The sequence below is a fragment of the Colias eurytheme genome, chromosome 9 (genome assembly GCF_061535395.1).
Source record: "Colias eurytheme isolate Ceu_HAF_F1 chromosome 9, ilColEury1 Martin Lab GWU primary, whole genome shotgun sequence".
NCBI classification, from domain to species: domain Eukaryota; kingdom Metazoa; phylum Arthropoda; class Insecta; order Lepidoptera; family Pieridae; genus Colias; species Colias eurytheme.
The window spans coordinates 9192406-9328815 of NC_142988.1; the positions used below are offsets into that span (position 1 = coordinate 9192406).

The 136410-nt window shown below is 33.2% G+C and overlaps 12 protein-coding genes and 1 non-coding gene across 18 annotated transcripts; 9 read left to right on the forward strand and 4 right to left on the reverse strand.

Annotated features, from left to right (window-relative positions):
- Positions 1-229: 229 nt before the first annotated feature.
- Syx1A (Syntaxin 1A) lies at positions 230-50967 on the reverse strand. 6 transcript variants are annotated; one of them, XM_090105065.1, is made up of 9 exons: positions 50756-50967; positions 26175-26258; positions 14612-14711; positions 10887-10961; positions 10109-10365; positions 7822-7959; positions 7031-7141; positions 3093-3193; positions 230-1287 (listed from the first exon to the last, which is right to left on the reverse strand). In XM_090105065.1, exons 1-8 carry the CDS (start codon positions 50786-50788, stop codon positions 3116-3118), a joined length of 876 nt encoding a protein of 291 aa, XP_089961191.1. In that variant the 5' UTR covers positions 50789-50967; the 3' UTR covers positions 230-1287; positions 3093-3115. The 6 variants fall into 6 exon arrangements, with proteins under 6 accessions (XP_089961191.1, XP_089961193.1, XP_089961189.1 ...); XM_090105067.1 differs by lacking the exons at positions 230-1287; positions 3093-3193 and adding an exon at positions 2879-2971; XM_090105063.1 differs by lacking the exons at positions 230-1287; positions 3093-3193; positions 7031-7141 and adding exons at positions 3405-5203; positions 6148-6258.
- A 256-nt stretch (positions 50968-51223) lies between these two features.
- Positions 51224-53019, forward strand: Ran (RAN, member RAS oncogene family). Its single transcript, XM_090105738.1, has 3 exons — positions 51224-51331; positions 51696-52149; positions 52292-53019. Exons 2-3 carry the CDS (start codon positions 51724-51726, stop codon positions 52505-52507), a joined length of 642 nt encoding a protein of 213 aa, XP_089961864.1. The 5' UTR covers positions 51224-51331; positions 51696-51723; the 3' UTR covers positions 52508-53019.
- A 349-nt stretch (positions 53020-53368) lies between these two features.
- mEFTu1 (mitochondrial translation elongation factor Tu 1) lies at positions 53369-56448 on the reverse strand. Its single transcript, XM_090105759.1, has 7 exons — positions 56235-56448; positions 55731-55934; positions 55381-55547; positions 54883-55126; positions 54546-54737; positions 53861-54227; positions 53369-53630 (listed from the first exon to the last, which is right to left on the reverse strand). Exons 1-7 carry the CDS (start codon positions 56272-56274, stop codon positions 53447-53449), a joined length of 1398 nt encoding a protein of 465 aa, XP_089961885.1. The 5' UTR covers positions 56275-56448; the 3' UTR covers positions 53369-53446.
- Positions 56449-59510: 3062 nt separating this feature from the next.
- Positions 59511-62913, reverse strand: LOC149906021 (zinc finger CW-type PWWP domain protein 2 homolog). Its single transcript, XM_090105152.1, has 6 exons — positions 62816-62913; positions 62539-62627; positions 61933-62120; positions 60577-60773; positions 59692-60244; positions 59511-59614 (listed from the first exon to the last, which is right to left on the reverse strand). Exons 1-6 carry the CDS (start codon positions 62882-62884, stop codon positions 59511-59513), a joined length of 1200 nt encoding a protein of 399 aa, XP_089961278.1. The 5' UTR covers positions 62885-62913.
- A 6679-nt stretch (positions 62914-69592) lies between these two features.
- LOC149906022 (E3 ubiquitin-protein ligase RNF10) lies at positions 69593-76333 on the forward strand. Its single transcript, XM_090105253.1, has 11 exons — positions 69593-69976; positions 70386-70563; positions 70794-70985; positions 71393-71483; positions 71737-71955; positions 72391-72549; positions 72822-73305; positions 73622-73758; positions 74457-74571; positions 74936-75198; positions 75496-76333. The coding sequence occupies exons 1-11, from the start codon at positions 69883-69885 to the stop codon at positions 75709-75711; spliced, it is 2148 nt and encodes a 715-aa protein (XP_089961379.1). The 5' UTR covers positions 69593-69882; the 3' UTR covers positions 75712-76333.
- Positions 76334-77331: 998 nt separating this feature from the next.
- Positions 77332-79127, forward strand: slim (scruin like at the midline). Its single transcript, XM_090105444.1, has 3 exons — positions 77332-77811; positions 77900-78111; positions 78272-79127. The coding sequence occupies exons 1-3, from the start codon at positions 77485-77487 to the stop codon at positions 78978-78980; spliced, it is 1248 nt and encodes a 415-aa protein (XP_089961570.1). The 5' UTR covers positions 77332-77484; the 3' UTR covers positions 78981-79127.
- Positions 79128-84335: 5208 nt separating this feature from the next.
- LOC149906024 (adenosine receptor A2b-like) lies at positions 84336-84767 on the forward strand. Its single transcript, XM_090105367.1, has one exon. It carries the CDS (start codon positions 84336-84338, stop codon positions 84765-84767), a length of 432 nt encoding a protein of 143 aa, XP_089961493.1.
- Positions 84768-93455: 8688 nt separating this feature from the next.
- On the forward strand, positions 93456-94569 carry LOC149906025 (uncharacterized). The gene has a single exon (XM_090105948.1). The coding sequence runs from the start codon at positions 93470-93472 to the stop codon at positions 94286-94288; it is 819 nt and encodes a 272-aa protein (XP_089962074.1). The 5' UTR covers positions 93456-93469; the 3' UTR covers positions 94289-94569.
- A 10415-nt stretch (positions 94570-104984) lies between these two features.
- On the forward strand, positions 104985-105058 carry TRNAI-AAU (transfer RNA isoleucine (anticodon AAU)). The gene has a single exon. It is a non-coding gene; the product is annotated as a tRNA-Ile (tRNA).
- Positions 105059-109722: 4664 nt separating this feature from the next.
- Positions 109723-110472, reverse strand: LOC149906027 (uncharacterized). The gene has a single exon (XM_090105907.1). The coding sequence runs from the start codon at positions 110385-110387 to the stop codon at positions 109824-109826; it is 564 nt and encodes a 187-aa protein (XP_089962033.1). The 5' UTR covers positions 110388-110472; the 3' UTR covers positions 109723-109823.
- Positions 110473-111388: 916 nt separating this feature from the next.
- Positions 111389-111936, forward strand: LOC149906028 (uncharacterized). The gene is made up of 2 exons (XM_090105371.1): positions 111389-111484; positions 111586-111936. The coding sequence occupies exons 1-2, from the start codon at positions 111389-111391 to the stop codon at positions 111934-111936; spliced, it is 447 nt and encodes a 148-aa protein (XP_089961497.1).
- Positions 111937-113169: 1233 nt separating this feature from the next.
- Positions 113170-114907, forward strand: LOC149906029 (uncharacterized). The gene has a single exon (XM_090105546.1). It carries the CDS (start codon positions 113268-113270, stop codon positions 114474-114476), a length of 1209 nt encoding a protein of 402 aa, XP_089961672.1. The 5' UTR covers positions 113170-113267; the 3' UTR covers positions 114477-114907.
- Positions 114908-123198: 8291 nt separating this feature from the next.
- On the forward strand, positions 123199-133122 carry LOC149906030 (adenosine receptor A2a-like). The gene is made up of 2 exons (XM_090105451.1): positions 123199-123591; positions 132230-133122. Exons 1-2 carry the CDS (start codon positions 123487-123489, stop codon positions 132908-132910), a joined length of 786 nt encoding a protein of 261 aa, XP_089961577.1. The 5' UTR covers positions 123199-123486; the 3' UTR covers positions 132911-133122.
- Positions 133123-136410: the final 3288 nt, after the last annotated feature.

Below are 136410 nucleotides of genomic sequence, written 5' to 3' on the forward strand. Positions count from 1 at the left end.
CGCTCACCGCCCGGGTTGGGCACGGCTCGGGCCGCTCACCGCCCGGGTTGGGCACGGCTCGGGCCGCTCACCGCCCGGGTTGGGCACGGCCCCGGCCGCTCACCGCCCGGGTTGGGCACGGCCCGGGCCGCTCACCGCCCGGGTTGGGCACGGCCCGGGCCGCTCACCGCCCGGGTTGGGCACGGCCCGGGCCGCGCACCGCCCGGGCCCCTCACCGCCCTCACCGCGCTCCCGGAGCGGGAGCACCGAACGATTGTGCACGCAGCCGGACTCGGGCTAATGCAATCATGATTACGCTGCGGGAACTGATCGACATGTCGAACGGGAACAGGACTAATTCAGCGAACTATCTACCTAGTGGATTAGTATTTAGAATACGACTGCAATACTGTGGATACAGACGATTCGATGAACAAGCGTGTGGTACGGTGGTGCAGCGTCGATAATCATCATTGCAGAACCCTTTAACCACATACACGGGCCACTAACTCCGCATATCCTATTTCACTACTATATTTTCAAAAACAGACCTATTAATAACTTTTAGAAATCGATTGAAGTTTTTAAATGTATGTATCACATGTATGATATTTTATGTCGATATCACACCGATCATATGTGGTGTTGAAGCGTTACATATAGACATAGATTAGCTAAGGTATCACATGATATAAAATACAGAACACATTTTTAAGACTGTTATATATTGCTATTCTTTCGGTACCGTGATTATTACATGAGGATTTAGCATTATTAATTTTATATAATAAGTAATCTTTATGCAGGAACTACGTAGTAATAAGTTATGACGAACTACATAATAATCGAAATGTCATTAAACAATTTTAATTAAATATCGCAACAAATCTATTGTAACCCTTTTTAATTCTATAAATTAACATATTCTTTGATTATTTTTGTGTATTTCATAAATTGATGGTATATTTAAAACATCATAACAATAAATATGAAAAATATAAATTGATTAGTGACTAGAAAAAATAAAATAAAAAGGTTACAATATGCTTGCATGTGCGTATATTCAGCTTACTTCGATTGAACGTTAAGGGCCGATATATAATAATACAGATCATTTAGTTATTAAATTCATAACGACTAATGTCCCCATGGGGTTATAAGAATATTCCAATGAATAATGGAATGTAATTGAAATCTTATATATAACATATAACACGAGATAAATAACGTTAGATAATGGGGAGCTCTGACAGATGTATGGCGGGTGATTCGCAGGCACCAAACACGTAGCGTCTCGATCTGACGGTCCTATAAAATATACATAATATGTTATTATTTTTTCTGGAATATTCTATTCGAAGGACCCATGCTCAGACTGGACCATTTATAAAATTTAATTAAGTATTCATTTTTATTTGTTATATTTTAAAGATTTTTTAAACACATACGTATATCGTATATGTATACTTAACCGACATTTAATTGTTTATTTTAAAAGCAGGTTTAAATTACCACTAATAAGTTTTAAGACTCTACAATAAGCTTTACTCCTTTCAATCCATCTTTGCCAATATATAGATAAGTTTATGTAGATTCAAATAACTTATTAAATGGTACAATATTTAGAAAAGTAATTATCAATATGGACTAATGACTATATGTTAAATCTTTTATTCTAAACCAAGTCTTACTTCTATTCTTCGAGATTACTATAGCTATAATAAATGTATCTGGCTTTATCACACTTTGTAAATGTTAACTATATGTACCTCAATATAAATGTATGTAATTATTTGACTTACATTAATTCTTAAAAACTAATAGTAACATGCAGTGTGGAAAGTAGAATAAAGTGAAGGTGTGAGAACCAAAACTCTATTTCAGAGTTCAGTTCTAAAAGACAAATAACCTAGCATGCACATTGCGAAATAGAATTAAACTAAAGGTTCAGACAGCAAAAACTATTTGACTGTCCCCCAAATATTAGAAATACTAGTTCAATATAGTTTTTTGTTTTTATCCAAGGATTTTTTCACATACAGACACTTTTGTATGTTTAGTGTCGAATTGTTGTTGTTTGTTTATTGAAAAAATCTGGTTCTATCGTTTTCTCACTTTGCCTTTTAGGTGAGTAGATATTTTAGTCAAGAATATAACAGAGTGCTGTAACGTGAAAGAAGAAAAACATAGGTGTCAGGGTGCAGATAGAGTTACTAATAGATTGAAATATACCATTCCACAGAAAATTCAAAATAAAAGAAGCAAAACCAATTGTATGGGTTTGTTTAACGTTAAAATTATAGAAAGAAATAGAACTCTATTGGAGTTTTATAAAGAATAGGGGATATTACTATTATACAAGTTTGTATAAATATCCACATTGAAAGAATGCTAATTATATTTACAAGCAGACAAATTTGCACAACAGGGGAATTCACAACGCAAGAATGATTAGGCTGGGCCTTTTTCGTTCTTATAAAAAAAAAAATACCTTTTCCCGTACTTTTACCACCAAATTTTTCTTACTCGTGAGTCGATATCCTTGTAATCATTCAAATTATTATTTATCTATATCAAAATTTGAATCGATGTGTTCATAATGATAAATCGTGTTATGTACATTGTATCTTTCGGCAACATATTTATTAAACTCTAAATACTGCTACTTTACTCAATGGAGCAAATATGATTGCGGCATGCAAATTTATTACCCCAATACATTTTACATCGGTACCTCCACACAAACGGAGGCACACTGAATTCGGTTCACCGATTTCAACAAGCATAATGGCTCATCTCATTAAACAATCGAATGATACATCTACGCGATGGTTCGATATAAAAATCTAACTATATACGCTGTCTAGTCAGCCGAGAGAGTTAGTTACTCGTCAAACCTGCCCCCAGCACGCGTTTAGAAGAACGTGTTATACACGTAGCCGGTCGCAATGAGGCCGAGCACGAGCAGGCACAGCATAATCATAATCTTCTTCTGCACAATGACAAATACAACACACATTAGTACGCTAGGGTAGATGGCGAGCGGGTCGGCAGCGGCGGTCAGTCGGCGCCCGACCGTCGCCGCGGCCGCACCGCTCGCCGCGCGCGGTTACCTGCAGCGGGCGGCGCGTGCCTCTCACATGAAGGTGCTCGACACGTAGCCGACGACGACGAAACCCAGAATTAGCAGGCACACTAGGATCATGATCTTCTTCTGTCGTGCCGAGTGGCGACCATGCAACAGTACGCTTTAATCCTGTCCGCGGGCTTTACCGCACAGGACAGTATCGCTTCACACACATCGATTTCATTACGGATAAATTTAATTTGTTATGAACTAGTGGACTACTCGTGTGGGTGCGTCATTTGCCTCGACTTACGGTTATGGTAGAAAAGGAAAAAAATAAAAAAAAAATCATAAAAAATAAAATAAATAAATGTAATTCTCAAATTATGAACATATTTACATTCTTCAGTAAATTAATAGTCGAATACATTTAAAGAACGCTCGTATGTATCCACGAGTTAAACATTGTTCGTTAATTAGAAAACAGATTTAAAATTCAAACGTAATAATATGTTAAATAACATGTGGTATAACAATATAATGAAGCACATTAAGTAATAATAATAAAGAATGGCAAATAATTATGTCTCGCAGTCTTTCCATTATACAAATAAATGATTGCAAGATAATAAACATTCAATGCTTATAACAAAGACACAATTACCATCGCACAATAACGACATAAAATCACAGTAACTTGCTAATAACATAGCAATATGATATAAAACATGTGCGTTTCGTAACTAGAAATACTTTATAGAGGAATACGAATTCAAAGAAAAATCCTATTAAATGCAAAGATAACATTAAAAAAACATTTATCTTAGTTGTAACATGACATTATGTAACAAATTAGAAATAAAAGAACAATCAAACACTGCATTCTTAAAGAACATTCCGATCTTATTGCGAATAATAAATAAATAGGAAGTGACTAACGCGATACAATAAGTACTGTTTCACACTATAAAACTGAGAGCAAATAAATTTTTTTGAACTATAATAACAATGGAAATAATAGTACATACTTCGGGAATCTATATTTATTTGTACGATAAGAAATAAAATATGTTTAATATTATATTTTATTACAGTTTTGTGCAATTTCTTTGCCAGATTTCATTCACTAAGACATTATGTAATTTATGTGATGTCCTCTTGGCAGTGATGAAGGCAGTTTAAAAATACATACATCTTTTTATTTAAACTTATTTGCTCCCCACGAGATACTTTAAACGTTTATATAATCGTGTTGTGTACTTAAGTATAAAGAAACATTGCTTAACTAATAAAATACTGCTTGTGATCTCAAAATATAATTTATTCTTAAAGACTATTTGTAATTTGAAGTACGAAATATATTCTCTGGTAATATCGTAGAATAGGAATTTAGAGAAAATAAAGACAACGTTTTATTAAATGCACAGTTGTCTCATTAGTAAAAGCTAGTACTGTTAATATATACAATAGTTAAGTATACTTTTGAATCCTTAATAAATTATTATTATCTTATATCTATATTGGAATATAATATAATGAGAAGAAATGACTAACGTTGAGTGTAATATAAAGATTTTAAAGTGTGTATTGTGATATTAGAAGTAGCTTGAAACTCCTCATTACATTATATCCTTTAAATCAGACAATATTTACATAAATGACTTTCCGAACAGTTACTTTATTCGACTGCACTATATACATTCAGGTCTTTTATCTATACTAGAGCACAATCTATTTATTGCACTGTACACATAATATTGTCTTCCATCTACTCGACGACAGTAGAGCTAAATACATTTAATATAATCGTTGGTTACAAAAATATGTTTTGAATCAAAATTCAATCAAAAACATCACTGGTGCTTCGGTATAATTTAATGAAAATTTTACTAAACATCTCTTGTGTTTTGTGACAACACTGCCGCATATGTATCGCTCAAGCACCAAAACATGTCATAGCTATACCAGCGTTCCTACAATACGGACGTATATAAATGCTAGCTAAGACGAATATCATAGTTCCTCGCACTGTTCGTGGGTAGACCGTGTGACGTCACAGGCCCGGCGTGATGACAATCCTTAGGACAGGACGATCGCGAGCACTATTATTAATATAACCAGCGTAACTGACAGGCATATTATGAGGAAGATTTTTTTCTGCAATGACAAAGGAGAAACAAAAACAAAATAAATAAAATGATAAAATACTAATGGCTATGAATACTTCTATTGTAACGTGCGTGGGTATGTGACCGGTTTGGTTTTGTGTTACTGGATGTTTTCAAATTGTAAGTGGGTGTTAAAAATGTATGATATTTTTGTACTAGCATGTCGATAATATGAAAATTAAAAATTAATTATTAATTTTTTTAATGGATTATGTGACTTAATTATGTATTTTCCTAGATTTAATACGATAGATTGAAATATGTACATGTATATGAATTTCATTTATTGATTAACTTATAGATATAAGTCTTCTCTTTTTACATGTTGAAGAATCTCAGAAACTAAGTGATAGTTCGGATATGTAATTAAAATATACACGAAAACTATTTATCATATTAATGTTTATATTGAAAAGTAAAAAAAACTAGTATTTCTATGCTTAAACACCGCTTCATGACATGCACAACAAATTACATACAAAGCTCAGCACATATAAAAGCTGCATGTGATATTTTGCCCTACAATATACTATCATTGAATTTTAATACTGTAAAAATACAATTATATTGTTATATTTTTTTGTGTTTAAGCCATGCAGTGAATCATTTGTAAGGCATTTAATTTGAATCGGGTAATTATTATAGATCTCACTTTATTTTGTCTGATCTAAATTTAGAATATCTGCGGTCATGCAGGAAAAAAAAGAACAAAAACCAGTTAAAGAAAAAAAAAAACAAATTAATGACAGACTAAATAACCAAGAGGAAAAAACTTAAAAACCGAACAGATTACAGAGAAAAAAAAATGCTCATCAAGATAGTATAGTTCCATGATCACGACTTTCCATCCCCGGCGGTTGCATAGAACTGTGGCGGAAGACTCGCGTATGCTCCACATTAGTTGGTCGTCAGTTAGAGAGCGAGTCTAGTTACCTTCCGCGCCTTGGTGGCCCACTTGTACGCTTGCACGAGCTCGCCGCCGCCCGTCTCCACGTAGTTGGTCGCCTCGCCCACGTGGTGCTCGATGCGATCTATCAGTTCGCCCTGCTCGCGCTAAGGGCGGGGGCGCTGGGAGGAAACGGGACGCAACCGACGCGCGAACGGCCGATTGGTTCATACGATTCGCATTACACCCCACGGTAAGTGTGTTACGGGAACCGACCGATTAATATCATACGCTGAACGGGAATTGTTAAGAGTTAGGACAGAGTATCAGAGCGGAAAAACAAAATAAATGCAAGTAGTAGTAGTAGTTTGACACAGAAGAACACGTGAGTTACGGTACATTCAGTGATCCCTTAATTAATACAGACATTGTTAGTTCACAGGTTACTTGCTATATAATAACGTGGTTAGTGTATATTATAGTTGTAATAATAGATTTATAGTATTTAATTAATTAATAGGTTACGATAATCAGTTTCGGTTAAATAACGTGTTATTATATAACAAATATTGTTATACAGAAGGCAAATTACGCACACACCAAAATGAAATACACATTAGTGACACACAAGTCAAATAATTAGATTAAGTTAAGAAGCCCACTTCCATCGAGTTAGTCCGTGTTAAAAACATATATAATCACAACAATGAAAGCCAATTTGTGAATGCACATAATATAGGTAAAACAGAACATGGTGTGAACCAATCACCGAATTGTCGACGTAATTAAAGCGGGGTTGTAAATTGAGCCGTTCACGAAACAAAAAGGGCGGGAAACGGGAAGAGGTCGGGCGGAGGGACGGGAGGGGGACAAACAAAACAAAAACGCATTAGCAACGAATGTAACGACATTGGTATTAGGCGGACTCACCCGTCGAGCTTTGCTCTGATATTTAAGGGCCTTCTTTGTATCCTGTGTGGCAGTTTGGACATAGTCCACAGCGTGCTCTACATGATACTCAATGCGGTCGATCATCTCACCCTGTATCCATAGGATTGTGTTAGCATTAACTACACGTATTCGTACTACTTTTTGCTACCATTACATATACATCTCATAAGAACAGGGGATTCATTAAAAGTTATGATGTCATGAATGAGTCATAACATTATGAGTAGGATGTGATGATCAGTATAATCTTAATAAGAATTTCTGCAATATCAGAGTAACTGGCAATATAAAATTCATAACATGTCTATATTCATAAAGAAGTTGCGCTTATATGCGAATAAAGTCTATTGATGATATAAATTACTTAGAAAGGCGCATTCTAAGACTGCGGTTTCCTTATTTGTTAATAAGACGGTATTTATATTCATAGCGTGAACATGAATAATAAAAAACATATTATTAAATTTCTGCAAAAAATGAGCTTACTATCTAAATATAGCAGATATTTTCAGATACATGAAATTACTTAACCATTAAATTGTTGGAAAATTTAACGAAGAAAAAAGTCCGAATGGTGGCCTATTTGGCCGATTCCTTCCTCCTATAAATTACACTGCTTCACAATCATACCCTACCAGTTAAAAATTAACAACCGCTTTCGGCCACTCTATTAAAGACATACATAGCGTAAAAACCCCCCATCACGCGATTCCAGTGTTCTAGAAACATCTAGAAGCACGTGACCCAGCAAATAGTAATAGATGTATGACCTGACTCTCGACGAGCATGGCCATGTCCATGAACATGTCGTGCAGCTCCCGGATCGACGTCTCCAGTTTGATGATGTCCGCGTGCCTCGCCTCTATGTCCGCTAGCGTTTGCTTCGCTTGCTGCGTCTCCATTATAATCTGGAATTGTTTTTGGTGAACCGTTAGATTTGAATTTTATAAGAATTAAAGAAATTTTAATAATTTATGAATTCAACCCATTGTAATTAAATAGCCAAAAAGTTATGATTACAATTTCGAGGTATCCTCAAATATGTAAAAGAAATCATGGGCTGACCCTATTATAGATCAATTTAGGTGGTTTCAACAAAATAATGATACTGCCGCGTATATTCATGATTTTTAGATGCACGTAATCTATGCTTTTAGATAGCCTTTGAGAGTAGGAAAATTTTTAATGTCGGCATCCTCACATGGAGAAATTCTTATTTATAAAATTGGTTAATCTTATCGTCATTATCGACCTATTACTGTGAAAGTGTTACAATAGTGGTGGATTAGATTTGTATTATAACTGTTGTGCTTAATAACAATTGATGATGAATATGAACCAATTTAAATGAACAAGATCCGTTTCACTCGTTCGTGCAATTAATGCAAATTACTTTAATTTTGATTCACAGACAATATCAATGCAAATGAGATTAATTTTGATTAAACCGTTTCAATTGCTTTATGTTTAATGTGATTGCATCTTATCGTGCACAATCAGATTTGTTTTTGTTTTTCCGTTTTATGTTGGTTAAAACAACAATAACTTTCAAGAAGCAGCCTGAGATAGCTTATCGTGACATGATATTTCAATCAAGCGCTGACTGCAATCAATCAGCGCGTTGGATGAATAGATACATGTATATTTATTAAATTAATCTGACCACGTCGTCGCTCGTTTAAAAATTCGATTTTCCCTTCCCACGTCGGTACAGCGGGCCAGTAATTACTGTCACAAGTTGTTCCAGTGCGGTCTGTTAACCGTATTTGCGTTAATGTGATTGCAAGTGCTGAAAATCGCGTAATTATGCGCAATTCCGACCGTTTGTGACGTTATGTGATTACGGTTCGTACATTTACGATAATTGACATTGTTATGGAATTGTTTTATAACGAGAGTGTGAAATATTTAGGATGTATATTTATTATTTTATTGTTAAAGAGATTAAATACACAGCGTCGGTTCAAACTACAATTAAATTATCTTTAACTACGTACCGCTATTGAGATCCAAAAACAGCAATTAACCAAGGACAATTAATGTATATTGTTTTCTATAATTAAGATAAAAAGGTCAATAATATTTCTCCCAGACAAAAACTCAACATATTTTTCTACAAGACCCGGCATAATCAAGAGCCAACAAAACGAGTGAGAGAATTCAAAATTAAATTTTCCTATTATCTATTGCTGTCGCGCTATGCCTCAAGCCTCCCCCCTAGAGCGCGACAAGGACAACTGCAGCTCGGGCCGAAAATACCTAGGAAAATTACGCAAATTCGACGTTCAACACATAAAAACATAGGACCACGTATGTTTTCTCCTCCAATACTGGACCGATTTAATAACTTTCTTCATAAGTAGTAGTTAGTAGAGAAAAGTATAGGCTATGTTCCTACGTTTTGCTTTTTTTTATATAATGTTAAAAAATTAGTTTTATGGAAGAAACGGAAAATCTGTCCTATTTCTTACGTTTTGAAAGATTCATGTCTTTTTTAATAATTAAGATATGACAAAAAGGAAAACGTAGGAACATGGCTAAAATTACCATAGATTAATAATAAAAAATATATTGCTCTAGTGGCACAATCCAGGGAGGAAACAAGGGACTACGTTTGTATGGAATAACGGCTCTTTTATTTGCTCTTAATACTGTTCAGGAAAATGCGGGTCATAATAACAACCAGCAATTAGTTTGTATGAAGTTACAAGTAAAGCAAATGATTTGGAAATAAATTGTAAGAAAATAACTGCCCGAATGAATCGATATGCTAATTTAAAAAAAAGGGTCAAGAGATAAGCTGAAAATAACACGGGCAACTATAATAACCTACAATGTATGGCCACATGTTTATTGCGGGTAACTATAAGGGGACTGTTTATTACAATTTTGTAGTTACTGCTACTGCATCCAACTACAGAGCTGTATACCTACTTTACCTATATGTACGTAGTAACAGATTATTATTTAAAAGGATGGCCTTGTAATTGTTCAAACATTCCCACATGTTACGACGACCCTGTAGGCTATATTGAATAGAAAGTCAGAAGAACGCACCCCTTGAGTGAACACGGCCGGGTTGTCCTGTTCGAGCATGGCCTCGAGCTCGTCGTCGGTGGTCGCGCGGCCGGTGATCTCCAGCTGTCGGAGTATCCTGTTTTTGCACCGATCCCGGTAGTCCGTCTGCGTGCGGTTGTACTCCGTCATCACCTCGACGAACTTGCGCGACAGCGTCGAGTGCTGTGTCTTTCTTATCCTCAGGTCCGCTGACGATTTGTTCGAGTGCTCCTCCTGTTCGATGTTCTGCTCTATGTCTGCGGGTTTTTGGTATGACCGTGATAGTTGGTTGGTATTTTATTGGACGTTACGGAGAATTGAAGATTTAATTTAGAATTCAAATGATTAGACTTTATAAAAAAGTCGAATTACATACAGGTGTTATAAAAACGCGAATAGAAAACATTCAAGCTTCCATATTTCAAATGAAAATACAAATTTAAAAGTAAAAATTGAAGTGGCATCGAGAAAAAATTGTTACCTATTTTCGAAAACAAAATTGGTGATAAAATTATAATGAGACGCCTATTTTATCATCTCTGAATAAAAGTAAAAAAGATTTTTCGCGTAAATGGGAACTTGTCCCGGCAATATTATAAAACGCTCCCTCGAGAGTCTTTTCAAAGACACAGAAAATTTTATGTTTTATAAATTTTATAGTCTCGTCTGTCTCATAATATCAAATGAAACGATGGAGCAACGCTCACAAGCTGCTATTCTAGTTTTACAATAGCACAATGAGATACACAATTAACTGTAGGTGAAAAAAATTACTTACGTTTTAATTTTCCTCTAACTTTGTTGGCAGTTTTCTTGATATCAGCCATGAGATCTTCTAACTCATGCTTTGTTTCTGTAATAACATGTTTTTAAGTTTTAATATCTGTGTTGTATAAAAATTTCAGTCAAAACATGCATGCATCTATAAATCATTAACATTTATGAAAACATATTAACCTAGCCTAGCAATTTCTCGATAATATCTTAACAATAAAATCCCTCGAGTAACTTATGTAAGTTCTAATGGTTTCATAAAACAATAACTCATGGATTCGAAAGAAACGAACAAAAACATTTATTTCTCACTTTTGCCATTAAAATTACGCTTGAAAAACTAAGGGCAGTAAAATTATCAACGTTTCAGACTAAAACTTTGATCCCAACATAAGAATGCCTATTTATCAGACCGTGAAAATCTTAAGTGGGTGACATTAAGAAGATTAAATGATACTTGAAATATTATAATGCTATCGTCAACAACTTTCCTTGAAATTTAATTTGCTGCTCCAAACTAATCGTTTTATGAAAATGCATGTAAATGCTAAATTATATATTGATGATATTGCTTCTTTTGCATATTGAATTAGGTATTCTCGAACTGATATTCATAGCAAAATAGCTCGTTGCTGGTAGGTATTCTTACGTTGCTTAATTATGAGAAGCTATCTTGGGCTTTAATTATACTGCCCCGTATTTTCTTTCATTAAATTCTTAACACGGAACATTCATAACCAAAGCTAATGCCTTTTGTCGTCGTAAAGAAAATTCAAATATGCTGAAGGCTGAAGCACACCCTCCACTTCAATAAATCATAGCCACGGCGAAGTTATGAATAAAAACGTTCCACAATAAACTTCCCACGCTCCGAGATCGTATGTAGTAGATCTAATTGCTTGTCTGGCACAGCGATGTGCAATCGACGCAAATATCGCATTTTGATAAACGATTTCGTCGAACGAAATCAAAGCAAATAAATAGCTCGTCATTGATCCATTTCGTGTTGGGTGCTTTAAAGCTAAAACTGTCATATGTTGAGAGGATTACCAAGATTTGAAAGATTACAGTGGCAAAACACCCAGTCAAAACATTTTTCATGCTTCGCCGTTGTGAGCAGAATTTCTTTATCTTCTTCAGACAACAAAATTATCAAATGCCATTTGGCATCAATGTTTGTTTTCGCTTTCGACCAGCTGATATCATCTAACACATTTCATTATCATCCAGAAATAGAAGACAGACTATTCTTGCTATATTGCGAGCTTGAGTAAACGACGTTACGGAGAAAGTTTTCAAGTAAACAATTACTGCAGATTGCAGGCCACGGTTAGTCCAGCGCAAAGTTAGTCAATTAACTGGAGGCCACAGCCTGATTCGCACTCGGTCGAAGTTGTCTGAGAAATAATCGCCACGATAACAAGTGCCATTTCAGTTCCGCAGGGCGCTCAACAAAGTGATACAATTAGCAGTAAAGTACACTTCGCTCGTATAACTTACGAGGCGACCGCAAGCGTTAGTATATTGGTCACCAATGAAACCGATTCTCACCAAGTTATATGGGTGTTCCGTTGTAATCAACTTCTTCGACGATAGTTAATAAATATCTCTGAACTAAGCGACAACGTCTTATTGGTGGCAGTGGTGTGTTAGTAGAATTATTGTATCCATATAAGTTATCCTTTCCCTGAATCCCTGGTAACATTAATTTAATAAGTTAAAAGCTCTTTTTCTTTTTAAAAAGGATTTAAGGCTTAATTCATCCATAGTTCGGTACAGACCTCCCTATGCCTTTCTTATCTTTGACAAGCCACCCTGATGGTGACAGGCGACAGCGTGTTTCGCAAGAACCCATTATGGTCCAGATGATTTTGTCGAGGATGCTGTTTTAGAATTACACAATATTTTCATTTGTAAGCAGAGTAATTATATTGAAGATTTATCCTCAAGATTTATTTATCATACAAATATAGATTTCATCGCTTTCGCCATGTTCTATTGTGATTCAAAATAAAATCCTATAAATAACTATTCCTTTTTTCACAGCTTTTATCCGATTATTGTCATCAGAAAAAATGAGAGAACATCTCCATCATTATTACTTTTGTAGTAACAAAATTGATAAATCTTTCATATTGTCCAAAAAAATTAGCTCGTTAATAAAATAAAGGAATGGCTTAAAGTTTTATTAATAAAATTTCCAACCCACAACAAACTCTTTTAAGCTTGCTTGTACATGTCCAATATACGGGGTTCATTAATTTCATTTACTTTTACTGCAGTGTTACATTTTTAATGTGACACGCAACATTTCATCTATTTTTAGGTTACCCTAAATTGGTGTGTGATTTTAATCTACCCGCAGGTAACTTGGTTTGAAATTAAATAGTTAAACAGGTTGAAAAATTAACCAATTAAATATTAAATTTATTCATTGAGCAAACATTTTCAGAACGAAAACACCGTGTAATGTAATACAAATCATAAATAGCTTCTTAAATTCATATCACGTGAAAATTGTTAAAAGAAAGAGAACTTCAGCAATATCAAGTCTAAATCCGTTTGCCAGTGTTTTATTCCAGTTTATCCTACTTTTTACACTCGCAAGACGAAAGTTAAAATAAGCTCAACATATAAAACGTGAAAATTCCATTTGGCTTGTACATTGTTGCCGTGCGGCGGTCTTTTCACATGTTCCCTGCTGCGTCCCTCGAGAAATGTAATCGTTGACATAATTTCACTGTATGTTTTGTTATGTTGGCGTTTATAACGCTCCAGTTAATAGAAACTAAATCCATATTTCTTTTAATTTGCAGGGTCATGTTTGTTGCTGTGTTGTATATCGATGTCTTCGTATTCGACATTCGTATAGTTTATATATATATAAAGGTTGGTGTTTTTATTGCAATACGATTGCACGATTGCAAATACCTAATAATAAATAATTAATGGAAAATTAAACGAAATCATTATTTTAATATAACAAGCGTTACATAGGTTTCATAATATCGTTTCTGCATCACAAAGAAATTCTAATTAATGTTAACAATTCTCCTCAGAGAAGCGTTAAAATTCGTTGCAAAGAGGTCGAGACTGTACATTATATTAACAAACTTTTCTTGAACTACAAGGTCGGTATCCAATAACAGTAAAAAGAAACAATGGTAAACAGTAAGAAATTGCGAAAAGCCCTTGCCGCACCATTGAGTTTTCATTAGTTCCGACTTCCGTCTGATCCGATGTCGATTTTTGGCCAGTTACTTCGGGTTAAATTACAACTGTACTTGTTTTTATTTTATCCATATGAAATCCGCACAATTAGATTTTCTACAAACGATTGTATAGAGTATAGACCGTATTCCTTAAATTAATTTTGTAAAACAAAATTACAGTTCTCAGAAAAGTCTTAACAACTAACAAGCGATAAGTAAGCGAACCGCGATAAAGGATCTTTTTGATAATTCCAGGACTTGTATTTATAATCGCCTACACAAGAACTCTGCCTACAATCCGCCCACAGCAGCAACCGAACCCTCGTTTTTAGATACAGAGTATTAGACACGCCTACAAATTGCCAACTCGTGGGTATAAAGGGCATTATATTAATAGATCGTTGTCAATAGCTGTTTATTTTTGCACGTTGACTTTTAAAGCTTTAACATTTCCAGTTGCTTTATTATATGAGATGCCTTTATTATATTAGCTGGGGATAATATTCGCTACACTTACTTTCATCTGATTGGGGCGCCGATAAAATGGCACTGTGCTTTTTCTTTACCTCTTCGACATTGGCCTGAATCTTATCTATCATCTCCCGTATCTCTTCAACCTGTAAAGAAATCAACATTAAATTAAACATTTACCTGAGAAAAATAAATGGAAACTACATTTACCCTAATATTGTCTTACTTCATGTAATTTTCTTCTTTCTACACATTATAAAACTGAGACAGATTTAAATAATATTAAATGTGTATGCTCTTGAAGAAAGGGGTTCAACGTTTTTAAAACTGAGCACAGCAAAAAGAACCGGGACAGTAATTATCTGAAGAGCATGAAAGCGTCACTAAAGAACCCTCAAGATTTCTTACAATGACATAACATAAGAAGAGATAGTTTTAAATGTTTACAAGTATGTACCTACGAGTAGTTTACTTTATTTATGATTAAACGTTTAACAATTTTCCAGGTAACGAAAGTTTTCAACAGAACGCAACATTATAAAATTAAGTTCTTATTTATTGACATTTGAAACAAATAAGTTCAAGATTTGGTCACGTACTGCTTTTAGAAAGCAAGCTTTATGTGTCTAAAACAACTTGTAGCATTATTTGGACATACAATAATTCGCCATTACCCAAATATAATTACACGAAAGCTGAAAAGCCTTGTCTCTGGCAACAATCCAACCACAAAGCAAATGTCCACTTGGTTGTGATTTTGCACTGATTGGTTCAAGAATGCCTTCATCATTTTTGTCTCGTCCAATATCTCATAGCTAATTGCTTGTTTCGTTATATTTAATAATAACTGACAAAGAAAAAGTACTTCATTCTTTATGATATAGGTATATTATACTCTACATTAATAATATTATAAGTACGTAGGTGTAGGTTGCATACAAAATTAAATTGAAATAAAATTACCGAGCGAAAATATCGATCTATTGTAATTAAGTAGATACCTATTCGCTGCTGTATAATACGCTTATATGTTCTTCAAGTGCTGATCGTCTAATTGAATTACGACCATGATGTCATTGGTCGTGACACATACAATACAATATACATAATATATTAAAGTACAGTATAGAATAAATAATAAGCATTCAATTATTTATTAAATATAAATAAGAGCAAGGTCAATGAACAGACTGGTTGAACTGGATTATAAGTGATTAGTAACCTAATAAACATAGAGGTACAAGTATGGTCCGTGATGGAGAATGGATGTGAGCTAAGGCGCGGGACATATACAAGCGGCGCGGCGCGCATCGGGCGCACCGCGGGCGCACTGCCGGCGCGCCGCGGGCGCGCTGTTGGCGTCCGAAAATGATATTTATATAGAGTGGTTAAATGCATTTTCTTCATGCATAATTTAGTAAAATTATGTTTTTTGTGCTAAAAGAGATCATTAATTTGAAAGTAACGATTTTGTTTTGATAATTCCTTGTAAGTAAATAGCGAGGATAACCCCACGATTGCAAATATATCTTTGTTGAAAATGTTGGAATTTACTTGGAAAATTTTATAGTACTTTTAAAGTAATTTTAAAGTAGTACTGGTGTAATGATGGAAGAAAAGAAGGTTAAAATAACACAAAATTTATATTGTACTAGCGGTCCGCCATAAAAGGTAGCCTATATTCTTTCTCAGGGTCTAAAGATTATCTGTGCCAAATTTCATCAAAATCGGTCCAGTACCTAGTTTATGCGTGAAAACCATACATACATACATACATACATACATACATACATACAAACCTTTCCTCTTTATAATATTAGTATAGATAAAATATGGTTTTCAAACACAGGTTTACATTTAAACCATATAAATCTTATCATTAAAATCTCAGTTCAAAAGTATTTACAGTACTGATCATTCCACAATATTATTACAATTACAAATAAATAAAAAACACAATCAAAATCAGGATTATCTTTATTTCTGACATTGTAAATACATGGGAACTTTCATTATGCTCTTCTTCATTTTCACTTTCCCTACTGCCATCACCTGTGTAAATCATTTCATCGATTAATTCAATTCACCTTTAAAAACAAAACGAAGAAGGGTATGTAATAGCAGCTCTATATAATTCCACACAGAGAGAACACATTTTTGACTGACAGGCTACCGTCTCCTACCACCCGATTTGTTTTTGATTGTGTATGACCGTGAATTGACCTCTATTTGGATGCAATGGGGGAAGCGCGCCTGCGGTACGCCCGCGGCGCAACCGTGGCGTGCCGCCTCGTCGCCTTTCCAAAATTCTTTCATACAAAATGTATAAGAAGGACGTAGTGCAAAACAGATTCAAGAGGTGCGCTTATGGCACGCCCGCGCCCGATCCGCTTGTGTTTGACCCGCGCCTAAGGCTTTTGACACACCCCCTCATTCATGACAGAGATATTGCATTAGCAAACTTGCTGTGTAACGACTAACGACGTACGTACCTCTGTTCGTGAACGGTACTTTGCAATAATTATAAGCTGGCTGAGAGAGCCAGACAAATAGACTAGACAAGAAAATGATGTTTTCAGATTGTTCCTAAAGAAAATAATAATGATATTTAAATCATACAGCCGCTTTATTGTTTCACTGAACACAGGTATGAAAATAATAAATATTATCTTTTATGAATACTGAATTTTCCAAATGATATGAACAGTAAAGCTTTCCCTCAGACCAGTGAGCTTGAAAGATAACTTGAACTAACAGTAAAATAGGGCTATCGCCTGTGAAATGTAGCCGCTCCATGTATATGTAATTTGTATTTCGTAATCGGTCATTCCTCAAGTTCAGGGTCGTGTCGGTTTCGGTTAATCTTTTATTCATCAATATCGGTAGGAAACTTATTTCTGTTGGTTGGCGATTAAGCTGTGCCATATAAAACATAGGTATAACATTTTGTATTTGTTGTGATTTTACGAGAGGTCAATGGTAAGATTTTCTAATGATGTCAGAGAATAAGACCAAGTTTCCGAGTATCGCCTACAGCTAGCTAGCCAGTTACAGTTTGTTTTCTCTCTTTGTATTTTCCTTATAAATAATTAATTCATTATATTGTACTACTCGTATGTTTCTGACCTAGCATTTAAACTCCATTACTCCATTGTTACAAACTATGTAAAGTTTCTTGAATTATTCAGTAGTAACGCCACAAAGCAACGAGTGATATAACAGTTAAGAATAAGTTTAACATTTAACAAAAATTCGATTTCGAAGAGATTCAACAAATCGAAAACTCGTGTCAAAAGTTCTTGAAAGTTGCCAAGATGAAATAAAATACATTTCGCTAAGTAAGATTGCACTGAAAACTTTATTATTTTATTCTATCAGTCACGAGTCACGACCACAACATAACAATGTAAACCCGTAAAATCTCATCAGCTGAGATATGAAAAAAGCATCTCTCGACATTTAAATATAACCTACTATTCCAGTAGCACTATTTGTACCGTTAGTCATCCTAAACGAGTGACATTTAATATCTGGATCGGATGAAATAGCTAACATAGTCAAGGGTCAATAATGCGATGACGTCACAGCTCTTACGTCTCGACGGGCGTCTCGTCGCCGCCCTGTCGCCATGCTATAGCATAGGTTGAGTCCTTCATAGATTCGCCTTGCCAACTATTATTTGGGGTTAATGGCAGTTCTTGCTATAATCCTGGATATTTTAAAATAAAATCTTAGGGAGACGAATAGCAATACGAACTAGCTGGCAACGCTTATGATTCAGATGTTGTTTGTACTCATATAAATGGTAATAATATACGTAGTCATAAAGAAGTAGGTAACGCAAAAGATGATGTTTCATGATTGTTTAAAAAAAAAGGAAATACTTCAGAATTGAAGCAAATGAAGACTCAAAATCTCGCCCTAATAATTCCTACAACAATTGGTGTTTAAATATAGGTTAAATAAATTTGCTTCAGTAAATGAAATGCTAAATTCCCGCAAACCGAAATGTTTGGCCAGTGGCCACACATACATAGTACCTACATTGTGCGGCGTTTGTCGCTGTAATATTCTAGCACACAGCATGCAAATGAATTGCGGGACCGTGATGAATAGCAAACAAACTGAATGCACAAGTCAAACGCTGTCACGTCATGTATTAAATTAAATGAAGCGTTAAATCAAATATCATAACGTGTTAACGATGTGTCAAGAATCGAAAAGCACTTAGAAATAGAAATAGAAATAGAAATAGAAAGTGTTTTATTTGCCACCAATTACAAAAATATAAATCTTAATAATCTAACACAAAACAGGAAAAAAAAAATATACATATATAGCAATGGTGGCAAAAAGGATACAGAAATAGTTCAAATAAAGTGGGTAACGTTTAGTGATTTAGCGTAGAGAATATTGAAAAGATAATCTAACGAATTGTAATATCATAGGCCGACTGAAAAGGGTTTGGCAATGAAATTCTTAGATTAAGGGTACTGATTATTAAGTTATTGCTTGTTGGTAAATTCAATTTCCTTCCGACATTACCCCGACCCACCCCTTCACCCAATTATGGTTCGGAAACGCAGCGCGTGTTCGTGACGCGCGAACTGTAGTCTCAATGATGCCTACGCCGCGCCGAAGAGTTCAAGATTTTCTTAACAATGGAAAGAAAAAATATTTTATTCATCTTGCTACGGTATATTGTACCTACAACGATTGATAAAAATTAAAAATATATTTCTACAGGTATGAAAAATCAAATCAAAAGGAAAGAATGACGTAACATAAAGAATTGTAGGCCGCAGATTTTGTCGACTAAAGAAAAGTAGGACCCTCGATTCACAGCATTAGAAATTCAACCTAAAAAATGTCTAGATAAAATTTGTCAGGTTTTGATGGTCTCAGCACTCTCAACATCGACCATGTTAAATATGCGAAGTCTCTTTTCATTATTTAATCGATATTGTTGAAATTTTGTATTTTTTATGTTAGAGCGGGCAACTAAGCCGAGTAATAGTTCACATATTATAAAATGTGTCGATTCAGGTTAAGGGCTTGGTCTAGTAGTGCAAACAAATGCATCCTGTCATCCTATATGTAAATAATACAAATGTACTAAGGGAAAGTTGCTCCACTTAATTTTTAAAAATTAAATCATTCGTATGCATAATTATTTTAATATTCGTAATAAGTACCAAAAATGACAATTTGAAACAATTTTCGTGAAAATTACACCGGGTGATTTTTTTTTATCAGTACACAAAATTTGCGAATACTTTCTATTGATATCTTCAACTTCATGTTTATATAACTGATCAACTTTTACAAAGAAATTTGGACGAAATATAAAAAAAAAAAAGCTTTCCATACAAAATATATACGCTGGGGTATGGACAACAGGATGCTCACAGTCCTTATACTTTTAGATTTTAGTAATGCCTTCAATACAGTGGATTTTGATTTATTGTTAGGCATGCTTCGTTCCATAAACCTATCTCCCAATGTTCTTGGATAGTTTCAGAGTTACTTGGCTGGCCGCCAGCAACGTATTCTTGTTGATAATTCTTTTTCAACCTGGCGCAATATATCTGCTGGCGTGCCACAAGGTGGTGTGCTCTCTCCAATTCTGTTTGCTGTATTTATTAATTTTTTAACTCCTCACCTAACTTCCCTTTATCATCTTTATGCAGACGACCTTCAAATATATACACAGTCGCCTTTAGCTGATATTAACACTGCCATTAATGATACAAACAACAATCTAAATAAGGTGTATGATTGGAGTGTATCCCATGGTCTCAAATTAAACCCATTAAAATCACAAGCCATCATTATTGGTAGTCAGAGTCTGGTGGCTAGAATCAACTGGACTACCTTACCACCTATCTATATTGATGGCGTCGTCGTGCCTTACCGAAAATCGGTTAAAAACTTGGGCTTATATATGGACGAAACTCTGTCATGGTCAGTGCAGTTAAAAAACATCAGTAAAAAAATATTTTGGACAGCATCTAGTTTAAGAAGGCTGCGCAATTTTTGCCTATTCCCACCAAAGTTATGCTTGCTCAGACCTTAATGCTGCCCATTCTGGACTATGCTGATGTGTGTTTTTCCAACCTAACCCAGGAGCAACTCGATAAAATCGAACGTTTGCAGAACCTTGCCCTGCGTTTCGTTTTTGGGTTGAGAAAATTTGACCATGTCTCAGCATTTCGGAAGCAGCTTAAGTGGCTACCCATCCGCCACCGCCGCAATGCTCATGTCCTCTCGCTCCTATACTGCATACTATTTGATCCTCGTATTCCTTGCTATTTAAAAGATAACTTTGAATTTTTATCTGCCAGGAGTTTGAACCTACGTTCTAATGATAACCTAATGCTAAGTGTTCCTGTTCACTCAACTAAATTTTATAACGCTTCTTTTACTGTTAAAGCTGTGCAACTTTGGAATGATCTACCCACCAGCATTAGGAAAGCTCAATCGCTTGAGTCTTTTAAAAATATGGTAAAGAATCATTATTTGCAAACCTGCTAATTTTCTGTGCTGTTTTTCTTTTTGTGTTTTATTTTTAGTGTTTTTGATATTGTTTGTTTTTTTTTTGTTTATTTTGATTTGAATGTTTTTGTATTAATTTATTTGCTTTATGTGTACACTATCTTCCCATTTTTGCAACTGTATATTTCATGCTTGGTACTGGTTGCTTGGAAGAAATTGCTGTTTAGCAATAAAGCCGCCAATTGCTTCTGATATCCTTGTATTGTAAAATTAAAAATTTGTGTGCAATAAAGAATATATAACTATAACTATAACTAAAATGCAGAACTCTATACATTTTTTTCGACCTAAGTTTCTTAGTGAAAGTTGTTCAGTTTAACTAATAAAACGGATAAACAAATTTTGTACCTATATAATAAAAAAAATGTAATGTTTGTGTTAAAAAATTATTAAATAGAAAAATACGCAAATGAAAACAAAATATATTTATTTCTGACTAGCTTCCGCCCGCGACTCCGTCCGCGCGGATGTCAGTCTTCGCGTCTTCTACAGATTTATTATATTATGTATAATATATAGATTTATATTGATAAACCTAATAAATCTTTTGCTAGCATTCTGATGCTTTATCGGTTGCACTGGATTTATCTCTTTTTTTAAATCGCTTGAATGATATAGGATGGGTCCTTGATGGACATCGAATGCTGAAGTCTCGAATCAATCAATTCTGACAGTAGGCAATTTATGTAAAATCTTGATAATGGTCCATCATTTTATTTTGCCTAAACGTTACATACTTTTTTATATATTATATTTTTAACGAATGATTCACTCCAGTCCAAACAGCAAATAAGCAGACTTCTGCTTCTGCAACGTTTAGTTGTCCCTGAATTTGGAAAAAATAGTCATGATTCTTATCTATGACAAAAGTGTTATTTTTTGCATTGTATTTCAAATATTATTTTTTTTAACCGCATCTTCCGCATTCATGTCTTTTGCCGGAATTAGACATTTAACTTCTAGGTACTAGTAATACTACTAAAGTAAATTTTTTAGATATTTCTCGTTATACTTTTAAAAAGTTATTATTGTCATTTTGCTCATTAGGTAAATTAATTTCGATATCAGTTTTAAGTTTTTTGATACCTGTAATAATAACGTTATAATCGCCTGCACATACTTATCGATTACACCCTGTATACAATCCACCATCCACATTCATAATGTTTTCCTGTCCTCCTCTCCTTTACGCTGTTCACCGATACATTTTAAATGAGTAAATCTGCTACCACTGAAGGATGTTTCATTGTGATCAGCAAATTTTCACCACTGTTGTCGATTATTTGTTTTTCATTTTTAATCAGCAATTGGGAATCATCAGTTTTGTTTTATGCAGATTGGTGATGTACCCTAACAATACGTCGAAAAGGGAGAGCATCAACGAATTATCGTTTCGTCCTCTTTTTTTATTCTTCGCGTCTCTGTTACTTCTGTTTGTTTAGTTCTCAACACCCACTGAATTTTCTATGTTATTGTGATCTTCCATTACATCTGAGTTTTGATGATGTGATGATAATCCATTCGTTTTAATATTGGTACTTAGAGTTGGTAGACTAAACTAGAAATGGCGGACTAAATTTGTCAGCGCGTCTGTAAGATCAGAATATAAAACCAACATCCTGTATTTAAGTTACAAAATTAATAATCAAACAAAATGCCGCTACGTTGAAAATGACTAGAAGAAAAAATTAAAACACCTCGGATCAATTTTGGAGTAAACAAATCATTTTCCCCGTATGGGGATTTCCCCGGATGAACTTAGGAAGTTCAAGTTCTCAATACAATTTTATATTATATTTCGTATTTCTCAAACGAAAAATAAACATTTTTGGAACTTCAAAAAAATTATATTATAAGAAAATTTATGAGCTTACTTCAGTTTTAAAGAAATATACATCCCTTTACTGACACCCCGTAAAATAAAGAAATTGTTGCCAATCACCTTTGCAATCTATTTGGTTTCATTAACTTTATGTTCGAAGATAATTTTTTTTCTAGTAGTTACACGCGTATTTTTTTCGTTTATTTTCCATATCGAAATCAAATGTTTCAAAAAAAAAAGAATATTTGCACAAAACTAAGATAAAAATAATCAATTAACAAAAATATTAAATTTAATGGAGTAGAGCAACTTTCACTTCGGTATGAAGGAAAATCGAGTGTAGAGCACACGTCAGAACGCTCCGGCCCAAGGGGCGCGACTAAAGAAATTCGCTAGGATTTTTCCTAATTATTTTAAATATTTTTTTAATATTTAAAGAATTATCAAAATTCAAAAAAAAATTTTTTAAAGGATTAATACTCATTGGTCTTCAACCAACTCGAATAAATTAATGGAAAAAATAACTTTTAGCAGTATTTATCAATAGATTTTGTAAGGCAAAAAATGGGAAATTTAATGAATTTATAACGTTCTAATTAAGAAAATCATAAGTTTTTCGGCAATTGTATTCAGCAGTTTTTAATAACGACTATATAAGGATAATAATGCGCTGATCAGATTGTGTAAATTGTAATCGGTTGCAACGTAGTGAGTGCACAAACTTAGCTCGAAATGAATTTGGGGGAAAGAGACTTATCTTGAAGGCCTGATTAAGGTAACATAAAGTAACTTTATAAATGTGAAAAAATTCACGCGCATTGCGTATATAACACTAATTGATAAACAAGAAAAAAAAATTCAGTTTATCATTTCATTAGCCGGGAAAAAATTGTCAAATAACTTGTTGAAAACGCAATTTTGCTAGACTGCAGCCTTAAGTCGACAATACAACTGGGAAAACAATAGGGCGCAACAAGCTGAAACATTCACAACTAGGTGTAATGGAACTAAAATAAACTCAACTGTACATGGGAAATAGAACTTACAAATCGTGTTCAATAGTTCGCCGTTGTGTTTATCATGACGTCATCTCACACCTGTATCATTTGTGATAATATATTATGTTGCCGTAGGTTACAACCGTTTGAATCAATCCTTCCAACAAGGAGAAGATACGCTGAGTGATTTATTGATGTCACAGTATTAAAAATGTACAATTCAATAGAATGGCTTGATAAACTGTTAATCTATTTTCTGCAACTGTAGATAAGTAAAAAACAGCCGACGGCACTGCAGCGACTCCTCCTTATAATTTTATAAAGATGGAAGATTTTAAGACGTAGCAGCTACTGGACCAATTTTAAAAATTCTTTCATCAACAGAAAGCTTTAGATCAACAAAAGGTTATATTTTTATAGAGCCGAGGCGACTTGATTCACATAACCATTAAGTCTTTTCAAATACGGACTTAATATTGTCTGAAGCGTTGGAACTTGGAATACGGCAGGTCATTAATAAAATATTTACTCCAACATTTACTCGAAAGTCAGGTAACATTTTATGAATAAGATCACGATACCAAGTCGTCTCTTAGGAAAAACATATTAGTTATCAGATTTGAGTCATTATAATTCGTATCGTACACGTGTTGCTTACATTTTTACGATAGTGGGTGACCGTTCCACAATATTATTGATAAAGCTGCCAGCGATTGTGACGAGGAAATGTGTTATCAGTCAACTCGAATACCATATAGGTACAATGGTGAGTACAATTTGAACACACTTTTTCTGTTTTCAAACGTTACTATCCGATGGCACTTGATATATATTTGAGGAGCAAAATGGAATTGCAATGCAAAGTCTGTTAAATATCATTGTTCTGTTTTATTAAAAGCATTTAAAGATATTTATATTACACGACCATCACTACTGGTACTTACTTGTCGGTATGTTTGTCTACCTCATCTAATCATATTTTGTTTTACTACAAAACGTAATAAAGTCTCTCTAAAATTCCGAAATAATTTTATGAAACGCGCTCTAATCTCGAGGCCAGAAATGCAGCGCTTATTCAATTTCACAAAACGGCTCAGCGATAATGATCACTTTTAGATAACTTTGAACCGTGATCATAACCTTTTTCACTGCCTGAAGTCACTTGAAAATACCTCTAATCTTTAATCATAAAGTACCAACTTTTAATATGTCATTAATATAGTATCTAATTCATTTTTAATCTACGCAGTAATACAGTTTTTTAAATGTCTATTTTATAATAGTTTACATAATTATTATCATGATTAAAATAGAGGATTATGCGTAGCGTTAGTACGCTAAGCTTTTAATCTCATATTCTGAATTAGTTCGTCGCCAAGTTTACGTAAGGCGATACCAACACAAAATCGTTACTCTGCGCCTAAAAGCTTTTGTACAATTCTCTGTGAAACTGTTGGATTACCGTTTCAAATAAAATAATCATGTCAGAGAAAAGGCGTTGAGTTTTATCAAGCGAAACGCTTAACCTACCTGACTGAAAGAGCACAATTAAAAAAATAGGAAACCGCATTTTTTCAAAGCTCGATCCTACGTTGAATTTAATAACAGCGGAAATTATTGCCCCTCATCTCCGTGGTGAAATGCAAAATAAAGTACGATCGACCTAGAAGAGACAATCCATGATTAGCCTAGGGTGGTATATAGTATGTACTTTGATGTTATCAAAATATTTTAAATACTGAATTATTAAACAATATTTCCCGTGATGTGTACTGAGCATGGCTCTGGGCAAAACGTGAGATAAGTCCCCACAGGCAGGAAGGTAATCGCTATTACGTCGCGGTACGTCGATAATCCGCAGTCAAACACCAATGGCACATCCTATGTAGGTACTTCAAACACAGAGGAATGAACCCTTCTGTCGAGATTTGCAGTTCATATCGGCATAAACGCATGTATAACACACGATATTAACTGTCAGATTACTAAGCGAAAAAAAAGTTTTATTTATTCATTTGTTTCATAAGAAAGCTACTATTATATTACCGATGATCAATCAAAACCAGCTATTATAGCATATTTATAGATAAAGGATGGAAATATCCGACTTGTGCCGGAACTTGCTTCACGCTGAACGCTAATATATTGTTGTTTTGTTATTGCTTACAAGGTACAATAGTACATATATCGAAGAAAGCAGGTGTGGAGAAGTAGTTGTTAAATTTAGTACCCACCTCACTGAAGAATTCATCCATGTAGCCACCTTCAACGGGGACGTTAACATCGTCTGGCCCGACATCGTCGTCATCACTTTGCGCCTACATGAAACAACAGAAAATTTATTATTAGCGATATAATATTTTGTAATTGTAATAAATTCAACAGAAACACTCACAAGTCACTATAAACGAAATTATTATTAAGGGCTTAGTCTAGTAGTGCAAACAAATGCATCCTGTCATCCTATATGTAAATAATACAAATGTACTAAGGGAAAGTTGCTCCACTTAATTTTTAAAAATTAAATCATTCGTATAATTTAATATTCGTAATAAGTACCAAAAATGACAATTTGAAACAATTTTCGTGAAAATTACACCGGGTGATTTTTTTTTATCAGTACACAAAATTTGCGAATACTTTCTATTGATATCTTCAACTTCATGTTTATATAACTGATAACTTTTACAAAGAAATTTGGACGAAATATAAAAAAAATAAGCTTTCCATACAAAATGCATAACTCTATACATTTTTTTCGACCTAAGTTTCTTAGTGAAAGTTGTTCAGTTTAACTAATAAAACGGATAAACAAATTTTGTAAGTATTTAATAAAAAAAATGTAATGTTTGTGTTAAAAAATTATAAAATAGAAAAATACGCAAATGAAAACAAAAGATATTTATTTCTGACTAGCTTCCGCCCGCGACTCCGTCCGCGCGGATGTCAGTCTTCGCGTCTTCTACAGATTTATTATATTATGTATAGTATATAGATTTATATTGATAAACCTAATAAATCTTTTGCTAGCATTCTGATGCTTTATCGGTTGCACTGGATTTATCTCTTTTTTTTCAATCGCTTGAATGATATAGGATGGGTCCTTGATGGGCATCGAATGCTGAAGTCTCGAATCAATCAATTCTGACAGTAGGCAATTTATGTAAAATCCAATAATGGTCCATCATTTTATTTTGCCTAAACGTTACATACTTTTTTATATATTCTATTTTATATATTCTATTTTTAACGAATGATTCACTCCAGTCCAAACAGCAAATAAGCAGACTTCTGCTTCTGCAACGTTTAGTTGTCCCTGAATTTGGAAAAAATAGTCATGATTCTTATCTATGACAAAAGTGTTATTTTTTGCATTGTATTTCAAATATTAAATTTTTTTTAACCGCATCTTCCGCATTCATGTCTTTTGCCGGAATTAGACATTTAACTTCTACTAGTCCCATTTTCCCTTTTTGATATGGGAGTGTATAAAGTAATTTTTTTAGATATTTCTCGTTATACTTTTAAAAAGTTATTATTGTCATTTTGCTCATTAGGTAAAGTAATTTCGATATCAGTTTTAAGTTTTTTGATACCTGCAATAATAACGTCATAATCGCCTGCACATACTTAACGATTACACCCTGTATACAATCCACCATCCACATTCATAATGTTTTCCTGTCCTCCTCTCCTTTACGCTGTTCACCGATACATTTTAAATGAGTAAATCTGCTACCACTGAAGGATGTTTCATTGTGATCAGCAAATTTTCACCACTGTTGTCGATTATTTGTTTTTCATTTTTAATCAGCAATTGGGAATCATCAGTTTTGTTTTTTGCAGATTGGTGATGTACCCTAACAATACGTCGAAAAGGGAAAGCATCAACGAATTATCGTTTTCGTCCTCTTTTTTTATTCTTCGCGTCTCTGTTACTTCTGTTTGTTTAGTTCTCAACCCCACTGAATTTTGATGATGTGATGATAATCCATTCGTTTTAATATTGGTACTTAGAGTTTTTTGGTAGTTTTGTAGTTAGACTAAACTAGAAATGGTGGACTAAATTTGTCAGCGCGTCTTTAAGATCAGAATATAAAACCAACAACCTGTATTTAAGTTACAAAATTAATAATCAAACAACATGCCGCTACGTTGAAAATGACTAGAAGAAAAAATTAAAACACCTCGGATCAATTTTGGAGTAAACATTTTCCCCGTATGGGGATTTCCCCGGATGAACTTGGGAAGTTCAAGTTCTCAATACAAGTTTATATTATATTTCGTATTTCTCAAACGAAAAATAAACATTTTTGGAACTTCAAAAAAATTATATTATAAGAAAATTTATGAGCTTACTTTAGTTTTAAAGAAATATACATCCCTTTACTGACACCCCGTAGAATAAAGAAATTGTTGCCAATCACCTTTGCAATCTATTTGGTTTCATTAACTTTATGTTCGAAGATAATTTTTTTTCTAGTAGTTACACGCGTATTTTTTTCGTTTATTTTCCATATCGAAATCAAATGTTTAAAAATACGAATATTTGCACAAAACTAAGATAAAAATAATCAATTAACAAAAATATTAAATTTAATGAAGTAGAGCAACTTTCACTTCGGTATGAAGGAAAATCGAGCGTAGAGCACACGTCAGAACGCTCCGGCCCAAGGAGCGCGACTAAAGAAATTCGCTAGGATTTTTCCTTATTATTTTAAATATTTTTTTAATATTTAAAGAATTATCAAAATTAAAAAAAAAATTTTTTTAAAGGATTAATACTCATTGGTCTTCAACCAACTCGAATAAATTAATGGAAAAAATAACTTTTAGCAGTATTTATCAATCGATTTTGTAAGGCAAAAAATGGGAAATTTAATGAATTTATAACGCTCTAATTAAGAAAATCATAAGTTTTTCGGCAATTGTATTCAGCAGTTTTTAATAACGACTATATAAGGATAATAATGCGCTGATCAGATTATGTAAATTGTAATCGGTTGCAACGTAGTGAGTGCACAAACTTAGCTCGAAATGATTTTGGGGGAAAGAGACTTATCTTGAAGGCCTGATTAAGGTAACATAAAGTAACTTTATAAATGTGAAAAAATTCACGCGCATTGCGTATATAACACTAATTGATAAACAAGAAAAAAAAATTCAGTTTATCATTTCATTAGCCGGGAAAAAATTGTCAAATAACTTGTTGAAAACGCAATTTTGCTAGACTGCAGCCTTAAAACTAAAAGCAAAACAATGGTACGCTTAGGAAACAGATATCGATTTCCTGGTGATTATGTCAACCAATCGATTTAAGCCTTTTTCTAAAGTACACCATATCTTGTTGTAAGGTTAGTTTATTTTAAGCGGTCTTTAAATTTTGTTTTAACTTTTATACCATAAAAATAATATATTAATGAATTAAAAGTATAAGAATACTCAAAATCTAACACGATAAAAAGCTTTTCAGGGAATCTTCAATCTAAAGGTTCCGCAAAGACTGATCATTGAATTACAGGCAAATTTCAAGACGAAAGAAAGCTAAGCAAGAAGGTTTTCAATCATTATAAAAAATCCCATAGACTAAAATCCTAAATATACTATAGACCGTGGATATGTAGCATACATATATGGAAGGCCATTCTGGTGGTGGACTATAGAACAATTTCACACGCAAAACTTGACATCGGATGGCTCACGTAAAGCAAAATTGAATCCACTTAGATGAGGCGAGCTAGCCATTATTCAATTTATGCGGGCAGTTCCCGTCCCCACAAAGACCCTACGATCCGGATATTGCGGGATAGGCGCTCACGTAAAGGGAAAACTTCAATGCGTGACGTAGAACGTGCAAGAGTATCAAGACTGCTCATTGAAAGGAGATATTGTGTACGTAATCTAACTTAGGTCCTTATCCTTATTTTTTCAAGTACGTCTGTCTCTGCGGTCACCTTTCTGTAAGTTTGTTTGCGCTTTCTATGTTCGTTGGTTTAGTCTATTTGGACATCCTGTGTTTATAAACAATTTATACTACAAAAAAAAAAAAGAAAAGTCTACAAAGTCATAATTTCCTAAGTCTTGTGTTTCAGTCAATGTTTACTATCAAAAATGGCTACTAAATCCTTTATCATAACCCATATAAATTTGACAAAGTAAGCTTAATTTTTATTATATTTCTTTAAATAAAAATAGCAAACTTTTTTACCAAATTTATATGAAACAACAATTAAGTAATTTATCACAATCGCTCTCCGTCACGGCGTACTATTTCGTCCCTTGGCGTGCGTAAAAAGCGAATGCAGTGCGGGCAGTCTTTGTTACAGCGAACGTTTGTATGTGGGTCACGGCAATGCCTCTCGTACCGCCATTATAGTACAACCATTTCATCTCCGGGGAATGCTCAGACACATATTCATTTACTTAATGTATTTATTTTTAGTCTAGTGATTTAAACAGATGGCGTGTAAGCGGAATATATTGTCGTCGAATTTAATATTTGCAATTTTATTTTATTTGATGGAAGAGTCGGTAACTTAATTATATTGAATTCATTTGTTTTTATGAAATTTATGCAACTCCGTTATTTTAACTTTAGAACAAAGAGAATACGGAAAGTTTTAATTAATGACTAAAGAATTTGCATTTAAGATTACCACGAAGTTTTACCTGAATATAAATCATCGATCGACTATACAATTGTAACATCTGGTTCGATTTGAGCAAGTTGTCAGTATCAATACATAATTCACGGGAAAACAAGAAAGGTTTAGCCCAAAATAATGGAGGATATAACACGCCTCAGGACAATGTCATATCAGCACATTCACTAACGGAATCAGTAAACAGGCTGCGAGCTGAATATGGAATGACATTCATAAAAATGTGACCCTATCGCTACGGAGATTGCTATCGCCTATCTACTACATGCGATGTATTGTGTATGGTGACTGATAGCTTATCGTTTTAAAGTATTCTAAATAATCCCAACGCTTCATTTGTTTTCTCTTTTTATTCTTATCTTAAGTTATGGAAAGATTTGCTTTGCAGGAAATGTCAATACAGATAGAGATAGATTCACATTTGTCTAAATTAAAAACTAATTTAAATCAAGTAAAATAACTTTAAATTTTAGGGTTACCAATTACCATGTATTATTGGTGGTAAATGTTAAAAATATGTAATAATATGACGTTTCAAAAGTGCTTCTCGAAGAAGTCTAATTCAATAAATAAATGTTTGAGTTTATTTTTGAATATCCTTATACAGTCTACCTACCTAAAAATTCAAAACGGAACGCTGGAACTTGGAGCAGTTATGTGGTTCGAATTTTATGATAAAATAGATGACGCAACCTCTTCAATTTGCCCAATAGATGACGTAAACGTTCCACCCAAATGAAATTGATAAAATATTTCAATCCCATGAGTATCATCGGAATAGTCGTTTGAATAGACGTCAGACAGATTTTATTCCCTAGGCGTTTAAAAATCAAGATGCAATCAAGAAATGCAGCAAAATGTAATTAAAATTTTAAATTTAAAATATTGATTATGAATAATTTTCCCGACGACCCTTCCTAGAATTTCATTGCATGTTCAAATTCTTTTTATAACGGCATTAGTTACTGTAAATAATTTATAATTAGGTTCATCAGGTGATCTACCATTGCGGAAAGTCAGGGCCATTAGCTACCGGTGAGTATAGCCCAAGGTAAAGAGCAATTATTGCGCAATTAGATATCATTTGACTTCATTAACAGCTTCGCAGCAAACATCCATTCATCGTTTGTCAATAACTAGCTCATCTCCTTCAATTAGTTACAATCCATCCTCTTAGTACTCGATTATTTAGTCATTAATAACGTCTTGTCCGTTACATTTTTGTTTGTTTTTAACCAAACTATATCCAACATACTACAACAGTACCTATACGATCAGGACAATACCTAATACTGATAACCGAACAAAATTTGAGTAAACTATATAGCATCATGAGTTCATTCATCTGTTCTTCTCATTAAATACCACTTACAGTAAACACTATGCACAAGACAGTTCAATATCTTATTCCAGACACGTATTTCAATCGAACAAGTTTCGCCAATCGTATTGGCTGTCGACAGGGGCGAAAACTTTAGCCCAACTAAAATATCGAGCATTGAATGACTTCCCAATTTCCCGACACTTCAAACACTCAGAACCAATTCTGGACATTAACAATTACTTGCCGACTAGGAAGCTGACGTTCTATATCTCGAGGTCAATCTATTTTGTTGAAATGTTACGATAGTATTGGCATTTGTCGTTGAACCAAGTTTCAAGTTTAATCACTCTTTTCCCGTGAAGGTGAAGTATTAAGAGGAATTACATGAGGGTATAATTTACTTTATAGTTCAATTACATGAGGTCGTAGAACAGCAACAATCGTGTGCGTGATGTGTCGCACACGAAACGGGATTGAGCATTTAAACCCGAATGTATGTTTCAATTAAACGAGGAGATTTCACGGATGTCGAATACGAAATCACAAATTGAGTGTTCCCATTTGTGTTGACATGATTAAAGCGAGCTTTATGTACATTGAACAATACGATTCGACTCCTTTACATTTGCTAATTAAATAATGTGAACAACAAGGGGTTATAAAAATACGTATTGCGTACGTAATAATTATGTACCTTAAAGTTAAAACCTACATTGATTCTATAGTGCATAAACATAAAGCAACTTCGTTCCGTGATGAAAAATCCAGAGGCTATTTTCTATGACTAGGTGCACTCATAATGAAACAACCACTTCAAAAAGAATATTTTTATACAGAATTACACAATTTACAAATAGCGATCGGGGAGCATTCGTAGTTTCCATTGTTAGAGGCACAAACGGCGGCGTTGTTACACATTTAGTTCTTCACAAATAGAGAATACGAGAGCAAAAGAAACAATACTCGATAGCGGTTCAGACAATAATGGTATTAAACGGATGTAGGTCAGTTTAAGCGCGATTTTAAAATCTTAACATAATTACATAGTCGCGACGCGTGGGAAAATATAAAAGCACCCTCAGCAAATTTAACTCGGTCAATTTATTCTTTAAAAATTTTGAAATTTCCCCGTTAATTTTAAGAAATAGGTCAGATGAGAAACAAAACAGAGGAGTCCAAGCCTTAAGTCTCGGCGAAGACAATGAATACTCCATAATACAGATTAGCTCCTTGAATGCTAAGAAAAATGCAGTATTTCAGATCACCTTTTGAGTTTTATGAAAATTGAAGGTTCGATATATTATGTAGATTGTAGGTACCTTAACAGTTATAAAAATTAGCAATTATTGATATGAACATATTTATAAATTAATTGGAAGTTGCAGAATATAACCGAACGACCCTGGGTGCAATATAAAATTCGGAGTAATGATAGACCTCGTTAGCTTAAGTAAGTACAGGTTGAGATGGCTGTTCATTAAAACATTACGCTCGTTTGCAACACTACCTACGTATTCGTATATTCGCATCTGTAGAAACAGCCAATTATATATATACTAGCGACCCGCCCCGGCTTCGCACGGGTGCAATGCTGATACTAAATACACTACAGAAAAACTGTGAACGTTGTATATAAAAACATAGCGGCCCGGCCGGCCGGTACCGCCGCAAACGCTACGTCCCGCAATTTTTAAATCTGTAATATCTTCGAAAATATTCACTTAAATCATACCGTGTAAAGGGCCATATAGATCTATATTAAATGAACAATGTATTCAAGGTATTTAATTGGTTAAGGATTAATGCTGTATTGGTTAAAATCGCTTCGAAAATTAGACATTATTTGTCGTAAAAAGTAAATGACAAAAAAAAGTTATTGTGGGTTATCCATAAGAGAATAGACATATACCATCGCGGACTTTTCTGTAGACCAATTTCAAAAAAAATTTCAATGTGTATAATACTTAGTACATTATTTTGATAAAACTCGTAGGGTTCAGCCTGCGTTTGCAATGTAAGCGGAAAAAATGTAATTTTTTACGACATCACATTAGAAAACTCAAAAATAACAGTACTTCTCCACTATTTAATGGATGTTATTATATATATATATATACTAGCGACCCGCCCCGGCTTCGCACGGGTGCAATGCTGATACTAAATACACTACAGAAAAATTGTGAACGTTGTACATAGGTATAAAAATATAGCGGCCCGCTCCGGCATCGCACGGGTATAAAATACCTACATAGCCGGGCGGCCGCAAACGCTACGTCCCGCAATTTTTAAATCTGTAATATCTTCGAAAATATTCACTTAAATCATACGGTGTAAAGGGCCATATGGATCTATATTAAATGAACAATGTATCCATGGTATTTAATTGGTTAAGGATTAATGCTGTATTGGTTAAAATCGCTTCGAAAATTAGCCATTATTTGTCGTAAAAAGTAAACGACAAAAAAAAGTTATTGTGGGTTATCCATAAGAGATAGACATATACCATCGCGGACTTTTCTGTAGACCTTTTCTATGTGTATAATACTTATTACATTATTTTGATAAAACTCGTAGGGTTCAGCCTGCGTTTGCAATGTAAGCGGAATAAATGTAATTTTTTACGACATCACATTAGAAACCTCAAAAATAACAGTACTTCTCCACTACTTAATGGATCTTATTATACATATAAACCTTCCTCTTGAATCACTCTATCTATTAAAAAAAACCGCATCAAAATCCATTGCGTAGTTTCAAAGATTTAAGCGTACAAAGGGACATAGGGACATAGGGACAGGGAAAGCGACTTTGTTTTATACTATGTAGTGATATATATATATACTAGCGGTCCGCCCCGGCTTCGCCCGTGGTACATGTTTACGTTTTCTCTACATAAGAACCATCCTCGTACTTCAAGGAATATAATAAAAAAGAATTATCGAAATCGGTTCAGCCGTTCTCGAGTTATGCGCTTACCAACACATTTTGCGATTCATTTTTATATATAAGAAGATATATATATATATATATATATATAAACCTTCCTTTTGAATCACTCTATCTATTAAAAAAAACCGCATCAAAATCCGTTGCGTAGTTTCAAAGATTTAAGCGTACAAAGGGACATAGGGACATAGGGATATAGGGACATAGGGACAGTGAAAGCGACTTTGTTTTATACTATGTAGTGATATAAATGTAGTTATGTAGGTCTATATCTGTTTGCAGTCCCATGGGTAACATTTTCAGCTTGGGATGTACCCTAAAGTCGTAACATAATAATGGTAAAATCCAAGTACAAAGCTTGCTTCTGTTGAAATAATTATGTCGCTTGTGTATTATTTATATCTACATATAACCTTGACCTTAAAAATTTGCGGGCTAAAAAAAATATTAAATAGGTAAATAATATTATAATATATTTATTTTCATTAGCAAAATATGTTGTTTATGAAAATAACCTTATTAGTAAACTGAAATATGGCAATTTCAGACATTGTGACATTTTCAAAGCCATTCATGGATTTTAATTAATGATGTTGGGTTTAGTCACATACCTATTCTATATATCACAAATTTATAATACAGTGAAAATGAATGCGACCTAGATAGGTTGGATGGTGGCGAATTTACATACATAAATAAAAAGCACTTAACCATACCAAAGTACTATAACACAAGGACAAATGTTTGGACAGTTTTATAATTTTCGAACATATTTAATTACGAAGCTTTAAAAGTGATAAATATTAAATATAAAACATTTCATGATAGCTTTATTCATTAATACCTAATACCTTTAGCTTTGTAAGCAATGGCTTGTTACACTGATTAGAGGCAAATAAATTGTTCGACGGGGTTAAGGCGCCTTGGTCCGACATTCATGTTTCTAAATCATGTTTTTTTCAGAGAAATCATCATATTTAAAATCCTCGTAAGCTCGGAACGTGGTCCGCCTCCCAAAGGATCATTATTTATGAGCCGACACAAGAACGCTCTGAATCAATATTTGGGAGCTCTAATGTTCAATAAATTATTACGATGTTTGAGATTTTGCTGAATAAGAAAAATTCCGCCATTATTTTCTTTCACTTTTTCTTGTTTTCTTCGGCTCTATTATTTACTCAGATAATTTTATATTTTCGAATACTGACAATGTGATTTCACATTGTTATAAGTCTTTCGAGATATCTCATAATTCAAGTTTATCCAGATTCTTAATACTTATACATGTATATTTTTTGCAACAGAACGCAATGAAAACATAAATGTCTTCCTACGCATTTTATATACAAATGATATTTATGTCTTTAAAATTCAAAATTAAAAACAAAAAAGAATAAAGATATTTAGTAAATTATATAGGTATTATAATTTTTTATTCTATTAATTAATTATAACCACAAAAATATGGCTTTTACAGTTCTGCCCAAAGCTTAAGTGGATGTTATTAACATCACAAACCCACATTGTCAAATGAAGGTCGATGGCCTCGTTCGACATCATAATTTAATTGACGGTCTAATCGAAGTTCAATTAAAACAAATTATCATCGAACTTTTAAAGAAGAACACAAGTATATGTACGTAATAGGATATGGACAATTATTTATTACATTACCGCTTTGTTATAGAATTCGTTGATTTAATTCATTAATTGAGTTACATTTTCTGAGGCCAGCTCGACGCCGCCGACGCGGCCGGCGATGTTTATCTCTCACGTAGGTATATGAGGTTAGTTAATTACAGGATTATTCACATGATTATATACAATTTGCTTCACGCAAGTTCAAATTATATTATCTTGAGTTCAATTACTTCTAGTGTTAAGGACAACTCGAGTCCAATAATTGTTAATACTCTACAAAAAGTATCCGAACAAAGCTGTAGTTTCGACGGTTTCATAAGTATCGTACATTCTAAGCTTTTTTGAAATTTTTACTGTTAAAGCTTCCTTTCATATATTTTCAATAGATTTTTCTCATAAAATGTTTAAAGTCAAGTTTAAACAGAAACTTTTCTATGTCCACGTATGATATTTATAGCTATTGGGAAAACATCGCAACCTATCTTGTAGGGAAGCTCAAAATTGAGCGAGATTGGGACTAAACCGTAACACAAACAGCTTATGGCAAGAAACGCGCAGTAACAAATAGGTATTGAGGACGAAACAGGTGGAACGCTGCGGCAAGAATTACATAACAACCGCTCCGTGGTTTGATATTAATTCGCAAACTGTTTGGTCTATACTCTATAGAAGCTGAAGGTTGGTACAGATTTTTATCTTGGATACAATGTTATAGCCTTTCAAGTTTATATTTGTACGTGTGTAACTACAAGACGAGTTATTAGATTTCTGATTTTCCATTTTATTAGGATTATCTCACTAAGATAACAATATTATTGTACTAATGCTATGCGATAAATCCCAGTTGCGAGCAATATTCAAATCAACTCAGATATTGCACGCCTCATAAGCGAAGCGTTGAGGTGGGTACTACTGTCACTTCGCGCAAAACATCTGATTTTTCAAACTTAAAATGTCTTTATGTATCATACATTGCACTTGTAAGATAATACATACACACACATATTAAGAAAAAACACTATTTTTAACATTCATGATATTTTTGATGTCATTTTTGTTATTTAAACTAGTTAAAAAACAGTTTAAAAAAGTTCTGTCTTGGACGTCCGTGTGTCTGTATGTGCGGAGGATTTTCTTGTTAACACGATAGCGACCGAAATACTTTACTAATCGAGTCTTTTTTTTTCTCTTACGCTTGAGTATGCTCAGGAATAGAACCCTTTCATTTTTCAGGGTCTGATTCGATGTGGTTTAATTGTTATTAAATAAACAAAAATAATAATAAATAAATAATTATTAAAAAAAATTATGAGGCGTGCACTTTTGGATTTTCCAAATTATTTCAGTTTTCTCCTTCTGTGAAATTTTAAACAAACAGGAGGTACCTATACTCTACAGTCTACAATAATGCCAAACGTTTATTCCCAGAAAAGAAGAGCAAATATAAATATATTTTATTTCGTATTCTTGGCCGATATATGAATAGAGCGAGTCGTCTGTTTGTGCGCTTATTGTTTACTAATTGATGCTAGGGTGAAAATGTACGGGCCCTTAACCTTTTGTTCTTTTAAACGTTCGCTTAATAAGAATTGTTAAAAGCACAGCCAGCGTTTAAACGCCTTTTGGCTATTTATACACTTCCGACAAGAGCCCTAATATCGTAAATTCGTAACCTCATGTTTTACTATTAATAATTGCACGCCTCTTATGCGAAGCGTTGAGGTGGGTACTACTGTCACTTCGCGCAAAACATCTGATTTTTCAAACTTAAAATGTCTTTATGTATCATACATTGCACTTGTAAGATAATACATACACACACATATTAAGAAAAAACACTATTTTTAACATTCATGATATTTTTGATGTCATTTTTGTTATTTAAACTAGTTAAAAAACAGTTTAAAAAAGTTCTGTCTTGGACGTCCGTGTGTCTGTATGTGCGGAGGATTTTCTTGTTAACACGATAGCGACCGAAATACTTTACTAATCGAGTCTTTTTTTTTCTCTTACGCTTGAGTATGCTCAGGAATAGAACCCTTTCATTTTTCAGGGTCTGATTCGATGTGGTTTAATTGTTATTAAATAAACAAAAATAATAATTAATAAATAATTATTAAAAAAAAATTATGAGGCGTGCACTTTTGGATTTTCCAAACTATTTTACTATAGCCTGTAATAACTAAACCAGTTTCATGATCGACATTACGACCGAATTTTCGCAATCAGTTGAAAAATATGTTATGTATGCGTCCGTGACCATGACTCATTCTGATTATTTATTTAAGCACATAAACAAAATAATAGATTATAATATTATGTGTAATGTGTATGACGTAGCCATTGAGCATATCAGAATGGAAAATATAATTTGCATTTTAATATTATTCAACTTAAATTTTGCATAGATGAGGAATACCAGGAACACTACTCTACATCTCTCTATTCATTAAACACCATGATTGGTATCGTTTAACGCGTCTTTTCATTTCTGCTCAACAAAGTGAAACGATCATATTATGGAGATTCGTGGGCCCGTCGCAAAGTTCCAAACAGAGGATTAAATCAATCTGAGCATTGCATAACTCGCGACAGTTTGATTTATACTGAGTCAGCATGCAACTCATTCCAAAATTGGAACTCGCAGGAAATACAAACAACGTGGCGCTTGACGCGTTTTACGTCTGACTATACATAGATTGTAGCTACAGCTAACTAAGTTGATTGGGAACCGAGCGTATTTCCGATGCGACTAACACCACATGCCACTAGTTAATATAAAATATTAATGTTAGTCCTAGAGTGAAGAATGTGAATAAATGTCTTTGTTCGCGATCGATTCTTAAATCTAGGCCTAGTAGGTATTTGTATTTGTCAGTCATAGACCGTAAAACATTATGGTAGGTCTACGTTTTAAACGCATAACCCGATACCTAATACAATTAACACAATATTAAAAATAAACTTTTATTTGTGATTTGTTATTTAAACAATACATAAATAGTCATGGTCGTTTCATAAAATAAATTTATTCAAGTGTTGCTAAAACTGGTTATCAAGTCTTAAAATTATTTAGTCCGCTATAACTTCGTCAACTTACTACGAGTAGTAGTCGATTAATACGAATAATACCAGTTTTATTTATTCATTTATTTATTCAAATGATACAAAAGCAACGATTATTTTGATAACATCGTGAATCAACGGACTCCATAATCGAATAACCTTGGCTGAAGTAGCTGAATGAGAGCTTAATTTTGGAATGCTGCCAATGTGCAATAACAATAAAAGTAACATACTAATTAATATGAAAGATTGAACATTATGATAATACTAGATTTCCGCCCGCGGCTTCGCCCGCGTTTTCAAAGGAAAACCCGCATAGTTCCCGTTCCCGTGGGATTTCCGGGATAAAACCTACCCTATGTGTTAATTCAAGTTACCCTCTATATGTGTGCTAAATTTCATTGTAATCGGTTCAGTAGTTTTTACGTGATAGAGTAATAAACATCCATACATCCTCACAAACTTTCGCCTTTATAATATAATATATTAGATATTAGAATATTAGAATATTAGAAATAGAAATATTAGAATACAATATAGTCCATTGAATGAGTCCCTCCAAGGGGGGTCTAGAGTGCATGAGTTAGTAACGTAAGATGTTTCTTCGGAAACATGTCAAGAGTCCCTAGGTAATAAACATACTAAGACCCCGGGCCACTAGGAGGAGCCCCGGAGTGGGGGGAGGGGGAAAATGGGTCCATTTTTTCATTTTTCGCTTAAATCTCAAAAACGGTACATGTTAGAGAAAAACTTTCAAGGAAAAATTGAAAGGCCATAAAATTATCTACAAGTTGTACCTGAATCATTTTTTCCTATATCCTACCGTTTCTGAGTTATACGCAGTAAAACATGATTTTGGCTCAAACAATTTCAACATCAATCGATCAAAAAATATTTCTTTCTTCCAAAAAACTCAAATGTGCAACTTGTGACCAGTACTGATAGATTGCTCTTAATTAGGTCTATAATTGGTAAAATAAACACATTCCTCCATGGAAGCCTTTAGGAGGAATCGATTGTCAAAATATTATATTAGGGCAGTTTGAGTTACTGAACTTGATCTTTTTATTTTTTTCTTCCAAAAAACTCAAAAGTGCAACTTGTGACCGGTACAGATAGATTGCTCATAATTAGGTCTATCATTGCTAAAAATACCAGATTCCACCACGGAGGCGTTTACGGGGAATTGAATTTTATCAGGGTAGTTACGATACATGAACTTTTTATTTTTTTTCTTCCAAAAAGCTCAAAAGTGCAACTTGTGACCGGTACAGATAGATTGCTCATAATTAGGTCTATCATTGATAAAAATACCAGATTCCACCATGGAGGCGTTTACGGGGAATTGAATTTTATTAGGGTAGTTAGTTAAAAAGTTCATGTATCGTAACTACCCTAATAAAATTCAATACCTCCTAAAGGCCTCCATGGTGGAATCTGGTTTTTTTATCAATGATAGACCTAATTATGAGCAATCTATCGGTACCGGTCACAAGTTGCACTTTTGAGTTTTTGTGGAAGAAAAAAAATAAAAAGTTCAAGTATCGTATCTACCCTAATAAAATTCAATTCCCCGTAAACGCCTCCATGGTGGAATCTAGTATTTTGATCAATGATAGACCTAATTATGAGCAATCTATCTGTACCGGTCACAAGTTGCACTTTTGAGTTTTTTGGAAGAAAAAAATAAAAAGATCAAGTTCAGTAACTCAAACTACCCTCATATAGTATTTTGACAATAGATTCCTCCTAAAGGCTTCCATGGAGGAATGTGTTTATTTTACCAATTATAGACCTAATTAAGAGCAATCTAACAGTATCAGTCACAAGTTGCACTTTTGAGTTTTTTGGAAGAAAAAAATAAAAAGATCAAGTTCAGTAACTCAAACTACCCTAATATAGTATTTTGAAAATCGATTCCTCCTAAAGGCTTCCATGGAGGAATGTTGTTATTTTATTAATTATAGACCTAATTAAGAGCAATCTATCAGTATCGGTCACAAGTTGCACTTTTGAGTTTTTTTGGAGAAAAAAAATAAAAAGTTCAAGTATCGTAACTACCCTAATAAAATTCAATTCCCCGTAAACGCCTCCGTGTTGGAATCTGGTATTTTTATCAATGATAGACCCAATTATGAGCAATCTATCTGTACCGGTCACAAGTTGCACTTATGAGTTTTTTGGAAGAAAAAAATAAAAAGATCAAGTTCAGTAACTCAAACTACCATAATATAATATTTTGACAATCGATTCCTCCTAAAGGCTTCCATGGAGGAATGTGTTTATTTTACCAATTATAGACCTAATTAAGAGCAATCTATCAGTACCGGTCACAAGTTGCACTTTTGAGTTTTTTGGAAGAAAGAAATATTTTTTGATCGATTGATGTGGAAATTGTTTGAGCCAAAATCATGTTTTACTGCGTATAACTCAGAAACGGTAGGATATAGGAAAAAATGATTCAGGTACAACTTGTAGATAATTTTATGGCCTTTCAACTTTTCCTTGAAAGTTTTTCTCTAACATGTACCGTTTTTGAGATTTAAGCGAAAAATGAAAAAATGGACCCATTTTCCCCCTCCCCCCACTCCGGGGCTCCTCCTAGTGGCCCGGGGTTTTAGTATGTTTATTACCTAGGGACTCTTGACATGTTTCCGAAGAAACATCTTACGTTACTAACTCACGCACTCTAGAACTTTTTATTCAATGGACTAATATTAGAATATTAGATGTAACGAAATCATTATCCCAAATCCAGAACGCAGACTTTGTACATTGATTATAGCCACTACGAAGGCTTCAAGGAACACACCACGTAAATTCCTTGAATTCTCATAATTCGAACTAATATTTCATCGGAGTCAATTAATCATCACATCAATACAAATAAGGCCAAACGTCTGTTTATACTATTTGATTTGAATTAGATTAAACCAATAATAACAATAGATAGCAACCTCTAAAACATGCAAACTTTAATCTAATTAACCCTAGACCTGCAGTAAAAAAGGAATCGATAGCCCTCTATTACACAATATAAGTAGATATAACTAACTACTAGTTACATACTTACATATTAAATTGATTTCTTCGCATGTGCATAGTCGCGTGCATTACTCTACTAACATAATCACTGATAGTACAATCAGATAAAACAAATATGGAAACAATATAAATTCAAAAACCTACGTACCTACTGTAACCGATGCCATACTTTAACACATTCGGTTAACGCTATCTAGAAGTTATACACGATATCATTTGACATATTTTGTAATAATAATATTATAAAATTATATTACGAACGTGATAAATTTTATTATTGTATTTTTATATGTATAATAATTTATACTAACACCGAAGTTTATGTTTCTGGTTATGCTCTGTTGCGAATCGTCTCTCTTGGGCCCTGCGCAGACGGCACACTTTTTGTGCGATCGAGTCTGCGGCGCACAAAAAGTCTGCATGGCGCGCAAAAAGTCGGTCGCGGATTTTTCACAGACTCAACGCACACAACGCACATCTTCGATCATTTTGTCGGCAGAGCTGTAGGGACGTAGACGCTATGGAAATCGTGTAAAGTGTGCGCCGTCTGCGTTAGCGCGCGTTGAAGCAAACGTTCAATTCTTTTCACACACTTTTGTGCGGAGCGGCGCGGTGCGGTCTGCCCGAATTACACGGATTTTTTGTGCGCCGGACTTTTTGCGCGTCGTGTGCGTTACTGCATATAATTTCATAGGTTCTATTTTCACAGACTAAAAAGTGCGTCACGGATAGTCTGTCGTCTGCGCAGGGCCTTGGGAATCGCGAATCGTTCGAATTTTATTTTACTAGCTTTCCGCCCGCGGCTTCGCCCGCTTGGTATATAATAAATTACCTTCCTCTTGAATCACTCTATCAATAAAAAAAACCGCATCAAAATCCGTTGCGTAGTTTTAAAGATTTAAGCATACATAGGGACATAGGGACAGAGAAAGCAACTTTGTTTTATACTATGTAGTGATTACTTTAGTTTGCCACTTCTTTACTCGAGTCTTATTCTCAGTAAGAATATAAAATATCTAATACAATCTAATCTAAGTAATATTTTAGAATAATCAGAATAAAAATCACTGTGATGTTATGATACATCATTGTTTACCCAGAACTTTTCCTTATCACGAGCACAGTATTACCATCCTACAGTAGTGCGACGAATGTACTTGTGCAGAGAAACGGAGGGGAACTGGCGGGGGTCGGGCGACGCAGGCCGCGTAAAGCAATCACGCTGAGATTGCTTTACCTATCGCGAAAGGACGACGCAGTCGTATTTTTTGTGTAATAATTTTATTATACATAGGTACTTACATATTCTATTATGGCGCGCACAAACTGTTCCGTTTACGGATGTAAATCTACATTGAAATCCCAGAAGGAAACAATATTTCAGAAAGATTGTATTAATTGTATCTGTTGAATTAAAATCAAAGCTATGTATATGTTGTCCTCATTATTTCCTAATCAGATTGTACATCCCAATGCGAATGCATTACTTAGTTAAATGTTATAATATACAATTAAGAACATCCAAAAATAAAGTGTCCACGTAAATAATATTTAGCAGTGCAATATCTGTAATTATATATTTATGAACAAATAATTACATCAGATTTAATAATCGCAATTATTTTGAATGTACATATGAAATATGAATAAATGATTTCATCATAATATTAATAATCACAATTGTTTTATTTCCCATTTGTTGCAACCCTAGCGTATTTTCGTGTGGCAGCGTAAGTACCTACGCTGGCGGCGGCATCGCGCGACATCAAAGGCGATTCCTTACTGTAGGAAATAATATTGTAATACTGTGTCACGAGCGTTTAGTCTGGCATAAAACTTAACGCTATTTAATATTCATAGCATATCAAGATTCGAGTGATAAAACGAACTAAACATAAATTAATACATCCATATACTTTACGAACTTTTTTCACTAAAATCAAATATTACATCAAATAGACGATACACGAGACGTGTTCTATAAATAAAGGCAGCGTAAGACGTGAATCAGCTGATGTAAATGCATATATAGAGGGGCGCATTGACAATAGCCTTTATTCAAAACGCTTCCCTAACACTTTTCAATCTTCATAATAGACTACTTGATAATAAAGGAAGATTCAATTTATAGTCTCCCCAACGCCTAGTTGCATCGACTAGGGAGTCGTTAGGGCCGGCGCCCACCGCCGGCACGGCACGGCATGGCACGGCAGAGCATCCCGCGGCGTGCAATGGCATCCCGCGGCATGCCGTGGCATCCTGCTAAAAGCCCCACTAATGCTGCATAAGTTTCAACCTTATTTCAACTAGCTAGCAATCATAATTCCTCGACCCCAAAGCAAGACACGTCATGCCGCCGCATCCCGCGGCGTGCCGCGTCATGCTGCAGCATCCTGCGATACGTCGCGGCAACGTGGCATCGAAATAAAGTAACTTGAATTCTAAACTGATTGAAATAAGATTCAAAATAACTTCATTAGTAATAAAATCCTCTGCCCTGCCATGCCACGCCGCGCCGGCAGTGGGCGCCGGCCCTTATAGGGATATCTAAAGCAGCTTTACACTGCCCCCCTAGTCAAGTGGCTTTCTGTTAGCGTAGCGTTCAATAGAATAGACTACGAATGATTTCTGATGAAATTTATCTACAGTCTACGTCAATCTCATACATTCGTAGTCTATTCTATTGAACGCTACGCTAACAGAAAGCCACTTGACTAGGGGGGCAGATGTGTACAAAAATTTTACACAACGAAAAATATACTAAGGTAATTTATTTTTCGGTGAAGTATTTCTTATTATTTACTCTGGTGATAATTTCATTTCATGATATATGCGTATGTTATGGACAATCAAATTGGAATACTCGAATTAACCATCATAATAGATTTGTAGGTAATTCCAGGTTTGCTTATAAAGTGTTTTAACTTAATTATAAAATTATTTTTATAGAGTTACAGAATTTGTTTTTCGGCATTTCAAGCATTTCACAACAGTATAGAAAATTGTGAAAAACAACGTATTAATGTAAATGAAAACACTTGAAAGAATTTAGATGCAATCAGATAAATTTGAGGGGAAAAGAAAGTTGTTTCTTAGATAACAAAATTGCGCAGGAAAAATTTCAAAAGAAAACTTTATATAACTTTATTTTGAACGCAAATCTCAAGGAAAGTGGGAATATTTTTCAAGCAAACTTTTACAACCATCAATGTGATTCTTTTGTTTTAATATTGTTACGCTTTGCGGGTTTCAATTTGCAAAACATTTTAATTATATTGAAGCAAAAACTTACGTCGAAAAAACAAGCACTAATATTTCAGTATTATATTGTGAATTGCGATATTCTGCAGATACCTTTTTTAAAATCGATCACCAAGCTGAATGTTATTTTTTGTTAGATTAAAATTAAATAGTATAAACGTGAGAAATAAATGCACTTGAACCATATTTATATTTTAACTAGCTTACCGCCCGCGGCTTCGCCCGCTTTGTCTACAACCTAATAAATTATATACTAAAACCTTCCTCTTGAATCACTAAAAAAATCTATTAACAATCTATTAAAAAAACCGCATCAAAATCTGTTGCGTAGTTTCAAAGATTTAAGCATACATAGGGACAGAGAAAGCGACTTTGTTTTATACTATTTGGTGATAGTGATAATTTTAATGTAAATTATGCATGAATTATTCATTATTTTTTAATAATTATAGATTAAATTAATAACAATATAACTTATGTAGTGTATAGATCTGTGGGTATCTTATGTGAGATTTCCCCACGCTAAGGTAGTCGCCAGAGAACAAGGTAACTATGAGCGTATTCGAAGATTATATAGTTATTAGTTATTCCACAAGGAAGTGCTGAAATTACTGTACCCAATTAAAAACAAAAAGAACGATTAAAAATATTCGTGAGCCAGCTATGACGGAGGTTCATGAGTCAACTTGACGAAGGCCGCACACCGGATGCTGGCACCGTCAACTGATAAACCGTATCAAACCACTGATGGCAATTACTTAGGCTTATGCCATTTTCCAAGTGAATTTCAAAATATTGGGTCGGAAACACGATTAACACGTACTGGCTGCAACTTAGTTACCTATATGAATGTTGCATACAATTAATTGTTCGCGATTGCTCAATCGATTTGTATGTTGTCCATACTGATTTCAAAAATGTGAAAATAACGTGTGTATATTGGCTTTTCACAATTGAATTGGCGTGGAATTGTGTGCAGCTTTCGTAGTTATATAGCTGTATGAATGATTATATTATATTTTAATGTCGCAGAAATGGTGACATCTGAAAAGTATCGATAATTTTATGATATATACATTTTGGGTTGAACTAATTAAATGGGTAAACTTTACGTTTCGGTAAAAATCGAGAAAATCGTCAAAAACATGGGTTTTCTCGATTTTAGTAAAATGGGTAACTAGTGATTTTTTTCCAAGCGCCTGCACCGTAATGATGTCGAGATTAGAGATTTTTATTTCTAAATATATTTTTAACAATTTTACCACATTTGAAATAGGATTTTTTTATACCTTTGAGTCTAAATTACCTGAGCTAAGAGGGTTGACGGTATGAACATAAAAAGTTGCCATTTGCCCGAATCGTCAATGCAGTAAGATGCACCATTACAAATCAGTACGAAATATAAAATATTTATTAATAATAAAATTTTATATGCTTCATAAAATAGGTACATCTATAACGTCCCCTATACTAAAATTACACAGTAGGTACACAATGAATGAAATTTATTCAAACGTAGGGTAAGTCGGCGCGGGTCGCTCACAGTTATGTAAACCTTAATCTGTTAATACCGCTTTGACCCGAAATAAAAAAAATAAAGCATGTTTTACATTTAAATATAAATTTTGAATATCGTCCGCATATTTTATGGTAGCCAAATAGTTGATGTCGGTCCAAAGATAAATAAAAGGCTAAAGGAGGTCAAGTGATAAATTTCCTTTATGTTAAAATGTAGCCAGGCGCTTCGTAGGTCTGGATGGAGAATAATTCTTTTTGATTGTCGCTTACCTCGATTGAGACAGCTTTTACGCAAACAGACTCGCAAAACACGATGCACAATAACATTCTGCCACTAATTAACATACTCGTAATTAAGAAGAAAGTGAAAACACATTTAAAAATGTATAATTAAACATTAATCTTACACATACGCATATACTACATGCCAACCAGCAATAAATAGAATTATACTATTCATAGCTTCTACGTAATTCTCTACTGTAGTGTTATGAAAAAATATATGTAAGTGTAACTACTTAAAAAAAAACTAAGTAATTTAATGTTTTCATAATATATAAACATATATATGTACCTAAGCAAAACTTATATAGTGTATATAATGGTGTTTGCTTTTATTTTTCATGCAAAGGTTCTGCATAGCAATGAGATTACTCATGCTTACTGCTACTCATGCTAAGCTGTGATCCAAATTTTCTCTAGATTAATATCTCACAGTCAGTCACAGCTCATCATTGTCACATACACTCACTTTCATACACTGTGGATTCTATCTATTGATAGTTAGGTACATATCTGCTTATCCTTTCTTTTATGAAAACAAAGCAACATAAAGGTGATAAATAATGAATTACAGACATTGTAATCTACATGTGTCTTTCCATTTTCACACTAAAATTTCTAGTTGTAAAAATAAGTTATCACTGATCAGAGTGTGTTACATCCATACTAATATTATAAATGCGAAAGTAACTCTGTCTGTCTGTCTGTCTGTTACTCAATCATGCCTAAACTACTGAATCAATTTGCATGAAATTTGGTATGGAGATACAGTGTAAACTCTATATAACGACATTCCATTTAACGTCAAACTCCGTATAACGTCAAGATTTCTCGACTTTGGTTGGTTTATATTGTTGTCTATACAATAATACACTCCATATAGCATCACGCTCACTCTAATTAACGACCACAATAAGACATTACCAATTACTAGGAAGTAAACTACTAAGTTGCCGAAATCAATGAAAATGTAGTTGTTTACATTCTTTTTTACTGATATACCGAAGATTCTCAGAAATGCAGTCGTAGAAAAATAAAGAAAAAATTCTGCATGCTGAAGAAGATGGACGATCTGCCAAAAAATTGAAGAAACCTCAATATGAAGACCTTGATCAAGCGATGATAACATGGTTTCATAGGCAATGTCAAAATAATATTCCTGTCTCTGGACCAATCATGCAATTATCCTTTCTCTCCATTTAACGACCACTCTCTATAACGTCGAAAAATGCACGGTCCCTTAAGTGACGTTATATAGAGTTTACACTGTATTTTGATACCCGAGAAAGGACATAGGCTACTTTTTATTGCGAAATATGTACCACGGGCGGACCACTAGTAACTAATACAAAGAATAACAAAAGATATTCAATTAGGTATTAAAATTTATTTTATTTTCATAAAATTAGCAGTTTCAAGTTTTAACTAAAATTAAAAATAGATTTAATAAATATAGAGATGACATCATGCAATGTAAAAACTCAAAAGTTAATTTGGTCAGATTGTTATTATCCCATACATCATGGAACATATTTATCTTTATAAAATGAATTTTTTGGAAGAAGATTATCATAGACTAGTTAATTACTCTGGCTCTGGCTTGCAGTGGGATAAAAGTAATCATACATAATACAATTTATAAAGTTAAAGTGTACTTGTACTAAATTTTATCATGTATGTTATAAATAATTCAATCCCAAACACACATGTAACACCCAGCACATAAGGAATAAAAAGTTTACAACAAATACAAATGAATATATTTTTCACCTATGCACATTACAATACCAATGGTATGTTTGAGTGTGTGTGTACGTCTAATCTGTGGATATTGAAAAATAATAGGAATAACTTATTACTATAACCAATTGGCACTAGTAATTTGTGTGAATGGTTATTCATTATATTAGGTAGGTACAATTAATATATATATTTTTTTATTTCATTTTTTATGGAATAATAGGTCAAATATTTGAGATTATCAAATCATTTTACAGCGGAAGAAAGAATCTGTGTCTATTTCATTAATAAAGAACAAAACATACATAGACATACTAAGAAATAAATCAATATTTTAGAAAATAAGTATAATGCAACCAGCATACGGCAGCCAGCATTACCTAATGTATTTTCTTTTTGCTTTTAATTGATAAGAGATATCTCAAGCCTGTATGAATGTGTTGAGATAAATTTTAAATATAAGACATTGGCATCTTTGATATAATAGTATTAAGAGAAATTTAACATTGAATAAACTCTAAAATTGGCAAGCAAATACCTAAGACAGATAGTATAATTTATTAGTCATTTTTTACCACTTCTTATCATAGTGTGATGTCACTGACATTAAACATATTATCTTTAATTTTAAGGTTACTGTAATTGTTTTACAATAATAAAGTAGTTATGATGTAAATTTCTCAGGAAACAATACAAGTTTCAAAGATTTGCATAATTATGAATATTTAAAAACTTGCATAGTTTAAATGTTACTAATAAAATACTCTACCTGACTTGAACATAGGAATGTTAGTCAAAAACTTTACAAATGAATTGAATTGATGTTATGTGCTAGAAAAATAAAATCCAAATATCAATCTAAATACATTAAGTATTCCAGTAAAATGGCAATTATTCTTATCTAAGGTTCCTTAAACTTTTCATTGCCACTTAGAAATGATGTGCAAATAATTATGCCATTATCGAGGTTACATGCCAATTGCCAATGTTTTCTAATGAGTCAAGCAAGTAACTACTGCAAGGTTTTACATCAGGGCTCAGGCTTAGATCGATGTCAGCAAAGTAGGCGTTTTTGGGGAAAACCATTGAATGCAACAACTTGTCTCACTCCAACTACAGACCGATTAGACTCATTCAGCTAAGGGTTTACGGGTGGGGCGACTAAATTGTCTGATAGGAATATGTAGAACTGTACGTTTTATTAGAGAAATGCTTTTCTAATAAGCGATCTGCAGTGGGGTGCATAGATTCAATGCTAGCTCTTTGTGAGTTCGAGGTCACCAGAAAACGATTGGTTATATAGGACTTGCCAAAGTAAAACACGGCTTACCGCTTGTAGCGCCGCTAACCTGTCCTTCGTCATCCTTTACAGAAAATCACACACCAAATAAAGGTTTTATCTTATTACACAATCCCATTCACAGATATTTTCTTAACAAACGTCACAAAACTAAAGGACACGAACACTAGTTCACTTCACTCAAAAAATCGATACAACGAACGAACGAAACTTCCATCCGTCACTGAAGAGAATTTTCACAATTTTACAGATGGCGCAACTTGACTTGAAATTATGACGTCAGGGTTGCGGATGTCGGTAAAACAGTACGAGGAGAAATATATTTAACTACTCTTTAAAATAATTTTCATCAATATAGTATAAAAGATAAATTTAAAAACTTTAAAAAATTTATTATACCGATATCAAGTAAATTAGATTTTTTTAAATACAACTTTTGCTCTCATAATAATAAAATTCAAAAGAAAAGAGATCCGTTATTGACTTCTACTGTCATTGCGCCTGTCGATGTCAGTTAATTCTTCCGTTTAGTCTAGTGACGCCATTGTGAGCCGTAACGACTTTCAAGACCACGGAGTTAAATCTTAAATTTCTTAGTTAATCTTGGTAAATAGTGTTTTCACATACTGTAGTTTAATTCTGTGATAGTTATTCTTTCGTGCTGTTTATATATTTTTGTGAAACGTACCGTATTTTAAGTGTTATTTCATCCATTGTTCGGTACCATCAAGCTAAATTCCTGTGATGATAAATGAGCGCCATTTGATTAAAAACTTAAAACAAATTTAACTTGTCAGTTATACTACATTTCTATTATAATAAAGTTTGCCTTTCTTTCATGAGTTTTATATTGGCAAAATAGAATTTACGACTCTTTAGTAAACAATGATAATATTCACCGAAACGAACTCTGTCTATACGTCATGCTTTCGAGTTAACATTTGTATTTATTTTACGTTTATATTTACAGGTAAAGAGACACAGAAAAAGCTTTAAAAATGGCAGATGATATGCCCACATTCAAATGCGTGCTCGTCGGAGATGGTGGTACTGGAAAAACTACATTTGTAAAAAGACACTTGACTGGAGAGTTCGAGAAACGATATGTCGCCACACTTGGTGTTGAAGTACATCCTTTAGTGTTCCACACAAACAGAGGCCCCATTAGATTTAATGTTTGGGATACAGCTGGTCAGGAAAAGTTTGGAGGACTCAGAGATGGTTATTATATTCAAGGACAATGTGCTATCATTATGTTCGATGTAACCTCTCGAGTAACGTACAAAAATGTACCAAACTGGCACAGAGATTTGGTCAGAGTATGTGAAGGCATACCTATTGTATTATGTGGTAACAAAGTAGACATCAAGGACAGAAAAGTCAAAGCCAAGACCATTGTTTTCCACAGGAAAAAGAACTTACAGGTACTTATTTTGATGATTTCTTTTCTAAATTTGATGATTCATACATTTCACAATATGCATTTATATTCAAACCACTTTCATGCTTGATTTTAGCAAATATTTTTGAGATTGATCCTGATTACTAAATAAAATTCTTTTACAGTACTATGACATCTCTGCAAAGTCAAACTACAACTTCGAGAAACCTTTCCTCTGGCTGGCAAGGAAGTTAATTGGTGATGGTAACTTAGAATTTGTTGCTATGCCCGCTCTTGTGCCACCAGAAGTCACAATGGACCCACAATGGCAGAACCAAATTGAAAAAGATCTCAAGGAGGCACAGGACACTGCATTGCCCGAGGAAGATGAAGACTTGTAAATAATGAAGAATTCATAAAACCCAGTGCCCTTTAAATGTGATTAAAAGTGCATGCAGGCTTACAAGTACATGCTATGTTTTTACAAATTCATTCCATTAGGTTTCAGTCCATCAAAATCTAACTTTTGAATTTCTCAGCCAGTTAACATACATACAATGTAATCATTACATGTCATCTTTATATCCTGATCTGTAATAATTTAAAATTTTTCTTTCCTATTTTTTAATTGTATTTTATAGTATTAATTTAATAAATACATCTTAGGTAAATGAGCTTTTTATTGAAGCTAAGAGTGATGCCAGCGTCTTAAGTACTGCATTTGTAAACAGTGAAATTAGTTATTAATGGCAAATGTGTAATTTCTAAAATGTAACTTACATGATATTGGATTGTACATCTATCTATTGTAACAAATTTGTTTTTCAAATATCCTTTTTTTTGTTACGTTTATGAATGACAATATTTCACTGAAAAATTGTGGTGATACTTTTTCAATAAAGTTGTAAAAATACTTGTTGTTTTATTATTTTTTTTTTCTGATCATATTATTCATACAGACCACAAGAGTAAGATTTTTATGGGGCTTATCTTAGTTTCAAATATTCAAAAAGTGGAGATTGGTATACCCAAACCTCATTATACATGCAATTAGATGTGAAACTCGGTAGCAATTGAAACTTATATAATTGAACCATAATTTTCATATCTACAATGCAACTATGTAAGGCTGAAGGCATTACCTAACAATAAAGTATGATTTATCCTTAGGTTTAAAAGTAAATTATATTTGTCGTATTTTGGTGTGCCCAGTGCCAGCAAAAATTGTGTTTTATGGTGATATTAAAATTAATGTAACAACAGTATTTTCAATTCTTTATTTTTAAATGCGAACAATACAATAAACTACATTCCTATTCTTATAATTATTATAATATAATTCACTTCTTCGCGGCCGCCTTTTCCCTCGCCTTCTTTCCTTCCAACAGTTTGAGTCTCTCATCTTCGGATAAATCTTTGTTTATCTTTGTAATTACACCAGTTCCCAGAGTAATGTCTCCAAGACGCAAAGTAAATCTTTGTCCTGTTTCACATACCATTGGCTTCAAAAGTCTCAACTGCAAGCTGTGGAAAATAAGAAAAATATTGAAATAACATTTTATGATCGTTGATTGATTTGTAATAGGTTTATGCAATGAAAATATAAAATATTCTTTTAAAATCAACTCATTTAAGTTTTAGCATTATGGAGAATAAATTTTGTGTTTTACATCTTATCATGTATGTCATCAAATTAGGTTTCCTTATATTTTAAAAACAATTGTAATTACAAAATAATTTATCAATATGCTTACGTTGCATCTTCTCCAGGCATGACCATTTCCTTTTGAGGAATGGTAACTTGAGTAGCGCAATCCCATGTCATGGAGAACATCTGAAGCTGAATGAACGAAGTGAACGGTTTGGCACGGCCACCTTCCTCCTTACTCAATATATACACAGCGGCTTCAATGTTGTCATGGGCCTTGACAGTTCCAGGTTTGGCCATAACCATACCACGTCTGATCTGTTCTCTCTTGATGGCACGCACCAAAGCACCAAGCTGATCACCAGCCTGAGCTTCATCCAAGGTCTTGTGGAACATCTCGACTCCAGTTACAGTGGTCTTCATAATTTTGCCGTGTCCAACTATTTCACATTCTGTACCCTTTTTGAGCACACCTGTAGGAAACAAAGAGGTTTTTTTATTTAAAAATGTACTGGAACATGCAACATTAATGATAATGAATTTATTTTTTATTTTTATTGAACAAAGATTCTAAATCTATACTAATAATATAAAGCTGAAGAGTTTGTTTGTTTGAACGCGCTAATCTCAGGAACTACTGGTCCGATTTGAAAAATTCTTTCGGTGTTAGATAACCCATTTATCGAGGAAGGCTATAGGCTATATATCATCACGCTAAGACTAACAGGAGCAATGCGGGTGAAACCGCGGGGAACAGCTAGTGTAAAATAAAAAACTTAAAAGCAACAAACCTCTATGTAAACGGCCTGTAATAACAGTACCACGTCCAGGAATCGAGTGAACTGATTCAACAGGCATGAGGAAGGGCTTGTCAAGCTCACGAACTGGTGTAGGAATAAATGCGTCTACTTCTTCGAGAAGTTTAGAAATTGCATCAGCTCCCATCTCTGGACTCTTTCCTTCCAAGGCACATAAAGCTGATCCTATAAACAATAATGAAAATTTAGTTCATTCTTGTTTCTATAAGTTGATTGCAAAAAATCTATTTATACAATTTTTTTTTATCCACGAGAACATACATAAAATCAACAATTTTTGTTTTATCATATTTTCAATGTACATACAGACCTTTAATAACAGGTACTTTGTCTCCGTCATATCCCATTTCAGTCATCAGTTCACGAATTTCCATTTCCACAAGCTCCACCATTTCTTGATCAGCAGCATCAACTTTATTAATGAATACTACAACATGTTGGATTCCAATTTGTTTGGCAAGCAATAAATGTTCCCTTGTTTGTGGCATCACACCGTCTGTTGCAGCAACTACAAGAATCGCGCCATCCATTTGTGCTGTACCAGTGATCATATTCTGAAATAAAGAAAAAAATTGTTTAATTATTTGTTTTCAATGTAAGTATTTATAAATAGTATGTTCTGTTGGTTGAAATGCTCAATCTATTAACTCTATCCTGTGCTGTTCTAACCAATTCAAATAGTTATCTTTTCAAATATATTTATATTAATAACTCAGGCCCCGGAATCACAGACACAATAGAAAATCTATTGTGTCGTGGACCAATCGGGCCGTTCGAGGCTCAATGGGTTAAAGAGCAACTGTTTTACCTTGATGTAGTCAGCGTGACCAGGACAGTCAGTGTGCCCATAATGCCTCTGTTCAGTTTGATATTCAACATGGGCAACATTGATTGTGATTCCACGAGCCTTCTCCTCAGGAGCATTGTCAATATCGGAATATCCTTTAGACTGAGCTAGATTACGGTCTGATAATACTGAAAGAAGAATGATAATTGCAAGGTCAGCTTAAAATTTTTATGCTTATTTCAAAATTCAATATCAACTGCTTAAAATATTAATAAAATTTTGTTTAAATTGGGAAACAATTATAATTAACATCAAAATAGCAATACATTTTGTTATAAAAATATGGTGCAATCTATGTTTTTAAAATTTACCTTTGGTGATTGCTGCTGTTAGTGTTGTCTTTCCATGATCAACATGCCCAATGGTTCCAACATTACAATGTGGTTTATTCCTTTCAAAAACCTGCTTCTCTGCATAGTTCCTCCTTAATATAATACTAAGAGGAGAAAGCGCAGGTGTGACCGAAGCAACACGAACATTAGAGCAATGGCTCTGCTTTAAGAGGACTTTAAGAGCTGCAAATTAAGTTTTAATATTACATTTAAGACTAATTTTTCCATGCTTAATTAATATTTTTCATTTATCTTATGAATTAATATTCATTGTTAAATATAATATCATAACTATTGATAAATTGTATTTATGAGGTTACTTTGATACTTTACATAATACTTGAGGTAGATAGAAGAAGCAGTGAAATTATTGTTGTATTTATTTATACTATTCTTAAATTACTTTAAATAGTTTATATGGAAACAAAATTAAGACTGAATATGTAAGGAATACGTGCAATAAATTTAATCTCATAGAATTACCTGGGTTAACCAAACTTTTAGCGAATGATATTGTAGTCATTGTTATGCCCCAAAACAACGTGGGGAAACTCTTGAATGAATTTATTAACTGTAGTAATTATTCAAAACCTTATACCGATAAAACTATGGCTATTTTAATAGCAAAATCAATAATTATTTTATCACACTGTGCCCTGATTTTATGAAATTTAACTTGGTGTTGCCACAAGTGATAAATTTCTTCACAAGTAATATAACTTGCCAGTTGCCACTATTAATTATCTGTGATTAATTCCTTCAATAATAAATTATATTTTTTTGTATGGGATAATGGGAAAATCGTGGGATAATCTAATTTTACATCTTTGTTATTGCATATTTTAGCATATATATCTATAATATAAAAATGAATCCCAAAATGTGTTGGTAAGCGCATAACTTGAGAACGGCTGAAAAGATTTCGATAATTCTTGTTTTATTATATCCCTTGAAGTACGAGGATGGTTCTTATGTAGAGAAAACGTAAATATGTACCACGGGCGAAGCCGGGGCGGACCGCTAGTTATTTATATATTTATCGAAATAGCATTGTGTTTCACTAAACAGTCAACACATTTCATATACAGGGTGTAATCGAGTGTGCACAGGCGATTATTCCGTAACTATTGCAGATATCAAAAAACTTTATACTGATATCGAATGCCCTTTGCCCTAATGAGTAAAATGACATTAACTTAGGGCGTATTCAGAAAGAAAGCTTGAAACTTATAAGCGCTTATCGGCGCTTGTCATGTTCATATATTTTCCTGCGCGGGTTACCAGCACTGACAGGAAAATATATGAACATGACAAGCGCCGATAAGCGCTTATAAGTTTCAAGCTTTCTTTCTGAATACGCCCAAGTTACATTAACAATAACTTTTTAAAAATAAAACGGGAAATATCCAAAAATTTTACATCAAACATACATTTAGTATGAGTTATGACTATCCTTTACAGTTTACACATAATATTATGTACACAAAATTTTTCATATTACATGTATAGTACGACATAAAAGAGATGAAATTAATTATTTTGGAACTAATTCGTTTTTCATTACCTGGCAACCCTGAATTGGCAATGTAGTAGACATGCGCAAAACAGTACGTCAAATAGTAATGCAACATCACGCATCTCTTCCACGGAAGTGATATTACTCCGTAACATCACACATTACCCGATCGATTTTTAATGAAATGATGACCAAGTAATGTTGAAGGTGATATGTGAAGTATTACAGATCATATTGAAAAATAGCAATAATAACTGCAATACTTATTAGTTATTACATATCGTAAAATTACAATTTAAGTAAATATTTAAAAAATGTAGTTGATTTTCCTTCATACTTGGCCGAACGTTGCCGAAGTGATGAGTGATGCGAGTGATGTTTGTAACTGATGCGTAATGCGTGATGTTGCATTACGTGTCAAAGTGATATTACTTTTGTACTATTACACGCATTACCTACCCATGTCTACAATGTAGCTGACAGCTGTCAAGTTGAATAAAAATTTGTTGATTTTTTCGTGAAGTGGAGAATTATTGAGATAAAATTGTTATTTAGAACAAGAAATTTAAATAAAAAAGGAGACATTACGAAAAAGGTTAAACGTAGCGGTGTCCGTAATGTGGTGTATAAAGTTTTTATTCGGTGTTTGTCCGAATTTCAAGCTGGAAATTTATTGACTGATTTGGAAAACGTTTACAAACGTACAGCAGAATATACCGGTGAGATTCCATTTATTTTTGCTCAGTACTACGTAAAATAGAATATTCCATTAGTGACGAGTGTTTAATGTATGTATGTATGGCGATTATTACGTTTTCGCAATTTAATTTGAGGTTATTTGTATGTAAACAAAAACTAGTTTTTATAGTGCGACCAGCACAATTTGAGTCAAGAAGTTATATCCAATCCAACCAGCCTCAAATAAAGTACCTAGTTTAGATTTTACTACATAGTATATTGATAACTGTTTTCATACAGCTATCTATCTATTAATCAATCAAACCATAAGAAAAAAATCATATTTACTGTATCATATTTACAGATACTGAAGATGCCCCGTACCCTCTTGCCAGTACTTCGAAACAGAGTGATGATCAGTCCTTTGAAGGAGTAGAATATTTAGATTTTGATGAATTATATTAATCTACAAAATTTATCTACAAAAAAAATAAAAATATGTGGTTTTCAAATCGCCTTGTTTTTTTCTACCCGACGGACCCAGAAAGAGGGTAATGTGTTTGAGCTGCATGTATGCTTGTTTGTTTGTATGTTTGTTTCTTTGTGCGCCTCTGCAGTCTAAACACTTGACCGATTTTTATAAAATAACTAATTCCAAATACATTCAAGTAAAATTTGACCTAGGTAGGTTAATTAAAATACTAATGTATTTTTGTCTTAAATTACACTATTGCTACAATGAAACAATTATAACGGTTTAAATCGCGGTATTTATTTTAGACTAGCGGTCCGCCCCGGCTTCGCCCGTGGTACATATTTACGTTTTCTCTACATAAAAACCATCCTCGTACTTCAAGGAATATAATAAAAAAAGAATTATCGAAATCGGTTCAGCCGTTCTCGAGTTATGCGCTTACCAACACATTTTGCGATTCATTTTTATATATAAGAAGATTATATTATATAGATTTTTGGATTTTTATTCTATAGTATCAAGATCGCTTGCGTCGCAGTATCAGTGTTGCTATATGAGCGACGGTGGCGCCCTCATTTATTTTCATCTCTTTTGTGTCGCACTGTATATCATGTAATATCATCGCCTGTGAACACTACTCTGTATAACCTACTCTATCTACCTACTAGGTATAATGCTATTTTTTTTTCGTCTTCAAGTGGATTGGAGTATGGTTAATTTAAAAAGAAATTGACCAGTAGGAGCTGTGAACACCGAGTAACTTTTAAAGAATTGAAAAACTAATACGTAAATGGTGAACACGGTTAAAATTATTAAACATATCAAAACAAAATAATAGTCAAATAAATAAAAATGAATTCTTACTCATAAACATTATATTCTAGTACAACAGTTAAGTATCATATTAAATACATAGTTACAAAGACAAAGTAGGTGCCTACAAATTTCAAATAAAAAACATCATTTTGTTACTGAAAAATATGTAAAAATTTCAATCTGTACATGAAATGTACCTAAATACATGGAAAAAAAATACTTTTATTACAGACAAGAGTTGCAAAAAAGTAACAAAAAAAAATATCTAAAGATATTAAAAATCAAAATCATCACTGTGCGGTGAATTAGTATTATTTTCAGTATACATAGTATCTACTTCAGGAGTCCCGTTCTCGAAGTGAAGTGAAGTAGTCGAATCTGTGAAAATATTAATTAATTATGAGAAATATATTATTATTTTATGTCCCATGAAAAGAGAGATTAAATCATCATACTTTTGTTTTGAAGTTGATTTTCGGTAGTCATTTCCTTAGTTTGGTCATCTTTATCAGTACCAACTTGAACAATCAACGAGGCATCTTTATTTATTTTATCTGCCTGTACATCAATAAAAGAAGTGTCGTCATTCTTAGTATCGTCGATCGTTTTCTTTGATCCAACGATATTGACGTTTTCTTTTATCATATCCTCTTTATTTTCATTAAGAGTACCTTCGTCCGATTCGAAAAAATCTTGTGGTAAATCTACATCATATTTTCTTTTCAGATGTCGTCGGTACTTTTGGGCATCCTTTTTATTTATTTTTTTGGGACTAACAATTGGACCTTTATAGCGGTTTATAAAGCTGTATTTCTGTAAACGTTCCGTGAGCGATAATTTTTCAGCATCTTCGCACTGCGCTATAGACACTTCCAAGCGTTTTTTGTAGGCATTTTTTTTCAGAGATGTTTTTAAAATATTTCTATTTGGTCCATAGGGTTTGAGTTGGTTTGGAGCTAACCACGCTCTTGTTGCATCAGTGTCGAAGAACACAACATTGTAATGTGTCTGTAAGAAGGAATATAATATATTTGATAGTTTAGAAAAAATATGTTAGGTTATTGCAAAGAATAATTATTTAAAAAAACGGGGAAAATATATCTATACTAATATTATAAAGCTGAAGAGTTTGTTTGTTTGTTCGATTGTTTGTTTGAACGCGCTAATCTCGGGAACTACTGGTCCGATTTGAAAAATTTTTTCGGTGTTAGAAAGCTCATTTATCGAGGAAGGCTATAGGCTATATATCATCACGCCTCACCAACAGGAGAGGAGCTACGGGGGTGAAACCGCGCAGAGCAGCTAGTAACTAATATATTTGAACACAGATGTATACAAACTGGTATATCAGAAAATCCGTCTAGCCAATAATATTGTTCAGTATCGGGACAATCGTCGACCATAGCGGGCCACCAGGGCCAGCCGGGCAGCCGCGCCAACACCAGCGAGCCAGCCGCATATTCACTGTGTATGAGGTCTTCTTCGTCGTGTAAGTGTATGGGGATCTCGGGGATTGAACAATCTGACATTTTTGTATCTGTGGACGGAATTAGGTTTTTTTTTGAAGTGAAAACTTCTTTAGCGGCGTTGAGCACTTTTTCTGTAATGGGTATAAAATCAACTCGCGTCAGGACACGCGACCTGATCGAAAAAGCGTAAGACGGATACCATTCCAAAATATCAAACATGATCAACGTTGATAATCAAGTTTTCACTTCTGCCGGCACTCCCGGAATGCAACCCGTCTTTTTTTCAATTAATAAGTATTATCGCTGACGCTGTGGTAGTTTGGTCTATGAGTGTAGATTATAATAGGTATATATCGTAGTTTTATAAATGTAATGTCACATCGCTACTATCTTAACTAATATTACAAATGCGAAAGTAATTGTGCTAGTCTAGTCTAGCTGTCTCTACCTCACGCCTATAAAACAGCTGAACTGATTTTGATTAAAATTTAAATCTATACTAATATTATAAAGCTGAAGAGTTTGTTTGTTTGTTTGAACGCGCTAATCTCGGGAACTACTGGTCCAATTTGAAAAATTCTTTCGGTGTTAGATAGCTCATTTATCGAGGAAGGCTGTAGGCTATACAGGATGTCCCACTGTTGGTATACTAAGCTCAAAGGAGGTTATAGTTTTGCATACGCTGAGTACGTAAAAAATACTTATAAAATTCCAGACGCATTTTTTTTTCAAATAGATGAATTCTTAAAACTCTATGTGAACACCCATAACAGGCAACCCGCCCAACTTTACCACCAGCACGTGACCTATCGTTTAAGATTATGTTTTCATAGACAAAATGCCCACATTAGAAAAGCGGTATATGCCGGCTGCGCGAAGCTAGAGATGAAAACATGGATTTTCAGGAAAAAATTAGCAAAAATTTTTTGACGTAATTTTGTTGTTTAAGTATTTTTTACGTGATCAGTGTATGCAAAACTACAAGTCCTTTCGCGCTTAGTATACCAATAGTGGGACACCCTGTATAATATCATCACGCTACGACCAACGGGAGAGTCACGGGGGTGAAACCGCGCGGAGCTGCTAGTCAGATATAAAGATGAGACTTCAGAAAATATAGCATACGATTTATGTCGAAAACTTACGAAAACTATGTGGGTTTTTGTGAGGGCAAAACCGCAAGCATAAAGTTATTTTCTCATATCTTATTGCTTAGTTCTTACTAACCTGGGTTCATTTTACAATACCACTTCTTCGGAAGCTCGTATCTTTCGAGAATGTGAGGTAGATACCGCCATTTGTCACAAGTGTCGCATTGCGCCCAAAGACCAGAGGAACGACGTTTCTGTAGCCATTGCAGCTTTTGTAGCTGAGTAATATTATCTGGTGGCTGACTTAGAACTTCCTTGTACCCTCTAAAAGCCATTCAATATATGATATTGTGTAGAAGAATGTTACATGAAACTTATAATTGCATTTGATTTCATTTTGGTAAATTCTCTTAGGTACTTCTTTATTTCAAATGGATATAATTATGCAGGTACCTATTTAACTTTTAAACATAACCATCACAAACATATTTCTAAATGTACAAAAAATTATATTTTAAGGACCTATTTTGAATACAATGTCTAGTTCACCGGGGGAACTGCGAATGTTGGTGAAGATAATATGCAGGTTTGATATAGCGACCATATATTTTTAATCAACCACTAACCAAGTTTATTTCTATTAATTTAACATTATTGGATTTACCCCGATGCACCATAAACATATTTTTAAGAAAAGTCATTTTGGTTCTAGAATAAATGTAATTAAAATAAAACTTCGTACCTGTTAATATCGTTTCGACTTTTACTGTTATCTAAATCGTTTTCAAATGTTACAGTATTCTTTTTACCCTTTTCTTTTCCGGAATGCATCTTCGTATATGAAAATATTTTTTTAGATAAAAGTTGGTACAGATGGTATGCAATAATAATATATGACACGTTTAATATGTGAGGTAGAAATAAATTAGTAACTAACTTCATTAAAGCATGAACAATTGAAATGTGCAATGATTTTGTATTAAGTATTTATTACTTACAATATTTAATTTAAAAGTTACCTGAGGTTGACGAGCATTTTCAGCAGGCTCGCATGCTTTTTCCATTGGTAATTGAACTTCTTCCATCATTGTTATAACTAAAAATTATTTTTCTTCTACCTTTACGACTTGATGCAGGTAAAACAGCTACCTCCTATTTCAAATTAATGTGCTTTGATACAAAGAAATAAAAGGCGTTTCCCACCAAAATTTAAATTTAGAAGTATGGTAAATGTTGCTTTCGCTTAAATTAAATTTAAATTTATACAAAACAACTTACGGCTCATTAAATTATAAGAATTTAATATTAACAATTAGAATTATTATGGACATAAAATAATAAATTATTTAAATTTTTATTATATCGTTATAATATTTTAAATTTGAATAAAATCTAAAACTAAAAACCAATTTCTTTTTGTTAATAAAATAGAATTTAATACAACTTAATGTTTACTAAGTTTTTACTCTTGAATAACTTTCATTTTATCTGTGATTACGATGATTTCCGATATATTATCATAATTAAGACCAGTGCAAACTTAGCACCCCATCAATGGAATTTTGGGTCGAAAATGACCTTGATCGTTAGGTCCCCGTTAGGTCCTTTAAGGTCCCACAATTTTTTCGTTAGGTCCCCTTTAGTTTTTTTTTAAATAATTTTTTAAATTTTAGGTATAAAAAAAAATGCACTTTAGCACCCCATCCATAGAATTTTGGGTCAAAAATGACCTCAATCGATAGGTCTCCGTTAGGTCCTATAAGGTCCCACAATTTTTTCGTTAGGTCCCCTTTAGTTTTTTTTTAAATAATTTTTTTTTAATTTTAGGTATAAAAAAGTTACACTTTAGCACCCCATCCATAGCAAAATTGGCAAATTTTATCAAAATCGTATTCTTTACCGTTAGGTCCGTATGGGCTCATCATTGAAATTGTTGAATTATTTATTTTATTAAAATTATAAAATAATAAAAACCTGCGCATGCGCCTTAGAGCATTAAGGCATGCGCACATCATACATAAACAGCGCGAAATTTAAAATGGTATCGTTTCATTTATTAAATAAATCTATTGTTCTGAGAGTGCTTATTTATTAAAAACCTACTTTTCAACCTAGAATTAAAATAACCTGGTATTAGTGTCAATCTATGGTGTCAATATATTTTTTGTAGCGGCCACAGGGCCACACTACGGTCGAGGTATAGATTCGGAAAGAATAACATGCAACAAATCATTAATTTGATTCGGGATGACCTTCGCGTGGACACTCGAGGGGGCGGTATTCCAGTGGAACTGCAAGTGATGGCAGTTATTCGATATTGGGGCCGGCATGAGGTAGATGTGACTTGTGCTCTAGTTTTGGATATATACAATAGAAAAGCCTGTATAACGATCTATTACATTACAGATCCAAGAAGATTGTGCTGACATTCACAGAATGAGTCAACAGACACTTTCCCGTTTGTCCCGAAATGTTGCTATTGCGTTAGCTTCTAAAAGTTCGCGTTATATTAATATGCCGTCGAACTCAACCGAGGAAGCCAAAGCAATTAGGAAATTTGAGGCCATAATATGCGGGATGAAGCGTATCATTGGTGCAATAGATTGCACTCATATTAAGATACGCAAAGTGAGTGGAGAGGCTGGACAGTACTATGTTAATAGGAAGGGACATTACTCCATTAACACTCAAGTATGAACATTGTACAATAACATTTTAGTTTGATCATAGTGTATTTAAAGTAATAAATTTTCATTGTTATGTGTGCTATTATGTGTTTCTAATTTATAATAATATTGATGACAATAATTACAGGTAGTATGTGACTCTGACCTTAAAATCTGCGATATTGTGTGTCACTGGAGAGGAAGTACACATGATTCCCGCATATATAGAGAAAGCTCAATAAAGCGGAGGTTTGAGGAGAATGAATTTCATGGGAAGCTGATTGGAGATAGCGGGTATCCTTGTACTTCGCATCTTCTAACACCAATATTAAGACCAAGGACACAGGCAGAAGAAAGGTACAACCTGAGTCACATACGAACGAGGAATACTGTAGAGCGTTGCTTTGGGGTGTGGAAGCAAAGATTCCGCATACTCAACGAAACAATGCGAGGGTCTCTGCAAGTGATCAAGACCACTATTGCTGCTTGTGCAGTTTTGCACAATTTAGCAATACTCTTTAATGAGTCTATTTTAAATCAAGGTATTTGTGCAAACTAATATGTAAACAAAGTATATTTAATAATGCCAATACATAAAAAATAAGCATATTTTAATTCTTTATTTTGTATTTTTCTAGATCCTTCAGGCCTTGAAAATCAATTATTAATCGATCCAACTATCCCTGATAATATAGAAGATGAAGACGAAAATATAAACAGGGCCATTTATATTGAAACTTATTTTAATCAATAAAAACCATATTTTATTATTTTTCAAAATTTATTTTTTTTAAATATTCCTCCTCTAATGCAAGTATTTGGAGCTTCTTCTCGTGAAGCTCCCTCTCTTGTTCTATTCTTAATAGGTGAAGCTCCCTCTCTTGCTCTATTCTTAATAGATGCAACTCTTGTTGTTGCTTCATTAATTCCTCCCTGCTTTTTTTTGCAAGGAGGAATAATTGATGCTCGTAATTGGAATTTGATTTCCCACTGTAAAAATAACATAAACATTAAACATTATTTCACATAAATCACAGCTGAACAATAAGCACAGGAAATTTCATGAAATTCTATTTTCAACATTACATACTTACGTTTTTTTTGGTTTAGCTTTGAAAATATGATGTGTAGGATTTATACGTGGCAATTCAGTGGAGAAATTTGGCAATTCAGGCTAAAAATAAAAAAATAATAATTATTTTAAAATAATATAAATTTTATTTATAATACTGATATTTTTGTATAACATAACTGATAAAAATATTATACAAATTATTATATAATATGATTACCTATGCATGTGCAGTGCTTTCATCATTTTCATTCAATTTCAATGTATCATCAGCAGACTCCTTAGTAACTTCCTATAAATATATAAAATATAATTACTCAATCTCACAATAAAAAACTATATATGCATAGCGCTATTATCCCTTAATGGATATTCCAAATTAAGGAATAATAGCAGTAGAAAATGTAAAAAATATAAACCTGTTGGCCATGTGTTGCATCGCTATCGAAAGGATTGTTATCAACCACAAACTCATTAGGAAGAGCTGCTATAAGCTCTTGATCTTCAGGCGGAGGACTTGGTGGCGGAGGTCCCCCGCCTGTCATGTTTCTTGCCGTTCTCAATTTGTGTTCCGAAGCCTTAGCTTTCTTCAAATTCCTCCACTGATTTTGTATTTGGCTTAAGTCCCTTTTATGGAGTGAAATGATATTATAACTGAAATATAAATACAATAATAATGTTATTACACTGTAACAATTTATTAAATACAAGAAACTGTTAGAATAAGTAAAACTAAAATAACCAAGACAAAACATCTTCCCATGCAAGTTTTTTTGCTGTATTTGTATTAGTCGACGTATCCTTATTCTCTAATATAATATGTGCTCGCTCGAGCACTAATTATTTTCGAAGCACTTTCTAAAGAGCAATATATATTTATTAATAAGCATTAAAACATGTAAGGAAATAAGTACATTCTATTAGATTTCTTGTGTACATTACGTACCTTATCCTCCTCACTCCAATTCGTCGAACGAGAACGTTTATTGATCATTGAACTCATTTTAAATTAAAACTGAATTTGAATTTATCAAAAATCTCAAATCTGTACAAATGTTTGAAATTTGAAAGTTATCAATATCCTGTCAGTTAAACGTCATACAAAATAAAGTCTACCATTCATATTTGTCAAAAAGTACATTTTTAGTCAAGTTTTACGTGAATAGCGGGTTTTATTTCGATAATGTTACTAGAAAAAAATACATATATTGACGTAACTTAGTTGAGAGACTGCTGAGATAGGTTTATAAGTACCTAAGATTATTTTAATCATTGTTTAAGGAGTTGAGAGTTATTTAACTGAGAGGTGTTTATGCAACAGATCAGTCAGTTTTTATAAGTAAGGCTGGTAATTTTTTACGACATCACATTAGAAACCTCAAAAATAGCAGTACTTCTCCACTATTTAATGGATGTTATTATACATATAAACCTTCCTCTTGAATCACTCTATCTATTAAAAGAAACTGCATCAAAATCCGTTGCGTAGTTTCAAAGATTTAAGCGTACAAAGGGACATAGGGACAGAGAAAGCGACTTTGTTTTATACTATGTATAATATAATAATGATAGTGATAGCACAGTATTACAATATTATTTCCTACAGTAAGGAAACGCCTTTGATGTCGCGCGATGCCGCCGCCAGCGTAGGTACTTACGCTGCCACACGAAAATACGCTAGGGTTGCAACAAATGGGAAATAAAACAATTGTGATTATTAATATTATGATGAAATCATTTATTCATATGTACATTCAAAATAATTGCGATTATTAAATCTGATGTAATCATTTGTTCATAAATATATAATTACAGATATTGCACTGCTAAATATTATTTACGTGGACACTTTATTTTTGGATGTTCTTAATTGTATATTATACCATTTAAGAAGTAATGCATTCGCATTGGGATGTACAATCTGATTAGAAAATAATGAGGACAACATATACATAGCTTTGATTTTAATTCAACAGATACAATTATTAATACAATCTTTCTGAAATATTGTTTCCTTCTGGGATTTCAATGTAGATTTACATCCGTAAACGGAACAGTTTTTGCGCGCCATAATAGAATATGTAAGTACCTATGTATAATAAAATTATTACACAAAAAATACGACTGCGTCGTCCTTTCGCGATAGTTAATGCAAACTCAGCGTGATTGCATTAAGCGGCCCGCGTCGCCCGACCCCCCGCCAGTTCCCCTCCGTTTCTCTGCACAAGTACATTCGTCGCCATACTGTAGGAAATATGGTGATACTGTGGTGATAGTCCGGCTAACGAAAGATAAGACTGGAAAAGGCGGCAAATTCAAAAAATCATCATATTAAGGTAACCTAATGGTAACTTAGGTTATAGTTGGAAATAAAGTTTTGATACTTTAATTTATTATTACGAGCTTTGTTTTTTTGAGAGATTAACAACCTCTACAAACTCTTCATCTATATAATATTATATATATGTAATCTGGTACAGTTATCTGATACAGATAAAAAAAAGAACAGCTAGTGAAAGTAATAAAAAACATAATAAAATACAATTAAATTTTGTTTAATCAATATAATCATATTAAATCTAAAAGCCGCGTTCAGCCGCGAATAAAGAATAAGAATCACTATCATTATCTCTGACATCATTAACTCTTCCATTTCTGCAGTTATTCCATCTTGTTTTTTTTGTACTGCTCTTCAACATGAATAACATGGTTCGGTCATAGAAGAAATCTCGTTGAGATACTGATTTTGTGTCTTTAAACATTTTGAACGGACAGATCGTTCAATTTTATATTGTTGCTTTAATAGTTTATAACTGGATTACTGGTATCATCCATGCAAAATAATAATAATAATATTAAACAAATCATATAATGTGCAATGCAATCAAGATGAAAAGTATCAAAATATCAAGTCACACTGTGTGTTTTTCCTTGAAAACTACATCTCTTTCAAATTGTTTCTTTTTAAATTTATTAATCATAGTTTAAAGTTTTCGTCATGTTTTCAACTCAGTTTTCAATTATTAGAAATCACTAAAATCCTAAGCTAAAATCGCAGAAAATAAAATCACTTTGACAAGCTTTGACACATCAACAACTCAGGTTTTAATGACAGTTAACTGTTAAGTGTTGCCAAATAAATTTTCGAAATAAAAAGCCAGTCTCATCTTTCGAACCAGACGTGACTAGTATAGATTTATTTATTGATTTAATAAATGAAACGATACCAATTTAAATTTCGCGCTGTTTATGTATGATGTGCGCATGTCTTAATGCTCTAAGGCGCATGCGCAGGTTTCAATTATTTTATAACTAGTGCCCCGGCTTCGCCCGTGGTACATATTTAGTATCCTATATCCTTCTCCTGGCTCTAAACTACCTCCCTGCCAATTTTCAGCTAAATCGGTTCAGCCGTTCTTGAGTTATAAGTGGAGTAACTAACACGACTTTCTTATAAATATATAGATTTTAATAAAATAAATAATTTAACAATTTCAATGATGGACCTATACGGACCTAACGGTAAAGAATACGATTTTGATAAAATTCGCCAATTTTGATATGGATGAGGTGCTAAAGTGTAATTTTTTTATACCCAAAATTAAAAAAAAAATATTTAAAAAAAACTAAAGGGGACCTAACGAAAAAATTGTGGGACCTTATAGGACCTAACGAAGACCTATAGATTAAGGTCATTTTTGACCCAAAATTCTATGGATGGGGTGCTAAAGTGTAATTTTTTTATACCTAAAATTTAAAAAATTATTTAAAAAAAAACTAAAGGGGACCTAACGAAAAAATTGGTGGACCTTAAAGGACCTAACGGGGACCTAACGATCAAGGTCATTTTCGACCCAAAATTCCATAGATGGGGTGCTAAGTTTGCACTGGTATAATTAAGACTTATTTATAATTTTTTGTACAAATCTTTATTTTTGTGTGTGATTTATTTTTAAATATCTATTTTTATTTTTTCAAGAAACTTAAATTTAGAATTTGTCCACAAAAATATAAAATCAGATTTTAAAATATACAGAGGAAGTGACAGGAAGTGCGCATTTTGCTTTATCTGCTTGGCTGCCGGCTGCTAAGCTGGTCGCCATATTAGTGGCGAGTTGGGAAATAGTGTTATAATTTGTGATTTCGTCGTTATCGACGAAAGGGAGTAGTAAATACTCCCTACTTTGTGAGTAAAAGCCTTTCTGTGTAAAGTAACCTTGGGTTATCATTTTCGTTAAGGAATAGAGTATTTCTTTTTGATTTGAACTATAAACATGGCCTTTTAAAATGTCGGCCCTGAACGTAATTTCTTCGTCTCCTTGCGGAGCTCCCCGCGTATCTTTTGTGGATGTTGGAGGATACCAGAATGGACAAGAAATCTTTGAATCGTTCTTCTTTACAACAGTCGAGGGCAACGGCCGTCGACTGTAAAAAGAATTCGGGTAAATATCAGAAGGTCATGATGTCACTTTTTCTATGATAGGAATAAAATGCTGTCATTGGGAATATTATAGAAAATAAAAATAAATGTTTACGTTCATCCAACTCGCAGGTAAAATTAATATTTAAGCTAAACGATAACTTATTGCAGTCGAAAACATCTACCAACTTGTTTTATTTTTGGTTTGAAATGTTTACATACAATAGTCATTGGATGTAATATGGGTAATGATGATTATGGTAATTGTTGACAATTACTTACTGTACGTGTCTTATGCATGCTTCAATAGCAAAGATTAATTAAAAACAAATCTCAATTCTCATTTTGTTGACAAAAAAAATCTATTCCATCCCCTATTTCGTGACAGACTGATAAAATTATGATAAATAATAGCAAGATAATTTCCTTAGAATTGACACACAAACCTTGGCCACGTAACAATAAGAAACGAGAAACTCCCGGAAACGCACCAAAAAATGAAAATTACCGCAAAAATATACCAGCTCAAAGAGGAAGAGGTCCTGCTGACAAAAGGCCCCGCGCACGTGGTGGCAATAACTTTGTTGTGGGTGGAACGCAGAACACCGGGTATTGAATATTTTTCTTATTGAGTTGTTTACACAAATCCTATTTGTGAAATATTTAAGCAAGTGTATATAATTAATTTATAACACATATATTATATGAATTATTAAGTTAAATTATATATTAATATTGAATTCAAAATGTTACAAAATTCATTTTTATACCCATGATGACTATGTTTTTAGTATATGCAGGGAAATGTTATGTAATCTTTATTCCTTATTGATTTATAGGTTAGAGAATGATGAAGAGCCTGAACTAGGTTCACTGTATGTGCCAGGAAGCAAAAAGCAAAATTTGAATCATTTGCTAAACTTCATGTATTCCCCTCGTGGAAGCAACGAGCGGAGGGGGCCGCCTCCCCGCAGGCCACAACAGAACAAATTCTATCATAATTTTGAACATGATCTCTATCTAAGAACTTAGTAAGTTGATATTCTTATTTCAAATTATATTATACTAGCTTTCCGCCCGCGGCTTCGCCCGCGTTTTCAAAGAAAAACCTGCATAGTTCCCGTTCCCGTGGGATTTCCGGTATAAAACCTATCCTATGTGTTAATCCAAGTTACCCTCTATATGTATGCTAAATTTTATTGCAATTGGTTCAGTAGTTTTTACGTGAAAGAGTAACAAACATCCATACATCCATACTTACAAACTTTCGCCTTTATAATAGTAGTAGGATAAAAGACCCTGTTTCAACCAAAAAGTGCCAACATTCCATTGAGTTGTATTTATTTAATATTCTATTTAAAGAAAAGCTTAAACAGTTAAATCAGAATTCTGTGTATCAACTAAATGTGATTTCTGATAATATAATATGTAATTTCAGTTGTCAATTTGTTGTGAAGCAAGGCGGAGATTTCAAAGAGAATTTGACAAACCCTGACTTACCTGTTAAATGGGAGGAAATTGAGGAAATTGTTAGTATTTAAATATCTGTTATCATCATACCATCTCATCATTTATAATTGAAAGATAAACCTTTTAATTTTACAATGCCTTAAAGTTATTTTAGTCTACAAAATATCATTTCCATTATCAGAATTCTTCATTTAACTATGTATGAAATTATCTATGAAATTTTTACATTAGTTCACGCTTTCAACTCGCCATCTCACCTCAGTTTTAAAAGTGCAATATTCTCAATTCAATATTTTGTTTTCAATTTTACAGGTAGTGAGAAGGGCGGGTAAATGGCAATGCCCTATATGTCTCGGTCACCCTGTGGCTGGCCGTGTGGGTATTTGTGGCCATGTCTATTGCTGGGCTTGCATTTTGCATTACTCGGCAACTCATGACAAACAACCACCACCTTGCCCAGTTTGCACTGTCACTTTACAAGTGGCTGATATGAAACCCACTAGATTAGTGCAATGGGACACACCTGAAGAAGTAAGTATAATTGATAAGAAATTATAACATTTTCTTATGTATGTTGTTTGCTTGCCATTAATCTTGTTTTTTTTTTTTTATAATTTTTAAAATAATATGTTTCTTTTATTTACATACATTATTTTGAAATACTGAAATATCGAGGTTCTACGAAATTCCTTAACCCATTGAGCCCCGAACGGCCAGATCCAACCGCGACACAATAGATTTTCTATTGTGTCTGTGATAACGGGGCCTGATGGATTAAATAAAACAGTCTGTATTTCTAATACTATTGCCAATGACAATTCAAAAGTGCTTCTCAAAAATAAATGTTTGAGTTTGAGTTTTATAGGCATAAACAAAAAGTTACATTTCTTTAGGCTTGAGTAGTATATAATATATATTAATAATTTTGCTTGTTATAATATATATTAATAATTTTTCTTGTTATAGGTGACCATGCGTCTTGTTCGACGTCTACGCGGCTCTGCCATAGTGGAAGTTGCACCACCTAGAGGCGTTATTACTGAAATGAAAGAAGCTTCCACTTTGCCTTTAGAAGAACAGCCAGTGTCGCCGTATGCTAGAATATTTTCAGCAAATCATTATCAGGTATACCATTTTCATGTTATAAATAGTTGAACAGCAGTTATAGCTTAAGCTTGAAGCTATTTTTGAAATACAATTTTAAAATAAATTATACCAATAAGAAGCTATGCATGCTTTATCTAAGTGTTTTTTAATGATTAGATAACTTTCGTCAAAATATTAGATATATATGTATTATATTATGTATACTAGCATTAAAAAAAACTTTTATTTTAGTTTTTTAATAGTAGAATTCCTTTCTATATAATATTACAAAAATGGTTTATATTCAACAGGTTCTCGAAATACTGGAGAGAGACAAGCGCGAGATTGAAGCCCAAATTCAAGCAGAAATTGATACAACTGAACTAGTTTACTTGGAGCAAGCATTGGAGATGCTTAAAGTTAAGAGGGAATTCATTGAGTGCGAATATCTAAGACCAATGAAAAAGGTTGTTGAAAAAGAAGTAAAAGATGATATTATTGTTGAAAAGCATGAAGCTAATGCTAAGAAATATGACTGGTTTGATGTTGATGATGAAGAAGGGGCTGTTTGTCTCGAGGAAGACTTGTCAGAATTAGATATCAATGATGAAACAGAACCTGAACCTGAATCTATACCTGAAGTTAAACCTGATATAAAGAAGTTTGGTTTCGACCTTAACCACAATCCTTTAGAAGATCTGGAGGTGAGAGATAGTCCTCCCCCTGAAGTTGAACAGAATAATCTAACTGAAATTGACAAGGAGAATCAAGCAAGATATTTCTACTTTTACCAAGGTAATCTTTATTTGTTTATGGAATATCAATCATATAATTTACGTCATTTTCTTCTTTTATACATAAAAAAAAACACCTAATCAATTAATATTTAATTGATAAAATCCATAAAAATGTTTGTATGATGAATTTTTATTGCTTTTCTACTAAATTCCCATACTAAAAACCATTTCTTTATTGCAATGGCCAATGGCAATACTTTAAAATTAATTCCATCCTGTGCATAGTGCCTAACCATTCATTGTACACATATTGTATTAAACAAATAATTTTTTTCTTTCAAAATCATTATAATATGTACTAAAATGTTTTTCAGCGGACGACGGTCAGCAGGTGTTTCTGAACAGTTTGAATGTGCGCATGTTGAACGCGTCGTGGGGCGCTCTGGTCGCGGCGCCGGAAATCATCAAGGGAAAAGTGCTTCATCGCGATACCGTATCATTGGGAGAACAGGTAATTAGCTGGCAATATAGAATAATTACAGTAATATTTAAATTATCAATGAAAACCGGCTACAAATGTTGTAAAGTTCAATTTATGATGTGGTGTTTGTAGTTTTTTCTTTCCTGATCTGGAATTCAGATTTTTAATTTCATGATACACACGCAAACATTCAGTTTCTTTTAACCCATTGAGCCCCAAGGGGCCCGATCGGTCCCAGACACTATTATCTTATATATAAAATTCTTGTGTCACAATGTTAGTCTGCATACTCCTCCGAAACGGGTGGACCGATTCTCATGAAATTTTCTGTGCATATCGGGTAAGTCTGAGAATCGGCCAACATCTATTTTTCATATGTACCACGGGCGAAGCCGGGGCGGACCACTAGTATAATATAGATTATAATATATAGATTTTCTATTGTGTCTGTGGTTCCGGGGCTAGACAGATTAATCGAAAAAATGAACCAATGTTTGGTTCATTTTTGTTTTTTTTTTGTTTGAAATAATATTATGGTGTATGGCTTGTGAAGTATTTTGTTTGTTAAATCAGGAAATGGAATGTGTGTGCTCAGGATTACTTGTAGCTGTCTGACTTGAATATATCTAAGAATAAGGTCTATAGAATTCACAAATAAGACAATAGTCATATTATTTTTATTGGTATTACATAAGAAAATATTGATATAAATTATGTATTAATTTCAGACAAGAAAACATATGCCATACACAGCTCACTTGCCACTTCACTGCTCTTTTGATGTTGTTGAATTAGACTTGAAGCCTCCTTTCGTGACTCCAGCAGCTATCGAAAATTTTGCTGGTAATTGAATACTTTATTATGTATTATAAAATTTCTATTTTATTTGATCTGATGAACAAGTAAAGAGTGATAATAAATTTGTTTCATCCTTCTCATATTACAAACACAAGTTTGCAAGAAAGTATTCATGTGTGCTTGTTAATTTTTTACCTCAATATTTATGAACCGATTTTGATTATACATGCAAGGCAAGTGTAGCCTATGTACCAGAAAAAACAAACTATGGTAATAATTTCTATGACCCCCAAATTCTGCTAAATTTATGACTAAATAATCCTTGCATAACATTTATACAAACTTGAAACTTAAAAGTAAACAAAAACAATACAATTTTGCTAGTTACATGGTTTTCACATAATTTCAGCGGAACTAGATCGTCGCGCGCGCAACCGCGCCCGCCAGGAGCGCGACGAGCGGCGCCGCGAGCGGGCGTACCACCGCGCGATGGAGGGGCCGCCCAAACCGGACTTCTCGTCAGAGATCCTGTTCCCAACACCGCCCTCGCCCTTTGGCAGCCCGCCGCTCAATGAGCCCAGTGTGTTCGACCAGCCCGGACCGTCTTCTGCCGCGCACGTGGAACAACCGATGCCGTCTACTAGTGGTTCGAGTGGAGTTTCTTTTGCTAAGGTAATACATTATTTTACCACCACGCGATGGAAGAGAATTGAGATACAAATAAAACTACCATAAGTTTGGGATTTCCATTAGATATTATTTTGGATGGATGGATTCATGGCACATAAAAAGTTTAAAAGTTATTTAAATAAGTGTTGGAAGAACAATTTGCATTGGTCCCTGAGTTCAATAAATTGTAGTACATATTTGTTTGTTTAATTGTTGCGTTATAAAACTTACAAATTATTTATTAAATTACGTAATGCTATTGCCCTTTGACGTATGATTTTATAAATGTGTACATTTCAGATGGCCGGCACGAGTGGTACTTGGCGCGTTCGTAAAACGGCAGCGCCTGCAGTACAGCAGCCGAAGGAGGACGACGAAGAGGGTCACGTTCCTCGCTCTCTCAACCTGAGTGACGCAATAGAAGCGGCCCTCCAAGCCAGCCCCTCACCGTCCAACAAGAAAAAGAAGTCCAAACAGAAGATATTATTTGCTACGGGCATGAATCGCTCTCCGTAATTGGCTTCAAATATACTTTATTGCAAATAGATTTCCAAAAATTTATTAATATTATAATAATATGTATGTAAACATACTTAAAATAGTTCATCTCTGTCTGTCAGTATCTAATTGGTGTAATTTTTCATTGTGTAACAACAATATGAGCCACAATGCTCTTGTACAAATCTTTATATATAAAAATGAATCGCAAAATGTGTTGGTAAGCGTATAACTCGAGAACGGCTGAACCGATTTCGATAATTCTTTTTTTATTATATTCCTTGAAGTACGAGGATGGTTTTTATGTAGAGAAAACGTAAATATGTACCACGGGCGAAGCCGGGGCGGACCGCTAGTATCACAATGAAAATGTTTGTGGTACATGTGAAAGTATACATAGTATATATAATTTATAACAGTATGTGAACAAAAATGTTTGCTTTCTATTGATCAGGTTTTTTTTATTGGGTTTTAAAAAAATGTGAAATCACTTTGGGTAGTTGTTCAGTTGCAAGACATAATAATATATTTATCTTAGAGGGTATGTATGTCTATGTAGTTAATATATTTTATCGTATTATTAACAATATTTTCGCTTAATTGCTCATTGATGTTTCTAATAAATCACTTTATGAAGGTGTATTCTTGTTTTATTTGTTTTGTTTCTAATTAACCTGTGTATTCAGACAAGTAATCTGCATAAAATCTAGGACTGGGAAAATTATCTTATGAAGTACAGGAGAGGGATGTGAGTTACAAACTATTTTGGACAGTAGTCTGATTAGTAGTTATTACGCCTGCAAAGCGCCTCTGAATTATACGTACACTAGTATCCTTCACTGCACGCAACGTGAGTCGAACTTCAAGCCGTACTCCTATGTGGACACTGGACAAATCCGTCATCGTCCACTCGCCACAATACAATATATTCACTCGAATTTATCAGCGGTCTTGCCGTCAGTGATGAGTCCTGCGGCTGGGTACGCGAGACACGCGGCTTATGCATGCAGTTAGCATGCATAATATGTGGCATAGGGTGCTTTCCACCAATAATGTGCGTGGGAAGTGTGTCATGCGAGGATGTCTAAATTTGCTGTGAAAATTTGTGGTGGTTTCCACATAATGTACGAGAATGCATTGAAACGTCTTTTATTACTCAAAATTATAGAACTAATAAAGATACATCGCACGGATTCCTCCAAGATTCCTCGCATACATAGCTTGTTTTGTATGTGCAAAAAACCTAGCACCGCTGAACTATGATTGGTTATTTACGAGTTATTTATAAACACATTCCTCGCGACACATCCTCGCACATTGTGCGCACATTATTAGTGGAAAAGCAAGTGACTCTAGGCGTGCTCTAGGCCCTAGATCAAGATAAAATATAGGTTAGTATACAAGGGTGATAGGTATTAGATAAAAATATACAGGTACATAGGCAAGAGGTGATAGGTATTAGATAAAAATATATAGGTAGGCATATGTACAATATAATTATTATAGCGGTATTCGTATTCTTACCCACCCCTACCTTGAATTTCGCCCCGTGCCAAAAGACTTGTAGCCGAGCTTGTAGCATTATAGCTGACAGACTTCATCTGTCACAGCATATTATGTCAATTGTCATTTGTCAACACTTAACAAAAAATAAGCGACTATCCACAATATCTTTGAACCAATATTTATAACAAGTAAATGTGAAATTTAAAAATAAATGAAATAAAACACTTGTGTACACAGAACGTACTAAGGTTTTTATTGCTTGATGGTGTAAAAGTTTACACGATAATGACGTCCTGTACTAGGGACTTCTTATTTGAACCTTTTAAGGTTACCGAAGTTGAATTTCGCAGTTCTGATAATCCTAGACCGAGAAGCGGTCATAGGGTAGCTTGTGATGACTTTAACGTGTATTGCTTTGGGGGATACAATCCCTCTCTACCACTTAGTCAAATACAAAGAAACAATCCCACATGGACCCCAGCAAGACCACTATTTAAAGAGTTATGGAGCTTTAATATCTCCACTAGAAAGTGGAAGCAACATAAAGTAACAGAAAATATGCCTGAAGAATTGGCATCAAATGCTATGTGTATGAATGGGAGATATTTAATGGTTGGTAATTTGTAACACAAACAATAGTAGAGGATTCTTTTTAACATTAAATAGTTCATTGTTATAAAAAAAAATATTTCACTTTTAGATATTTGGTGGTACAGGTGCTCCATTTGGAAACAAATGCAGTAATGATGTCATTGTTTGGAAGACATGTATGGGAGATGCAAAACTCAAAGTCTTAACAGTAACAGGTTCTCGACCTCCTGGTCAATATGGTCAGTCAATACTCTGCCATGACGGATGTTTCTATACTATAGGAGGAACAAATGGATTTGCATATAACTGTGATATTTATAGGTTGGTGTTTGTTAATTATCTATAGTTTTTACATTATTTTGGACTTCCTGTAAATGTGACTAAAGAAAAGATTTTCTCACCTTAATATTTGCAAAATTTTTATTCAAGTTTGTTTCTTAATGTCTTAACTAATAATAAACAATTTTTGTTAAATCAACAGGTTAGATTTGCGAACAATGGTGTGGGAATCTGTATTTGTTGGGACAGGCCAAGACGGAGAGCCACTAGGGAGATACAGACATGAAGTAGTGCGTGCAAATAACAAACTATACATTGTCGGTGGTGGTACAGGGGAATTGGCATTTGAACTTATGGAAATACCTATGTACGATCTTGAGACCAACACATGGACCACATTAATGCCAAAAGCGGACGACACATTGAGGAATACAGCCTCACCGCTACCTAGAAAATGTCACAGTGCAGTGCAAATTGAAACGGACAGTGGTGTGCAAGTATTTGTTACCGGTGGGACTGATGGCGAGTCAGTGTTTGAAGACGTTTGGAGGTTAAACATAACAGATCTCCAATGGCATTTAATGCAAAAGACTGTTCTTCCTCATCCACTCTATTTTCATTCATCCACGGTCACTTCATATGGTTGCATGTATGTGTTTGGCGGTATTGAACCAAAAGAAGACGCAACATGTAGGAACAATAAGTTATACAAAGTATGGTTATGCATACCAAAGTTAAGTGAAATATGTTGGGATGCTTTACTAAATATGTATCCCACTTTGGACGAAGTAGATAAAACAAACTTATTGAATATCGGAATTCCAAGGCATTTTGTAGATAGGCTGCATCCTGAATCCTTTTTTTCTGAAATCAGAGGGAAAAGGTTTGATTCACAATGTGCTATCAAGTAAACATTGCTTTATTTTTACGTAATTTGTGTTCAGAATGGCATAATATTTAATTTAAACGAGCATAATCATTTGTCATAATACTTAAAGTATATATTGTATTAGTTTATCTATCAGTAATCAAATAAAAAATGGATGTTTGATTTTAAATTCATTTCTTTTAATAATTATTTTTGCCATAATATTTTATTTTGATAATATGTGCCAAATACTAATCTGCCTTAGTTCACTTTAAAGGACTGAGTGGGAAAAAATACACGGGAAATATTTATTTATTGGTCCACAATCTCATCCTATATACTAATGAGAAAAGGAAAAACAGGCTGTAAATACAAAATGCTTCTTAATTTTATATTAAAAATGAGATATCAAGGAGGTTTACATTTTTTTTTTCAACTCGCAATAGGGGCGGAAAAATATTAATTATTCAAATGTTTATTATTATGTTACTATAAAAAATAAGTTAGTTACTCAAAAATGAACCCGTTCATTGTTAGTGTTGAAAATTGGAGCTTTATTACGCTATCGACGTAATAAGGATCGAGTTACGACGAAATTGGAAAGGGCTCATCATCATCAATCAATACATATAATAAAATTCTAGAAAAGTGGTGTCTGTACAATGAAAATATGTAAAAAAAAATTAGCAGGGGTTATTACTAAATCGATCCCAAACCCAAAACTGTCGTTAAAATTTTTTTTGTCTGTTTGTCTGTATGTTTGAACACGCTAATCTCAGAAACGGCTTATCCGATTTAAATGCGGTTTTCACTAATATATTGTGGTAATCTTCATTTAACATTTAGTGTTTATTTCATGTCAATCGGTTTATAAATAAAAAAGTTATGACCATTTAAGTATTCACGGCGAACATTTGCTAAGGCCACAGACATAGATAGACTACGCAAGTACCGCGATCTGTATGAAAACCAAGCGTGTCATATTTTTTGTACTGACCTTGACGCGTTATGACGTCACGAGCGCTTTTTAGTGATGGTAATTTCATTTTACGCTAAATCGATTAGGACGCCACTCGCGCGGCGATTCTAGTATCGTCCTATCCCATCGAAGTAAATCGAAAGAAATCAGATCAAACTAGATCTATGTCTAAGAGGTAATTAAATAAATGAATCGTAATCGATTACTAAATCGATTCAAAACAGAAAAATGATAATTACCATAGACAGAGGGATGATAAAATAAATTTATAAACCTTTTAATATTCTAACAAGTAAACTAATGTGTTTTAGCTTTTTCTTACATATGCCCATTGAGTTACCGTGTACTACGTACTAGAGAGGCCATCGAAAGAAAGTAATGAAACTGTCAATCAATCAATCTTTATGTCCCGTTGCATCAATCCATTTTTCTTTTATGTTCGGGTTACTTGGAAAACTGAAAAAACAAACATAGTCTAAGCAATAAGGAGTTTTCTTAAAAAACTCCCAAGATGACACTTTAACTAATGGCGTCCATGTCATAATATTTATTTTTAGTACCTTTGTATTAAAATACTTAAAAGTTCTAGGTCAAGTCGTATTAAATGACAAAAAAAATCTATGCCTTTTTTTCTGAGAAATTGCTCCTTCAAATTATCATTTTTCTGTTCGATTATAAAATCGATTAGAATCGAGAACTGTTGCATCAAATGAACATCACTAACCACAAAATTGGACAGAAAAATGAGAACAGAAAAATGAGAAGACGCTATTCATTGCTTGTTATCATACGACTCGATCTTTACCGCGCCAAGTAAAAGCCGCAATGTATTCCGAATCATTTCGTATGATTTGGTATCCGTGTTTGTCACGATCGTTTTCCACAGATATTCTTTATTTGATTTTAAAATAAATAGTGCATATTCTGATTAGAAAATTACTTACCGGTGGAAGGAAACATCTCTGCTAACTCGGCCACTCACAGCTGTGGAGTTTCTACAGTTTATAACGGCGCAATTCGGCATTTTACTTTATTCAGCTTCACGTCTTTCCTTGGCGAACTGCAAGCGCGGACTGAGTGTAGGCCAGCGTCAAGTAAGTTTCATAACCTTAGTTTGGACACGGGAAGTACATACACTCGCTTAGTCTATCTTGATACATGTCTGTGGCTAATAATGGCTGGTTCACACTTTGATTAGTGCGAGTGCAGGTGATTAGTGCGAGTGCAGGTGTGTAGTGCGAGTAGTGTCCAATTGACTGCGAGTGCAGGTGATTAGTGCGAGTGCAGGTGTGTAGTGCGAGTAGTGTCCAATTCACTGCGAGTGCAGGTGATTAGTGCGAGTGCAGGCACGCTGCGAGTGAGGGGGAAGGGAGGGCGCGCGGGACGTGGCTACTCGCAGTCCACTCGCAAAAAAATAGAACACGCTTCTATTCACTTTACTACACAGCCTACTAAACACTCGCACTAAACAGTCGCTGTCCACACGTAGTACTACTCATCACCTGCACTCGCACTAATCAAAGTGTGAACCAGCCATAAGGCGTTCTATGGTACACTATTATACAGTGTACGATAAAACGTAAGTTATCTGTTATACGCTACAGTTATTTCTATCATATCGAAAGTCCCCAAGGGTGGGGTGGGGGTGGGGGGGTAAGCTTAGGTAGTAGGGGGGGAGGGGTCAAATTAAAATTATGCTTATTTTTAGGTAAATTTTATACATAAAATGTCCTTTAAATTATGTCGTATTATAATATTTTTAACACCCGACGCAAAAAGATGGGTGATAAGTGTTTGACCGCTATGTGTGTCTGTGTGTGTATCTGTTTGTGCCACCGTAGCTCGCTAGCAGGTAATTAGATGCGGTTTTTTTGTTAGACAGCATATTTTCCGACGCTGGTTCTTAGATAAACTGTATCAAAATAGGTTAATCCATTTATTATACCTAGGTATACATATAGAGGTAAAAGTAGGAATGAAAATAACTAAAGTTATCGAATATACTTTAGTGATATATTAAATCATAAATGAAAGTGAACGACCTATCAGTAACAATAAGTCAAATTTTATCAAAATCGGTTCATCCATTTATTTGATATACGGTATAAAAGTTGTAGGTAATAAAAAAATGAATTTTGACTCAAGTGACATGAAATGAAAGGGCATGACGTGTAAAGTATAATTGGACATATTTAATCAAAATCGGTTCATCCATTTACTATACCTATATATGGGTAAAAGTTGGAATGAACAATAATCGAATGTGGTCAAATAATATCTCAAGCGGCATATCAAAATATGAAAGAGCAACGTGTGAATTACAATTAGTAATGTTTTATCATAATCGGTTCATCCGTTTATTACACTTTAGGAGTGACAGTGGTTAGATAAATAAACCAAATGGAGCATCAAACGACAGGATATGTCGTGTACATATAGGTACAATTAGATAATATGGTTTACAGCAAAATCGGTTCTGCCATTTACTAGGGATGGAAAGGTTGAAAGTCTGTGAAAGAAGAGGGGGATATGGGAGCGAGAGGATAGCCACACCCTGGAAATTTTGAATTCTACTTAAAGCCACATAGGCCTGGCGCGGCGCTTGGCAATTTTTTTCTTAAATATACCGTCTTCTTTTGCCACTGTGGTCCATTACAATTTGTGCACGGTTACGGCCCAACTTAAAAGATGTCAAGGAGCAACAAGCTTATAGATATCAATATGATGTAGGAATGTATTATGAAGATAAAGGTAGGTCTCGCTCACTTGAAAATATTACATGAAAATAAGAAACCGAAGTTTAAAAATTAAAAAAAAAACCCAACGCAATGAACGAAAAGGAATAAATAATTTTACAAACTTCCCGACGATCTTTAAAATTATGAAAATATGATAATGATGGTATGGCAGCCCCGATGACTTTGTTTTTTTTATTTTTATAAATATTTAAAATGGTAAATTTTATAATGGTTTTTAAAGATCTTCGGGAAGTTTGTGAAATTATTTATTCCTTTTTCTATGCACTTTTCTTTGTTGCGTTGGGTTTTTTTTTATTTAATTTTTATTGCACAGTCTTAACGGTTTAGTTACTACAGGCGCGAGACAGGAAAGATGAGCGCTGAGACAAACGTCAAAACGCAAAGGAATAGAAGGAATCTGCTACGATACTAATTGTCATAAGCGCATGATGTGTTTTGCACAATTTTATTAAATTGCGACTGGATGAAAATTTTGTTCGTGATCGTCGTCGTCGTTGGTAGGGTGAACAAATCTTTAGCAAAACATCATCAGTACGCTTATGTCAATTAGTATCGATAGCGGATTATATTCCTTTGCGTTTTGACGTTTGTCTCGGCACTCATTTGCTGCACAATATATTGTCAAAAACATCCATACAAGGAAGGAAGGAAAATAAATTTGCTCCTTTCCCTCCTGGTGCCTAAAAATAATATGACATAATTTAAAATAAATTTTACGTAGAAAATTAATTAGGCATTTATTTTTTTAGCTCAGTTTAGTAATAAATTTTACTAAAAGTTTTTTTAATTATTTATGGTAGTAGGTACGTGTTTATTCAATAAAAGTTAAGTAACTACTTAGTAACTACTATGCAGTCACTATTCCACGCGGACGAAGTCGCGGGCACAGCTAGTGTTGAATAAATTACTTTAATAATAATTACTACAAAGTGTGTAATGTCAAACAATATCTAAATTATTAGCGCCAATCTTAACAACGTTTTTATTTTTCAATAAAATTTTAAACGACTGGATTTAAAAATAAATAGTAAAAACGTAACTTTAAATTGAAAAGCAAGATGGTAATTTTAGTACATATATCTACACAAACTAATATGTAGGGAAGTAGTTACTCTCCTAAAGTCGGTAAGACTAAAAAGTAGGTACCTTACCTACTTACTTGCAGCCGTTAATTGTATTGAATCCGAAGTGTACGCCTACGGGATCATAAGGGTACTTTGTAAATGGGTGCTAAATTCCATACACCTTGATCGCAACGGCTACGTTTGGCTTTATAGGTTTCAATTTCGATTTCAAGGGTAAGCGGTGGCCGCAACAAGTGCGCGTCGGCGTAGGGCGTGCGTCCTGTCCGTCCGCCGGCGAGTTTCGCGCCAATTCGCGGCCGCAGTGCTGGGAAACGCGCCTCGCGAACGGGACACTATCAACCCGACCCTAACCGCGAAACTGAAACTTTAACTTCGATTAATCCCAGCAGAATAACCACTACGTATAACGATCCGAAAATGGAACGCGTGCGTGATCTATGTCCCATTATTTAAAATTTAAATTTAAACATGGCTACGACAATATTAAAAAAACGATGCATGTTATATTTTCACATATGCGTCAAACTTAAACATTATCGTGTTAGTTATTTTTATTTATAAACAGTCATTGCGAAATGGATGAAATGGAAACAGTGTCGAGCACTGTCAGCCCGACTCCGCACCGGTCCCCGACTCCAGAATTGCACGCGACGTATACTTCCCTCGAGATTCTGGTTGCGTTAGTGGCAGTGATTGGAAATGCTATGGTGATACACGTGTTCCGTAGAGACAGGAGGTTGAGGCGACGAACGAACTACTATATTGTGTCTTTAGCTATTGCAGACTGTTTAGTTGGTTTGCTTGGTATTCCATTTGCGATACTGGCATCCGTTGGATTGCCCAGGAACCTCTACGCCTGCCTCTTCACTGTTTCGCTGTTAGTGATGCTGTGCACCATTAGCATATTCTGTCTTGTAGCGGTATCAGTGGACCGCTACTGGGCGATACTTCACCCCATGGGCTACTCCAGGAATGTACGAACCAAAACCGCAATTTGTAAGTATTGAAAATATTTATTCTAACTTTTAGTTACATATATACATAACTACGTTGATTATTAAAATTTATAATAGGTAATAGTTATTCGTATAACTTGGACTACACCATTCGAACTATATTAAGTCCATACGAAAATATATGGCACAAATGTAATTTCGCTATTTAAATATTAAATAATTAAAATATAAATTATTTTATTAGTAAATTTTACTTTGATACCAAAATAAATAGAAGTATTATGAAATAAAGCCATAATAGTCTAATATTACCATCTCTATATTTTATAACAAGTGAGAACACCCTATAGTCAAAACTAGTCAAGACTAGATATAAAGAGAACGGATATTTTTCTAAGATCGTCAATTCGAGGTTAGATGACGATTGATTATTTTATTTTAACCTAATTTGTAAGGAGGATTATTTTATCAGAGGTCAGTAGTTATTTTTTATAGCTATCATTACCTACTTCATAACAATGACTGCCCATTCCTTAAACGACCGGTAATAGCTTTATTATGATTCTTGGTTTTATTACAATACATTTGCAACATTTCATACAAACACATTTTAAACAAATGTTTAGATGTGAATTATAATAGCAATGTGTGATTGGAAACATATTCCACATTAGAACACTTACACTTCGTTTAATTTATGTGTAGATGAATTACCAAGAAATTGTTCTGTTAAACTTTGATTGCTGTTTATGTCTACGAAAAGTTTTGGAGAGCAATTAAAAGCTTCACATGAGCATCAAGGCTTCAATCAATTTGTGCGCTGGTCGATTGGAAATAAAAGAATAATGTAAGTAGGTAGGTATGTAAAGATATCTAATTTAAAATTGTTACTTTCAACTTTTAAACACATTTTAACTACAACGAAACATAAGTAAAACGGAATTGCAAAGAATTATTCTGACGGATAAATCACAATATAAAAGCAATATCGACGTACTTTTACTTCCTTTTTAAACTATTATTATATAGCTTCAACAAACAACATTCAATCTAACTCATTTATTTGTCTGTTAATAGATTTTTAAAGCATTAGTTTATTTTAACTATTCAGGTGGTTGTAATTTATTTCTACCAAAACAAATATGTAGAGTAACTGCTGTAGTCGATGGTTATTTATATTTAAATATAGTCACATGTGTGCTATTTGCCGCTAGAGATTACCTAATTCATGTAAAATTACAACTTCATCTATCAATACAACGATAAAACGATTTTTTTACGAATGCTAAACAATCGGTAAAGTAAAAATAAATGCGTTAAATGTAGAGTTTATGTTAATAAATGGTTCATTAGGCAACATTATTATTAAATTGAATGAAATATATTCTAATAACTGTAGGTAGGTGTATTCCCCATTGAAATTGTACCGAAAATTTATCCCCTATTGAATAGAGTATTTAGTTGAAAATTTGTAGCTCTCCCGGGTCTGCCGTGTTTAACCTTATTAAGGCGGAAACAATTCAAAAAAAAAAATGATCAGCCGCTCCTAAACTATAACCGGTGTAACTAATACAACTTTATTTTATCTAAAGATTTATAAATATCTAAAGAAAACGTTGTGATAAAATAAATCGACTTCACGTATTTTTATTTTTATTCAGGTAAAATGGCTTTCGGTAGAACATACGTAAATGTCATACCTACATCCATGGACGTATAAAAAAAGACGGACACCGTATTACGAACAAACAACGTGAAGCCACCATAGTAAGCTAGCGATCGTGTAAAGACAATAAACACGCACACACTCTCACTATAGTAAGCTAGTCGGCCGCCATTACGTCGTGAACTACCGACTGATTAACTGCGTCACTGTTTCACAAAAAATATTTAAAATGCCGTCTTGCGTGGTAAATGGTGTCGCAACAGTACAATTTTAAATAACAAAACACAAGGGATTACATTCCACTGGGAAGCAAGTTATTCCTTTTATGTTTTAATGATAAAATTATTACGGCAAAATTTATAGAAAAAAATACAGCCGCCATTGTCATCAACACAGCTGTTGCCATGGCAACATGGCACACACACATGGATGTTTCGCCGCCATTACTAGGCTTCACTCAATGTTTAGGCGATATACCGTCCGTCTTTTTTTATACGTCCATGCCTACATCATTAAGACACAAAAGCGCTTCAAGATGAATTGGATAAATAATTTTTTGAAGTAGGAACAGCAGAAACTAATAACCTGTGTTACAGATAAAATGTTGGATAAAATCAAGATAAAATAGACGTCTCAACTACGAATACATTCATCCCACTCATTTAACGACATCAAAAAAATTTTGTTTTGTCACTAGTGATACTTAATAAATCGTCACGTAGTAAAAAATGTCTTGTGTTTTATAATTGTTAACATTCGGTTATAATAATTGTTTATGATAGATTGTAGAAGATTTAGGGTGCACTCACACACATCAGTCACCGTCACGGCACGTCACCGGACAGGATTAAAAAAAAATATGTATCAATAGTTCTAGTATGACTCTGTTCCCACACGACAGTCGCCGGCACGAAATCTATCAGTGACGTCACCGGTCAGGCACGTCAAATAATCTTTCCATACATGTATCATAGTTTTATCCCCACTCACCCGGTGCCGTCACGTCTCAGTTCAGTCAGCGTCGTGCTACCGTCAATGAAACGTGGCCTTTTATCCGTCAGGGCAGTATCTGTTCTCTAGCGTGACACACGTCTAATCACTGACTAACCTGATGTATGTGTTCAATGATTCAGTCAAACCGGCAACGTGACTGACGGACAACATGACGGTGACTGGTGTTTGTGGATACGTACACGAACCGTCACCGATCAGTCATCGGTGACTTGACGGTGACTGATGTGTGTGAGTGCACCCTTAGATAGGTATTTTCAGATGTAGGCGGGATGGTTGAACAGACTTTTAATAGAATGATTTAATACATGTTTAATACAAAAGCTTTCAATGTGTCAAACGAACAACCATTACATCAAAGCAAGCATAAAACATTAACGTTTCTCTAATCGTGGACCAATACCAATTGATAGTGTCTTTCATCTTCAGTGTGAACGACATTTGACATACGATCCTCCATCTGGTAAGGAATCATGCAAAAGGTGTAATATTTTTAAAGATGTATATTTAGAAGTTTGAACACTATGCCTATATAATAAATTTAAAGTCCATTAACTCTTAGATATATCTTCTCACGATACAAAAAAGTTATTTTTAATTTACGGGATATTGTGGTAGGTAGGTAAGCTATTGAGACGAGAAAGAATTTGAAGTATTTGAGTAATATATTGTTCTGATATTGAACATTATATCTCACTTCACCGCAGTGCTCAGTTCTAAATTAAACAATAGTTATAAATATATTTGAACCAATATAATATAATAAATTAAGAATATAATGGGTTTCGGAAATAAAAATGTATCTCGTCAAAGACTCATTGTCTTATATTATATATCTATAAGCCAATAACTTAGAATTTTGTATCTTAAAAATACTTCTTGAACCCTCATCACATGTTAATGCGATCTTAATGAAATATCTGCCCTTGTAAAAGTTTCTTGATGCTTATGAATATAATGATAGATTCCCTCCATTTCACTTCCACTTCTAGGTTTTATCTACTTCCGAAAATATATTATGATAAAATATTTACTTAGTATGCAGTTGCTTTCGTAGGCACTGAAAAAAATTACTAAAACCAAACCTATTGGAACTCTCAGTTAGCTTTTTATATTAATTATAATTTCAACATATTATCATCAGATAAAAAGTTATAAGTAGGATTTAAAAATCTAATACAAATCCGCTGCTACCATAAATCAAGGGGAATTTGCTTATCTAATAAGAAACACGTTTTGGGCATCGACCGTGTGGAAAAAGGAAACTTAAATTGTTTTCGCAAAAGCAATTAGTCGTCGTTGAAATAAGTGTAACAACATTTCCAAATGACTGAATGTGGATGAGGGTGGGTGTCGGTATAATGGCCTCCGATGGGTGAGGTTTCACTATCATCACACCAAATTGACTTTACTGTTATTGTTTTGCTGGAGCTTCGTGTTGTTTTTCCAAGTTTAAGAAATTATAACTGCTTTACGTTTTCCTTAATTAATTTCAAGTAAATAATGGGCACTCAAGAATTGGAACTGATAAATGTCGTGCCTCGTTTGAGTCGTACGAGATAAATTTGCATTAAATTAAATGATCTAATAAATTGCGAACTACAGTAATAAATAATACTTAGGTAGTTTCAAATTAATGAGCAAGTTTATGTACGTGTTTACAAATTTTGATTATTTGAATAAAAATATCTACAATTTTACAATCTGAAAACTCTACATCGACATGTTATAAATTAAGGTTTCGTAAGTTCCGTAACAAAAGTTATCCTTCAATACTTTAAAATGGATTGCAATTTCTGTGAAAATTAAGAAAATTATTAACTGTTCACGTCCATTGTTTACTGGATAGTAGGCTGGTAAGGTAAGTATGTAAATTGTAAAGGCGCCTTAAAAATTCTCACTGGAGGACATTCCACAATTGAACTGTGGTACGATATTATTTTACGTATTAAAATGCATTGTAATGTGGCGTTCAATTTTCGCAAAACAACAGGTTTAACGCAAAAATAGAGTACTTGTCTAGTGATAACGTACAAGATACGAATGTATAGTTTGACAACATAATGGGACAGCCAAATATCGACGGGATTACGCCTAATAGCAGGATATATGAGTACTACGCTAATAGGAAGTCAAAGCTTGTAGTGATAGATAAATGATGACGTATGATGAGATTGACGTACACACGTTTATAATAGGGATCTTTGAGTAGTTATGATCCTTTATTCTCGTCATAATGACGTAGGAAAGACTTCTTCGCCAACGTTGAACCAAACTGATTGCCGCTATTAGTGTCTGTCTATTGCACCAGTGGGCGTGGTTTGAACCTAACTGCTTGAAAAATACATATTATGCTATTATCATTGTATTGCAACATAAAAGAAAATGTGTTGCAAATACCTATATATGTAAACGTCTTTGTAATTCGCAAAAGGTAATTATAAACATTATAAAAAATTTACAGCATTTCAGATTCAGATTACTTGTTTGAAAATGTTCGTTATGTTGAGGTCTTCATTGTTTGAAAGGTTGTACGATGGGAATTTTATATTCCAATAAAAGTGACTAAGCTATGTACAGATTTACCTATCACTTCTGTGTATACACTCATATTGCAAATCTGTTATAATATACTTAGATACTAAAATAAATAGTGCTTAAACGGGGGTGGATTATCTACTTTTAATGACTATCCAGTCTTGTATTGCACAAAATTTCATATAATTACGGATTTACCATATTCAATATAGCGGATTTAATTTATAGTTTGATTGTCGCAACTAAATATATTATATAGATTATAATAGACCACCTATGAAGGTGAGGGATAGTGTCTACGTGTTTTTACTACTAAAGAAGATGCGTGAATCGTCACGTTTCTAAATTTATCCTCCAATAAATTAGCCTATAGATAGGTCTGCCAATTTACTATAAATCTTTACTTGGAATTTAAGGGATTATTTTTAAGCATCGTTACTAAACATTTTGAAAGTTATTAAATACGCATTTAAAATAAAAATTATAAATGCGTGTCATTGAAACCGCCGAAGTAAACAACTAGAAACTAGAAAAGTTATTATTGCTCGGACAACTCAAAGCGTTAGTCAGACTACGAGATAAGCTCGAGAGCGTAAGAGCCTATTACACAAATACAAGTTTTTATTGCCATCAATGAAATGAACTTCCTCCAACAATGTTTATGAACTGATAAAACATTGATAACCCGGCGTTTCTAATATTTCATGTGACACCACGACCGCGAAATTCTTAAATTAATTCGTACCTACGTACTTTATATTTGCTGCTATTTGCTTTTGTAATTTTTATGTCCTGGTGCACAATAAAATATTTTTGTTTGTTTGTTTGTTTATACATTTATTTTATACGTTTTTCTAATAACTAATATCATTGGTGGTTTATTATCATGTGTACACCAAATGACGAGGAAAATTGCAACTGATAACGAAAATAAATATACATAACCCAAATAGCCAACCGAAAATCTGCCCCAACCTCATTTAGTCACGAAGCTGGCAAGTCATTTCTAACAATTCTATCATGTAGGTACACACAGTACCGAAAACCGATTCGGTAGCAACAAAATAATTTATATTAACGCAGTCTTCATACGTTATTGCCTTGTTATTGCGGTCACAACAATCAACATCGAAATTGAATTCTCAAAACCCGCAATTTTAGTACCAAAATAAATGACCATAGAATTTTTTATCCTATTTGTAGAGATTGTACGTGTCTCTTAAATTTGAAGTAAGAGGAAAATTCCAAAACTATTTACAACTGTATCCACAGCACAATTGGGCATTAATAAATGTAGAAAGATATATGGATCCGTCAAATTATCATTTCGCCGAGTTTTTGTATTCCATTCACGCTAAAATGCATGAATGGCGAAGCATGATGACATAGGATTGTACGGGGACAATGTTCAGGAAGTCGTTCATCTCAGTTCACAGGAAGAGATCGTTTTGTGGAGGCGTGCTTCGTCTACATTGTCACGTACGAATCTTGGACAGCCTTGATCAGATCAGTAGCATCCATAGTATAAGTATGATTGGTAACTGGTATCACAAGAATAGCAAAGTAAATTGTATTTTTGCTGACATTATATGAAACACGTGCAGCACAATTACAGGAAGAAAAGATTCTTTTCTATCTTTTATATTATTTCTCACATGAACTGATCTCTCTGTTAATAAATTTACACTTACTTAATATTTGCTCAAAAATTTACTCTACGTTCGTAATTATACTGTTAATTGTTATTGATTAATTATAATCAATAGCGTCCGCGTTAAAATGTAAAAGCCCTTCTGGCTAACATTGAGAGGCCACACACAAAAAAAAAAAATAATCAAATCGCCTGTTATGAAGTTCAAAGAGAAAATACAGAATTTCCTGTGAGTTATTTAAATCATTCGAACTCGTGGAAAGCTTTTAATTTTATTGAATGAAAAATAATTTATAAACTTCTAAAACCTTTTAATATCAAAGTGTTTGTAAAAGGAAAATATGAAAAAATAGGAACAAACGTAGCAGTTTTTAAATAAAGTGAGAATGAAAAAATTTAGAAAAGTTTAACTATGGTTAAGAAATAACAATAAGTATATTAATTTCATTATATTAAAATCATCGACTCTACCTTACTTTACAGTAATAATAATTTTTCATAATAAATCAAAATATAAAATAAAATTTAAATATCAGATATTTTGTTGTCTCTGACAACATAGGTACCTAAAAATTGTTTAGTATATTCGTAGTAAATTTCATGTTATTATAACTTTCTTGTAACTTTCTTCTACTCTAAAGGTATGTTTGTAGAGTTAGACTATCTCATTAGCTAAACCTATAATAATTATTTTGTAAGATGAGAAGAGCGAAATCCTTGAGAAAAGTGTATCTTTCAGGTTACAAGACTCGTGTAATTTTGACCTTAATTACACTGCTTTCCTGCAAATTTGTATTATGCGTTTAACATTATTTCAATATTTTTCATGTAAGTCTACAAGTATAGTATAACTTGTATACGTAGTATATTATTATTAGTCTGTGGTATAACTATGTAGGTATACGTAGAGGATATGGTCCGATACTCTAATAGGTTCTTAGGAATGCAAATAGGAGATTAAATGATGATACAAAGTGAGATTAGTCATCAAGGAGGGGATACATAATGAAAGCGGGTGCAGTTTTCATCATATAAGATAAAGATAAGAATTATTGTATTTTTACTCAAATACGATTGCTTCTTTCAAAAATAGTGTTAATTTTAGCGATTATTATAGCGGTTGTGTTCCTTATTAGCAAAATCGTTAACGAAGTATTTAAATTCGTCATAGAAGTCAGTTATGCAAGTTACATAGTCGATCTCGAAAATCGAGTCGAAAGAGGCGTCATTTGTTCTATTAATCTGTTCATGAAACAGTACTTGCGCAGTTAGGTATGTTTCATAATGCGAAGCGTGTCATATACGCTTTATGTTTGTTAAAAGAGCTTTCCATCGGAACTGTTGGGAACTTTGTTGATAAAGAACTTATACACGTCGGCGGGAACGTAATCTATAGTCCAAAATATAGTAAGTGTTTCGTTACATTGTTTCCTCTGTAATATAAAGCGATTTCCATATAAAACGGATTCTGTCAAACTATCAAAATTGAAGAGTCACTTGAAGCTGAACATCACACAACATTTTACTACAGAGATTATATGTGAACTTTTGATCCACTGGTGTGAGACATTTTCTGTACGAATTTAAATTGCTCTAATATTTTGAGATTTTATATTATGTATTTTACTTAAATATTTACTCATGATCATTACAAATACAAGTTGAAAATGCTAATACATGAAGTGAAGTCGTATAAAGCTACACTGCACTGTAGACGGTGCAAAGTGCATTGTACTATTAACATGAACTATTTTAATCAATGAGAAATCCACCATTCATTTATCCATGGGTTGGCGCGACAGGATGGCGCCCGGGCCCCATGGCGCCAAGCCGACTTTTCCTGAAAGTCAACGACAGTCGCGCGCCGGGATCCCTTCGCGCTGCACTATGAAACCTCTTTATATTTTCACAGTGCTTTATATTTCAATCGTGTTTGTCAGTGCCAAAATAAGTGGAGGACCACGTGGAAGATTCGATAATAACAACCATCGTAAAAACACAAACAATCACCATGTCACTGCCCATCACACGCACTTTTCCTACCACCCACCCAGTCAGATATATTTTATGTGTCGACATTGTTCAAACTTTGCACCCTACCCGGTGTTCCACGGCGTTCCGCCCTCATATGTGTATAAGTATCGCGAATCTAATGGAAGATTTGGATATCTGCTAAGCGGTTTGGCGTTGTACAATTTGGGAAGAGCATCTGCTGATCACTGGCAATACACACATTTCTACTCGGTACGTCGCGATGAAAATTGCTCCATGCAAGCGATTCATCCGAAGCATTTTGAAGAAATCGGATTCCCATGTTTTATGATGTCGTCCTTCATGGAACGGTCGCCAGAGAGCTTGATTCCCAACCCTGAAGCGTTAGACATAACTTCACCACAGATCGATGTAAGGCCGTTCATTCAATACAACGGGACTGCGTTGCAAGATACTAAGGACTATGAATGCGTCATTTGGCACAATAGTTCTTTATCGAAAGAGAAGAATACCGTACCGTGCGCTCTACTTAAAGAATACGCAGAAACTATGAAACCATCTGGTGTACCGGTGTATGTGTGGCTTCCAATTACTATCGGAGTTGTGATTGCTATTTACGTGATTTGTCAGTGTTGTTGTAAGAGCAAGCCAAGGAAAAACGAGACACCGCTCAAACCAAACGTTGTTAGATTTTATTCACACTACTATTACTGAAAATAAAATATAAATACTTTAGGATTTTAGTTCCTATTACGAGGCAGGCACATATTGTACGAAAGATAGATAATTTAGATGTATATTAGAAATTGTGCGATTGTCTATGATAATAATAATTATTTTTGTTTATTCTAAGACAGCTGTTATTTGTTAAGGGTCTTTAACCATAGTTAAAAGAACGCTTTTAGTAAGTGTATGCTTTTATTAATATGATAATAGCGTGTGCGAGTATTTGATAAAATCCGTCTATCATGTGCTATGAAGTGAATTGAAATAAATGTGTGTGCGAAATATTAAAACATTTTATTTTATTCGTAACTTTTCATGAGTAGGTACGTACTGACATATTATTGCAACTCAAAACCCACATTTATTGATTTAGCTACAGTATTTACTACATTGATCGTTCTTTACAAGCTTCAGTTGCTTTATTTACATTTTTGTTAACATTGTATTATATTATTCTTGTATACTCTGTGAGTAAATTCGTAGTTAAAATGGCTATGCCCATATCCTGTGTAATTCGTTTGCTAACACTTGGCACGTTATATTATGATTGAATATGTTATATGAGTCTACATAATAAGTACCAATTTATAAGTACATAGGGGACGAATATTATGTAATCATTTGCTGAAAGTATTTTACATAAAATCTTGTACCTTACAGATTTATACGAATTACGAACTAAAATAAATTAGATAGGTTCTTATTCTTAATGACGATCACCTAGACTCTAAAGGTGGTAATTCACTCAATTCTGATTGTTGGGAAATTATTGTGGTATCAACAATGTATGTTTCTAGTATCTGAATGTTATTAATACTATACTATTCTATTATTATAAACATACTTACAAATTAAATAGATTTATAGTTTGTAAGGTGAATTAGGTGCTCTTGCTCTATATTAGTTCAGAGTTTGATAGGGCAGGGCTGGGTTAAATCTTTTAATGGCTTCTTTATTCTCATGATGATAAAGAATATTTTTTGATTCAGCATACACCATTGCATATAAATGAAATAAATAATACAAAACCTTCAAAATAAATAAAATGCTCTTCTCATGCTCATGAATGTTTATTAGTTAATTTCTTTCGAGGTCAGTAGCCAATATAAAGTTTGCTTCAGTATCCACTGCATTTAATTGAAATAGCAAATGCAAAATACTCACTTCCTACGTAACTTGCGTTCATCAATTACTCACACAACGAGCATTACCTTTTGTAGTAGTGCAATCGGATTGCACTCGATTCCCGATTCGATTAAAGCAAATCTGAACACACACATAAGTACACACACACATGCTTTGCAAATAAGAACCGATAATTAAATTAGCTCGTATGTAATGTCACGGTCTATGCTCTATAGTCTATAATATGCCGAAGGTGGTAGTAATTTAGGGTATATTACTTGCAGGTTTTCAGGTGACGTAAGCAGATAAACAACAACGATTATATTTTCATTAGCCTTCGTGTAACGTTATCTACCTAAATTGCTATATTATAACACGCTGTCGCTAAATGAACTGTAGTGGCTGTCGAGTAAATATTGTTGCTCAAACATTCATTAATAGGTTTCCTATCGACAAACTGATATAAATAGGAATGAATAATTATGAGAACAGTAAGAACAACATTTATTTTTCATTTTGTGTTTTCGTTGAACCTATCTTAGTATACAAAATTTTAAATTTTTTAAGACCATATCAAAACGAGGAACAAGAGTGAATACACACAAGACTCAAAAAAGCAAAAAATACATCGAAAGAAAATTTGTGCTATTCATTTTAGGAATTGCTATAAATACCGCATACCCGCATTAAAATAGCTTACCTAGAGATATTTTAGGACATACGGTTAACGCCTTATAACATTCAAAACAATAGTATTTACTTATATTGAATATATTAAAATGACATGCTCACAAATATAAAGTAAAATATATCTATATAAAACCAAATGAAATTACTGCTCTTTCACCTAAAAAACAAAACAAAGCTATCTTCCCTAAGGCTGAAACTCAATATTATGGCTCATATTGCACGGTTGTTACGAGCAAGAAAAAATAGTGACAAGGTCGATTCACGTTCACCTGATTAAATAATATTACACTGTCTCTCGTATCTTCTAATTAGCTTCTTTTAATTATCATATTTCTACAAGAACTACAGCTAAGTGACAAACCAAGCGTTAATTAAGACAAGCAACCACATTGCGTTATATTCTTAACGTTCCGCTAACGCGGCGCGCAAAAATTGCAAAATTTTGTTTTTGGGCTGCAATCCAAACTAGAACAATTTGTATTGGAAATGAAATCTTATCGGTATTATTTGTTTTTCTTGAGCATTCTTAAAATCGCTTAATGAGAGATATATTGTGCTTTACTGCGCAAATAATAGGTAGGTAGTAGGTACCCAATAAATATTAACTAATTACTAACTATAAATATTAACTAATAACTAATTATGTGAGAGTGTACCCAGGCGATTGTAATAAAATTAAACGGGCTGGACTACGTAAATAAAATGTCACATCACAGATTATTTTTTGATAGAAACAAAATAACTCGACTACCTGAAAACATTTGAAATAATATTATAATTTGGCTTTTTAATGAGCGTGCCAATGTAATACACTCGTAAAATATAATCCCCATTCCTAAATAATTATTATATGACCGTCCTTCTGAATAAAAAATAAAAGTATTAAAAACTTCAGATTTTATTCTAGTCAGGTTGTCAACGTTATTATTCAGTTAAATAACTGTAAAAAAACTGCAAAATATATTTACTAAAGCTAATTTGAAATCGTAACAAAAACAAAGATGAGGTTGTAAAAAAAAACTAATAATTTTTCATTGAACTTCTAGTTGTGCTTGTGACTATTAGTTGGTGACATAATCTACGCGGCGATCTAATGCCATCTGCATCAATAACTCAAGGATTTTGGCTAGATTCCAGAAACATAGAAATATATTGACCTCATAAAATATGTTGTTTAATTGCAAGCTTATTTCCATTTTTTCAACGTGATAATAAAAGTCCATATATATGTTATACTGTAGATAAATAACAAAAATTAAGATTACTAGGCTCAAAATTTAATATTGTAGTTTTGTCTCTACCAATGCAAATGTACAAAACTTTACTACAGTAGGTACCTACACCTTTAATACTCGAAACCTGCTGAACTGATTTTATTAAATTTTGATTTGTTATCTGATCACAACTGTTAAAAAAATTTAAAAACATAAAACCTGGCGGGGTCGCTGCTATGTGTATCTACATGAAAATCTCATGTCACGATTACGTAGTCACATTTAGTCTATGATTATCTCTAAAAGTACTAAATAAATATTGTGCACTTTGTTTTGGTATAATATAATCAATAAAAAATACTGAAGAAAAATATGTTCAGTTAACTAAAAAGGTCAAGAGGTATTTAAATAAAGAAACTAGTTTGTCTTATATTATATTATCACATGATATGGACTTATATAATTAAGGTACGTAATGTAAAGGTACTTATAATTTCAAATCGTCTTCATTTTGTTTCTAAAATAATTATAATTTTGGTTAAAATTGTAGTTGTTATTCCAGTTTAAATGCAGTTTTGATGTTACATAATAGGTTTTGTTTTTATGTTTCAATTTAACAGTAATTGGGACATTTGGTTCACGAATGATTGATATCACTACATACCATAAATTTGAATTTGAATAATTTATTAGGTTTTAGATAAAGCGGGCGAAGCCGCGGGCGAAAAGCTTGTAGTATTATAAATCAAACCAAATTATTCTTTGAGAGGAATATTACTTTGATACTTTAATTATTAATTGTTATGTAATTTTATGTTCATTTGATGTCTACGTGGGTGTTAACGGAATAGTGTAATTTAAATAGAATTCGAATGGTCAATAAAGTTTTACACATTAACTGGCGTCGGCTTACTAATAATAATAGAAACGTTACAAGATAAAACACTTGGCGTTGATATCTTCTTGTTAATTAATGGCAATACAAAATAGTTTCCGAATTCCGGCAAATATATTCGCATCATTTACAATTTTAAATTTATTCTTAATACAAAACACTGGATGGTGTATCTAGTCTACTCGACTAATAGCATGGACAAATTTATTTAAAACTAGCGGTCCGCCCCGGCTTCGCCCGTGGTACATATTTCGCAATAAAAAGTAGCCTATGTCCTTTCTCGGGTATTAAAATACATATATATCCATACCAAATTTCATGTATTTTGGTTCAGTAGTTTAGGCGTGATTGAGTAACAGACAGACAGACAGAGTTACTTTCGCATTTATAATATTAGAATGGATTAGTGTGAATAGTTATAGATGTATTGTTTTACATTTTGCTAACACTCTAATTTGGAGACGTAAACGCAGTACAAATATGTTTGGTATTGAAATATTGATAGGTACCCTTCTACGACTAATAATTTATATACCTACTAAAAGTACATACTTTATGATTAATTGAAGAAAATAAAATAAACGTAATATACAAGATTAATGGTTAAACTGTATAATTTATTGGGAACTAAATTATTATTATTCGTAAAACAAAAATCATCTTTAGCGAGATTAATGCATTATCTGACGTAAAGCACTGAGCAATAGTTTTTTTTTTTTAGCCAAGAGAACATGTCACATGTATCACACGAGGGAAATAAATGGATGCTTCGACATGAATTATGGACTAAAATAATCAATGAGTATAATCTTGACACTTTAGGGAAAGAAAAGAACTCTCAGAGAGTCATGCAAGGGAAAAAGCGCCTGGTAATACTGATCTAAGATTTTAAGGTGCGTGAAAATGTTAGGATATTACTTCAAGTCAGGAATTATAGATTTGTATTTTGTTATTTTTATTCTGTGAATGTCATTATAAATAATTCGTTTTATTTTATTCTATACCAGCTTCATTACGTGGCTTCTCTGGTATAATACCCAATTACCCAGCCCTGAAATCGTTATTCCACTAGTTATAAGCCATTTAATTTGCACTAATAATTTCGTATTAATTTATTTTTGATCCAACTTAATATTATTGATATTTACCAATACAAAATTCAAATACAGGGAGATTTATATATAACATTTATATGCAGTAGATGTACAGTATCCGTATTTTTATAGTATATCTATTAAATACTTTCTGTAAGTTTCATATAAATAAACAAACGGTTGTTCTTCTTTTAATAGTCGCAACTTCGTCTTATTGGTTTGTTTTTGATACAGGAAGATGACTTTTCTATGATATAATAAAACTTTTTAGATTAGAGCTCGTGAGTCGTGACGTGTTTCGCAAGCTGCACATGTCACGATTTTATTGTCGTAAGAAGTCCTCACACAAAAATGTTTTTTACATAAAGTATTAAGTATTATAAAAAATAAAATAGTATAATAATGAGATATTTATTTATGCAGCACGAGCTAGTTAAATTAAACTTTAAACTTATTTATATAAATACTAAAGAATGTTAGCACATATTTTGCTGATTTTTTTATTGGTTTGATACTACTTTAATTCCTTCCTGGCTACAACATAATGACGTGTTTTTTGGCACATACCTAAATAGTTCCAGGGTCTGGTATTCAATAATTTTTGTAACTGGGTACGACGCCACTGAAGCCACCTACCATGCTAGTTTTCAGATAGACCAAATTCAAAAGATCTATTTAGATTTGGTATCAAATTTATGCGCAGTCGAACAAAAGTTTGAAATATTATCGATGATAAATTTAATACGTAAACCTATTGAAGAAAGTCAAATTTTCATTCTTGATAATAAATTTTCGAGTGCAATGAAAATACATATATACGTATATATTTTTTTTTTGTGATAAAGATTGTTTGTGTAGGGGTTGGATATAGGCAAACTATTATTATGGCTGTTTACATAATATTCATTTAAGATGATACGTATCTGAGGTTAACGTTCAATTTTATAGCGTCCGTTTTACAAGTTTGCTTGATTTAGGTCTAGACGGCTTTATGTGAAGTCCATAAGAAAGAAGTGAATAATACCTTCTGACCTAGTTTTATGTAAAGCGATAGGTACATAATAATTTTTTGCCATGTGAATGAATGAATGAATGAATGTCTCTGAATACTTTACATAGGTAATTCAACACTAGCTTTAAGTTTTAGAATTAAGCGAACAGGAGGTGGTAAATATGTTATACACAAAATCTCATCCCTTGAGTTGTTATTGCTTCTCTACAAATTTATAACTTTCTCGATTTACAATATCTATTACTTAGTCAAAGTAGGATAATATCTTTGGTGCCTTTTTTTGCTTTACGTAATAAATGTGTGTCGTAGAAATTTTAACCTGATATCACTCCTGAACACCAAGCCTGAACGCGCCATTCTAAATTTGGAAAATCAAAAGGAAGATTCCCGAATAATTAATAGCAAGGCTTTGTTTAACATAACAGGGTTGATTGTGCCACGGTACGCAAATTAACAATACTTGCACGTTGTCGTCTTTATCTTTGTGAAGGATTTATGGCATTTCTTATGTTTATGTAGCGTCGTAGCTCCACAACCTTGGAAATCACAAGCTTTAATTAATTGTTCTAAAGGATTATGCTAAGATAAATCTCGGGATATAAAGATGTATTTTCAGCTAATGATGTCATTTATTATCGTTCTTGGAACAAACATGTATACCTACCTATGCTTAGATGCAATATCTAACAATATATAGGTGAAAGTTTGTGAAGATGCTTGGATGTTTTTTGTTCCTCTTTCTAGGGAAAACCACTCATAGTTTTTTTTATAATTTGGCAGTGATCTAGCTTATGTAAACCAGAACAACACATAAGCTATAGAATTATACTTTTGCCTATGGGATTGTCCGAGGGTGAAACCGTGCGGCACAGCTAAAAAATAAAAATATACTTTTGAATTTATTATTTGGTATTGTTTGTAACTTTATTATGAACGTGTTTCATCTAACTTCTTAAGTGAACTTTTCAGCTTCTTATGAATATTACATTTTACGAGCGTCTAGTGTTTTTCGTTACAGCAAAGGTTTGTTGACTCATTGCTTAAAGTCGTAATAACAATACATGAAAAAGCACTTTCTTGAGCTGAGTTTGACGTTTGCTATAGGTATATTCAGAAACAGAATTGTATGTAACTGTTTAAGGATAATATATATGTATAGTTACTCAGGTTTAAAGGCCTATGTTAAAAGATGTTTAAATGAAATAAGTGTTATTAATAACCGACAGTGATGACAACGAGACTCTACATTGGTTTTAATTTTTTAAATTTAGCACCAGACTGTAAGCACACACTAACCTATGAATGAATTTTTTACTTTAGTAAGCCGGAAAACAGGCATTCCATTTTATTTCTGTTCCTTGTGTCATAACAATGTCCATCACCTATACTCTTGTATATTGTCGGCGTTATTGTGTAGCTACCTTTTGAACTGAAATTTAACAATAACGCAAACTAGGTAGCAAAAATAGAACAATAACTAACGAATAAATCTACTAACAATTAATCTTCTATCTGAATCTGATCTTATTGTGTTTAACTCTACCTTTTGAAGTTTAAAATGTCGCAGAATTACGGAAATCAGAAGGAGGGTGGAGCTATCAGCTAGGCCTGTGATTTTCGTCCATTATATAGCATAAGAGTAAGAACCTACTAAAAACAGTTATTGTATTCGGCTACCATCTCACATCTGCTGTTTCGAAGTTCGGAACTTGGTTCTCATATGCCTTATATTAGTATAGCACATAGCACGTACGTAAAAGTTTTATCTTGAGACATTCAACTGACGCAAAATGTATAAAAGTCTTGCGTTGTTCTACTGCCCCAAAGGAGAATGGGCAAATTGGGCCTGAAACTTGGGCTAAGACCAATACACACGAAATATTGTTTTTGTGATAGATCATTACACATACCTTACGAAAAAAATAAAATAAAAAAATAAATCAACCGGGTTCTTGTACAGTCAAGGCAAAAAGTTTTATTTATTTGGCTATTATTTTGCGCACAATAACGGTGTTTTTAATTCGAGTGAAGTAAATATAAATCAACATGTCACTGGAGTGACTGAGTTTAACCACAAAAAACGTCTAACTACGTTAAATTATAATAAACACGGTACAGGTACCTGTTACAAAACATAATATTAGTGTATTTCGCTTATTAGAAGGCTTAAGATTAGTACGTATTTGTAAGTGAAAGTGAATTGGAGTAACATAAAGATATTGTCATTGTCTTATAACAGTTATTTATTGCAAAAAATATTATACACAAAGAAATAAAACTTGATGTGACTGTACAAAAACCCGGTTGATTATTTTTTTATATATATTTTTCCCGTTATGTACGTCTTATGATCTATTATAAAAACAATATCTCAAGTGTATTGGTTTAACTCAAGGGTTCAGGCCCAACTTCCATAGTAAAATGCCCATTCTCCTTTCATTTTGCACACGTCATGTCGCCGGATTCGATAAATATATAACATTAAAAATCGTCAATAAATATCAATTAATATTGATCAACTAGCGTTCTCTATTGTAAGGCCTAATTATGATAATTTTTATTTTATTATAATATTGTAGATATTGTACAAAATTATATAAACAGTTCATACATGTTTTAACTTTAACTGAAATAAAAAATAATGAATTTCGAACGCATGCATTAATTAATTACTATTTTAAACCAAATAAATAATCCTTAGATATATTATGTGTTTTATCCAAGTGAATATATTATTTCCAGGCATTTATGAGCTGATGTCTGTGAATTGTAAATTATTTTGTGACATTTTTATATCCTGAGAACTTCTGAATTGAGTGCCAAGGGCGATAAATAATAACTATGCTGCAAATAATTTAAATTTACCGAACCACTGGTATGTACAACGTTTTCTGATGATGGATTAAAAAATACATTTTGCAATTTCGCTTCCTTATTGCAAAATTGTGCTAAAATAGTTACAAAGGAAATCTTTAAAATTAAACTCATTGTTTTTATATGCCAAATGCATTTCAAGTCTTCAGATATCTATGCTGTCAATATACTACGCACAACTTTTACATAGGTAATATTATGTGTACCTATTTTTTTCCTAATACATAAAAATTAATGATTAGCAGAATAGCAGCTAACGCTTATGTATTTCCTAATACATAAGCGTTAGCTGCTATTATGTATTCTGTGCTAATATGACAGGTAAATAATATGTAATTTCTATATCTAAATACCATACATTGGTGCATAAAACGAGCATATGCTCGTTACGCACCGAAAAATAACTGAAAACCATAAATAACTTCCGTGGCTATCATAAAGTCCCTTGAGAAATGGTGCGGCTTAATATCGTTATCTTTGCTTGAGGACGACACTCAATACCATTCAGTGGACAGCTACGACGTTATCATAGGCTTGAAATCCAATTGGTTTCAACAAAATACACAAGCAATTGCAGTAATTCAGCTCGGATAAAACTACAATTCTAATTGGCGTGAAAATATTGCTTTGAATTTGGAATTGGTTCAAAACACGCTTTTCGGTGTTTAAATAAGTGGAATACTTTGACAACATTTTATCTTTATCGGCTCAACTGTGACGATGCTCGTGCAAAATTGATGGTTCTTTTGGAATATTATAAAATTATAATGAAGTAGGTAACATCGTAATTAAACTTAAATACATATAACATTACGCATAATGCATTCAAAGTATTTGTATTGTTTACTTTCCAAAATAACTGGCAATTTAAGATTCTTCTGTGTAGACGTAAAAACATTCATTGTCGATTTGAAATGAGGGTGGGAAAAACAGCAGTAAAGTGGGTTTGCGACATTTTCTTCCGGTTTCTTGGAACATTCCCTTCTTTAATTTATATGCGAATTGCGAATCCTTTTGACCTTGTGTCGTTTCACGGTCACGAGATTTTATTACGTCACACAATGCGCGAAAAAAGCCGTATAAAACCAAGTAACTGGGAGAGAAGATTGTGACTAATTTTCCTTGACGCTAATAAAAGTGTATGTCCACAAAAGGGTGGGTGTTATAAGGGATTCTACGGACATATTTTAGTAAGGATCAAATGGTCGTTGAGTAAGAAATTACAATGCTCTATTTAAGTTATTTATGGTTTCTTTGTCCGTAACATGTATGATCCAATATTTAGAATTTATTGTCAAAAGGTACAAACCTTCTATGGACTAAAAATTTGATTGCTCTAGTATTTTATTTTAAAGCTCTGAAAATAACGTAATATGGCAGCCGATTACGATAGACTTGCCTTATTAAAAGATAATAAGAAAAAGGTACATAGTAGTAGCACAAGTAGGTACCACAGATAATTTTAGTAGTACGTACATACCTAACTCATAAATAAAAAACTATAGAGTCACCGCTCATTCAGATTAAACACAATTATCTGGGTATACACTATACCTACACCCTGAAATCTGAAAAAGGAGAAAAGGAATAAAATATACACGTACTTACCTAATGTAGACTTTTTTTTCAGTCATTAAATACCGCATAATGTGTTTGTAATCTATATCTTGTATGAACCAAATTTAATTACTGGGCTTTAATTTACCAAAGAATATTTATTTCTCTATAAAATGTACAATTTTTATGTGAAATATGTGAGTTTTTAGCGTTTTTCTACAACGGCCCATTAGCTCAGTTGGTTAGAGCGTCGTGCTAATAACGCGAAGGTCGCGGGTTCGATCCCCTCATGGGCCAAATACTTTTTTATTATATACCTACTTACCGTTTCACATGACTGCGCTCGGTTTTTCCGGTATAAAAATAAACATAAAAATGTAGCTCACAGTGCAGCCAATGTCACGGAGGAATAATGTAGCTTTCTAGTGGTGAAAGAATTTTCCAAATAAAATCGATTGCCTGTAGTTTTTGGTGAAGCTTTGAAACAAAAAGTTTTTGTTCTATAATAATAGTGAAGGACTGGAAAATGTAATATTCCTCTGATTTACTAAATTAACTGCTAGCCTATTCGCCGTTTTCTATTTGAGAAAAAAATAAATGCAGGATTTCTTAGTATTTTTATTGGAGTTTACAAGGAGTCCTTTCAAGTAAATAGGTAGGGGTTTTTAGAGATTGTTTGTACGAGAAAGAAGAAAATCTAACTAATTATTTTTTATCTTTTTATCTTTTTGCTATGCTTTTTACTTATTTGGATAGTCGGCTTCTAAACGAAGTAAGCCTTCCCATAAACATCGAAATTGATAAGTTATCACAAATTAAAAATAATTTACTATAAAACAACGACGTGTCAAGTTCTATATCGTAGGACGTAGATAAACCTGGAGAAATTGTTTTATTTAAACCGAATCCTATTTGTATAAAGAAATAAAAAAAGCCTTTGTTTCATTATATCGCTTTTATTTAATAACTGTTACTAGATATTAATAACACTTACTACTCGTTACTGTTTTTACTTACCTATAAAGTAATCGACTCACGTCCACGTGTCCGATTCCACTGGGTGCAGATTCTTGGAGGTGAAATGTATTGTAATTGGTATTTTACCAAGTAGCCTATACGTGAGGGAATCTCTTACCAATGCAGTAGGTAATATAAGGCACAATTTACCATTGCATCATAATTCAGATAAACAAATACAGTCATATTAGGCACTATTTACCAGTCTTAATTAAATTAAAAATATTTTTGAACGAAGATTAGCTATTATATAAAGATGACCGGTTTAAATAGTCAATATATGTCTTTCGCTCCCTTTCAGCTTTGAATGTATCTGTATAATTGACAACCAGCTGCTGCCGAAGGCACCAACCAAAATATTAATATAGATAATATTTGGCTCAAATTTATCCTGAAATGAGCTAATGTTTGATAAAGGTTTTCCTTTTCTTGAAGGCCTATTGTCACGAATAGAAAGTCGAAGCCAAGTAAGCGTGAAGATTTCATTACGATATATCATATAATATAACCTTAATTTAAATTAACAATACCTTTTAATAAAATGCATTTCACAGTGTCAGCTGACAGCACGAGCGGTGAGAACCAATCGAGGGCATTTAATTATTTCCCCGACAATGACGTTTTAACGAGTGTATGGGGACCAATAGAGTAATTACTTATAAGACTCGTTTATGTAAATGCTTCTTTGTAGATTTCGATACATAGTAATATATTAATTACAATAAATTATACTATTTGTTGCGGAAGTGCTGAATCAGTGTTTTTGCTCAGCATCATACGGTAATTATATACAATTTGAAATTTATCGTTTGTGAAGCGAGAAGCGACTTGTTTGTATAAAATTAGATAGATATATAAATAGAATTTAGCTGAGGCCCTTTGGATTTTTTGTTAATTTCATCACTGGAAATCTCTTTACTACTCTTATTCAGTTCACGGGATATCTATTCTAAGGTGTCAGTAGGTATAATCGCACTCTTATTGGCAAACTAATAACGCAATATTTCTCATTGTAAAATATGTAGGAATTAATTAAACTTAGTTGGTCAATATTCTGAATATCAAGAGGACTTTTACTGAGCCCTTTTGTAACGAGGCTCACATTATGTTTCAAGTGGTTTTATATTTTAAAGGGTCTTTATTCTTTCGTCTATATAATATATGTAGACATGTACTGAAGAGCTTTGGTATACCTATTACCTATCTATAGTTATGCCTATCAGTAGAAACCTTGTAGAAACCAATATTTGTTCACTTGATATTGCAAAAGTAGAGCTGTGGTACTTTGAGCTCTACAAAAATATGCAAAAAGGATTATGTGAATAATTTATTAGAGTTTGGTGAAAATATTCAAATTCAAATTATTCATAACAACAATGTTATATAATTGGCGAATTTGTTTACGTGGGTGTCGATGTGTTACGGTTAAAGTTGAACGGTTCTGTATTTATAACGAACATCGGGGTTAGTGTCATTATTTTTGCTACATATTTAACTAATTTACATTTGTTTAATAATTATAATTATTCCCATATCCCTCGATTAACACCAATATGTGAAATGTTGATTCTGCTGTATGTTTACTGTGATGTAGGTAAATAATATATTATCATTTAAAACTTCTGCGACTAATAGAAAAAATGAAGTACCTACTTATAGCTATATTATAAGACTACGCGTACCTAAAGAATAAATTAAATGTTATTAATGTTCGCGTATAAAAATTTCCATTTTTTTATATAATATTATTCTAAGCCTTATATCAGCTAGTATGTATCTTATTAAAAACACAAATTCAATGGAATTTATTATTTATTAATAATATTAATCATGCCAGTTAGTTAAAGTATTTGTAATAAATCTGTATGATTTCTCTTATTAATTCAAAAAAATTTAAAGTTGTACCACTGGTAGATTAACTGTGAATATTTTAACTCTTTGACAGAAAATTTAAAAGAATGATACTAAATTGCGAGTATCACAGGCAAAGCCATAATAGAGTCATAGGCTATAATTTATATTTTACTAGCGGTCCGCTCCTGCTTCGCCCGTAGGTATTTGCCCCTTTTACCTAAATATTTATTTGTTATCTTTGAGTGATCTGGGATGTATAGTATCTACGGTCTACCTAATCTGGAATCATATATAAATCCAATAATAAAATTATTATAAATATCGGTCCAGTAGTTCCTGAGATGCGTATGTCAATTTAAAAACTGATGAAAGCTTTAGTGTTTTTTTGATTTTCACAAATACTATAAAGAAGTTTACGTTAGAATTTGACTGTTCTAATACGACTGTTTTGTATAAGTTTAACCGTAACAAATCGCCTACAGACAACAGATTGGCCAGAATGAAATACGTGAAGCAAATACAGCGTAATATATCGTGTGGATTCAGGCTTCTTTGCAGGACGATCTGATACCATTTTAATTCTAAATGAAATTAAGGATTATCCGTGAAATCCTGCGCTGCGTAGTAAAGATAATCGCATGTTTTTGTTTTACTTACACATAAAAATGTATGTATGTCACGAAAAAGGTAGAGCACTGGATATTTAATTTTAATTTATATTGCGATAAACATATTTATCAGATGTATTAAGTAATACTACCTATAAAATAATCTGAATCACAGGTACTATAAAAAAAATCTTAGATCTCTACAAGGATAATTATAATTTATGCTTGATTTACAAACAAGGCATTATTTCAGGAAAAAATAACAATAGGTACATTATGTATCTTATATAATGAATGAAGCAGCCATTATGCATGACTCATAAATATAAAGGTAATTGAAATAATTTAACTGGTATCAGTCGGTTCTTTGTACATCATGGTTTTTCAAAGCTAGCTTACTCGGTAGATATCTCATAGCTATTAATACAGCGATAAAGTCAATTAACACTTCTGTGTCATTAAACACAAAATAAATAGTACAAGTATTTTAAACTATTCAACTTAATAACGCTCGGATAGTCCGTAGGTTCCTCACTCAGACGCCCTAGACTCCGGCCGTCTGGCCACTCAGCCGGAGTTTTTTTTTTCAGCACCGCCGCGAGGCGAGATACTTGCTCCCCCCTTAAACTATTCAACATTGTTATACTTATTATTTGCAGATGTAATCGTCATTATCATAGACTAGCTGTGCCCCGCGGTGCCCGCTCCTGTTGGTCATAGCGTGATGATAAACCTTCCTCGATAAATGGGCTAACACCGAAAGAATTTTTTAAACCAGTAATTCCTGAGATTAGCGCGTTCAAACAAACAAATTCTTCTGCATTATGTAGTTATGCTTGATTTACAAATTAACTAGGTACTATAAACATAATGAAATAAATAATCACTAGTATTAATTTACCTATTGATTGATAATGATGATTTTGAAAGAGGGTTTGTTTATACAATTTACAGTTTACAGTTTAGATAGGTACCCGTTTCTGAGTTATAGGTACATATTTCCTACTTTGGTACATATTCCTTGATTCTTATTTTTAATATCATCTTTGATGAAGTGTGATATACATGTAATTTTTTCGTATGTGAATGAAGGCAAAGAAAAATACAATAGGTATGTTGTCAAAAGGGGAATTAGATATGGACCAGATTTTCATTTACAGCTGTATTGTTTTTTTAGACAATGTAGATAATATTCCATTGTAATTTTTAGTACTTACCTACTTAGGTACTTATGACGAATAAAGCATGATCCATGGTTTTATCACAGTTTTATTGTGTACAGCAAATGATAAATATGCCGTAAAATAGCTGTTATTCGGTTAACAGTTTTTTATGTTAAATTGATAAATAAAAATGTAAAAATTTCATATTTATGAAGTTTTAATTTCGAATAATCCTGTCTTCTCGAACCAGTTTTTATCAATAAAAGACCTTGACAATTGTTTACTAAAAGTAGTTTGAGGAAGTCAAATAACAGAATCATTCATGTATGAAATTGGTTTATTGCGCAAACTTACAAAATAAACTTATAGATTCTCACTTTTGTTAATAAATAAATAATACTTACAATGACAATTTTTCTATTAAACAAGGAACATGATAGCAATTAACATGATTACAGGCAATTTTGTAACGTTACGTAACGCTGCACTATTCGTCATACGGCTATTGATGAAGTACAGTATTTTATCACAATCCACTTTATAATTCGTCTCTGCTTCTCTGCTATACATTATAATCCTACAATACGCGTCTCGACTAACATACAACCGCATACGCGTAATGGGATCCAAAACAGTGGTTATTTTCCAATCTATCACGCTTTCCTTTTGATTGTTCACTTTCGGGGCAATATCTTCTTGCGGCCTTGGTTCTTCGCTCCATAAACTGACATCGACATCGTCTTCACTCATTTTCCTAGTGTTATAGTCATGTATATGGTTCCTTAGAAAGGATTGTGCTATATAGCAGTAGATGGCCACTGTTTCTATGAGCTCTACGTCCTCTATCCGGAGCCAGCATTGCTCGGAGCGCTCGTTACGGAAGGGCAATTGGAGAGGTACTGGCAACACAAGATACGGCTTATTATCGACGTTCCTTTCGGCGCCGGTTAGCATAATGTTTGTAAATAATAACGTGAATAACATTTTAACTGTGCAGTTGTATCGACGTCATTATCGTAACTAACCGATTGTCATGAACTAAATGTTGTTGCGGTAAAAGGTAGTGCAGAATTGAGAATAGTGCGTTGCCTTCACGAGTCTAAATGATTATTGCCTCAATTTACTGCCTATTGTTCAACAATGTTATTAAAGAATGGGCAAGTTGATGAACATATATTTATTTTTATTGGTAAATGATACGCTGTGCCTTCAAGGTTCGTTGAGTATACAATAGTATTTTAATAAGAAAATAACAGTAGAAAGATTATGATACAAACCTTTTGGTTCCAAAGTTTAATTGCAGTTTTAAATGAAATAAAAGGTTTTTTAGAAAAGTACATAGTTAGGTCAAAAGTACATAGTCTGGTAATATATATTTTTTTGCAAAATGGAGATAAAAATAGTTAGGTTTAGTGTCAAAAATTTGCAGCTGAAACGTCTGTATTTTTTTGATTGCGTTGCCTAGTAGTTTAATTTCAAAATCGGTCCAGTAGTTTATGCGTGAAAACCATACATACATACATACAAACCTTTCCTCTTTATAATACACTAGCAATGCCCTGCGGCTTCACCCGCATAGATAGCGATATCGGATATCGTGAGTCGTGACAGTGAAAAGTCAACTATAGCACAGTATTACAATATTATAGGAAATATGGTAATACTGTGACTATAGGTTTAATTTTTAATCACATGAAAATCACCTTTACCCCGCGTCCCGCGCGCGCACTACGGCCTGCTCATTGTATTGAGCAGTATACCTACTATATTCTGTATCACTATTGACACTTTTAAAAATCCGTTATATCTTTTGAATGGAATATCCAATTTTTTTACATTTAAAAAGTGTTTTGCTGGTATTGAAACAATCTATAATAAAACATCATTTAATGGGATAAGGATTAATATATTATGTGTATGTAATGGATTGAACGCGAGTGAACGCGTTCACTCGTTTACTTACCTCGGAAGTGTAGTGTCGGAAAATGGAGGATCAGAGGAAGATGTCGCCACTAGGATTTCCAAGGCCCGAGGAACCTTTGCACAGCTCCGAAATATATGGCAATCACGGAAACTTACCCGCAAAATAAAACTAAAGATATTTCGATCCAATGTCAAGACCGTGTTGCTGTATGCCTGCGAGACGTGGAAGGTGACAAAGAACATCTCTTCGCAAATCCAGGTTTTCCTGAACCGCTGCCTTCGTCAAATCCTCGGTATCTACTGGCCCGAGACGATATCCAATGACCAGCTTTGGGTACGCTGTGGTGAGATCGCGATTGACCAGCAAATTAAACGCCGCAAGTGGAACTGGATTGGCCACACGCTCCGAAGGGAAACTGATCATATACCAAGGCAAGCCTTAGACTGGAACCCCCAAGGAAAGCGTAAGCGTGGTCGTCCTAAACAAACCTGGCGGCGGACAATCATAGACGAAGCCAAGAAAATCGGGAAAACCTGGAGCGAAATCAAAAGGGAAGCTCTCGATAGAAACGCCTGGCGGAGCACTGTGGATGCCCTCTGCCCCAGCTAGGGGACACAGGAACATAAGTCAAGTAAGTCATGTAATGGATAACATGGTTTGATTACTGTCGGCACTTCTATTTACTTTGAAAACGTAAAAAAAGTTGTTGTAGTAACATATTACATAACCACTGAAGATGGACATATGGTATCGCTTGTATACGTAGTATATTATTATTAGTCTGTGGTATCGCGGACTTTCTTGTAGATATTGATCCATTCTATAATACCGTAGAACATTTTTTTGTTCTATCTTCATTAGGTAGATTCCGCAGCGCACGCGATGACAGAAGTTTTATTGAGGAATTTTTTACACCTTGGGTTACATTATTGCATTTTTGGTAAGGATCTCTAATTTTTTTGAAAATGAAATATAGCCTATGTTGCTCAGTGAAGATGCAGCTTTCTAATGGTGAAAGTATTTTTGAAATCGGTCCAGTAGTATATGCGTGAAAACCATACATACATACATAATTACAAACTTTTCCTCTTTATAATATTATGTATTATAGTATGTATTATAGTATAGATATATTAGTATCTAGATGAAATGGTCTGTGGAAATGGTGATAGTACTATTGCCATCTGTAAAATTTATAACGTACTACTATCTAGTCTTGCCTTGCCATCTACATTAAATTGCTCTATTTCACGATAGATGGCGTTGTCACTAATTTAAGGTGTATTACATTTACTAATTGGAAATTTAGTTATTTGTAAAAAAATGAAAAGAACTACTGATTTCGGTTAAAATTGATGTAATTAAAACAAAAAGAAATTTCCTTTTAAGTTATTATTTCTGTCGAGTCTTTGTTGTACTCAGCTATGGTATGACTCATATGCCGTTATGTTGGTATATGAACAGCGCGTTTATATTGGTAGAACCGTTTTATGACGATATTATTATTATAATCTGTGAATAAAATGAAACGAAATCGCAAAATCATTTAATGGCATTTAAAAAAAGGTAAGCTTCGCATTCGATTTAATAAAATAAAACAATGCTTCTGCCATTTATTTAAATATTTATAAACAATATGCAATAACTTCGGAAAGTGCGATGCCATCTTTTGGGGTTATATTATAAACTAATTAAAATAAGTTTTTACTCGCCAAAGTATAGATGGCGTCGCTTTCTTTAATAAATGTCAGTTTGTTCGAGGTGTCCCCCCCTGATATATTCACAATGTTTATTTGCATTGTGTTGTGCTAATTTTCAAAAGCAGAGCCGGGCCGTGGCATGATGCAGCGCTTGGCGCTTACTTCAGTTCATTGCGCGCGAGTGACAGTGTTGAACGTGTGAATAGTTTTGTTTTGAAGAAAATAGAAATTTTAGAAAATATGCAGCGGTATTTTTATGGATTGCTCTTTGCAATCCTAGTGCTATCTATAACTGGTCCGTTAGAAGCTAAACGAACTTTCGGTGGTGGAAGACACAGTTATCCTAAATCTGGTGGCCTCTCGGGTAGTGGGGGCAGTCATTCGTATCCACAATCAGGCGGATTGTCTGGTGGGGGTCATGGTTATCCTTCGTCTGGCGGAGCTCATGGATATCCGTCTGGTGGACTGTCTGGAGGAGGACACGGTTATCCTTCTTCAGGGGGTAGTCATGGATATCCATCGTCCGGTGGCAGCCATACATATCCATCATCCGGCGGATCTCATGGATATCCACCCGGAAAAGGACTTTCGGGCAATTCCCCAAGTACGGGTGCGGGTCATACAACTAATGTGCACTATCATTACAATTATAATCCTCCACAACAAATAAGATACACTCCAGTTCACGGGGGTGCACCTATGAGCTATCCCGTCTATCGTGGATCGCCCCCAAATTACGTGTACCAATACAAAGACTCCGGCAGTAAATACGGTACGCTGCTGGCTGGGCTTGCGCTGCTCAACCTTGGAACACTTGCTGCTGGAACTTATGCTCTAAGTAAAAGTCATTCTTCAAACAATTATACGCCCCGGCCGGGCGAGGTTTGCAAATTCGGTGTTAGAAAAGACAACGGCGATTACGAAGAAACCAAAATAGACTGCAACTTGATAACTAGTTTTATATTCGAAGAGGAAGCTAAGACCCAAAGCGGAGGAGGCACAAACACGACAGTAATTACAACGGTGACCAATGTAACAACCGTAAATGGTCCAGCAACAGACTCTCCGCAACCAGCTCCGAAACAATTGTATGAAATGTTGCCCAATGGTACGTTAGTTCCTGTGAATGTGACTAACGAAGCCCCAGCAAATACTACGAGTAATATGAATAATGAATCGAATAACACAATGACGTCATCAGTGACGATCACTACAACGAATACGACAGTCACTAATGCACTCGATGTGAAGGGAAAGCCCGTTGAAGTCACGCCGGGAATGCAGTGCTATGTGATACGACACAGCCCAACATCGAATATGAAGCGATCTGTACCTTGTAAACTTTTGCAAACATATGCCGATCAATCGTTAAAGAAGAACTCGGCGTCTAAAAATATGCCAGCTTTAACAATATTGACTGTAATTGTAGGAATGTTAGTGTTTCATTAGATCGTAATTATGTAATGCTTAAAGACCAAATTTCTAAGGGGTCTTATGATAAACCGTAAGAGTAACATCCAAATTGTCGTATGTTTAAATTAATACACGATTGTATTGAATATTAGCCAATTTACAAACTTGAATGTAGCTAGTTGTAAAATCAGCTCCGTCCGCAAAAAAATGCGATAGCTACAAAAGTAATGGAAACACTATGCATAGCTGGTAAAAAAATTATTTATATCTATTTTTATGTAAGAGCTCAGTAGGTATAGGATTAATAATTAATATGCCCTTGAACGCAAACTCTTTAAATTGCTAAAATACATATTTAATTCTCTCGAACGTTTCGGGTTTTCTGGAGTTTCTAGAGACTGTATTGTATTATTTCATTTGTGATATTTTGATAGTTTTTATTACTTAATTAAAGTTGTGTTACTAATTATATTGTTTTATTAAACTGACTTCAACAGCTATTTAAGTATACAGTTATTATTTAATTAAAAATGATATTAGATGAACCAATCGTAGATTGAAATGTTTGAGTAGGTAGGTACTAATGACTGCAATACAATTAAAACTGCATCTATCGCCTACTACATTAAAAACACATGTTAATGTAGCCGTTGTCGTAACTACATTAACTATTGAATTATCAAAATTTTGATAATATGTAGGTACCTACCTTGTTTATTTAATGCTGATTGACGTCTTGCAATATATACCTATGTACCTAAATGTAATTTTTACTGAAAAACTCAATAAAACAAAGAGTTGTGATTGCCTGAGCATTATTCGTCACAAAATAAAAACTGAAGTAGTATGTATTCGAAAATTATGGTTTGACATGCGACAAGTTTTAATGTGTTCATCTTGGTGTTCATAATTGTGAAGAACACGCAGTCGAATACGTTTCTTGTTCCTATCGAAAGTCGATCGATTTAATTGATTCCAAGTAACATAGTATTTGCACAGTATTACAATATGTATTTGTATGAAAATTCCAGGTCAGAAACCTGTTAGGCGAAAACTTGTATATTTAAAACATATAAGTAACTAAAAATAATTATATATACCTAGTTAAAAAAAAACTAAAACGATAAAACTTATGAAATGTCACGGATCCTTGATAAGTGTACTAAGATTGAATTAAAAAAGTAAGTCAAAATCAAGTCTCGACGGAGTCGATTTCGTCCAAAAATACAGGTGAAGCCAACAAAAGCGTGTTCAAATAAGAAAACGTAACAATAGAAAAATATATTTTTTTCCTGTCTTAACATAACAAGACATGAATTCAGTGTACTCTCTATTCATAACATTAGTTTGAATTACCAAATACCTGCTATTAATAAATGGCTTAGAAATTCATGAGACAAGGCTGTATGAAGATAAGTGATCGTTTAAAGACAGGAGCAATATCGGTAAAATGGTTTACTAAAGGATTTGATGGTTATGAGGAGAAATGTTCCCACAAAATCAGATGATTCTAAGTTGGCGGCTCAGGCAATCTATAGGGTAGACTGGGTACAGTAGTGACAATTTTAGATTGTCCGCCTATATTTTTTAAATTATGCTAATAATCTGAACAAAAACTGTGTTATAAATTTATAATGTATGTAGTTTATTCATTGGTTAACGACTTAATTTTAAAACTTTAGGCCTAAATCAATTAGTTAAATTATGAAAAATATTTATTTAAACAAAGGAAGATTGTCACAATCGACCACATCCCAGGGACGGTTGTGACAGTACTGGGGGTCAATAGTGACAGTATGATAATTATGTGAAATGATTACCCAAGAGGATAGAAATGCTCTAAATGATCACGAAATACTTGTTCATGACTTTACTTATTACTTACATTACAAGAAATATTTATTTTTTATAATATGACTCATTTAACAAAAAATACTTTCCTCACAAAAGTGATAAAATCTGGTAACAGTTTAAACTTTCACAACTTTCATTGCACTAAAGTATCTTTAGATATATGTATTATCAGTCTCCATTAATACTGACTTTCTATAATAGTCTTCATTAAAAATTAGTAAAAATTACAATACTTATCAAAGAAATGTCAATCACATTCATCATCACAATAAAACTTATGTTTGAAGGAACTCTACTTTACTTTGAAACAAAACTCCAAACGTAATAAAAGTGCTCATCTTTCAAATAAAAATAAAAATATTCTCATGGTATCTTTCAAACAAAAAAAAAACAAAAAAATATTCTCATAGTAAAGTAGTAGGTAGCTATGCGAAAGTCTATCAAAATAAGTAATAATATGCAGCACTGCGCAAAGAAGTCCTGCGTTTTACTTCATCATACGCTTCTTCGTACTGCGACACAGTACACGGTACACACTTTGAGTTTTTCTGATGCGATTTCTAGGCATCTATAAAACAAAAACAACAGATTTTACTTATGTCACAACCGTACCCGGTTAAAGTGTCACAACCGTAACCAGAGCCTGTTTTTATAAAAATACAATCACCACACCAAGACAAAATAACCTACAATAAAAATGTAATTATTGATATTAAACTGCTAATATGTGACTTATATCGATGAATAACACTCAATACCCTATCAGCATAGATATTACAGTAATTTGGAAATGAAAATGAACGAAAAACCTTACTTTTTGGCGGTTAAAATCAAAATGGGCTTCTGCTCACGTACTCACTGCGCGGAAAATGATGCAACCCTGTGAAACAGGTTGAGACGAGCAAGCCGCTCCTCTTTCCCCTTGCATGACCTCTATATTTTCGAAAATATGACGACTGTCACTACCGGGACCTGGCACAACTGTACCCAGTCTACCCTACTAATATTATCAAGCTGAAGAGTTTGTTTGTTTGTTTGAACGCGCTAATCTCAGGAACTACTGGTCCGATTTGAAAAATTATTACGGTGTTAGATAGCCCATTCATCGACGAAGGCTATAGTCACGCTGCGCTAAGAAGAAGAAGCGGATCACCGTTCACGAGGAGCGCAGCTCGTCACTAATGAAATTCTCTTAGACTTACGACTATATCGTAATACGAGAACTCAAAATGTATTTTATTTGATATCCGTAGCGAATTATTGCATCAATATCTAATAAGAATTTCAGTACTTTCTCGATCGTCGATTTGTCAATGATTTATATCTGACGTCCTTTACTTACTGAATTATTATAACATTTTCTCCTTTTTGGGTTGGATAATATTCTCAATTATACGTATAACTGAACGACGCCTTTTTTAAAAATTAGGGCTATGTGTAAATTTTTATCTCAAAAGCTAGGGTGCCGAAAAATAATAAATAAGTACATATTACAAGTAGTACTCGTATACAGTTATATTTTTTTGACTCGCCAATGAATGCAGTTGCAAATGGAAATCTAAACGGTGTTTTATATAGGTAATGATTATAATAATTATAATTAATTTATGGATACATTGTACAATTGTACATCAATTATTACACAGTGCATTATGCCACAGACTAATAATAATATACCTACTACGTATACAAATTATGCATACATCATAGTTATTTATTATCGTTAGTTATCGTCATATCTAAACAGAAAATCTTAAATATTCTATTAATTTTATCTAGAATCTTCGTATTTACTATGAACACTTTAGTATATAAATTATATCTACACCACCATATTCTTCATCAAAACAGTCTATATAATATGATGAATATTTATTAACACATTCATCACTTGGTATTGACACCATACATCGTTTTCATTAGTTATAATATTATACTATTGTCCTTAAATCATAAATGCCGTGTCAAAACGTTACTTTACGCAGACTTAGTTCTTATTTTATTTTGCTTTATTGTAAATTGGCACTGTTGGCGCTTTCCGTGCGCCGCGGCCGCAACGCCCACTGTGAAGAAAACCAAATTGTTTTATGAAATGAATTCTTCCTCAAGAACGACTCTATCTATTTAAAAAAAATGCTAACCATACAGCGTCTGTCGCTGTATTGACTTTATTACATATTTAGTGATTTGTGAGCTCTTTATGATAATATATGGTATACGACTGAAACTATTACCTATACAAACCTTAAGATGAATTATTATGGAGATATTTATTTAAAAGGGATATACAATCCCAATACCCTCGAACTACGACAACTTGCTTTATCCGATGCTTTCAGTGGAACACTCACAATAGGAAAAACTGATCATGTTGTAGTCGGTTAAGAAATAAGTTTTCCGTATAATTTTGTATCTTTAAAATAGGTACATACAACAGGGACCCAGTTACGCTGTATCCAGTACACTAAAAAGGCAAAACTCAAGAAACGAAAGTCAGAGACTATATATTACCTAGATAATAATAATTAATTAGGAACTTTATTGTTCATATCCGTACAAATATAAAAATAAATAATGATTATAAAATAAATATTAGACAATATAGAGATATTATGTAGATTGCGTCTAGAAACATTCTACGTATACAATAATAGTAAGGCTCTTACTAAGTAAATATTCTTGTTTACACTTCAGTTTTCCATGCTTAGAAATATACCTACATAATATGTATATGTACATATATCTATAATCAAAGTGTCTATGTTATAGGCAAACTCCGAAGCTCCGGCGCTCCTAGGTTGGACTGGTCAATCCTCAGGTCAGACTGAATGACTTAGTCAAAGCCCAAACAAATGTAAATTTTCGGCCTTTGACTAAACAATTTTCGTCAAACCTGGGAGAGACTAATTTGGTCAGGCAAACGTCAAAACACAATTTTATTAAATCGGGGTTTGACGAGTCAAACTCCGATATAGGTATGAAGTGTCTTATCTTCGTATATTTGGAAGCATTTTATCATTTAAGCAGCTTTCAAGTCTTAAGAACCGCTTAACTCTGCCAGTTCTGACACCTGATTGGTCAGCTTACGTGATTTTCACTTTTATATTTGAGATGCTTTGAGAGAATGCCGTGTGGCATTAGGCCCGCCTTTTGTACGATGTGCAATAAAGTATAAAATAAATAAATAAATGCTTTGGAATATACGGAGGTTAGTTTGTGATTAAGTATAAAAAAATAACATTTTTAAATTTTGATGTTTATTGTTTTAATAATTTCTTAAGAAATTAAAATGAAAAATTAATCATTTTTCTGACATGGTGAGGCATTATGACATTTAGAATTGCACAATACATTAGACCTTTTACATTTGCATAATTTTGAAGAGCAAGAGGTCCGCGAGAGACATTATGAACCTGTTTAAACATGTTCAGATCAACGTTTGACCGAGAATTGCAGTCGCTTCTAGGATTGACTAGGCCAAAACCGAAACAGAATAATTTACTTTCGACGTTTGACTGAAAAGTTAGGAGCTCCTGGGTTTGACTAAAAATACTTCAGGCAAAGGGCGAAATTGAAATGTATTTCGGGGATTGCCTGATGGCTTTGGCCAAACCTAGGATAAACCAGTCCTTCCGCGAAGAGACTGTGTATCGGACTTTGACTATAACATCTATATAAATATATTTTTTAGAATAGCAGTTTTTATAAAAAGCTTAGGTAGGTAGGTAGGTACTAGGTTGTAGTAAGTAAGTATCTACATTGGTTTTGAAAAAAATATCTGCATTCTGCCCTGTCTACTTTTTGTGATGTGAGATAAATGTCCATGATCTAGGTACCTAAAAAACAATTTTTTGTATCATAGTATAGTTGATTTTTGTTTACGTAAAACTCTTGGTAAGTAAGTATATATGTATAAGAGGTATTATAAATTTATTTTTTAACATACTATATAAACTCGATGTTTTTGTCCTTTGTACCGTTGTCCGTTGACCTTTGCGTGGTAATTATAAGGATTTAACTGTAAAGAAAGAAAATATACACTATTCCATTGTTTTTATTGCTAGAAAAGGTCTTTCGTTTTAAATCTGATATAGTTCAGTGACTCCACAAAATATAATATATGTACAGCAATTTCGTCAATATTTACTAAACAATCGTTGATTATATCACTACATAGTATAAAACAAAGTCGCTTTCTCTGTCCCTATGTCCCTATGTCCCTTTGTACGCTTAAATCTTTGAAACTACGCAACGGATTTTGATGCGGTTTTTTTTAATAGATAGAGTGATTCAAGAGGAAGGTTTATATGTATAATAACATCCATCAAATAGTGAAGAAGTACTGTTATTTTTGAGGTTTCTAATGTGATGTCGTAAAAAACATATTTTCCGCTTACATTGCAAACGCAGGCTGAACCCTAAGAGTTTTATCAAAATAATGTACTAAGTATTATACACATTGAAAAGGTCTACAGAAAAGTCCGCGGTGGTATATATCTATCTCTTATGGATAGCCCACAATAACTTTTTTTTGTAATTTACTTTTTACAACAAATAATGGCTAATTTTCGAAGCGATTTTAACCAATACAGCATTAATCCTTAACCAATTAAATACCTTGAATACATCGTTCATTTAATATAGATCTATATGGCCCTTTACACCGTATGATTTAAGTGAATATTTTCGAAGATATTACAGATTTAAAAATTGCGGGACGTAGCGTTTGCGGCGGTACCGGCCGGCCGCCCGGCTATATATTTTATACCCGTGCGAAGCCGGAGCGGGCCGCTATGTTTTTATATATGTACAACGTTCACAGTTTTTCTGTAGTGTATTTATGTAGTATCAGCATTGCATCCGTGCGAAGCCGGGGCGGGTCGCTAGTTTGTAATATAAAGGCAATAAAAACCAGTTTCTAATGTGGTTAATCAACTACATATAAATCTTAAACATTGGTAATGTATCATTCTTTAAAATACATGTTATAAAAATTATACATTCTTACTGTGAAAAACTTACAAAGCGCAAACATATCGTTTATCGAATTCAAGCATTTCATGTTATGTAATTTAGTAGATAAATTAGTTACGGTTAATGACGTTATTGTTTTATAGTTAAGAAATACACAAATATAGTTTATTTGTTCATAAAACCACAGATCACAGTAATATTAATTGCTAGTAAGGACCAACGGAAATATCAAATAAATATTCGGAAATACGCAACGTGACGTGACGTGACGCTCTTCTGAACGTTTTCCTTTTGTTTGCATGTAGGTACGTGTACCTATCATGCTGGCGCCACAGAATATTTTTTTATATAATTGACGTGTATATAATCCTGTATAAAATTAAATAAAAACCTAATAAATATACACCTTACCGTTGAATCACTCTATCTACAACCGTAATAAAATCAGTTGCGTAGTTTTAAAGATTTAATGAATTGAATTTGTTTTATAGTTTATACTATGAAGTGATTTACTCTTAGTCAGGATACAATATACCTAGTAACAGAGAATGTGTTTATCTTTAAGACTACGAATAGTTCTAAGAATATAATGATTTTCCTGTTACTGTTACTTCGCGTCACGTTGATGAGATAACCCAGTAGGTACTTACCCACTGTATATTACCTTTAAATGTAAGTTTTTATTATTGTACGCACAATGCACATAATGGATCTGAATTTTAATTCATTCAACCCATTTCAATTGAATGTACATAATAATACGTGTACGTACCGACATGATTCATAAAAATTGTCATATAAACACCGTGCAGATGAATAAGCGATCTCTGTCCATGAAAAAACGTAAATAATATTAAAATATTATAGATATAACATATATGCGATTCAATGACGTTGTTGCGTAGGTAAATATTACGCAATTCAATTAGTTGTTACATTACTATTATAAGAATTTTGCTCAATTGGTTTAACGTTTCATATTAAAAATGTTTCATATTAAAAAATGATACGAACAAAATAATTAATACCTTCATATTTTGTCTTCATTTTCCGTCGTAAAACAGGCTCCATTATGAAATTATTTGGCACGATAGAACTGTATAAGAATTAGATTCTGGGTACCTACTATCTGATAAGAAATTTGTAAACAATATATATATTTGCTCATCGATTAGGTATTCTAAAATATTTACCTACTTATCAAAATGTTTACATATCGCGCATTATGAGCTGGAAAACCATCGAACTTATATAAAACTAGTGGTCCGCCCCGGCTTCGCCCGTGGTACATATTTCGCAATAAAAGGTAGCCTATGTCCTTTCTCGGGTATCAAAATATCCCCATACCAAATTTCATGCAAATTGGTTCAGTAGTTTAGGCGTGATTGAGTAACAGACAGACAGACAGAGTTACTTTCGCATTTATAATATTAGTAAGGATAACTTAGGTAAATATGAAATATTAGAGACTCGGTTTAGGTTATACCAACAACATATTTTTTTTATTGGATTGAGATAAGGCATATCTAAGGGGCATATGATACTTGCATGAATCATATTTTGTCTATCCTGAAACAAAAATAACCTTCATACAAAGCTTATCACACATCCTCGGTGTGTTTATTCAGTATATTTAGTGGAATAATTACAACATTCGAGATACTTAGAGAGATAAGCCAACAAAATTTGTTGTTGATACACAAATTAAAAGTTTGTATGGTAGTAACTAAAGTAACTAATTAATTACCAGTAAGACAACTAGAAACAAGACAATAACAAAGACAACTTATTGGGTTAGAATTATTAGCTTTTAATATAAAAAAAAGTTAACAGACTTAAGAGTTACGTTACTACATATTTTGATTTTAGCAACCTGCAACGTAAAGATAGAAGGTAGGAGGGTAGTTAGAGAGGTGGTTGTTCCCCAAACATATCCATGTGTTTGAAGTGAAACTTCTTTCGGCGCGTTGAATGTAAAATTTCAAGGTGTTACGTCATGGAGTAAGGCGACGATTTTGGTACCTATCTTGAATCTCGCCAAAGAAGTTTCACTTCTGACACGTGTGCTTCACACACGCTCTTTTTTTCAGTTAAGTTTTGTTTATTTTCAGCAATAATCTCTGTGTGCTGGGTGGCCGGCGCCGGCGTGGGGTTCCTACCGCTCCTGGGCTGGCATGCAGCCGTCGGGCCCACTCCGAGCTGCTACTTCGTGGAAGTCATGGACTACAACTACCTCCTCTTCCTATACTTCGCGACCATTGTCACGCCCAGCGTTTTGCTTGCCGCATTCTACGCGCATATATACCGCGTTGTTGTTAAACAGGTATGTTTTATATGGAAGAAAAAATAACGGAAGCCGCTTTCTTTTGCTATATCATATTTAATGTTTATTTATCACGATAGAGTATCAGCTGTTATAGTAAAAGAATTTGCCAAATCGGTCCAGATTTTCACCCGTGGCCGTGATGCCGTGACGTGAACAAGGGAAGATCAAGTAAATATTTCTATAGCTTATTATGTGTTATTCTGACACATAATGCCAACTATTATCAAAATCCGGTTTTCGTGTGAAAGAGGAACAAACATGCATACAAACCTCCATCCTCACAAACTTTCTTCTCTATAATATCAGTAAGATAAGATAGGGTTAGACAGATAATAATATATAAATAGGTGCCTGGGCATTGATAATACTATTAGATTGACATTCGAGATTCACGATCATGATAATATATCACCTGCTATGGGCGTTATATTGAACGTAATATTAATATGAATTATATTATTACTACGGCCATTTGGACACAACTCGTTAAATAACAATACCTAGTGGTAATACATAAAACCAAAATAATAATATGTAAAATGTAATTAACTACAGATGTCTTTTATTTTAAACTAGCAGTCCGCCCCGGCTTCGCCCGTGGTACATATTTACGTTTTCTCTACGTAAGAACCATCCTCGTACTTCAAGGAATATAATAAAAAAAGAATTAACGAAATCGGTTCAGCCGTTCTCAAGTTATGCGCTTACCAACACATTTTGGGATTCATTTTTATATTATAAAGATGTAGGTAGTTGAAAACGATATTGCATTGGATGCTCAAAACATTTATTGTAACAAAACGTATAAATGTTCCTTTTCCCTATATATAAAACAAGTCGTTTTACTAGACGTTATTTCTTAATAAGCAGATCGGAACAACATTCTTTCAGAATTTAGATAATAAACAGCGTGATACGCTTATCGGTGTAAATTGTAAAACAAAACATTGTTTGGGAAATCAAGTGCGATATGGCTATTATTTACATTTCTCAGGTATGATTGCTGTTTTGTTTTGTTTCTGAAACACATGTAGACCGGGAGATACTGACACAAAATTTCGAGTCATTTGTAACAAGGATGGCGGTTCTACAGGGGTCTTAGTACGCAATGACAAAAAGAAAAATGATGGTGTGAACGCTGGTACCGGTGGCTTAGTCGCGTGGGCGTTTGTCGAACTCGTCGGAAAAATAGCGAAAGTCAAACGATTTGTAACACAAAAATTTTAGAATTTACCCATAAAAAAGCCCATAAAAAAGTAGTAGGCGGTAGTGTCATGCCATACTTTTCCGGTGTGACTTACAGCCCGCCATACCGACGCGAATGTGTTGATTTAAATAAAACAATCATTCAACCATTTGTACCAGGCTAACTTTTGCACAGGTAACTATCGTCGTGCAGCCATTTACGAAAATCGCCATGCCATACTTTTCGGACGATTCCAAATGGTCGCCATACCGCCGAAAATCTGCAAAAAATTTTTATTTCGCCAAACTTTTTGTACCAGTATTGCATTTGGATTTTTGGAGAGTATTTGATAAAATGTGACCATTATTATATTTGCCATACTTCTAGTAGGGGGAAAAAGTGCTGTCATACTTGAAAACTTAATTTATTATTAATTTATATAAGTTAAGATTTCCAACACATAGATCTTTGAAATTTTGTATTTATATTTGTTGATCCTCAAACTTACAGGAAAAATAAGTGCCATACTGTTACAAATCGTTTGACTTTCGCTATTTTCCGACGAGTTCGACTAACGCCCACGCGACTAAGCCGCCGGTACCAGCGTTCACGAGCTCCGTCACGCTGGAACCCGCTTTAAAAAAAACCTTACTTTTTTTCAGCCTATTTTACCTACAAACGATGCTAATAAATGTAGTATAGGTCAATTTTTTGTAGTCTTATTAGTTACTTAGAAAACATCATTGATATCGTTCGAAGTAAAAAATATAAATAATAGCGTGTTGATTAGTTTTGGAATGGGTTCCAAATTGATTGTAGTTTATTGTAGTGGCAAGAAAATTCTTTATTTGCGTTGTTTTATCTCAAATTATTGCAAGAAGGTCACAATAACAAGATTTTAAAAAATAAATAACACTTGTTCAAAAACTACAAACGATGCCAATAAATGTAGTATAGGTCAATTTTTTGTAGTCTTATTAGTTACTTAGAAAACATCATTGATATCGTTCGAAGTAAAAAATATAAATAATAGCGTGTTGATTAGTTTTGGAATGGGTTCCAAATTGATTGTAGTTTATTGTAGTGGCAAGAAAATTCTTTATTTGCGTTGTTTTATCTCAAATTATTGCAAGAAGGTCACAATAACAAGATTTTAAAAAATAAATAACACTTGTTCAAAAACTACAAACGATGCCAATAAATGTAGTATAGGTCAATTTTTTGTAGTCTTATTAGTTACTTAGAAAACATCATTGATATCGTTCGAAGTAAAAAATATAAATAATAGCGTGTTGATTAGTTTTGGAATGGGTTCCAAATTGATTGTAGTTTATTGTAGTGGCAAGAAAATTCTTTATTTGCGTTGTTTTATCTCAAATTATTGCAAGAAGGTCACAATAACAAGATTTTAAAAAATAAATAACACTTGTTCAAAAACTACAAACGATGCCAATAAATGTAGTATAGGTCAATTTTTTGTAGTCTTATTAGTTACTTAGAAAACATCATTGATATCGTTCGAAGTAAAAAATATAAATAATAGCGTGTTGATTAGTTTTGGAATGGGTTCCAAATTGATTGTAGTTTATTGTAGTGGCAAGAAAGTTCTTTATTTGCGTTGTTTTATCTCAAATTATTGCAAGAAGGTCACAATAACAAGATTTTAAAAAATAAATAACACTTGTTCAAAAACTACAAACAATGTAGTTGATTGTAGCTAAACTCATATGTTTGTAGTGGCTGCTGAACCCCTGTAAGCAATAAAAAACAAAAAATTTAGTGTTCAATAAGTTAATATATTCAAAAAAATTATGAGCCTTGGATTTCGTGTCGTTTGTAGTTTTAGAAAAAAAAATATTCATGCTCATACATACATCTTCGCACACGTGCGTGTTTGTGTATGCGTGTGGGAGTTTCGTAATTTAGTGTACATTAAATTGCACATGATATATGTTAAAAAAAAAGAGTTGGATATCTTTAATGTTCAGTAGTTTGCTGTTCAATGTTACAAAGTCACTTAATAATCCGAAACTGCTGAGACGACAAAAGTAATTAAAATGAAATAATGGATAAATTCCATCCGAAACGAAAAAAAACTCAAAATAGTGCAATATAAAAAATTGGAATTAATATTGTCATTTATCGTTTATTGTAGTACTGGTAAAATAATTTATCCTCTAAAATAACTTCAAGAAAAATCAGATAAAACTAGCCAAATTGTAGTGGTATAATAAAATGACACTGGCATAAAAACTACAAACGATATGAACAATTGTCACAGTACCCAGTATGTCTTGCTTATTACTGATTATAAGTGCGAATGAATAAATCTACTTAGTGTTTGATAGAGTGATACATTTTAAGACGTTAGAAAATAGAAAAGGAAATCGTTCGTAGTTTCACAGTTTGTCTTCCGACAGCATACCTTTATATGTACATATATGGACATTACCGATTAAATATAAGCGTGCGTACACAAGTTTACAGTTACTATAGTGCCTACAGTAAATGTAGCATCGATTATACCTCAAAATATAAATTCAAAATCGTTGGACTTACAAGTATGTGCTGTTTTTCGTATTAAAAAATAATGACAGCCAACTATACACGGACTTTCGTAAGTATTGAAAACTTGAGCTGCAAATGAGTTGAATTTTTAAATATAATTTCTGAAAGTGTAAAAGTTTTTGATAATTGAAAATTGTTAATCAATAATCAGAGAGTAATTGTTAGTATTTTTAACAACAGCTACGATACAGTTGAAGGATCGTATACTAATCAACACGCTATTATTTATATTTTTTACTTCGAACGATATCAATGATGTTTTCTAAGTAACTAATAAGACTACAAAAAATTGACCTATACTACATTTATTGGCATCGTTTGTAGTTTTTGAACAAGTGTTATTTATTTTTTAAAATCTTGTTATTGTGACCTTCTTGCAATAATTTGAGATAAAACAACGCAAATAAAGAATTTTCTTGCCACTACAATAAACTACAATCAATTTGGAACCCATTCCAAAACTAATCAACACGCTATTATTTATATTTTTTACTTCGAACGATATCAATGATGTTTTCTAAGTAACTAATAAGACTACAAAAAATTGACCTATACTACATTTATTGGCATCGTTTGTAGTTTTTGAACAAGTGTTATTTATTTTTTAAAATCTTGTTATTGTGACCTTCTTGCAATAATTTGAGATAAAACAACGCAAATAAAGAATTTTCTTGCCACTACAATAAACTACAATCAATTTGGAACCCATTCCAAAACTAATCAACACGCTATTATTTATATTTTTTACTTCGAACGATATCAATGATGTTTTCTAAGTAGCTAATAAGACTACAAAAAATTGACCTATACTACATTTATTGGCATCGTTTGTAGTTTTTGAACAAGTGTTATTTATTTTTTAAAATCTTGTTATTGTGACCTTCTTGCAATAATTTGAGATAAAACAACGCAAATAAAGAATTTTCTTGCCACTACAATAAACTACAATCAATTTGGAACCCATTCCAAAACTAATCAACACGCTATTATTTATATTTTTTACTTCGAACGATATCAATGATGTTTTCTAAGTATGTAACTAATAAGACTACAAAAAATTGACCTATATTACATTTATTGGCATCATTTGTAGTTTTTGAACAAGTGTTATTTATTTTTTAAAATCTTGTTATTGTGACCTTCTTGCAATAATTTGAGATAAAACAACGCAAACAAAGAATTTTCTTGCCACTACAATAAACTACAATCAATTTGGAACCCATTCCAAAACTAATCAACACGCTATTATTTATATTTTTTACTTCGAACGATATCAATGATGTTTTCTAAGTAACTAATAAGACTACAAAAAATTGACCTATACTACATTTATTGGCATCGTTTGTAGTTTTTGAACAAGTGTTATTTATTTTTTAAAATCTTGTTATTGTGACTTTCTTGCAATAATTTGAGATAAAACAACGCAAATAAAGAATTTTCTTGCCACTACAATAAACTACAATCAATTTGGAACCCATTCCAAAACTAATCAACACGCTATTATTTATATTTTTTACTTCGAACGATATCAATGATGTTTTCTAAGCAACTAATAAGACTACAAAAAATTGACCTATACTACATTTATTGGCATCGTTTGTAGTTTTTGAACAAGTGTTGTTTATTTTTTAAAATCTTGTTATTGTGACCTTCTTGCAATAATTTGAGATAAAACAACGCAAATAAAGAATTTTCTTGCCACTACAATAAACTACAATCAATTTGGAACCCATTCCAAAACTAATCAACACGCTATTATTTATATTTTTTACTTCGAACGATATCAATGATGTTTTCTAAGCAACTAATAAGACTACAAAAAATTGACCTATACTACATTTATTGGCATCGTTTGTAGTTTTTGAACAAGTGTTATTTATTTTTTAAAATCTTGTTATTGTGACCTTCTTGCAATAATTTGAGATAAAACAACGCAAATAAAGAATTTTCTTGCCACTACAATAAACTACAATCAATTTGGAACCCATTCCAAAACTAATCAACACGCTATTATTTATATTTTTTACTTCGAACGATATCAATGATGTTTTCTAAGTATGTAACTAATAAGACTACAAAAAATTGACCTATACTACATTTATTGGCATCATTTGTAGTTTTTGAACAAGTGTTATTTATTTTTTAAAATCTTGTTATTGTGACCTTCTTGCAATAATTTGAGATAAAACAACGCAAACAAAGAATTTTCTTGCCACTACAATAAACTACAATCAATTTGGAACCCATTCCAAAACTAATCAACACGCTATTATTTATATTTTTTACTTCGAACGATATCAATGATGTTTTCTAAGTAACTAATAAGACTACAAAAAATTGACCTATACTACATTTATTGGCATCGTTTGTAGTTTTTGAACAAGTGTTATTTATTTTTTAAAATCTTGTTATTGTGACTTTCTTGCAATAATTTGAGATAAAACAACGCAAATAAAGAATTTTCTTGCCACTACAATAAACTACAATCAATTTGGAACCCATTCCAAAACTAATCAACACGCTATTATTTATATTTTTTACTTCGAACGATATCAATGATGTTTTCTAAGCAACTAATAAGACTACAAAAAATTGACCTATACTACATTTATTGGCATCGTTTGTAGTTTTTGAACAAGTGTTGTTTATTTTTTTAAATCTTGTTATTGTGACCTTCTTGCAATAATTTGAGATAAAACAACGCAAATAAAGAATTTTCTTGCCACTACAATAAACTACAATCAATTTGGAACCCATTCCAAAACTAATCAACACGCTATTATTTATATTTTTTACTTCGAACGATATCAATGATGTTTTCTAAGTAACTAATAAGACTACAAAAAATTGACCTATACTACATTTATTAGCATCGTTTGTAGGTAAAATAGGCTGAAAAAAAGTAAGGTTTTTTTTAAAGCGGGTTCCAGCGTGACGGAGCTGCGTTCACGCCATCGTTTTTCTTTTTGTCATTGCGTACTAAGACCCCTGTAGAACCGCCATCCTGTTACAAATGACTCGAAATTTTGTGTCAGTATCTCCCGGTCTAATGATAAATCATAAAACATTATTTTGATCATTTAATTCGGTATATTTTTTTGATAATTTGAATACTTACTTATGAATTAGGTACCTATAGTTATGTAAAATGTTAAAGTAAGTATGTATGCAAAGTACGCCTACAAAGTTTTTTATTTTTTATTATTGGTAGGTAGGTACTTTATTGTGCTCTCCAAATAAAAATTATAACTCACAGAAGGCGGTCTTATTCTCATGCAGTTTAAAACAAAATAGACATGATATTACGTCTGTCTAAAATGTTTAAAAATACTGACTACGTTCATTTATTGTTAATTTAGTTACACAATGAACAACTGTGTAAATAAGCCTTTAAAACTGTACTAATTAATGTTGGAAGTCTTGAGGAAGTAAAATTATGGATCAATTACCTATCTTCCTCTAGCAATAGCGTTGTACAGTTTCTTTAGACAATAAAGTTTTGTAACCGGCTGTGTCGAAAAAGGTAAAGTTACATAATTAGCCAAATAGTGAAAGCATAACCTTTCAAATTAATATATTTTATCAACTAGTATCAATACTACCTAAAATAAATATTACCTTACGACAAGGCGTATTTTCATTAGGTAAATGAGAATATTACAATGCATACAAATGTATGAAATGTAATAAAACTGAAATAGTAATACAAAATTAGACTTAGTTTTTATCTATTTCTTATCCTTCATCGATTTACACTGGACAGAGTTGAATGTAGATAATTAATTGGTGTCAATCGAGATACTGCGTGTTTTCAAGATAAATAAACAGGTCGTCTTCGCACGCCATCTAAATAAAAAATTCAGAACTTAAAAATATAAAGATTGATAAAGAACAATGTACTACATGTATCTCAATATTATGGAAGTATGTAAATAAGGAGAAAATAGAAATCACATATTTGTGTGTAATTACAAATTTCTGTAATTATTATTAAGTATAGGAATGATATTGATTCATATTTTGAAAATTTGGCATGTCGATTTTTAAGTAGAAAGCTGTATATTTACGCATGCTTTCACCTACCAGTTACCACGATGTCAACGACCGAAGTCAAACGAATTGCGTTGATTTTACATGACAATGTTATCTAATATGTACTTAGGTACTTATGTTTTTTTTATATTTATTCATGTAACAATGGTTATCTTGTACCTATATTATTGCTTACGAATTTTTGTCATACTTAAGTAATAAATTCGGACGATATTATCAAATTTTTACATCAAGTTTAAATAGGTATAATACATGTACATCCTATAAGTAGGTATAATATTCTCATAATAATTAGTCCTCCGAAATGGCTCGACCGATTCTCATGAAATTTTGTGTGCATAGGTTGATAGGTACTGCATAATATTGGGTAGGCCTGCGAATCGGACAACATCTATTTTTCATGCCCCTAAGGACAGAACAACGTTTGTTGGGTCAGCTAGTATTTTTATTAATTTAGATACTTTATAAATAAAAATATTCATAAAACACATACATTAATAGACCTACAAATCCAGTATCCAAATAAATTTCTAACGAAATCTACAGTATGTATGTATAGCTTACAATGATAGCATAACTTTTTTATGTAAATAGGTTATAGACATGCTAAACATAGTCTATGGTTATTGTCTATATGCGGTTATTGTCTCGTAACAAGGTCATAATATTTGAACAAAATTTCGACCATTGTCGAGTGTGATGTTCATTGTAGTCACACCGAAATCTCCTCGATGGTAGAAGTTCCTACAATTGCCTAATCAAGATAATTGACTCTCCTTCAACGTTTTGCATTTAAATAATATAATAGAGTTTATATTATTTTTTCAGATGAGTGCAGTGGTGACCGTAGAAGGTGGACAGGGTCGTGCTGGAACTATGCTGCGAGTGCTCGGAGCGGCCCAGAAACGTGAAGTAAAAGCTACACAAAACCTGGCGATCATCGTCTTTTTCTTCATTATCTGTTGGATACCTTTGTACACTATCAATGCCATAAAAGCGTTTATGCCGGAGCTAGACATACCGAACCCTCTCACATACTTCTGCATAATTTTCTCCCATTTAAACTCGGCAATTAATCCACTTTTGTATGCATATCATTTAAAAGACTTTAGAGCAGCTTTGAAAGGATTAATTTGTAGTGTCATTGGAAGAGGTGTGCCCATACCAGCTGCGTACAGACCCCCGGCACCAGTTTATAGACCAGCGTTGGAAAGATGCAACGCGTTGAGAGAGAGACCTCGAGTTTATGTTAATTCTCCAGTGTGGCTTCGACAAAAGGAAGCGGAAAGAGTTGCGTTGGAGGAAAACACGAACGCGGTTACAACACGGTCCGTGAATGCTGATTTGGAACCATTTTTAATTAAAGGTTCGGGCAGCCGTACGCCGGAGGGACGTGAAAATCACCTCGGACCATACCTCATAGAATCGAATCAAGAATGTCAGAGCCCGTGCCGAAAAGTCGAGAACTTTATAAGAAGGGTCCGTAGTGTTAGCTCGGAACGGAGTTGACAAGAAACAAGCCGGGAACCGGCCTATCGAGTCACGCAATGAAGCTTTAATTTATTTTAGTGGAATTTTGTAAATAGGCAGACGTTATTTATATTTATTGAATAGTAGATGTATTTTTATTTTACATTTTGAATGATGTTATTGATATTATTGTGATTGTTGTTGTGCATCTTACATGGAACGTCAATTGCTTGGAGTATAAATGTGAGATAAACGGATAAAATTTGTTTGATTTCTATTGTTTAGATATAGTTAATTAAATTTTACCTTAAAAATTGACAAATAATACAAGTATAAATTATTATTAGATATATTAATATGTAAGCACGTGAATAGATCATATTGAAAAAATTACTTGTGTATAAGTTATTTCAATGCCACATTTTTCAATGAATCTGTATTGTGAGCCTTATTTTACAAACTCATATTCAATAATACCAAAAGATTTTATTTATTTTAAAACAAGTTGCATCAGTACAATGAAAATGACCTTACCATAAAATATGTATGTACCATAGACAAAATATATAACCTATGTACTTACTTAGTTCTAGAATATCACGTGACCGATCCACTGTAGGACAGTTACTTAAAATCAATTCATATACACAAGTAGTGATTAATCCAGTTTGATTTTGATTTAAAATTAATTGACCTTCAAAGAAAATAATTTATACTTGAGAAGGTTTAAAAATAAAAACTAGATATGGTCACATGGATCATATTATATTTTATAAAACCTTAATCTGGACTTCTACCGCCATCTAGTATAACATTAAGTAAAGCATGACAGTCAATGCCATCTATGAGAATGTATAATGATAAAAACTTCTACCTTCTATCGGAAGATGGCGCCACTTTTCAATCGTGAATCTAAGCTTACAATGAAAAATTAAATTTTATAGTTTATAAACTGCTTATAAATAGATAAGAATAAGATTCAAGGAAATAGAAAAAAAGCCCGTATCAATTTTAGTTAAATTATACTTACACGTTACCAAAAGCATAATAAATAATAATGATGACCATGGGCTTAGCCACGCCACGGTCGCGGTGGTAGGGCGCTTGCCCCCCTTGTCTTTGAACGTACCTAACCAAATCTAAAAACTGAATTATCTAAATACTAACTACTAAATTTAATATCCGTAAGAAAACTCACACTCGATTCTCGAAAGTCGACAGTTGACACAGAAAATGCGACCTAAACGTTAGCACAGAATAATAACTAGTAGCTAGCTAACATTAGTATTATTTCTAAACTAGATTTCCGCCCGCGGCTTCGCTCGCGTTTTCAAAGGAAAACCCGCATAGTTCCCGTTCCCGTGGGATTTCCGGGATAAAACCTATCCTATGTGTTATTCTGATGTATAAGCTATATTGTGGTAAAGTTTCATTCAAATCCATTCAGTAGTTTTTACGTGAAAGAGTAACAAACATCCATACATCCATACATCCATACATCCATACATCCATACATCCATACGTCCATACATCCATACATCCATGCTTACAAACTTTCGCCTTTATAATATTAGTAGGATTGATTGATTAACAAATTGTCATACGCCCAGAGACCAAAACGGCTGAAATAGGGACATATTTTTGGCTGTATTTCGTGGTGTGGTAGGTGAACAATAAGGTGTTTTGAATAATTCGAATAACGAACGAACACACGAAAAAAGCAAATAGCTGAGGCTTCTATGTTACATGAACTGTACTTGATCTGTAAGAAACAGGAGTGTAGTACAACTACCCCACTAAGTGAAAATGAAAATGAAAATCGAATCTGATTTGTTTTACTTTACAGTTTACACGTTAAACAAAAGTGAAAAGAAAAAAAGGTTGCAAATTAAAATAATACAGAATAAAGTGATCTTAAAAAATAAATACATAGATGCACTTTTATTGATTTATCCAATATTTTAAGGGCCGATTTTTCAATGTTTGGATAAAACTTATTCGTCGAATAATATATAAAACTACCATTTTAAAAACGTATTCTAATTGGCCGTATTTGACAGTTTACGTGACATTTTAATATTATCGTGTAATACTTTATTGGCTTATTTATTCATTAGCTTAGTTATGTGCTATTAATTTAATAATTACAATGCTATATCCAAAATAAACTTTAGTTAGTTATCACTTATATCATTTCTGAGAATTACGATGTTAACATAGTAAAAATTAATGAGTAAATTAATTAAGTAGATTTTTTTAAATATCTATACTTAATATTATAAAGCTGAAGAGTTTGTTTGAACGCGCTAATCTCAGGAACTACTAATCCGATTTGAAAAAATTCTTTCGGTGTTAGATAGCCTATTTATCGAAAAAGGCTATAGGCTATATATCATCACGCTAAGACCAACGGGAGCGGAGCAATGCGGGTGAAACTGCGGGGCACAGCTAGAAACATAATAAAGAGACTAGACCTGGGCTACGATGTTTTTATTGTAATTTTTCTTTCTACTTACGGAATAGTGACTCAGAATATTATTTCTTGCAATTACTTTAGATTCAGATAATAATTTTTCAGTAATGATTTTGTTTTTCTTATTTATCAAGATCTACAAATCCCTATCTAAGTTAACTGAAGAGTTCTAGTGAGGAAACTTTTCACGTTGCCAACTGACCAACTGTAACATCGCGTTCCTAAATTTTCTTTCTCAATTTGGAACCCTAAAATTGTGTATAATTATCGACTATATTTTTAATATAATGTTCGCTGTAAATAACAGTATTTGCTATCAGGGTGTCACGTTTATAATGATACATCATGGGCGGTTAATTGATGGTGAAGAGTGACACTTGTGCTTTTAATTATATATTTTTTGCGACTTTTTGTTAAATATATATACCGGAATTAATTTAGAAAGTTTGTTTGTTTGGTAATAAAGTTGAATGATGTTGCATATTATTGTGACCACAGAGGAAAGTTATGAGATCGTAGGATATTTCTATCTACTATATTTTATAATATCAAGTTTGATATTATCATTTTTTATAATGTAATATAGACTTAAAATCCAAGCTTAAATGAACACGTCATATAACCTACTAGCTTCCGCCCACGACTTTGTACGTGCATCCCCGTTTTTCCCCGTTCCCGCAAGAATTTCGGGAAATCCTTTCTTAGCGGATGCCTACGTCCTAACATCTACCTGCATGGCAAATTTCAGCCCGATACGTCCAGTGGTTTGGGCTGTGCGTTGATAGATCACTATATCAGTCACCTTTGAGTTTTATATATATATATAGATTTTATCTACGACAATGTTTAAGGAAAAAAATATGAATATATACACCATTGTTTTTATTGAAATTAGAGGTGAACCTATTTTTGACATAATACATACTTAAGTTCAAAATATAATAGAGATGTACCAGAAAATATTTTCTTTAAGTACTAAAGACGCAATTTTTTTTAAATCTAAACTCTGCATATCTTATGCATTTTTAACGCAATCATGAGTTAGTTATGTCCTTAATAATTAATC

Bases quoted from the DNA above. Each gene is read 5' to 3' on its own strand.
- Syx1A (XM_090105062.1), bottom strand. From the start codon at position 50,788: ATGACGAAGGACAGGTTAGCGGCGCTACAAGCG. The intron at 26,259-50,755 runs GTAAGCCGTGTT...TGTTTCATGTAG, and splicing joins GGTTAGCGGCGCTACAAGCG to GCGCAAAGTGATGACGACGA. The intron at 10,962-14,611 runs GTAAGTGTAGCG...ATGTTATTACAG, and splicing joins GGCGCCCCAATCAGATGAAA to AAACAAAGCATGAGTTAGAA.
- Ran (XM_090105738.1), top strand. From the start codon at position 51,724: ATGGCAGATGATATGCCCACATTCAAATGCGTGCTCGTCGGAGATGGT. The intron at 52,150-52,291 runs GTACTTATTTTG...ATTCTTTTACAG, and splicing joins ACAGGAAAAAGAACTTACAG to TACTATGACATCTCTGCAAA.
- mEFTu1 (XM_090105759.1), bottom strand. From the start codon at position 56,274: ATGACTACAATATCATTCGCTAAAAGTTTGGTTAACCCAG. The intron at 54,738-54,882 runs GTCTGTATGTAC...TATTGTTTATAG, and splicing joins CAAAGTACCTGTTATTAAAG to GATCAGCTTTATGTGCCTTG. The intron at 54,228-54,545 runs GTTTGTTGCTTT...TGTTTCCTACAG, and splicing joins TACAGGCCGTTTACATAGAG to GTGTGCTCAAAAAGGGTACA.
- LOC149906021 (XM_090105152.1), bottom strand. From the start codon at position 62,884: ATGATGGAAGAAGTTCAATTACCAATGGAAAAAGCATGCGAGCCTGCT. The intron at 62,628-62,815 runs GTAACTTTTAAA...TCATATACGAAG, and splicing joins AAAATGCTCGTCAACCTCAG to ATGCATTCCGGAAAAGAAAA. The intron at 62,121-62,538 runs GTACGAAGTTTT...AATGGCTTTTAG, and splicing joins AGTCGAAACGATATTAACAG to AGGGTACAAGGAAGTTCTAA.
- LOC149906022 (XM_090105253.1), top strand. From the start codon at position 69,883: ATGTTGGAGGATACCAGAATGGACAAGAAATCTTTGAATCGTTCTTCT. The intron at 73,306-73,621 runs GTAATCTTTATT...AATGTTTTTCAG, and splicing joins ATATTTCTACTTTTACCAAG to CGGACGACGGTCAGCAGGTG. The intron at 73,759-74,456 runs GTAATTAGCTGG...TATTAATTTCAG, and splicing joins CCGTATCATTGGGAGAACAG to ACAAGAAAACATATGCCATA.
- slim (XM_090105444.1), top strand. From the start codon at position 77,485: ATGACGTCCTGTACTAGGGACTTCTTATTTGAACCTTTTAAGGTTACC. The intron at 77,812-77,899 runs GTTGGTAATTTG...TTTCACTTTTAG, and splicing joins TGAATGGGAGATATTTAATG to ATATTTGGTGGTACAGGTGC. The intron at 78,112-78,271 runs GTTGGTGTTTGT...TTAAATCAACAG, and splicing joins TATAACTGTGATATTTATAG to GTTAGATTTGCGAACAATGG.
- LOC149906024 (XM_090105367.1), top strand. From the start codon at position 84,336: ATGGATGAAATGGAAACAGTGTCGAGCACTGTCAGCCCGACTCCGCAC.
- LOC149906025 (XM_090105948.1), top strand. From the start codon at position 93,470: ATGAAACCTCTTTATATTTTCACAGTGCTTTATATTTCAATCGTGTTT.
- LOC149906027 (XM_090105907.1), bottom strand. From the start codon at position 110,387: ATGTTATTCACGTTATTATTTACAAACATTATGCTAACCGGCGCCGAA.
- LOC149906028 (XM_090105371.1), top strand. From the start codon at position 111,389: ATGGAGGATCAGAGGAAGATGTCGCCACTAGGATTTCCAAGGCCCGAG. The intron at 111,485-111,585 runs GCAAAATAAAAC...TCGCAAATCCAG, and splicing joins GCAATCACGGAAACTTACCC to GTTTTCCTGAACCGCTGCCT.
- LOC149906029 (XM_090105546.1), top strand. From the start codon at position 113,268: ATGCAGCGGTATTTTTATGGATTGCTCTTTGCAATCCTAGTGCTATCT.
- LOC149906030 (XM_090105451.1), top strand. From the start codon at position 123,487: ATGGACTACAACTACCTCCTCTTCCTATACTTCGCGACCATTGTCACG. The intron at 123,592-132,229 runs GTATGTTTTATA...TTATTTTTTCAG, and splicing joins ACCGCGTTGTTGTTAAACAG to ATGAGTGCAGTGGTGACCGT.